The following is a 144,179-nucleotide window of genomic DNA, read 5'->3' as shown; positions in this document are numbered from 1 at the left end:
TTATTTCTGCCACATAGTCACTAATGCTTCTATTTTCTCACCATGCACCATGGAATCTTTGCTTTAGTTGTATCTTCTGGGCCTTTGTGCAAGTGCCATATATCTTCTCAGTGATTTCCCAAGCATCTTTGCAAGTATTTTTCTTTTTAATGTGCGAAATCGATGTCTTTAAGATATATATAGATATCCAATGCAAGGCTTTCTTGTTTTTGCCTATCCAATCCTTATATGTCTTTTTCTATTCTTTAGTGGGCTCATTGGGTAGCTTTAGGTATGCATCTTTACATGTAATGAGGTCCCAAAGACCTCTCCCCACCATCAAGAAATTCTCCATAAGGTAGGACCATATATTCTAGTTCTCCTTTGTCAAATTGTCACCGTTAATTTATATAATTTGTGTGGTCTGACATTGTGATGGCTACAAACTTAGTGAAACTAGTAGCATATATAATGCGATATCTAAGTGAGTGAACAAGACCAAGGTCAAAACTGAGACAAAAAAACATTCAAAATACCTAAGAAAATGCATGTAAGTTGAGTTCCATTGTAATGGTTACAATACATATGTCCAACTGCTGTTAGATATATCCATACATCATGCCCATATGTCAAACATTGGCTATCCAGAAACAAGAAATAGTGAAAATGGGGCTCAAACACTATCCATATGATCCAAAAGCATCAAAATATGGGTCTAAAATTAACCAAATTTCTTGGCATTTTTATGTAGTTTTTTCATAAGTCATGGGCAAGCTCAACCCGCTATCAGAGCATTTGGAGTTGAAAGTCTACCATGAGGGTAAGAGATAGTAGGGTGAAGGGAGATTCAGGGAGAGGAGTAGACAGAAGAGAGGGGGTTTAAAGAAATAGAAGATGTAGAAGAATAGTCATAGAGGTGAAGCCTGTAAATTTATTTTTGCATCCTAAGAAGATAAATCTATTGTAGATCAAAAACATCCATAAAACAATAGCTTCCTCTTGGTGCTAAGACCACCAATTTGATGCTTCCGTTGGCTCTGAAAGGGGGGTAAAATATCAAGACACTTGGTCAAAATTCTCCCAAATCATCCTTCTTCTTTTCCCAGTTCGGAGTGCTGTTTGCTACCTGTAAACTACGATCGTGCATTGTGCGATTTTGCCAATCCTTCTTTTTGCATAAAATCCCCCAAAAATGGTTGAAAGCCACTTGCTTTTTTTTCTACATGTTTCCTATTCTAGAAATTGTCTACAACTTTTGGATATTTACAAGAAATAATATCAAAAATATCAAAAATAGATTAAACTTGTCCAAAAATATAGTATTTTTGAACCATCCACACTACAGACACTGACACTAATGTACTAATATGGCATTGACTCTCTAGATCAATAAAAAAGCCGAATGTCGATGCACTCTAGAGTTTTTCACACTGTGTTCGCATAGCGGCATGACATCCACCCCCTCTTAACCTACACATCCTCCGGCATGTGCCAAAGTCTTATGGATCTACAGTGTCAGAAGAAGTATCCTCTACCATGTCAATGTCTTCATCTTCTACCTCTTCTTCTTCTATATTCTCATGTTCATGCTCAGTATCCAACTCCTTCAACTCATATGCTAAAGACTCCCTACGTTTAAAGAGCTTGATACATTTTCCAGCCACTAGAATCCTTAGAGCTGTCCCATCCATCTCATTTAATGAATAGGTAGCATTATAAAAAACAAACCTTATCACATATGGACCAAACCACCGCTTTGCCATCTTCTGACTAGCACTATGCTGATTTTCCAAGGAGCACCCATTCCCCTTCTTATATAGCTCCTAGTCGAAGTCTATGTCGCTTGTCAAACCTTTTCTTGTTCTTGATCTTTGTAGTCTTCAGCTTTTTCATGGCTGACTCAATGTCTTCAAGCCTTCTTTCTAACTATCTAATGTATAGGACTAGCAACTCTTCTCTATTCAAACCCTCTTCCCATGGTAGAACACTCCAAGTAGCAATATTTTCCTCAATAGACATGATTGGTTGTTGTCCATACATTAATTCAGCAGGCATATACCTTGTAACTACACTATGAGTGGTCCTATCAGCCCATAAAGCAAAGGGTAACATTCTTGGCCACTCTTTCATCTTGCCCTTGCATGACTTTGCTAATGCCTTAATGATAGGATGATGACCTCTTTCACTTTTTCCATTTGCTTCATCGCATCCAATTCTCCTCTATCTGCAACCACTTTACCAATACAACCATACGTGCAAAAGACTTCTTCCAATAAGAACTTGTAAACTGCTTGAGTAGTCTTTGTACGAAGAGCTCGACCTTTCACTTGATTTGTCAAGTCTTGTCATGCAAGCACAAGATATCTCATATTCCATAAACTTGTAGGCATGGTAGCCAAATCAACTACCCATTTGTAATGCATAGACAATGGATAGGTTGGTTGCAACCCATCTCTATGCTTTACCATGGAATACATTTGACAGTCTCACTGCATGATTCCACATAATGCTCCACATCTTTATACATGTTTTGCCACCAATACTATTCTTTGATATTGGAAAATGTGCCCCAAACTCCTCTATGTCCAGCCCATAAACTTTCATGAAACTCCTGCATCACTTGTTGTTGAGAAGCCCTATCTCCCAATACATGTACTAGAGCTCCTCTCTTTTTCTTTGCATGCTTCCATAAATATACATCTTTCAAGAGAAGCCCATAAGATTTTCTTTTAATCCTTTTGAATTTAGCTTCAGACCACTCAGCCTTCTTTGTCTCATGAGGCTGAGATATTGGAATATTTTTAGCCAATCATCCTCATACAACTCTTCCAAAAATTGTGTTCTCACTAAATCATAACATTGATGATGCTTTCTCTCTATTGCCCATCTCTTTACCATAGCTGTAAGTTCTTTTCTTATTTTTGAAATCCTTGTTGCAACAGTTGTACATGTAGTAACAACAACTACATACTCATTCCCTGCTGTCATAAAGTCGTTTCCAACACCTATCACATCGTCCTCATCATCTTCCATTAGCTCCTCTTAATCTTCAAACCTTTCTCGTGAAAGCATTTCATCCATGGGGTTTTCTCTACTTGAAATGTGTTGAAAATTAGGGTTAAGTAACTTTATATATACAATTCACCGTAACATGGCAATATCAAGAGTTGAGCAATTTACTATCATGCCCGATAGAGGTAGATAATCAGTCTCTACCATTACATGAGCTCCCATAAAATACTCCCTATCACACTTAAGAGCTTTCACTACACCCCAAAGCTCTCTTTTGACTTGAGAATACCGTTGTTGCTGTTCATTGAGGACCTTTGCTCCAAACCGAATGGCGTACCTATTTCCATCAGCATCATCCTGACCCACTGCCCAACCAATGCCAATTGGGCTTGTATCCATGGTGAGAACAATAGGCTACCCATTCTCATAATTTTCTCTCTTTAGTGTTGGGGCTGAAATCAATAAGCTCTTTAACTTTTGAACTGCCTTCGTATGCTGTTTACCCACCAAATATAAACTTTCAGCCACATGAGCAAAATGCAGAATCCATATCAAGTAAAAGACACATGCACCCAAAAATCTTATTACGGTGAGGGATTTATTCTATATGCTCCACACATGTGCCCAACAACTAATACTTCCTCCACTCCAAAAACTGACTTTTCTCCTAATAGAGTCAAAAATTCGCACATCATCAAGAAAGGGTAAGGTCAACTGAGGAATATACTCCCTCAAAAGTTTATGCATAGCATTCATCATATGAGCCACTGAATTGGTTGCTCCCTATGGAATCGTACACATCCTAACCAATCCAAGTGGTGTCTTCATGGTAGTGATATCCCAGATTTCCAATGCAAGCTGGAATTGATCATATCATGAATATAAATCACCCATATTATTATTGGTTATAAATCTTGTATAAACCTCAAAGCACCATTCTTCTTTGGAACAGTAAACCACCGATTCGAATATGGAGCTGAAGAAGGCTCCAAAATCTGCATTTTGATCTTCTCGTTCAAAACCTCCAGCAGCTTAGGCAAAAATGCTTGAGGCACTGGAATAGGCTTTAAATTCCATGGCACATGAGGTAATATAAAGATCACTATAGGTGCAACTATGGTGGGGATCAACACATCCAATTTCATTTGGCTGAAACGCAAAGGCATTCCCATGCCTTGCCAACATCTACAGGAAACAAGCTCTTTTTGCAGGCAAAAGGAAGCTTGTATCACCAATTTTCAGCTCTTGTAAAGTTTCAGCTATAAATTTATGTCCTGCTCCATGTGGATCCCGTAAACTAGGTTGTTGAGTCACTTTTTCAGCCAACCCATCACTTGTAGGCGGTAAAGACAAAGCCACATGCTTAACCTTCTTTGCAACTGTTTTGTACTTTGTATCCACCCTTGCTTGAGCCCTATTTTCTAGCCCATAACATTCATGCTTAGCAAACTCTTGAATGACTTCATACATATCTAAAGTGTCAACATAAATAACCTCTTTTTCTACCCTATTTTTAGCATTAATTGCTATATAAATTTTAGACATTGTATCAACATCAACTAACCCTGAAAATAGTCCTGAAATACCTTCATTTGCAGCCATCAAACCATATGTCTTCAACTCTTTTTCAACCCATCCTACATATTTCTTTTCAACCCTACATCTAGGTGAAATATTCTTAAAGCTGCCAAGAGGTGGCTCGAAATGCCCTTTGAAAAGTAGTCTATACTTATCTTATTGAGCTGGGTTTGGTATGTGTCAATGTTGTGCAAGTATGAAGCTATATAAGTGTATTAGATGTCATGTAATCCAAATATGTATTTAAAACCTTGATTCAAAAAGTCTTTGAGGTGGATTTTAAATCAAAGTCTTTATTTCAAAGTGATGGAATGATAACATTGAGTGGGTTCCTAAGGTGAGTTTGGAATGTTTGCCAAGGTTTTTTAACACCTTGAGTGTGTTGTCTTGGTGTAAAATTATTATGTAGCCTATATGTGGATTACCTTAGCTAAGACAGACTAAGTTAGGTGATGATTGTAGCCTATATGCGGATCATCTTAGCTAAGATAGACTCGATCAAGATGATGATTACTTCATTTAAAGTGATTGAATTCTAGTTAAGATGATTGGTTAATACTACTTTTAGTGATTGAAATGGTCTAGGTTATGAGATGAATTTGTCAAGGTAAAGGCCAATAGTCAAAGGGTGAGGAATCACCGTTGTGCTAGTACAAAATGTACAGTCATATATAAGTGAAGATAATGACGAACAAGGGTAATTGAGTATCCACAAAACTTCTTGAGTTCTTCCTCCCTCTCTTTTAGCCTTTTTCACTCTCATTGAATTAGCTCTGCATTCCACCATCATTTCCTCTCAAGTGGTACAAGAGCTGCATTCATTGGAGCTCATCATTGGAGCACATAGCATGAGACATCAAGCTTCATTATGAGCTAGAGGATTTGAGCTTCATTGTGATATTGGTGCTTGCTATTTGGATTGGAAAGATGTGTAATTTCTTATTATCAAGCTCTCTCTTTAAGTCAAATAGGTGCTTTCATTCAAGGAGCCATTGAAGCTCAACTGGGGGAGGCTTTCAATCATAGCCCAATTTTGAAGCATTTGGATAGCCAATTTAAGGTAGCTTAGTTAGTTTTAGATTTCTCATCAAAGAGATTCAAGCAATGTATTTGATGTATGCAAGCATGTGGGCTACAACACAAGGGAAGCTTATTATTCTACAAGCAAGGATCATACTCATTATTTTGAAGTTAGGATCTACTTGTGTCTATTAAAACAAAGACGAAGAAAGAGACAAAAATAACGTTTTGCCAAGATTGTGATATCCACGGGCTCTATTATTCATTTGAGTGCTAGAGGAGGCTATTCTAGATAAAATGACTTGTTTTGATGTGTTTTTAGGGGTTGGGCTGTTTATGAAAATTCTCTCATATTTTTTATCTTTTGGGAGCTATAGAGCATTAATTTTAATTTTAAGAACTCCTCTATAACCTTTGGATTTAGGCTAACCAAGCTAGAATCACTAAGGAATAACTTTCACACCATATGACAAATATATGAGTCTTTTGGAGGCTATTTTGCTATCTTGCTTGAAAAAAATAGCCAAAAAACTATAAGAAAAGCTTTTTCTATCATTTATACATTGCAATGTTTGTAGCTTTATTTTCTCTTCTTGATTGTGAAATTAATACTAGATTGGCTGCTATTGGTTTGCACATATTGTAGTGATTATGGCTTCATCGTCCACTTTAGAAGATGCATTGTTTAATATTGAGAAGCTAGATGTGACAAAATTCTTTATAATATATTCGTGCACAAAAGCAACATGTTAAACCTATTAAATGCAAAGAGAAAAGGCATAAAGGTATGGAAATAGATTCATGTGATGAGTTGGATGAGCTTGCATGCTCTATTGTTATGTTGATGCTCTTTAAATCAACTTACATCAATATAAAGGTACTAAAGCTGGTGCACATAGAATCTAGAAGAAGTTATGTAACCTCTATGAGAAGTAGAGTGTTGTGTCACAAGTCTATATTTGGATAAACACATTGACCCTTGTATGGAGAAGGGGACTCCTATATCAATCATTTGGATGAGTTTAGCACTATCTTTGGTCAATTTGAGCACAAAATATTGCATTTGAGGACTTGATGAAGGCTATATTTTTGCTTGTCACTTTGCCTAAAAGTTGGTATACTTTTAGAAATGCAATGAGTACTCAACACCTATTAGTTGATTGAGTAGTGCTAATGTGGAAAGTAGCTTGCTTATGAAAGAGGTAAACAAGAATAATGTAGGTTCTATGAACTCTAAGGCACTTATAGTTAGAGGGAGGTCAAATGCAAGGGAGAAATCATGTGATAGGGGGAGCTCAAGAAGTAAATCTTGCTGAAGGAAATATGTGGAATGATTTTGTTGCAACAAAAAGGGTCACATCAAGAAGGACTATTTCACTTGGAAAAGCAATAATAAAGGAAAGAAAAATAGTCATGAAAATGGTAAGAAAGAGGACAAACAAAAGGCAAAGATTAAAGAGGTCAATAGCATAAGCAGTGATGATGGTGATGTATTGTATTTCTACACTTAGCATTACATTCTTACTTGCTACTAATGAGATAGTATGCATCAAGATTGGATTCTTGATTTGGGATCTTCATTTCATGTCAGTCCTCATAGAAATTTGTTTGCTACATATGATGCTAGAAGGAAAGGATGTGCCCATTTAGGAAATAGCTTTGCTTTCAGCATTGTTGAAGTGGAAGATGTGCACTTGTCACTAGCTAATGGTTTGTTTTTTGCACTTAACAATATACGTCATGTGCTAGACTTGAAGAAAATTTTGATAAGACCCTTGTAGTTGCTAGAGGGCTAAATTTTAGCACTTTATAGTCTTTATGTGTATCTAGTGTGAAAGATCACATTGTAGGTGTCATTTATATAAGTTTGGCACCATCAATTAGGACATGTGTCAATCATTGAAATGAAAGGTCTTTTTCATTTGTAGTACCTTCCGTCTTTCAACTTTTATGATCTTGAAATTTGTGAGCATTGTACATATTGCAAAAAAAAAAAGATTCTTCGAGCTAGGAAATTCAAACCTTTGGTATTGGAACATAATAGTAATGTATGTGTGGTAACTTCCAATTCCACCAAGTTAGAGGCAGGTTCTTGGGTCTTCTATTGGTTCTCAGTGTGGTGTTGGCTTTCACAAGAGATGGATTGGGACAATCTTTTGTTGTGTGGCTTTCAACTGAATTGGACAAATAGTCCTTCAAATTTTCTCCTCCTATAGTAGTTGCAATAGGGTTTTGCGAAGTCCATGTAATCACTACATAGACTAGTTTGGTTGGTCTAGAGGGTTCTTTGTTTTGATTCAGATTCAGAGCTCTTGTTGAGACTAGTGGTTATTAGTTCTAGTTGGTAGGGTTCCACTATTGTTGTTGAGTTGCCATTGGGGAAACTATTTGAGGCCAAACCATCATTTGAGGTACTATTTTCTACACGGTCATTGTGGATTCGGTGCATTGTACTACAATACTATTTGCATATGAGGATAGGGGTAGGAAACAATCCCTGGGACTGCATTTGGTGGGTATACCATTCTTGGCATGGAGGGAGGTAAGACTCCTCTTCCTGAGGTCATTGACAACCTTGCTTCAACTTCATCATATAGTATTGTACCTTCCACTGCAGCTTGTAGGTTAACTAGTCTTCTCAATTCCACAAACTTAAGAACTTATGGTTGTAGGCCTCTAAGAAAAATCCATTTTTTAATGCCTTTATCTAAATGATGGTTGGTCCATCTCTTTAGTATGAAAAAACCATTCACATTAGAGGACAACTTAAGTTCATGGACTCCTCTAGCATCCGCTCTTCAAAACCTTTATGCTTGAATTTAGTGAGGAAGGCCAACTTCAGGTCATCCCATGTGCCAAAAGTTCCCGCTGCTTGTCTCTCATACCACTGAAACACCGCACATTTGAAAGTGGCAGGCAATATCACTAACCAATGCTTTGAGGTTATGGTATTGTTTGCTACACACGCTACCATGAACTCAACTACATGAAGATTAAGGTCTTCATTGTACTCTCCCTTAAAGATAGGCAACGTGACTATATTTGATGGCGTGTCCATCAATATTCCCAAGACGGATATAACTAAGAAGCAAACCTTGAGTCACCATGGGGAATTTTGTAAAGAGTGCCACAAGGGCACCAAAGAAGGCTTATGTTGCTAGCTTGTTCTCAGATTTGATTTTTGCTTTCTCTCTTCTCATGTATCTTTGTACTTGTTCTACTGCTTGCCTCTTGATTGTGTCATTCATCATGGAGTTAGCTCCACCCAGTTTGTATGTACTCAATAGAACAAAATCAGAAGGGCTTCATTCTCTTGAGGACTCTCTTACCAATATTTCTTCTACTTTCTTCTTTTCAATGTCCCTGAATTCAACTTTTATTCCACTATAGAGGGGAAGATATTCAGTTCTAAAGGTATCAAAACTCATTCTTCTAAGGATTGCCATAGTGATATTGTCTTGATAATACCAACTTTGGATTGTGAAGAACACTCTGTCTACTAGCTTCCAATAGGTTGCCAACTGGACAAGCAGAAGGTTGTCAATGCACCAAGCTTCCCACGTATCTTGCTATTGAGCATCCATGAATAGATTCCAACTCTTTTTCTTCTTATTCTTGTGAACTTCAACTGACCACGACTCTTGAAGCTTCGTCACAATCTCCCACTTGATGATATTTGGAAATTCTTCAATGAAGGCCAAATCCCCCATGGATGGTCATTCTCTATATTTCTGCTTCTCTTTTCAGTTTTGTGGAAAACAATTGGCTATTGTGATACAACTTTCTATAGCTTCATAAAATAGTGAGATCAGTCTATCACATGGAGCCTGCATCAAAATACTGACATACTTCTGCCATTGAGGGATGCACTTCTTGTAAAAAGTAGTTTTGGCAATGAAGATCTCAAATTCTTCATTAGTATAGTAGGGATTCTCCAATCTTCCATTGCTTTTCTTCCTCTTTAACAATGCTACTTCTTCCATTTTTAGCCTCTATTGATGCTTATTGATGGCAATTCTCCCTAGTTGTTGTGCACAAAAAACATGGAGCTCCAAGAGAAACACCAAGAAAACAGGAAATATACTACTCCAAGAAAACAATATTGTATCATCAAAAAGCATGTTCTTCATATTTTAATCAATTACAAGAAGAAAAACAACACCAATCTTCTGAAATCTTCACAGAGCATCATATAGCAATTTTCCCATAAATTTATCACAACAGATTCTTCATATTCTTCATGGAAACCATCAAAAGAACAAGAGAATACAAAATAATGCTCCACTTTGAATGGAATTTTATCATATAAATTTCATCTTCAATGTCTTCATAGCCTTCATAGTCTCCCTCATGTACATACAATGTTTGTCATAGAAAATTGGCTATCTCTCACACTCTATCCCTCTCACATATGATCTCTCACAAGAGTACATTGGAATAATGAAGAATAACACTCAATACTCCCTCTTTGGTTGTGGATATCCCTCCCAAGAGGTATGTTTGATATGAAGGATCACTAGAGCCACTATAATGTCCTTTCGTAGCTCAACAGTGTCACTATCACTTGAGTTTTCACTTGAGTCTTCAGCAACTACTTCTTTCACATCTTTGAACTATTTTAAACTTGTATTAATCTCTTCCCAAGACTCGAAAACTTTCCCAAGCTACACATTCATCCCACAAAACACTTACAAAGTCATATAGAGAACAAAGATAGAGACTCTACAAAAGCTCAACAGAAGGTCTATAGTGCCATACAAAAGGTCATCAAAACGTATTTAGGTCAACTAAAACCATTCAAATCCATCAAGAATCATTTCAATAAACTTCAAAGTACCCTTAAACTCCATCAATCATCATTTCAATCTCTCATACAAGAAGAAATAAGAACAAAATAGAAGCTAAACAGAACCAATAGAACCTATCAAGCACTCATCAGAACCTTTCAACACATCATATCTCCACTAAAAAACATCATGAGATTCTCAAACCTATTCAACCTTATCCAAAACTCTCTCAAAAACTTCCAAACCAATCAATTATAATTCAAATCATACAAAAATCCAACAAAAAATAGCCAAAAACATAGCCATATCAATCCTCAATAGCTATGGACCGGAACACTCAAGTGGGTCCCCAAACATGGACCACGGCCTCACAAACACCAATCATTGGGAACTCATAGTTTCCATGCCTCATACTCTAGACCTAAATAGAGGAGTTGGCACTTCTATAGTTCACATGTGACTAGGCCATATTGGGTTCCAAAAGCCCTATTGTGAGCCCAAGGCTACTATGAAGATAACACCTTGGTGTGGCTACCTAGGCTCCCAAGTGGGGTATATGATCCTCAATCTCATACTCCAAAAACTAAGGCTAAAAAACATAAATCAAAATAGGGGGGGAGAAAAACCATGAGGAAGGATATGCAATCTATGAGTGCTCCAATGGTCTATTGACCAAAAGCTCAACTAAGCATTAATGAGTGACCAATCATGAATGAATCCCACTTAATAATTTTGATGTGATCACCATTTCAAAATCCAATGAAAAAATGTAAACTGAACTCCAAACTTCTCAAACCATGCTTACCAAACCTAATGAGAATCCCAAAGTGGAAATACCATGTACCAACTTGTCCAACCCAACTAAACCAAAATCACTAGTAGGCTTGAAGATGTTGTAGTAACAACAATCTATTCTTGAAGTGGCTTCCAACATGGCCATGGACACATGGAATGACTTAGTAATGTGCATGCGATGATTGGACTCAACTTTCACGTTGTTTGCTAGAAGTTACGAACGTTTGGACCTAGGCCTACTTGATGAACCTATAGCAAAAAAGGTACATCCCTTGCCATTCTTGGGAAGAATACAAATCCATCTTCACTAAGATCTCCACCATTGCAGAAGAGATGATTGCCAATGAAATCTCACAAGAGCAGGCCTTAAGCCAATGCTTATTCACATTCTACAAGGAGAGAAAAATTCCCATGCCACCATAGGAACTTGCTGAGCTCCAATGATTAGTTTGAGTCTAAGTCCAATTTCTTACATAAACGATATACTTTGCACATTTCATGGGCTTAAGAGGGTTATCAAATCATTACCGTAATGAAAGAGACCTAATTGTCCTAACTAAGGGAAAGGAGAGAGAGAAGGAGTGCAGAAGAAGAGGGAGAGGAGAGAGAGAGGCAAGAAGAAGAGAGAGAAAGAGGGAGAAATGAAGAAGAAGAGGAGGAAGAAGAAGAAGCCATGGAAGCTTGAGAAGGTGAAAAGAGAGTTTCTTGATAATTTCAGTGATGCCTCAAAATACCCTCTTACACCTTATATACCGTCAGTGTGACTGGTATGTTCCCATGCCATGTTCCCGTGATCCTCCCTCATTACAAACCATCCCGTCTCATAAAGTTTTTGTCCTCAAAAACAAGGGATGTAGTCATGGACTGTAAGGGTGTGCTATAGGAAATCAGCCATAACTTTGTGTGGGAAACTCCGAATGGGACAGTTGAGGTGTTCTTACGGAGCCTATGAGATGTACTTTCAGCCCATGTGGGTGGGGCGAGGCTGCAATCAGGTCAGGGCCAAAACTATTGCAAAATAAAGGGCTGTCCAGGAATTACTAGTGTGTTGTCCCAGATAGTATGGCTGGAGAAAAATAGCCATAACTTCCACTAGGGAACTCTGATCGGGGCAAGTAAGGTGTTGGCACGGAGCCCTCGAGGTGTACTTTCAGCCCATGTATGGAGGATGGGGCTGAAAATGGACAGGACCAAAACTGGTACAAAACAGGTGGCTGTCCAGATGCAGACTGCAGCCCAAAACAGGTGTCATGGTTAAGTTCCAACCAATACGGCCTCCTTGAGGTGTGGAAATTCATCCAATATAGATGCTGGGCGCCAAGAGGCTTCCTTTATTAGTAGGCCTTGCCATTTGATCAGGTATTCATGTATGGAGCGGGTGCGAAGTTGCTTTTCACGTTGACCAATGCGCTTCAGGAATGTACCAAATAAGGCCCTCCTCATCTATGGGTGGTAGCTCCTCTACATGATCTTTGGGAGTGCCAATGAAAGGTTTCAATTAGCTCACATGGAAGACATCATGGATCTTAGTAGTGGGAGGAAGTTGGAGGCGGTAAGCCAAGTCCTCGACCTTCTTAATGATTTTGTAGGGCCCATAGTAACGGTGTGCCAACTTGTTGCAAGAACCGTCCTTTAGTGTGGCATAACGTGACTTAGGGACCTTGAGGAGTACCAATTCACCCTCTTGAAAGTCAAGGGGTCTTCTTTTTGCATCAGCATGGAGCTTCATGTGCTCTTGAGCCCTTTTGAGGTTTACCTTGCATTGTTGAAGTAGAGCTTGCATGCGGTCCAACTCTTCTTTTCCAAGGGGGTTGAGCTTTTCATTGAAGATCAAGGTAGAAAGGGGCACCCGATAACCATACAATGCTTCGAAGGGAGAGACTCCAATGCTCGAATGAGTGGAGTTGTTGTAAGAAAATTCAGCCAAGTGCAGCCATACGTCCCAAGAATTCTGCACATCATGACAAAAATTTCGCAAATAAGTTTCAAGCCACTTATTGACTCTCTCGGTCTACCCATCCGTTTGGGGATGATAGGCTGTGGACGAAGCCAATTTGGTCCCCATGGAGCTGAAAATTGTATGCCAAAATTGACTCATAAATTTGGTGTCCCGGTCATGTACTATGACTTGGGGTAAGCCATGCAACTTAAAAACATGCTCCATAAACTGAGTGGCAACTTGGGATGCTATAAACTGGGATTTTGTAGGGATGAAATGGGCTGCTTTAGTGAGTCGGTCAACTACCACATATATGCTATCCCAACCCTTCTTCCTCAAGGACATTGATATCCTATAGGCTTCTCATGAGTTTACCATGTGGCATCATATCAAATGCCTTACAAAAGTCTACAAAAGAAAAATGTATCTTTTTCTTGCATACTTGATCTTATGATCTGCCTCTCAGCCTAATTGCTTAAGGCTTGCTCCACAATAGATCCATATATATTAGCTAGCATGTGGCCAATCATAATAGTCATGTAATTACTAGGTATCATAGGATCTTGGCTCTTAAATAGCGGTATAAATGTATGATTTGACCAGCTACCTAAAAATCCCTCACAAACTGCCCCATTGAAAATATGAACAAGCATTGGTGCTAGAATGTCACAAGCATGTGCAAAATGGTTTGTCACTAAGCCATCATGATGATGGGCTATCCCATTCTTTGATCTCCATATGGCATGTTTCACTCTCTTCTCAATGGAAACACTACATTGTGTTCGTCTAGAAACTAAGTTAATCTATATTAGCTGGCTAACTCTCATGAAGTCTTATCCATGCCCATTTTTTGTCTTGTCCAAGCAATCCAAATTAGCTAAGTATTCCTATTTCTTTTCCGCACTAGGGGCCTGAAAAAGAGTGTCCAAGCACATGCCTATGTGTACATACACTAAGTGATATTTCTCATTGGTGTCATGCCTACATTTCTTGGCATTCATTATCATACCAACCATTTTGTGGAGTTTAGCCTCGTGGTGGGATAGTGTGTGGAAATGCATTGGCTGCTTATACATGCACACACAAACACATGCACATACATGTCTCCAAAAAGCCAAATTGACCTATGAGACAAATAAATGAGTATCTAGCCATGTCATCTTGACTAGAGAACAAGAATGAAAATGAAATTCACTAACTATGACTATACAAGTATAGGGTGCCATCATGTACAAAATGATCTCTTAATGATCCTTCAACTAACATGTAGGATCCACTTTAATCAATATGACTTTCTAGAAGCAATGTACCCTCCTCAAGGCAAGAATATCTATCATGGGGTGGTCTAATATGTGGAGTACACTAATGGTAGATATTCATCTCTGATAGTGAGCAATGATGGCTTGAATTCGTCAAAGGTAAGGATGTTGAGCATGGCAATGGGGTGGTGGGCATCATGCTCTATGGATATTATTTTGTTTTGTTTCATTTTTCTTTTAAAAATCCTTTTTTTTAACCAAAATAAATACTAAGCAAGCTAAGAAAACAAAAAATCTAAACAAAAAACATCACACTCTTAAATCCTCTAAAGCAAATAACAATCATAACCCAAATCTATCCAAACTATCATTATCAAATCCATCAAGAAAATCACAACATACAGGATGATCTTGAAGAATCCCTAACGCCCTCACATCAAATATATCAAAACATCATCAGGCACATCACTAGAATTCTCCATCATCACATGGAGTGGAGCATGGGTAGCCAAATTATAATATGGCATGGGTGCCACTAGTAGATTTCCTAATGTACCACTCTCAATCAAATCCATGGAACTAGAAATGTAATCCCAATACAGACAACTATCATCCAACTTGAGATTAAGATAAGATGGTCCAAATGATAAACAATAGCATGATATCGAGCAAACTCTTGCTACTCTCAATCCATCCTATACTAGGGCAATGCCATGCTCAGGGGAAAATACACTATCATAGTTGTGGTGTTATTAAGTATAACCTATAGCTTCCTACATGGCAATGTTACCATAATCTCAAAAATATTGCAACACTACCAACACAATAGCTATGCACTCACATAAAGATGCCACTGACAAGGTCTACAATCAAATTGGGGATCGTACTACAAACAAAAAATGACTGCAAAAGAAGAATCACAACAAGCCTCACCCCTTGGAGCATATAAAAACTTGTCATGCATCTAAAATCATGGAATACTATAAGGTCCTAGCATGAGTAGAATCAGAAGTATCAACACCAAGGTGAGGGGTAAGAGCATCCATCCGAAGAATCTCCATACCTACATCCCATTAAGAATTTCCCTCATAGAACAAAATAAAATACCAAAATGAGCAAGAAAAAGAAACATACTAGCTATTTACGTACACTATTTGACTCATACTTCTCAATTAAGTCACAAAACGTTTCAAGCAAAGACCATTAACTCAAAATGATTCACGTGATGCCTCTAAGTCTTGAATGTCCATGAACCATTATCATAAACTTCATAATCTTGAAAACAGACCTAACCATCAGATAGGAAGTTTCCTTGGGAACATAGTAATGACTATCATACAACAAAACTAAATCATTCTTTTGAAAGTCCTTAAGCTTTAATCATCTATTATGCCAGGATTTTCATCGTTTATAACGTGCTTCTATACATTGTAAGGTAAACATATGATCTTCATCAAGTTTAACTAACTTACACAATCGAGTAGCAAGAGATTCCTAATCTCCAAGGTGATTAGATAATGCAATGCGCAAAGTAGGAACTTCCAAGTCAATAGGAAATACGGCCTCAATCCCATAAACTAAATTAAAAGGTGTATTGTTAATTGTCACCTTATGGGTGGTTCGATATGCCTAGAGTGCCTCTAGTAATCATTCATCCCAATCACGCCTATTCTCTACTACTAATTTAGTTAAAATGGTCATCACAATAAAAGTAGTAACTTCTATAGCACCTTTGCTCAAGGATAATAGGGTATAGACTTTCAGTGTTTAAACTTATAAATATCCATCAATTTCAAAATTAAATTATTCAAAAAATGAGATCCACGCTCACTACCTAATTCCAATGGACAGTCAAAGTGAGTAATAATATTCTCATAAAGAAATAGAGTGACATATTTTCCTCGATCAGTCTTAAATGCTTTAGCTCCCATCTATTTTGTTGCATAATTCAGTACATATCAAAATTTATCTATTAGCATGATATATTGTAGGTGGATCAATGGGACTGACAAATTCTATACCCCACTTCTCAAAAGGTACAAGTTCTAACACATGGGTTAATGGCATTGCATAGCATTTACTCGGTCTCCCAAAACATTAATATTTATTTCACTTTGTACAATGCTCATATGCATCCTTATATAACGTAGGCCACCAATACCTAGCAAAAAGGACTTACATTGCTATCAAATCTCCTACAAAATGGCTTCCATAGGGTTCATCATGTAATATAGTTAAATTTGTGGTACCTCATCTTCTCGAATACACATGCATGAGAAAAATACCTACATAGATATCATGACATCAAAATATATGATGGTGACTACAATAAAATACGATAATGTCCATGCTTATTTGCAATTAGTGGATATTTAGTCATACTAAGAAAATTAGAAATATCAGCATACCATGGCATTGTGATAGAAACTTCAAACAATTGAGCATCAGGTAATTCATCACGTACACCCTTCTCTATATCGTCGGAGATTAATTGAGACATATGATCTGCAAGAACTTGTGATCAGCCCTAGCACAAGTAATTACTTCATAATCAAATTATTAAAAAAGCAACATCCATCTTGTAACTCGATCACTAAGTTCAAGTTTATTTAACAAGTACTTCAAGGCTTCATGATCCACATAGACTATAAACTTATTGCCAATAAATAATATCGAAACTTAATAATGGCAAACACCATCGATAAGCACTCTTTCTCATTTGTGGTGTAATTTTCATTCGCATCACTTAAATTTTGACTGGCATAATAAATTGGATTATCTATGTTCTTATTGTTTATTTGGCACAAAACAACACCCACTGTATCCATTGAAGTATCGACATGAATATGAAACTCTTTAGTCTAATCAGGTGAAGCCAAAATTGGGCCTTCAACCAACTTATTTTTTTCAGTTTCTCAAATCTAACTAAGCACATTGAATCCCAATTATAAGCTTGGTTCTTTTTAAGTAGGGTTGTTAAAGATGAAGCTACTACTGCAAATGATTCAATAAAGTGTCAATAAAATTTTAGATGACCAAGAAACCCTTGTAAATGCTTCAAGGTTTCAAGTGGAGAAATATCAACAATTTTCTAAACATTAGACATATCCATTGTAATGCCATCACCAAACTACACACCCTAATAGTATACCATGCCAAATATATATTTCTTAGGATTCAACGGAACTCTTATATTCTCACAATGTTGGAATACCTCTTCTAAACGACCAGCATATTATTATCATCATCATGCACACAAAAGTCATCCAAGAAGACCGTGCATTTAATCAAAAAATCTTAAAACATTGACATCATTGCTCTTTGAAAAGTAGTTGGTGCATTACATGATCCAAATGGCATTACCTTGTAGACAAAGGTTCCCAACTTTGTGATGAAAGCGGTTTTGGGCTGATCATTTGGATTAATTAGGATTTGATAATAGTCACTAAATCCATCCATGAAAGAATATAATTGGTGTCCTACCACTTTGTCTAACAATTGATCTGAGAAAGGCAAGGGAAAATGATATTTTCGAGCATGCTCATTCAATGCTCAATAATCTACACATATACAAATTTTATTAGAATTCTTCTTAGGGATAGTATCTATAGGTAGAACCCATTTATTGTATGTAACAAGATAGATAAAACCCACATCCAACATCTTAGTAATTTCAACATGCACTTTTTCTGCATAATTGGGATTTGTGTGCCGTTGATGCTAGCGTATAGTCTGACACCAGGTTCAATATCAATGTAATGTTGACATAATTCACGTTTCATGCCTTTCAAATATGCATAGCTCCACGCAGTAACATCTTGTAATTGACTACCTAATAATAAAAACTTATTAGGCACCATTTTGAATCATGTTGTCTCAATTTTTGAGTTACACATATAAGTTGTCTGAACCCTATTAAGCTTGATGACCGGCACATCAATAGATTTCATCATGGGTACATGACATAGCCAATTACCCAGTCTCGTAGGTTGCCCATCATTAACCTTACATTGTGGATCTTGAGATGGAGCCTTACAAGATATTTGATAAAAAAACTAGTGCACTAAAAGACTCTTTCGGTGGAGAAAACTCAGTTATCTCAACCATATAATGATCTAACACATCTTTCTCTACCAATGATGTTTGTGAATCTTTCAAATAATGCACTTCACCTTTGTTCTTATTCTTGTTTCAATCATCAAGCTCTCATTGATAACGTCTCAAAATCTGATTATGACACTCAAAATCTAATCCTCAGAAGTCCATTTCCATCTACATTTCCATCTCTTATGCTTTAGCTTAAGTATTAATAAGTAAAGATTTTCATTTTCTTCTCCTTATATGTGATAAGATAAATAATGAATAACTCGCTTAAGCTCTATAAAATTTTTCAAAGAGCCATTGGTTCATGCTAGGAAAGATTTGGTTCCACCCCATCGTTGTAAATTGTAAAATCCATAACTTTCTCGACGAGATGTGGCAAGACTTTTTCTTAGCGTGCTCATCACTACATCATGAGGGTGAATTTTCCATTCTAGATCTCAGAAACACACCCCATTTGGGTTGATTTGTTTGTCGTAGTTAATGATAGAGCCATGGGACATTTGTTGCCCCTTGCCTCCTAACGGGTAGTCACTATAACTCTTCCACCTTCTCTCCTTGAAGATGAATAATTAATAGATGTTAAGAGTACTCCTGCTTGTAAAACATTGCTTGTCACATCCCTCAAGGCCAGTTGTTCCATCAATTGAGATTGTACTCGCTCCATGTTTTGCTTTTCTTGTAACACTTTCTCGGCAAGCAAAGGTCTCAATTTGACTTACAAAATCTTCTAAACGAGTCATCTCCTCACTATAGTATAACTGTAAAGATTGAGCTAACTTCTTGTTTTTTAATGCTTCACACTCTATAGAAGCTTTATCCATTCAAAGTTGAGTGATTTTATTTAGTAGTGGCTGAATTAGATCACTGTAAGGGGCTAACTCATCTTTGTTATGTAAAATTGCATTTTCCAATGTGTCCAATGAGTAAGACATATTGTGTTGAGGTATTGGTTACAATTCTAGAACTGAACTCATCCACTTGTTTCTCTTCCCAATCTATCATTGTGACATAGCAAGAGACAACCCCACCATTAGAAGGATCGTCTTTATCTTTTCTACAAGATAGAAATTGGGAAGACCTACAACCCCTATTATTGTAGTGTTATTGTATTCTCTCTTTCCAATAATGGAAGTAAAGCTTCTTTACAAAAGAAAGTAATTGATCAAATCCAAATGGAATTTCTCCCATTTCTAGAGGAATGATTATGGTAACCAAATCCTCCATTACTGCTTTACTAACCTACGAAACTAATGGTAAATTTTCACTACCCATTTCATCCCATCTCTTTGCTTCTCCTTTTGATTCTTCTTCTTGTATATTGTCTCAAGAATTAAACTCAAAGAAGAAGTTCTCACAATGATCTTGCTCTTGTATTCCATTGATAATTGGCCTTGCACTCTCCCTCACTAAGCCTTCAACATCTAAACTAGTAATATCCCATTCATCTCCAACATTTTCCTCTTCCAAGGAAATTGGTAATAGATCTAAAAGTCCACTATGAGAGGTGATTAACTAGCTAGCTATATCACTATCACTATCTTCTACTCTGAAGAATGGTGCACATAGTACTCCCCCATTCCTAAGGATTTGCAACATTCTTTTGGTACACCATATTGACTGTTATCTTATCTCCATCTAATGAGGGTCAATGATGCAAATCCCTATATAACCAAGCATAGTTTTGCTCAATCTCTGAGCTCTCATTGAACTCATCCTCCATCCTAGGTACGTCAGATCGATTAGTATCTATACTCTCCTCCATGGGTTCATGCAAGAAATCTTTGGCCACAACCCTTGGCTACACTCTATCATGCTTGGATCCTATCATTATGATTCCTTTGTGCCATCTTTGATCACATTGGGACTACAACAACCAAGGTTTTCCATTAACTAACAAGGATCCATGTTATGCACGATTATGCATAACATGGATCCTCGGCCACTACATCATCAACTATAAACTAACTAGCTAATTGTATATAATAGGAGACTCCTCCTAAAACACCACCTTGTGTACCTCAATTACTTGCTCAAGCTACTTGTGTATCTTCTCCTTATGGAAAATCACATCATGGCTAGGGATAACCTTCCAAGGTTGTAGATCCCAAAGGCAATACTCCATCTCATCTACATCCCTATGTCAAAAGAAAGATATATTTGACACAGACTTTGGATCCAACTTATTGCACTTATCTTTGAAAATATGGTAAAGAGTCTTAGACCCTCAAATGAGCATATGACAGAGGTTTCCTAGACCATACCTTCTTTGCAACTTGACAACTAAGAGTAGTACATGGGGATCTATTAATGAGATGCATAGCAGTACTAATTGCCTCAACCCAAATGGACTATGGTAAGCTTACCTGACAAAGCATATTATGGACTCTTTCTTGAATAGTCATGTTCATGCAATTTGCAATACCATTCTAGGGTGGGGTGTATGGGGTGATCAATTGACACTTAATATCTCATTCAATGCAAAACTACTCAAATGTCTTAGATACATATTTACCCCCATTGTCAGGCCTTAGTCATTTCAACCTATATCTAAACTAATTCTCAACAAGAGTAACAAAGTGTTGAAATGTAGCCAGAACATCCGATTTTTTATTAATATAATAAGCCCAGACCTTATGCAAATAATCATCAATAAATTTCACAAACTATTATGCATCACCCAATGATTAATAGGGCATGGGACCACATATATCGAAAAGCACAAGAGCCAGAGGCTCACCCCCATAGAGCAAGATCTTTTATAAGCATTGCGTGTCTACCTTCCATAAAGACAATGATCACATGAATCAAAATGTGAGTAATCAAGAGGTGGAAGATACTACAAATGGATAAGTACTTTCATTCCTTTTAAATGCATGTATCCAATGTGACGATACCATAAAGATACATGTGGTAAATCAGTCACAACTGATACATGGTCAACAGACCCATATACAAATAAAGAATAGAGAGGTTGCTAGCCTTGGCACCTTGAGCAAGAAAAAGGCAACCATGGATAATCTTCCATGTGAAATAACCAAAAAAGACATGATATCCTACATCATCCAACTATCCAACGAAGATTAGGCTTTTGGGCAAACCCAATACATGATGTGCATTATGCAAAAAAAAAGAGCTGCCAGAAGCAAATTGCAATCTAACATCCCCAATGCAAATGATATCCAATGTAGTGTCATTTTCTAGCCTCACAAAACCTATAACACTGTGAGAGGTATGAAACCAATCCCAATGTAGGGTACCATGGAAAGAAGTCCCCCGAATAAAGCAACCAATATAGAGAGTAACTAGATGAAGCATTGGCCAACTTAGTAGTATCAAGAGATGAAGCAGTTAAGATATAGTCATCATCAAACTCAAGCTACACTATATTATCTCTTCAATCTTCACGTTGGACTTACCAGGGATAATGTTACGATCATCAAACTATCCTATGCTTTATGGCATTGTAGCCTAATATAACCCTATTGCCCACAATAATGGCATATCATAGAGTACTTACATCTGTGGGACTTATTATGAGATTGCCCACAAGACTAAGACTTGCCTCAATTGGGTTGTGAGTTTCTACCATTGTTATAACTTATTATTACCATTACCGCCATTTGTGCCTCTAACAATCAATGCATAAGAAGTGTGGGTTGCATCAATGTTCTTCATGTTTACCCCCTTGATCAGTAGAGCACTCTCCACATCACTATATTTAAAACCACCCTGAGGAGGATGAGCACTCATAGCAGTACGAAAGGTGTCCCATGACATTAGTAGTGTAGCAAGCAAGATCAAAGACTTGATATTATCTTCAACTTGAATGCCTTACGATACAAGCTAGCTAAAATGGAATAAAACTCATTCAAATGAGTAGACAAAGCTGTACCCTCCTTCATGCAAAGGTCCACAAGTTTCTTCAACCAGTATAACTGAGATGCAGGACTTTGTTTATCATAAACGTCACAAATCTTTTTCCATAATGCATAAGAACCACCCTCAATATCATTGCCTCATTTGGATGCAGTCAGATGTATATTAAGGTATGTAAAGTCCGCCTTACATTTGGATGTAGTCAGACGTATATTGAGGTATGTAAAGTCCACCTTACATTTTGAACTTCTTTATGAGAAAGGCAAGGATGTGTATATGTTTAAATACCCAGATGGAGATTGGGTTGGTAGCAAGTTTGATAGAGGATCTACCAATGGATTCATGTTTTCCCTTTGTAGTACAGTGGTCACTTGGAGTAGCAAAACACAACCAACAATTGCTTTATCGAGTATAAAGGCTAAGTATAGAGGTGATACTATGGTAGCATGCGAGATGTATGGCTATAAAAGCTATTGGGTCATTTGGATGTGCAGGGGGATGTGCAGGGTGATGATACAATCATCATTTGCTGTAACAACATGAGTAGTATATAATTTGCTAGGAACCTAGTATTTCATGCTAGGACAAAATACATAGAGGTATATTACTATTTTGTGAGAGAGAAGGTACTTTTAGGAGAGATCGATATGGCATATGTAAACACATAGTATCAAATATCTGACATTTTCACAAAGGAATTGTGTGCATAGAAGCTTTAAAAAATTTAAAGCTTACTTGAAGTTCTAGAGATGTAGTTGAGCTTGAGGGGAAGTGTTGAGATGGTAAGCTCAATATGTGTAGACATCGATGATAGACCACTTAGTTAGATGGATCCACACATCCATACTTAGCATGTCGATATTCATTATGATCCTCACATGGCCATTGATTTATCACTTATTATATTTGGTTTATTACACCTTCCTAAAATTGGCATAGTTATAGCACCAATCGATTAGTATAGTTAATTATACATTGGTTGATTATTAGTAGGCTACTTTTCTTTATATTGTATCTTACTTATACTTTGTATACATTGTATTTTGTGAAGAAGAAAGAAGAAAAACCAACAAGAAAATGTTTTAGCCTCCATCTCTCTTCTTGTGTTCTTGAGTGAGCTTCCTCTTATGTGTAGTATGTTTGTTTGGTGTAGTAGCACAAGCAAGTCCCGCCACCACACAATTTATGAGATTAACCAGTCACACATTGTGATTGTTGGAGTTCCCACATACATAGTGTATCTTTCTTTTACTCTCTAGATCTATCAATCATAGCTCTTGCTTCTGCTTGTGCTTCCACTCAAGCTCTAACTTTCATTTACAACATCTCATACGTTTGTTATTTGCAAGCACTTAGTCATTATGGCAGGTTTATAATTTGATGGTGTTATTTTTCATATTAAAAATATTGATGATAATAAATTCCAATATTGGAAGATGTAGTTATAGCAAGTCTTGGTGCAAAAAAGGCAAGTTAAACCATTTAAGTTAGAGGACATAAAGCCTAATCTTTATGATGTAGAAGATTGGGCAGAACTTAATGAGTTATGCAAATCCACTATCATTTTGTCATTATCAAAGCAAGTATATTTTTCCTAGGTACTTGCATAAACTACCCCACATGTCCAATAATAGGCCTTGTGATAGTCATATAGATCAAACACCCTACTAAACATAGTAGGGTCTTCTATCTCATGCCCACCATCTCATGCCCAACATTAGCACTCAACTTTAATATTTTGCTCCAATAGCATTGAAAGAGGCTTACATGCCATCATACCATACTTGGATAATATATCCAAGCCATATTATCTTTGGGATAGCCATATACCATCATCACATCATATCACCTCAATGATAAGGAAGTATCTTGGCTCACCTAAATCCTTTATCTCAAACTTTTTCTTCAAAGGCCCTTGAGATCAACAATCTCACTGTCACAATCACCTGTAATAATCAAGTTATCCACATAGATGACTATGATGACTAAATCTACATCACCCTTCCTCACATAAAGTCAATTATCTACATCTAAAACATAAAAGCCAATGTCAATAAGATACCAGTACTTTAATCTTGTCAAACCACACTCTAAGTGCTTGCTTCAGCTCCTAGAGCATCTTCTTTAACTTGCACGCGTATGTGGGATACTCTAAATCTTCATAATCTACTAGCTGCACCATGCAAGAAGGCATTATTCAAATCCATTTCTGTAAACTTCAACCTTTGGCTACTGGCAAAGCAATCACACATCTGACAATTTCCATCCTAGCAGTTGGATTGAATGTCTCTTTATAATCTATGATATATGTTTGTACATAACCTTTTGCAACCAACCTAGCCTTGTACCTGCTAATAGAACCATTTGCATTATGTTTTATTTTATAGACCCACTTACAACAAATATATTTCTTGCCCTTAGGCAATGGTACTAGATCCCAAGTCTTGTTAACCTCTAATGTAACCATCTCCTCATCCATTGTTGTATCCCTATGAACATGATCAATAGCCTTCTCAAAATAAGTGGGCTCAATATCTTCAACTATATTTACCATAGAAGCATAATGGTGAGTTGCATAACCCTCAAAATCAAATCTTCTAATAGAGTATCTCACTTGCTAGACCTACGTACCACTGGATCACTCAATGGAGCCTTTAGATTACTATGAGATCTCAGTACACATGTTGTCCTAACTTAAGGAATACCAAGCTCATCATCTAAACTCTTTGAACCACTAGAGTCTCCATCAAGTACAATATAAATAGTAGATGCATTATTACCCTCTAACACTTTCTTTTCCTCTTTATCATCACTTGCCATACTAGTGGATGCACCTAAAGATGTGGGACTACGACTAACTATAGATCTAATACTAGATGAGGTCTCTAGTCATCCGTGATTCTTGCTTTTCTGTCTACACATGACTATCATAATCATCTACATCATCCAATGCATCTCCACTAGATGCATACCAATTGCTTATCTCATTAAAAATAACATCCGTGCTTACCCAAAACTCACCACTAACAAGATTATAACAAGGATACCCTTTCTACTCAGTAGAATATCTAATGAAAATATATTTTTTAATCTAGGAGTCTAATTTCTTCCTTAACTCACTATGCACAATGCTTTTAAAACATGACAATTAAAGTGTAAATAAATGAGATTAATAATACTTCAAATGCTACATTTAAAGTGTAAAGAATGTGATGTGGGAAATACCACATTGAAACTTTTTCCAAAAACATGTTTCAGGTCCTCCTCCACATATTTTGGCATCTCATGTCTTGTAAAGGGGTACTTTAGGATGTTTCTTACTTTTATGTTCCATTCCTTTCACGCCTTTAATTCTTTTGCAATCGCAGGATCACTAGGCTCTGGTTCCTTTTCTTCACCTGAAACAAACTTGAAGAGGCCTTTTGCAATAAGGAAGTTCGTCACACGAAACTTTCAAGATAGATAGTTATTATTGTCTAGCTTCTCAATAATAGGATTTCCAATATTCTCATCCATTATGACACAATTCAGTATCAAATAGCAAGCAAAACTCTTGCAACCCTTCACAAAATGTGCAGAATAATAAATTGGGTAGCCTTTTTCATTGACTGGTTAATAATATATACAATCTTTAATTTATTTGTAGATAAACCTTGGTTTTACTTCTTTGACAAACACCTTAGAAATTACATATCAAAATCTATAACAACCTATGTACCTAAAAATGACCAATACAATTGAAATTATTATACTCCTTGAAACTATTGTTTGTAATCATTTTAGCTCCGCAAGGTAACTATTGAATATACACATTTTTGCTTACTCATCAAACCTCATAGTAATTGGAGATTTGCACTTTGCTCTACTTCCGGTGCCTCCACAGGTATAATCCAAAAGAAAGAGAAAAAGAATAGGAGAGCTTCAACTAATTTCTTATTTGCTTGAATCCTTACTTCTTCTTTACTTCAAAACCGACCTCTCTCAGTGGTGCCTACCTTGTCACAAATCATGTGATGGTGAGGCTTTCTTGAGATATTGCATCAAACACACACACTACACACAAGAGAGTTCAATTAAGAACACAAGAAGAGAGATGGAGACCAAAATATTTTCTTGTTGGTTTTTCTTCTTTCTTCTTTACACAATACAATATTCACAAAGTATAGCTAAAATGTAATACAAAGGAAAGTGGCCTACTAAGTCAAACAGTGCATAATTGACTATATTAATCGATTGGTGCTATAAATATGCTAGTTGTAGGTAGGTGTAACAAACCAAATATAATGTGTGATAAGTTAGTATCCATGTGAAGATCATAATGACCACTAGTGTGCTAGATGTGGATTCGTGGATCCATCTAACCATATAGTCCATCATCAATGTCCACACGTGTTGAGCTTGCTATCTCAACACAACCTTCTCTTATTCAATAGTCACCGAAAGAATAAAGAATAAAGTGATAATGATTAATGCCTACCACTTGCAATGTACAAGTATGCATGTATAGTGTATAATGAGTAAACATGAGCAACTAGGCATAAGCACCTTTAACCCCAACAACCTCCCGCTTAAAGATGTATGTGTCTCACTGAGGAGTAAAAGAAAAACAAAAAAAGTACAACATGTACATAGAGTACAATAGGATGAAAAAATATCTTATCTCATCCTATGCACGTCAACTTTCTAAGAAAGACAAAACATTTTGCTAAGAGACTTTTAATGAGTAGATTTACAAGATTCTTATCAATCAAGATCTTGACAAGCTCAATGGACTTATCCTCTACCACCTCCCTAATAATTGATAGCACATCTCAATGTGCTTTGTCTTCACATGGAACATCAGATTCTTGCTAATTTGATAACACTCATTGAATCCAAATGTAACATAGAAGTAACAGTAATACCAAGGTCTACTACTTAGATGGCCTATAACCATAGGGCCTCATTGCAAGCCTCAATGGCTACAATATACTTTGCCTTGGTAGTAGATAAGACTGTGCATTTTTGCACCTTGGATATCCGAGAAATAGCACCTCCAGCAAAAGTGAAGACATACCTAGAGATGGACTTCCTACCATTTGTATGTCTTGCATAATCAAAGTCAATATAACCCACGACTCTTGCATCCTAGCTACCATAGCAAATACACATAGTTGTTGTGCCTTTCAAGTATCTCATTATACCCTTCACGGCATCTCAATGTCACATGCTAGGTGTAGCCATGTAGCATACCACAACTCCCACTGCAAATGCTATGTCTGGCTATGTCTAGATAAATGGCTATCATGGCATACATCAAACTACCCACAACAAATGCATACAAAATCTTGGTAGCCCTCTTATCATCTAACTACATACAATCAGCATAACTAACCTTCATATGAGAAGGTAAAGGATATCCAATAGGCTTACCATCCTGCATATGGAATTGCTCGATTACTCTATGGATGTACTTCTTCTAGGGTAAGTGGAGAAGTCCCTTAGAGCGATTGTGTGTAATGCACATATCAAGTGTGTGTGAGGCATATCCCATGTCCTTCACCTCAAAGCTCTTCTTGAGTTGAGTCTTTAAAGCATCTAGCTCAGCATGAGCACTCCGAGTTATTATAAGCATATCATCAACATAAAGCACCAAGATAATGAGGCGACCATCACATACCTTCTTCTATATAAACGTTTATCTATAGTACTATGGGAATACTCCTACAAATGCATAAAAGTATCAAACTTATGGTACCAGTCCGTAGATGTCTACTTAATTCCATTAAGACTCTTCTTTAATTTGCAACTAGGTGTTCCGTGCCTTCCTCCGTAAAACCCTTAGGTTACGATATAAATATATCATCAAGCATGTTTCCATGTAAAAAAGTTGTCTTAACCTCCATTTGATAAATATCCAAATCCAACTGAGCAAGCAAGGCTAAGACCAAGTGTAGGGTAGTCATGTTGACTATAGGAGAAAAGACTTCATTGAAGTCAACACCATGCTCCTACTTAAAACCCTTTGCAACCAATCTAGCCTTATATGTTAGTGGCTTAGGCTGAATAAGGGTACTCTTTAGCTTGTACACCCACTTGCATGGCAATGCACATTTTCCATCAAGCAAGGAAACTAAGCCCCATGTACCTTTCTTCTCTAGTGAATCAAACTCAGGCTACATAGCCTTCTACTAAGAATGAGAATCGCCTCTATGCATAGCCTTCTCATAGGTAACTAGCTCAACAGAGTCTATCACCATGAAATAATCCATAGAGGGCTTATAACAATGATCAAGAGGCCTCAATATTGACTGTGGGACCTGTATAGCATGTTCACTTTGTCTAACATCATGATCATACAAAACACGCAGATCCTAGCTCACTACATCATCAAATGCAAGCTATCTAGTTGTTATGCATCTTGTCTTCGTGAAATATGACATCATGGTTGTGGATAACCTTTCAAGCATGTGGATCCCAAAGGCAATAGTGCATCACCATATCCAAGAAAGACACATTTGTCAAACTTCAAATCCACCTTGTTGTGCTTGTCCTTAGGAATATGGCAAAAAGCCTCATATCCAAAGACTCTCAAATGAGCATATAATAGAGGTTTCCCTAACCTTACCTTGTCTACAGCCTAAAAACCAAGAGCAGTGCATGGGGATCCATTAATGAGATGCACAATAGTAGTAACTATCTTAGCCCAAAAGTACTATGGTAAGCCTACCTAGCTAAGCATACTACAAACTCTTTCTTGAATAGTCCTATTCATGCGCTTTGCAATACCATTCTGGGATGGGTGTATGGGGCAGTCAACTTATGGTTAATATCATGTTCATTGCAAAACTACTCAAACATCTTAGAGATATATTCACCCCCATTGTCAAACCTTGGGCATTTCAATTTGTACCCAAATTGGATCTCAAAACAAGAGCAAAAAAGGGCTAAAATATATCCAAAATATCTAATTTCTACTTAATAAGATAAGCCTAGACCTTGTGCAAATGATCACTGATAAATATCACAAAGCACCACCCAATGACTATAGGGCATGGGATCACATATATCAGAATGCACAAGAGCCAAGGGCTCACCCATGTGAGTAGAGTTATACTTTTTATGAGAGTTATATGCCTGCATGTCATAAAGACAATGATCACATGAATCAAAATGTGAGTAATCAAGAGGTGGAAGATACTGTAATGAGTAACTACTTTCATTCCTTTCAAAGACATGTGCCCAAGGTGATGATGCCATAAAGATACATGTGGTAGATTGATCATAGCCAATATATGGTCAACAAACCTAGATATAAACAAATGATAGAGGTTGCTAGCTTGGCACCTCGAGAAAAAACAAGGTGACCATGAGTAATCTTCTATGCAGAATCATCAAAAGAGACATGATATCCTACATCATCCAACTATCTAATAGAGAGTAAGCTTTTGGCCAAAGCCGGTATATGACATATGTTATGCAAAGTAAAATAGCTACATGAAGAAAACTATTTTAAACATCCCCAATGCCAATTATATCCAATGCAATGCCATTTTCTAGTCTCACAAAACCTGTAATGTTGTGATAGGTATGAAACTAATCCTGATGCAAGGCAACATGGAAAGAAGCTCCTAAATCAAGTAGCCAATACTAAGAGTAAGTAGATGAAGCATCGATTAATTGAGTGGCATTAAGAGACGAAACAATTAAGATATAGTCATCATTAAACTCAAGCTATACTACATTTATCTCTTCAATCTTCACGTTGGACTTACTAGAGACAATGCTATGATCATCAGACTTTGCATTGTGCTATAATTTCCTCTTGCTTTTCTCATTGCATCCATAATTGTGCATGGCATTGTGGTCTAATATGACCCACAGTAATGACACATCAAAGAGGACTTATGTTCACAAGAACTATTATGAGATTGCCCACAAGATTGAGACTTGCGTCGATTGGGTACTGAGTCTCTACCACTATTATTATTGCCATTACTACGTGTGGGAGCTTTCACTCAACCACCAAGATCCACGGACTGCTTATTGCTTCAAGCGTTCCAAGCCGAGCACTAATGGCTACCTCTCACATAGCCGATGCGCCATCCATATCTACGGGTGTAGTGAGCTTACCTCCATGCCGATTAAGTTACCTCCTCTCCCGTGCACTCCGATAGCTCCACGATTCAAGTTCTTGCAAGCTTCAAGCAAGCTCCATCCCCAAGCTCCACGCTCCAAGCTTCATTGCCCCGAGCAAGAGAAGAGAAGAGAAGAGAAGAGAAGAGAAGAGAAGAGAAGAAGAGAGGAGAAGATGGAGAGCTTCTCCTTCCTGGTCTCTCACCCTCACACACTCACTCTCTCACACTCTCACACTCCCTCTCTCAAGCACAAGCTCAAGCAAGCAAGAACAAGAACAAGAAGAGAAGAGGAGAGCCACTTTTGGCCACACACAAGAATGAGCTTCTCATTCACTTTTCAACTTTATATACAAAACTCTAAATCCCTTTTGGGCGGCCATCCCCTTATCCCCTTTTTTACATGGCCGGCCGTGGCCTAGGCCCTTTTCCCCATTGTCCTCCTATCTTCCTAGCTTCCTTCCTACCACCTATCTACCTTTACAAATTGCATGGGTGAGAGCCTAGTGCTCTTTAAATTAAATCATGATGCGCTTGCGCTCTTTTACAAAAGTATTGACTTGCACTTTTTCTTGTGCGTCTTTTTCCTTTATTTAGGCCTTTTTTGCACTTCTTGTGTTTCCATATTTTTCTTGACACGCCTTCGTCTTTTGTTTCAGTTTTGCCTTGGCCTTGTCTTTTGCTTTAGATTTTCTAGCTTTTTCACCTTGTTCGTTTGAGGGTTAACATTACCCCCCTCCTAGACGAGTGCCAGTCCCATGGCACTCACAGTCGTGGGTAGTAAGCTTTAGCATGCACCGAAGTCGTGGGGGTGGCAAGAACATCTGTAGTTGCCTTGGAGGATTTCTGGTGGTGGAAAAATGAAGTTTGTTGGGGCCACATTGTTGGCATGGGTGGCTAGTGGTAGGGTGGTTGGAGTTGGGGGTAGGGCTGTTCGCTGTTGGGAATTGCGCTAGGCTGACACAGGTATTGGTTTTTGGGGATTTTGCACATGACGATTATTGTTTGGGAGACAGGTCGAACTCTAAGCAAGCTAAGAGTATTGTCCTACACTTGAGGACCCAAACTGTGTATATCTTTTGGTGTAGATATTATGTGAATGCTCGTGCATACTTAGATATTACGTAGTTAGAAGATCGCGGGCTCGTTTCTCGTAACAACGTGTGGATGAAGCAAAGTTATCCATGTTGAGAAGAAGTACATGTGAAGGTGTATGAGACATCCTTTGCATTGTGACTGCACGATGTAGCATATTTGAACACAGGGACACCGCACTTTCGGTAGTTGGTAGCTATTGGACTTGCTTGATGAGGACGGTGTACTTTTCATGGCCATTCATGCGGTGCTTACCACGATTGATTGCAATGGTATTAAGGCAGAGTGCAAGAGGGAATCGTGTGAATGGGTCAGGGTGACAGGTCTAACCATAGGTGAGACAAGTTCCCGGGGTATGTCATGCCCATGATGTGCCCTGGACAATTGTGGGTGATGCGAAAGGGCGAGGGGACAAGGGACGGAGCCAGCCGACCAAGGTCACTTGACGTACCTAATTTGAGGACCCCTAGGTGCTGTGATGTGATCATGGGTGCTTCTTATGTTTTCTTTTCTTTTCTTTTCTTTTCTTTTCTTTTTTCCTTTTTCTTTTTCTTTTTCTTTTCTTTTTTGTGTTCTCTTTTTTTTTTGGACTTGCCTGAATACAACCATTGTAATATACGGAGGCTATCAGCCTTTCAATGGGTTGGGAAATGTCGAGCTTCGAAGGCTCAGGAAATGGATATTACAACGATGATTGTGCCCTAGCCTCATTGTTAGAGAAGCAGTTGTTGAGATGGGGAGATACACTTGAGATTTTTGCAACCCTTTTTGGAATGTGCGATGTTGGTACAATTGAGATAACAGCTACCGTGAGTGCCTGATGTAGAGTGTAACCCAGAAAGAGAAATTGGTTATGATCATGCTTTGGGCCATGGGATGTGGGTGATTGGCAAGGGTGATTTTCGCTTTCGGCAGCGTGGCTTTGCCACGGCTCTTTGTGAGGTTGGTGGTCTTGCGGTGACTTGGGCATTGAACACTTTCGCACAAAGACATGTATCGTCCTGCATCCACTTGTCACTTCATGAGAGTATATGCAAGTCGCATGCATCAAAACAGATGCAATCACGACAAGATATTACTTTATCAAAATCTTATGATGCTGACTGTGATGCATTTTTCGGTGCTTATTAAAGACATGGCATATATTAGCAGTAGGTAAGGAAAGTGTATACAGGTGGGGAGCCTGCCCCTTTAACCATTTAAAGACAAAAAGTTATGGCAATATGGCATTTTTTAAGTAGCTTATACATCATAGGGGCTACTCTATTTGTACGAGGCGGGGGGAGTCTAGGTGGTCGGGCGACTGTAGCTATGTCGGTGAGGGGCTCCTGTGAGGCTATGGGCGGGGAAAATATCGGCCGGGAGCCGAATGGTGTAGTCCCTTGTCGCAACTATTTCCAAAATGCTTTTAAACAATGCATCAAATTCCTACTTGTCTTGAGCTACCCTCTCCTCTTTCGAGCACCTCATGCTCGAGCGTCTGATGGGGGCCTGCACAGTTGGTGTTGCCACACCCCATGTGCTCCCTTGAGCCCTCGTCCTCCTGGCTTGGAGAGTTTTTGGCCTGCATCCTGGGCGGTGTCGTTTGGGGCCTCTTTTTGGTGTGTACCTCTTTAGGATAGGCACGTAGTGTTCTGGTGGGGGCGCTAGTGTCTTATGCTTCCTCTGACGGCAGAGAGCTTCCTTACATGCCAACTGCACTATGTGGTCCATGACTGCGACCGTAGGGGAACCTGCAAAATGCGAACCAAGGGTTAGGCCCTGAGGCAGGATAAAACTATTCACATGGAAGGGATTACACAATGGGTTATTAAGCGCATATGACGAGGAGGGGTGAGGTGAGGCATGCATCGTTTTTTGTAGAGAAACGGCCCCCTGTTGATGTTCGTTTTGCCTCCAGCCATTAGCAGATCTTGGCTTATGCTAAGTTGCGTGGACTGGTTGTCATGGAGTGGAGTAGGGCTCATCCTTGGAAGGATAGACCAAAAAGGGGAAAGGTGTATAGAAAGGGACAATGCCCCATCTACACCATCAGAGATGTTGGTCAGGGCTTCCTATGGCAGTAATGAGGGTTGCATGCCCTCCTCCTGGAGGCGAGAATGGTCACCCAACTTATCAAACCCAACTCTTCTCCCTGCGCTTGACTATCGTTGCTTGTGTGTTGATATTATCTATACAAGGTCACAAAATTCATTGTTTATTTATGTACATATTTACGAATCCATGTCATTTCATGAGGATAAAAACCAATTGTAGAACTCTCGATTGTACTGGAGTGTGGCACACTCCAGTACATATTTATGAATCCATGTCATTTCATGAGGATAGAAACCAATTGTAGAACTCTGGATTGTACTAGAGTGTGGCACACGCATCCAGTACTCATGGCAGCTTACTCAATAACGATAAATATTTTGCAACATCGAGTAGCATGGTACCTTGTCTGGGTCTACTGGCAACATGTAACTCCTCCTCAGTGAGAACCTTATCGGCTAGAGAGTTCTCTTGGCTAGTTCCAGCTAAGTCCATACCCCGAATGGCATTCAACACTCGAAAGGAAGTTGGTGCCACATAGGTTGGGTCTCTTTGAGACCGCCATTTGGCCAATCGCTCCTCTGAGACTGTCATAATTTGGGCTCCTAGTTCGGCCATTGCAACACAGTTTTCAAACCAATGTTTTTTGAATTGACTTTGGCCCTTTGATTGTCACTTTAGTTGCTCTATCTCTAAGAGATTTGGTTGGCAGAGCACATCATTGAATGTTACAGTTAAGCGTAGTTCGTTGGCTTCCTCATCAGAGGTGAGTCGCATGCGTTCATGTAGGAGCCTGTCACAATGCTCGTCAAGATGTTCTTGCTCTTCCCAAGATAGGGAAAATGGCAAGTATTCTTCAAGCTGCTCCTTAAGGAATGCACCCATGTCTGCAAGGATGTAGACATGTGTGAATACTTTGAGTTTAGCATCCAACTCAGTTAAGCATTCTGCGACACTTCTATGTTCAACGAGGACTTGCTCGGTTGCTATCTCATGCAAGGTTCTAGGAGTTTCCCTAGGCTTTAGCATAGCTGGGGGCTCAGGCCTAGATGAGCAAGATTGGTCAATGCTAGGATTGCTTATGCTCTCAGAGTTTGTGTATTTTTCCTGAGGTTTTGCTGCTATTGTTTCATGGTTCTCCTCGGATGTGGCTGGTATGGATTTGTCACCCTATTGTGACAATGTTGTATCCACTCTTGATTGGTCAATGTGAGTTCTGTTGTCGGTGGAATTGAGTGTTGCAAGCAACCCCTGATGATGATGGTTGCTTTGACTTATCAGAACACATGGATGTGTCTGAGGTTTCACTGCTGTTAGGGGAGATGGCACTGGGTTCCTTAGTGGGTAGACTCAATGCTTTATTCCCAAGTCCTTCGATGCTCTTGGTCTCGATTGTCTTGGCGTCTACAACCACTTGCAACTGTCATTGTTTCTGTAGTTTTGTCCTCTTTTTCTTGGACAATTGCGGTGTCTCTCTTAAGGACTCATGACCCTGAACTAGGTCAATTGTTGATGTGCTTGGTTGGGCCTTAGCACTCTCTTTCTCTGGTGTGCTCTCATGGGACTTAACTGCAACCTGCTAAACAACCTTGCTAGGTTGATTGGTTAGATGGTCCTCTCCTTGGCCACCTCTTTGAGAGATTTCCCCTCAAGCCTAGGTTTTAGGTGCTTTGGAAGTGCTGGAGGTGTCAAGGATGTTGGTTGCGACGCCTCTTCCATGGGTGAATTGCTAAGGATGTATTCAGCAAGGGGTGTCGTCACGGCCAAAGGCCGTGACTGCTGTGATCCCTGATTGGAAGTAGTAGCAGCTATTTCAATGGACCAACTACTATTAGTAGATTGCAGTGTTAGGTCCTCAAGTTGATCGGAAGTGGTTGTGTCTTTTGTTGCCCTTTGAGCATTCACTTGTGGAGATTGAGCCTCAGTTGATCTAGCCACATTGGATTGCACATGCATGTCTTTGGGTCGAGAGCTATGGGTGGTGTCATGTTCCATCTCTTGGACATTTGGAAGCTTAGCTGGAGATAGAGATTGGGATTGAGCAGCTGCACTTGACGACTGCTGTTGTGCTTCATGTGTCCATTTAGGGAAAGAGGGTGTAGGAGACTTGGAACTCCTAAGTGGTTCCGACAGTGGCTAGAAGATTTGCTCATGGCTGTTAGATGATTTTACCATTTGCTTTGTTGAGCATTTAACCTTGCCATGAGCAATGTTGTGCCTATGATACCTGTTATCCTCTTGAGAAATCAAAGGCTCCTTGAGCACTAGTGGCTTTTGTGTATCCTCAACGATTACATCTAATATCTGCTTGTCAAGCACGATAGGCTGAGGATCTACCCTTCGATTAGTCTCGTTTGGTTTCTTGATTTCGACCGTTAGGGGCTCAATCACTCCAATGTCTTTGACTCGAGACTTGGTTTTTCATTTAGATTTCCTCCTACGCTTCTTTGCTCTTGATATGATCTGGCCTTCAGCTGATAGAGGAGATTTAGCAGGGGGTTTTGGTATCCAAATCCATCGGTTACCTACGTAATACCCTTGAGCACGTAGCAACACTTTGGATATCCATCTTGGCATTGTATTGGCTCTCCATCGATGCCTTCGTCTGTAAGGCTTGGGCTTATTTTGGGATCTTCTTGTTGGAAATCAGAGTTGCAGCATTGGAATGTGTGCACAAGAGGGAGAAGAGAGCTCAAAGTACAAGAACAAAATCTTGCTTACTAAGTTGCTTAGAGTATAACTTGGGTACACTCTCCCACACTTGATAGTGACCCATAGGCTGTTTATATAGCCTCTGCCAAGCTAGGGCTAGGGTTTCCCCTACCCCTAGGGCTATTCACACTCATTTGCCCTTATACTCCCTTACTTATAGTGAGTTCCTATGCCTATCTTCTAACACCCCCCCTCAATGCCAAGGTGGCATTGGATTATAAGGCATGTAAGATGTTCCCCCCTCCCCTTCTTGGGATGCCTTTATAAATCAGGCTTACAAGATTGTTTTTAGGTAGATGATTTAAAGAGTCAAAACAGTCGATCTTCAGATATATTGGAGACATAGTTGGCCACCAATTCTTTGGGTATATCAAGAGTGTTGGGGCATTTACTAGTGATATGCCCTGTCTTCTTGCATTTGTTACATTTCATCTTCTCGGGATACTTCTTCCAACAGTTGTTTACTATATGCCCTTTTTTCTTACAAAAATAACATTTAATGAGAACTATATGTACCAATACTTGATCTCGGGAAGTTGAAGATGCCTGACTGTTGCCGCTTTCTTTTGTGGTTCCTCTTTTCTTCATCCAAATAGGATTGAATGGTACTTGCCAATGTAGGATCTGGAATGTTGGTGAGAGTGGTTACAAGAGTAGGAAACACCTGTTTAACAGCTTTTAGGAGAATAGCAATAGCATCTTCTTTATATATTGGAGCTTGTACAGAGGCAAGCTGTGCCATAAGTCCCTTCATGTGAGAGATGAATTTTCCCAAATCTTCTCCTAATCGATATTCCAAGCTAAAGAATTCAATTTTAAGGAAGATTTTAGTATTTTTACCAGTGGCTCCATAGAGCTTTTCAAGCTCATCCCATTTTTCTTTAGCAATGTTTAGTTGATCAACATGATGAATCAGGGATTCATCTGTGTAACATTATGATTGCTTGAGCACATTGGTCATCATCTATATCAACCAGATTTGTAGAGTTTACAACTCTACTGCCTTGAATGAGAGGCCAATACCCTCTCTCCATCATTTTGTATTTTATAAGTACCTGCCATGGGTGGAAATATTTGCCATCAAACTTTCAAATTTGAGGACGGACATCATCATATGTTGTGGTCATTGGGAAGGTCTTACCACTTGTTAGGACAAGGGCAGTGTCTAGTCCCTTACAATTTTTCCATTGAATGCGGAAGAAGATCAAACAATTTGAAATCAAAGTTGCAATGAAGAGAAAGGCTGAAAATCATATAAATGTAATATTTCAAAGTATGACTGTGGTGGTCCTTTCTTATGTGCAAACTTCTTCCGAGGTTTAATAGTCTTTTTAGGTTTTAATGAAGTAAACCTAGACTGGACTTCAGGCTCCTCCTTGTGGTATGGCTTAGTGGATGAAGCTTGTGTTGGACAAGGTTGATCTATGATCTCAATGCTTGTTGCTGATGATTCTGAGGAGAGTACAATGACACTCATCCTTTTGATTTCATTGACCAATGTACTTGAAACAAAGTCACTCAAGGTATGCAATACACTTCTAGTGTATGATGGTCTATGTGTTTATAATTGTACACATGACCTTACAACAACATACGAAGAGGAATAACACTCACTAGATTTTAGTAAATACCCAGCAAACTAATGATTAGATGATTAATTATTAGTGTTTAGAAACACTAATGCCAAGCTTAGTGAAATGCTTGAATGAAACCCGGTTAGAAGTCGACTTCCCGATGCACTTAGTGATGTCCATTGAGCATGCCCAAGAGCTTTTAGATCTGGAATAAGCTTCAGAGAATATGCTTCAGTGATTAGAATCACTGTTAATGAAGCTCAGAGTGAAAAAAAGTGACAAATTGCCAAGCTTAGAGCTTGCTGGCTATGGGCTGCCACAAGATACACAGTTAGGGTTTGGCAAAGATCTCTCTCTGTGGGTGGAATTTCCAGAAGCCCTCTTGTGGGAAGATGGCCCACTAGGGGGGCTATGGAAGTCCTATGGTGGTGGTTGAGATTGCACTGCCTACTGCCCACGCCATGCCTGAAGACATCACGCTATCAGAAATTGCACCGTTTCTGAGATTTTGACAATGCTGCCCACGATGTCGACTAATCCTGAGGTTTATTGTGCCAAGATGATTCGCCCTGGGATAGGCAAGAAGTCCCTAGAAGAAATCAAAGGGAGATATGGCCTCCTTTGTCCTCCCCAAGTCCTCCAATGGAGGTAGGTTGCAGGCAGCTATGGAGGAAAGAAAGATAAGATGAAAGAGATGATAGCTCATGTGCACTTAGTGATAGCTGAGGCTGAGGGAAGTTGAGGAGATCAGAGATGGCTCTGATACCATGTTGGAAACCAGAGTTGCAGCATTGGAATGTGTGCACAAGAGGGAGAAGAGAGCTCAAAGTACAAGAACAAAATCTTGCTTACTAAGTTGCTTAGAGTACAACTTGGGTACACTCTCCCACACTTGATAGTGACCCATAGGCTGTTTATATAGCCTCTGCCAAGCTAGGGTTAGGGTTTCCCCTGCCCCTAGGGCTATTCACACTCATCTACCCTTATACTCCCTTGCTTATAGTGGGTTCCTATGCCTGTCCTCTAACACTTCTATGATATTTATAAGTCCAAAGCCCGTCCTCAGCATTGTCTCCTAACCTTCTTGTTTCAAGCATGGCCTCACTCGCCGGTTCTCGTTGTTCAACCTGTGCTTGTATCAACTCTTTCAACAGGCCCTTGCTCTCAGGCTCTCCTATTATGTCAGCACCTTCCTTGCCTTTCCCTTGAGGTTCGATGAGGTCACCCTTGCTAAAGGTTGCGACTATCCTCACACCCGATAGTGTCAAGTGTATCCTCTGTGCTACGTAATCAGCCTCACACTTGGTCGCCCTTTTGAAGGGTCTTACAAGGAGGATTTCATTTCTGCACTTAGCACTATTTGGATGAACATGAAATAGGATAGGCAAGCTTTCAGTTTCAATTGTCGTGAGGATTTTGCACTTCCCTATAAGTGCTTGTGGGTGTCCCCCGTAAGGACTAAGAGTTGCATTAGTCAGTGTGAGCTCTAGTTGGCCTAGTAGGGTCCATGCTTCATAGGTCAAGATATTAAAACCCCCTTCATCGATGAGAGCATAAACAGTATGCTCTCTTTTGCGGTGAGTTTGACCCTAAGATAATGCAGACGGTACTATGTCTTCATCTTCCGGGTCTTGGCTTATAAATTTAAGCCTTCTGACAAATGTCCTTGAGTCCCCAACTGCATGACCAGATGTGGATTCTCCACTGATGTCTTGGATCATCTGTGCAGTGCTTTTCAAGGTGCATCTATCGTCAGGACTGTCATATCTAGTCATCCTCGCCATTGCAACTTGATGTTGTTGATTCTCGCTTTGACTAGATGCTGTCTGAATGCAACACGTACATGTTTTTGCAGTGTGGCCTTTTTGCCCTTGTTGGCTAGATTGGCCCATTGAGGTTCTAGGATCTCTGTTTGTCTTTGTTGTTCGGGTATGGGCTTTTGGTTGCTCTTTTGCAAGTGAGAATCCATACTCGTATAAGGCCATTACTACACTAGGGTCTAATTTGGAGGACCTGTCACGGCGTGCATTTTCTCTCCAACCTACTTGGGGGAGGTGCGGAAGGAGCAGAGCCCCCTCTGCGGGGGTGCGAGGGGGCATTCCCCCCGGCCCATAGGGCCATTACGGTAAATATCATGCGCGATTTGAAGGACTGTTTGTAGCCGAGTTTTGAACTACTTGCTCTAGATTTCAATCTAGTGATAGGTCTATGATGTGCTTTCGGCTCTATATGGTCTCTCGGTCAGTTTCAAGATCTACATGTTAAGATTTGAAAAAAATCCAAATTTGGCCCAGCAGATCCGAATTGCAGGGGCCGAATGCCTGATTCGGCCTGTCCGAGGGCCGAGGACTGAGGGCCGAATGAGAAAGGGCCGAATGTAACTGGTCCAAATGTCAAATTCGGTCAGTCCGAGTGTGGTTGGTCGAGGGCTGAGTGGCCGAGTGGGCCGAGTGGCCAAGTGGACCGAGTGGCCGAGTGGCCGAGTGGACCGAGTGGACCGAGTGGCCGAGTGGACCGAGGGCCGAGTCAGGTGGGCCGAGTTAAGTGGGCCGAGTGTCAACTTGTCCGAGTGGGGTTGGCCAAGTGGGCCAAGGGCCGAGTATCAAGTGGTTCGAGTGCTTCACTCGAACGGGCCGAGTATCAAGTGGTCCAAGTGCTTTACTCGAACGAGCAGAGTATCAAGTGGTCCGAGTGCTTCACTCGAACGGGGCGAGTGAAAGGCATCCGAGTGTAGTTGGCTGAGTGGGCCGAGTGGTCCAAGGGCCGATTCAGGGACTCAGCGTAGAATCGCGGACGGGCCAAACACGACGCATTTTTTTGTCGAACTTTCAAGAATTCATCACGTCGAGTGATCGAGGCCTTCCTACCTGTTGAGCACCTCCAGATCCAAGCCACTAATGTAGGGGAAGGTGTGGAATTACCTGGGCTGGGCAAATAACTCCTAGATGACCAAATCGAAGCAGGTCCATGCGATGAAGCTTTCTCCCTCTCTCCTGCTCTCCTAAAACCCTACAATGCAAAATGTGGCCTTTCTTGCCACTCCTGGCCCCTTATCACCTTGCCCAGGCCTGCACTCACCTCAGTCTTACTCCCTTCACCAACATTTAACCCAAAATTTCATTTTTTTTCCCTTCTTTTCCCTATTTTAGCCTGTTATATAGCAACAGAAAACCCTACTTTTTGCTCCAATGTTTTGCTCCTATCCTTCATAAATGCAAAAAAAAATCGTAAGGAAAATACCTACACTACTCCATCATGCTTTCCCAAGTCCAAAATAACAAAAACCTACTTTCTAAGGAGATCAAATACCTCTTCAAACTCCCTCGCTTCCTACCTATCTACCTCAAGCACCGGTTCGGGGAAAACCCTACTTCAATGCTCGATTCGAAGTGCGCAAGTGCTCAAGGCTTGAATCTGTTGGTCTTGGAAACGGAACCACAATGTGGGAGCTTTCACTCAACCGCCAAGACCCATGGACCACTTATTGCTTCAAGAGTTCCAAGCCGAGCACTAATGGCTACCTCTCACATAGTCGATGCGCCATCCATATCTACGAGTGTAGTGAGCTTACCTCCATGCCGATCGAGTTAGCTCCTATCCCACGCACTTTGGTAGCTCCACAATTTAAGTGCAAGCTTCAAGCAAGCTCCATCCCCAAGCTCCACGCTCCAAGCTCCATTGCCGCGTGAGAAAGACAAGAGAAGAGAATAGAAAAGAAGAGAAGAAGAGAGGAGAAGATGGAGAACTTCTCCTTCCCGGTCCCTCACCCTCACACACTCACTCTCTCACACGCTCACACTCGCTCTCTCAAGCACAAGCTCAAGCAAGCAAGAACAAGAAGAAGAAGAAGAAGAAGAAGAGGAGAGCCACCTTTGGCCACACACAAGAATGAGCTTCTCATTCACTTTTCAACTTTATATACAAAACCCTAAATCCCTTTTGGGCAGTCATCCCCTTATCCCCTTTTATACATGGCCGGCTGTGGCCTAGGCCCTTTTTCCCATTGTCCTTCTATCTTCCTAGCTTCCTTCCTATCACCCATCTACCTTTACAAATTGCACGGGTGAGAGCCCAACCCGACGCTCTTTAAATTAAACCATGATGCGCTTGCGCTCTTTTACAAAAGTATTGACTTGTGTTTTTTCTTGTGTGCCTTTTTCCTTTATTTAGGACTTTTCTACACTTCTTGTGCTTCCATATTTTTCTTGGCATGCCTTCATCTTCCGTTTCACTTTTGCCTTGACCTTTGTCTTCTGCTTTAGATTTTCCACCTTGTTCGTCTGACGGTTAACACTACCATCTCTACCTTTAATAATCAATGCATGAGAAGTGCAAGCTATATTAGTGTTCTTCCTATTTACCTCTTCTATTAGTAGAACACTCTCTACATCATTATATTCAAAGCCACCCTTAGGAAAATGAGCACTCATAGTAGTACAAGCAAGAACAACGACTTAATATTATCTTCAAACCGAATGCCGCGCAATATAAGCTAGCTAAAAATGGAATGAAACTCATTCAAATGAGTAGACATAGCCATATCCTCCTTCATGTGAAGGTCCACAAGTTTCTTCAACCAATATAACTAAGATGTATGACTTCATTTGTCATACATCTTCGTTTGTCATAACAATCACAAATCTTTTTCCATAATTCATAAGCACCACCCTCAATGTCAATGATATTAAGATACACTTGATTTGATAATGACATGATGATAGTGGACTTGCAAGTTCTGCCCAATCCTCTATGCCATGAAGCTTAAGCTTTATGCCCTCTAACTTCAATGGCTTAACCTACCTCTTCTGCACCAAGGCTTGCCATATCTGTGTCTTTAAATATTGAAAGTTATTATCGTCAAGATTTTTAATATTGAAAGTAGCACTATCGATTGATGAACCTACCATAATGACTATAAATATCTGCAAATGACAAGAGTGTGGATTGCTATAAATTTAGTAAAATAGCTCCAAAAGTGATCAAAAGGGTAGACAAAAGGGCAAGAACAAAAGAGGTACAACTATCTACAAACTACAATCAATTGAATGCCAAAGCAAAGTATCTTCAGAAGAATACTGAAAATTGTAATTACAGTAATGCTAAAATGAAGATCTCAATACATGTCAATCCAACAGTGGGCAAATAGCCAAGAAAGAAAGCTCCCACTAACATGGATATTTAAGTATCAATCAGGATACAAAGAATGTAACTAGCAATGGACTAAGAATAGACCACCATTATTATTAGATACTATCACAAACTCAAAGTGTTAATAAACCATACATTCCATAAGCATATACATCATGCACATAGAAGATCTCAAGAGCAATTGTAGAGATCAATCAAATACACAATTAATTGAGCAAAGAACAATGGCACTTTTAGTATTAAAAATATACATATATACATTAGTGACAAACTACTAATAACAAAGGTAAGTGCCGGTGTCCAAAGCATACAAAATCAAATTAGCCCACAAGCAGAAGTAATTGTGTCCAATAGCATACAAGAGAGCATATACATAAACTAAGAGTTCCATTGTTTGAAAGAACCAAGCTCTGCCAAGTAAGTATATGTGTCTCCTACTAGAAGCAAATTTGGAATGCAAAGTGAGGAAGCAAAGCTCAAGTCATATACATCAAACCATCTAGAAAGCCCAAGCACATCACAAATATATCCGAGTGTCCAATGAAGCTTCAACACCCATATAAACAAGAAGTCCTTTTCTTAATCCCTTCACAATTCAACTAGCCTTGGCTAACTAAATCTTTGGTTTGCCTTGTTTCCCTTATTATCATACCATTTTTCTAAATAGATTTTTAAATGTGACCCATCCTTCCCCACAATGTATGTTTGCTTGATAGGGTGCTAACCAATCCATTCCTATCATGTAGCCATTAATTCATAAAGGCATGACCCAAAAAATTCTTATCATGGTCACTTCCCCTGATAGAAACTGCACATTGCTAATGGATTGAGTTAACATTGTTTCCCTCTTGTTTTCCAACTCTATAATGAGTTTCCTAGAGGCTGTGGGATTTAATTTCATCGTTTTTGTACATTTAGGGAAAATAAATGAATGTGTAGCTCCATAGTAGTCAATCAAGATTTGGAAAGAAGTACCTTGATGTTTAGCTAGAATTTGGATGGCAACAAAATACTACTACCCAACACCTTGGTTATTGATTGAAGCATGAATAGACCCTCTTTCAACTTCTTCATTGAGAGATGGATCCATTTCATCACTTTCCATAGCACAAACATGGGCTCCAGCTCCGTGTCCTGTTCCTTGTCTAGCACTTGGGCTAACTTTATGCCTTTCCCCACATCCATATCCTCAATTATTGAAGTTTCCTTCCCTAAGAGGATTATGAGGAGCATTATCGTAGGCATTTATTCCCTTATTGGGGCATTGGCTTGGCATTGGGCTCTAAAGTGGGCCGATTGGTTGCATTTAAAGCAACATGGCTCATTATTCCATTTCTTAATGCTATTATTATCATTGTTGTTGCAATTCTGGGGAGTGTTGGCAAGATTTACATGGCCTTGATTAAAGTTTCCTTGGTGATAATTCACTCTAGCTCTTTTGGTATAATGAAACCTATTGAACCTATTGTATTGCCTTGGAAGACTAGACATTAGTGGTTTTACCCTCATCAAAGTGGCTTCCAAGCCAGTGGGTCTCATAACTTCCAACTATCCATTGAGAGGTGGGTTCATGTCTTAACAAAACATGCCACATCTGCTAGCTCACAGACATATGGAGTGCATACTTTTATAGTGTAACAAAATGAGAATAACATCCTTCAAGGGTCAGGCATTGTGTTTGAGGCTGAAGAACTCTCTAAGTGTAGGTAGGAGACATATATCAGTTTTGGACTATCACCTTGATTTGGCCCCATGTCACAACAAATTGAGAGATAGCCTTCTCACAGCACCATTTTTTCCACCAAATCCGTGCTTCTCCTATAAGCCTTAGTTGTGCAATTGGTGCTTGATTTGTTGGACTAGTTCCAATAGTAAAGAAGTAATCCTCCATCTGCTCAATCTAGCTTTTGGCACTTATATCTACCTTTGTTCCTTCATTATTAAACTCAAGCGGCTTGACCAGTTTGAGTAGGAATTTCCTCTTTCTCATTTGACAAGTCAGTGATTGTTGCAATAGCTATTGAGGGTGTTTCAATTGAAGAAACTTGAAAGAATATTGATACATTTTGCCTCAGTACATTTTTTATTCTACCATCATTAGTAATATATTTTAATAACTTGATTATTCAACATCAAAATTCACTTCATAAAAGTAAGAGCTTTATTAGACATATCAACTATTTCAGTCTAACACCCTACTATAATCAAGGTAGAAAATTTTCAAAAAAAATGAGAGTTTATATTCACATAATCTTGCACCATTGGTTGTACAAGAGCAACTAATATTTGTATCAAAAGGGAGTCTATATGTCCTCTAGGAAGTGGTGATATACATGTTAGATATACAATACTTAGCCATGAAATTCTTGTACTCGGATCATAAAATAACCAAGGAATTCAATCAAGGTGTCAAGCCCTAAATATACACTAGGTAAGTTTCTTTGGAATATCCTCGACCTTGTATTATTGGCCAAAAACCTAGGAGTTACAACAACTCGACTTGGTTGGACAATCTTGATGACTTTATGATAGACCTATTGATTAAGGGCCATTGTCTCATCGCCATCTTTGTACACCATGGAGTTTGTCTAGCTCATGTGGACATATAAAGTTGAGCTTGGTGAAGTCTTTTTGCCCAACCCAACTTCCAAAAATCATACTTAATACCATTTGTTGAATCACTATAGATGGAGAAATATACATATGTCATTTCCCATCCTCGATATTGAGTCCAACGATTTGGATTAAATTTGAAGTTTTGAGGGACAAATGTCTACACCATTGTATGGTTTATTTCTTTCCTTAGGGTAAGGTTGCACTAAGATCCAACTCTATAGGTTGCTGGAAATAGGTAACACATTTCTGGTGACCCATCCTACACCAACCAAGAAATATGAGAGCATATGTTACACATCACATTATTAATCAATTTCCATGATTTGCATCTGATGGAAAGATGAGTATTTTTTTAATCAGTTTATGGCCATATTCATTAATGCAATTTCCTATTTCTATTGGATTCATTATTGCATGCCCATTTGTAAACTCAAATGTCTTTTTTTCTTAAGGTTGGTTATTCATGATGCATACTGCATGGATTTCCAAAATAAAGCTCATGTGCTTATATTTGAATTTTATACTGAGGGCTTACAAGATTCTATGCAAGGCAGTTTGGACTAGGATTCAAAAGGAAAACTTTACATAAGATCTTGGATTTGAGAAAATCTAGGATAAGTACATATAATACCATATTAGAGAATTTGGGAATCTCCCAAGTTTGACTTTCAAATAAGGAGTAAAGATTTGAAGAAGTGGCTTAATCTTAACCCCATATTTGAGAGTGGTACCTAAAGGGATTGCTTATATAGTATCTAGAGAAAATTTCACCTTCAAGTAAGGGGATAAGATTTGACCATGTGTCCAAATACTGATCACATTAGGAATTCCCAAACTTTATGAAAATTCCCAAATTCCTGAATATGTGGTTATATCATTATCATGAAATTAGTGCACAATGATTCATAAACAAGAGGTTCATTAATAGTCATAATGTTGAGTCCTAAGTATTTCAAAGGTAAATTGGGGAGCTCTTGTATTTCATAATTGTTGGCATGAGATCAACCTATTATGACTATACAGTTGGGCCGCATGAGCTTAGTAATGCGGAGTAATGCGACGATAAGCCCACTAGGTTAAGATTATTGATTCACCCTCTCTTTGTACTATATGTTTGCTTGACTTGAGTAGAATACAAAAATTTGAACTAATTGTATATGCTTGGTCCACCATATCATCCATAAGTCATATTCTGTATCACTAACTAAATCAACGTAAATGTAGTAATAAATAGGCATCAAACTCCTCCCAAAATAATTGGACCACCCTAGATATCGGTAGATTGAAAATCTACAAGAGTGAAAATGTTTGTTATGGTTCAAAATATTTTCTCTCTCAAAGAGAAACTACACTAAGATCCTAATCAATAAACTTCGACAAACAGCTCATGCAACACTTACAGTTCTTCCTGCACACATTTCCTACAGTGAGCTTCAATAATCCTTACGTAATTCCAATTACAAGGCTGATAATTGATTTATTAATGAGCAATCATTCGGCATGGTGTTATTTCTACTTTATTCCATCCCTTGATCCTATCTGTGCATAAAGAATCACTCTTGCAATAATGCACAACACGTATTCTTTCCAGGATCAAATCCAAGGACAATAACCTATTAGCAGTCCAATAGACTTTTAGTAGTGTCATTTAGTTTCTTACCTTGGTTTTGTTTGTTGAATTCTTTTCTCTCATGCTTTGTCAATGCTTTATCATAAGTGCAACAATTATTGCTCTGATACCATGTGTAGTGTATCTCATTCCTCTTGGAGGATTCGATACCAATAGATTTGAATGTCCCAGAACATTTCAAAGCAATAATATATTTGGGTTTGCAATGATAGCCAGGTATATCCACTATACAATTATTTACTAGAATGTGTCTATGATTAACCAATTGTTTGGCTACGGGGATAGTGGGGGCCATACCCAATCAAAAAACAATATTATCCAAGCACATTTCAAGCAATTGTAATGATACCTGACCCGTTGAAAAGAAATAGATAAAAAAGAACTAACAAAATTAATTCTATTTATCATGACTATCTGTTAGGTTTTTTAGAATCAAACCAATAACCTTTGATTGATAATTGGAGTGTTTGTGAATTTGAATCAAATTCCTTTACAAATACCAGACGGCTTTTCTCGAATTGGGAGGTGCAAAACTCCCATACTCTAAAAGAAGCATGCAATTGTAATGAGTCAACGTGCAATTGCAATCCATAGATTAGGTTAGGGTTTTATCTCCTCAAAAAAAAAACAAGGATCTTATTCTTGATAATCACTCCCTAAAGAAAAAACCTAACAAAAACTTTTTCTTAGAAAGGATTGTCTAATCAAAAAAACAAAGTTATTCACTATCTCCAATTCCTATTGATCATTAGATGGTTCCATTTCCTTGTTTTTCATTTGTTTTCTTTGCAAAACGGAGATTAGTTTCTTAGAAAAGGTGAAGATTGTTGGGAAATTTCCACAAATTGAGGTAGAGTCCAATTCTGCATTGTTCATGGAAACAGCAATGCAAATTGCAATAGGAGGAAAATCTGTTGGTTTTTGTAGAACCATGAGGGTTCGAGTCCCTCTATCCCCAATACATAATATCGGGGCAAAATTGGAAATTTTCCTAGCTTGTAAGAGTTTGTTGGAGTATATGCTTCCGACAAGGAAAAGAAAAGTGTATCTCAATAAGGAAACTTTTTCTATTCCAAATGTTTACGTGTCTATTGAGAAAAACTCATACGCCAAAGTCATAGATACGGATAGTTGCTATGTGAAAATCCGAAGCTTAACCAAATTAGACCAATGTATTGACATTTCACTCCAACTATTTTTATTACGGATGGTGGTCTGCAAGTGAAAACTTTGGACGAGTTCAAAAACTCAAGGGTTCACTTGTACAAATTGGAAGTTTAGAGTCCCTCGGCACTAATTCATGGGTTTGAGTCACCAAAAAGAGTAATTATTTAATCCATTGAAAAAAGAAAAGAAAAGAAATCATTATTGACTAATTGGCCAGGATAGCTCTCAGTTGGTAGAGCAGAGTCATCAATTCGAATATGGTTCCTAGCATCTATAATCAATCGGGATAAAATAAAAAAGGAAAAACAATCTCATATCTTCCAGATATTGATAGCACTACAATGCGAATGATAACAACCATTAACAGATCAATCAAAACAAGAGTGAAGGTTTTATAGTTAATATGTACCCATTCATTCAGATCTACTTTGTCATACAAAACCAAATTGAAATTAGTTTCGCGTCTCAATAAGCATCCCTGTAGTTTGTAAAAGTTAGGCACGATATAATCTTTCTGCTAAGGCCAACCAATCTATTTTTCTAACATTAATATACATTTGAAATTTGGATGACCATCATGAATGATTCCCAACATGTCATAGGACTCTCACTCTTGAAAATCATAGCTTTTCTAGATCCAATAGACTGAAGGTATCCTAAGGTTTGTCCTTGAAACAAAAATTTCTATACATACTTCTTCAAGTTGATCTGCATTATCTTCCATTCATGTTAAGTGATAAACACTAACTAAAAGACCTCCTAGGGTTCTATCATAGGCACATTGAGATTGAAGATAGTAAAAACAATATGCATATAAGGCAATAGCTACAGATGACCATTTCTCCACTCATACTTGTAGGATTTCAACACCTCGATAATCAAAACCTAAAGGTCTATGAGCTAACCTATGTTTAGTTAACCAAGTAGATCATGGACTCTGTGTGTTGGTATCAAACATTTTTTCATTATCAGAATTCATATTGACTAACACCTAATCATGCATATGTCGATTCTTGATACCGATCCCTCACTTTTGTCTTTCACAACCTCTAAAAACGTTTCTAAAGAGATATATGTTAAAAACTTTGGGGATGAATCGTACATTCGATAATCGTATGAACTAATATCGATATTGGGTACAACAAATTTATGAGTCAATGTGAAATACTTTCTTCAACTGGATCGATCAATCCGATCCTTATTGTTTTCCCTAGCCATTTTTTCCAAAGTTTTTTCACCGCATCAATAATAGCTTTTGGTTTTAGTGGACAACGCGACAAATAAATATCCACATGGATTAGTTTGTTCACCCCACAGTACTTTACAAATAACTTACAACTCAAGGTAGTAACCAATCAATCCTCCTTAAACATTATTTTATTCACTTTGTATCATTTTGCTATTACATGCCTCCCTTCTTTTTACTCTCAGTTGGTGGTCCTTTAATAATTGAGGGAGAGGGGGGTGGGAATCCTGCTTATGTCATGGGATTTTTGAGGTGTCAATGTGTGGCAAGAGGAGGAGAAAAAATCTAGATGCCTTAATTCTAACAAGTCCAAGTGTCAATTAGGGGAGGGAGAGTACAAAATATCTTAGGATATTTACCAAAAAGAGGAGAAAAAAAAGACACATTTAGAAGAGGTGTGTGAAGTACAAGCCTATGTCTCCTCCTCCTCATTTTCTTTATTTTTTAAAAATATGAAGAATGATCTTTTTTGGGGTAGAGGGCACGAGGAGAGAGGGGAACTCTCTCTCTCTCTCTCTCTCTCTCTCTCTCTCTCTCTCTCTCTCTCTCTCTCTCTCTCTCTCTCTCTCTCTCTCTCTCTCTCTCTCTCTCTCTCTCTCTCTCTCTCTCTCTCTCTCTCTCTCTCTCTCTCTCTCTCTCTCTCTCTCATATGCACACACACGTGTGTTGTGTGTGTGCGCGCGTGTGCGCGTGCGTGCAAAAATGTGGGGGATCGTTAAATTGAAAAGGGGATAAGAGAGAAAGAAGTAGAATATTTTTTTCAAAAATTAATATTAAATAGGGGGTCTGAAGTCGAAAAGGGTGGCAACGGCCAAAGGATGGTGGGGGAAGAGAGAGAGAAGAATGATGATGATGATGATTGGGGGAGAGGGGGCAGGGAGGGCAATTGTGATCAGCACACTGGCCTGTTATAGGCTACCCCCCTTTAATTCTCTCTTGTTCTTCTTCCCTTCCCTAAGGTTTCAAACCTTAAGAAATTATTCCCTCTCACCCTCGTTCATGTGCTTTGCATGCATTGCCATCGAGATGTATCATGTATGTACAATCTAGATAATTTTGACCATCTCAAGCACTATCATGTTGTCAGGGGGAATATTGTTCAGGGGAACCACGGGAGGAGAAAATTTAATTAATTATTTCTGAAGACTAGGTCATTACAAATTGTAGCATAAGTGTGAGTTGGGTGAATTTCCTTTCCTTTTTGTCTATTAAGCTCACCTTAAAGGTTGTGGTTTCTAGCTTGAACTCCCAAATGAAAGTCATATAGCCAAGCATTTGTGTTGGCCCACCCATGACATTGATGTCTTTAACGATTCTACATTCATTGATCAATGCTTTACCCCTATCACTACTTGCTATGACCTTGTTTATGCTATTCAAGCAAGATTCCAAATCCCAAAGCATGGGTCAAAGGTTGAACACTTGTTGTTGCTTTAGAGTAAAGAAGATCTTTTTTGGTACTTTATATCTCTAATGGACCTTTTTTTTAAATGGATGATTCTATCATCTAAATGAGAAAAAGTACGCAAAGTGGTATTATTTAATACAAATAAATCAATAAAGAATTGGAAATCACAACACTCACAAAGGGTAGGGCTAGATTTAGATATTTTATATAGCATTCAAAATACTCAATTCTCCAATTTTAAGCATTCTAGTTCTTTCCATTCTTAATTTATTTCAATGACTCCACTTAACATCTCATTATTTCACCCTTCAAACAATAGTGATGAATAGCTTCCTAGCCAGAATTAGTTGTTGTACTGCTCTAGTGGTGTGTGTGATAATGAAAGCACAATGGTTTTATTCAAAAAAAGTGGGTCATCTTATTTATGTGTAGGATGGTTATGTGGTAGCTTTTGGGAGCCACCAATTATAGAATTGAGGGTTGTATTATAGTTTTATGAGGAAACTTAAGTTAAAGGGTTGGTAGGAATCTCGAAGAGATAGATTATAAACCATAAAATGGGAAGAATGTGACATAAGAGTGGCACAAACAAGCACAATTGGCAAGGTCAACAAAGGTAGCAAAAGCAAAGAGAATTGTAAATCTAGCAAAGGCAAAAGGCATACAATATTTTTTTATCAATGTCCATAGTCATTGTCTTAAGTAATCATACTAAGGCCTAAGGAGGTTGCACTACATTGAAAACCACGCCACTACGACCAAAAAAACCAAGAGACCATGCTCAAGTACAAGGAACATTGTGCCTAAAACTAAAAAGTAAGACCACATCACATCGCACTAGAAACTTGTTTGTGCATGACATGTGCTATTGATTGAAAAGTGGAAAGTTTAATTAAGCACAAGTTGCACTCAGGGCATTGGAATTGTAATTGAATGTGAGCAAAGCTATTGAATGTATTGAACAAGGAGAGCAAATCTAGGTTATGCACACACTCACCTATCTCAAAACCCTAGCAAGAGAGAGGTACTTGCATGCTAATGATACAAGAAAACACATTCAACTAAGAACTCACAAAGAAACATGAGAAAGGAAAAACAAACCTATGACTACATCAAATGATACAAACAAAGAAACGCGAGAATGACACTTACAAAATAGCAAACAAGGAAACAATAAATCATGCTAAGATGACCATAGATACAAGAGGGAATAACAAGCTACCAAGAACACTCAAAGAAACACGAATTGAGCAACAAAAGCCCTAAGAAAGAAAACTAGAAGTGAATGAACCTAGCAATAGGTCTCATATCTTGAACACAAATATGAGGATGGAAACAAGGGAAGCCCACACCCAACAAGAGAAAAATAGAGACCGTAGCACTATAACAAACACACTAACCAGCAAGGATGACTAGGCCATGCAGGAACACCTAACAACTTGTTCAAACTATATTCAGTGTGAACGAAATATATCACCATCAGAAAACAAATATAAGATTACTTAAACCAAAAATCCTAACCTTGAATGCTCTACAAGCACCATTGTTTAGATTGGTCATGATTTCAATTCATGAACCATATTAGATAGCATAGTTAGGAACTCAAAGATTTGCATCCAAAAGGTTGAGTTGATAAACCTAGACCTAGAATACAAAGAACTAATACCATTGACCTATCTTATCGACTAAGGAGCCAACTTCAACATCCTAACTTATGAAGCATGGAATGAAATAGGTCAACTTGAGCTTTCAACAGATGCAACCCTCAACCCCTATAGGGGAGGACTGTATTCTCTCCTAGGAAGATGCAAAATCCTCACAACTGTTGAAATTGAAAGCTTCCAAACCACGATGATGTGGAAAAGGAAATACTCCTTGATAGAGCTTTCAAGCAGGCAATGAAATGCAAAGTTGATTATGTAGTACAATGGATACATTTGATACTTTTGATTGTGGGGATAATTACATTTTTTGCCTGGGTAATCTTGTCAATCCTCAAGGGAAAGGTAAGGATAAAGTTCCTGATGCAAAAGAGATACCTAATGAGAGAATCACAACGCATCACAAAGAGAGAAAACAAATTAGCACAACCACTTCCCAAATAAAAGATCGAGTGAAAAATGCCAAAAACACCACAATTAAGCAATGAAGAGCTCCCAGGAAGTGAAGGAAAAGACCTAAGGCTTATAGACAAAGATGTCAGTAGAAAGCTAGCACAACGCAACAATGGGTTCCAAAATCCCTTATACTTACTCAAGGGTACAATCCAATAAACCACTAGTTGTGGATACGCAGACTCCTTGTAGGACCACCTCCATCACACCTCACACCAAAGCCTCCTCAATGAAAGAGAAACAAACCTAAACACAAAACATAACTTGAAAAAATCCCATAGAGGGAGGCTACATTTATTGACACCCCCAAACACTAACAAACCACAATTCACCAAGGGAAAATCATAGAGTTGGCTCCTAAGCAAGAGTAGCCACCAACACTAATGCGGAACATGCTTGATAGATGAGAAGCAGCTAAAAAATTGGACCCTCTAAAACAAGAGACAATTGCATTATGACAGCCCAACAAGGTGGCTCAACCTAACTTAGTAGAATCCCAAGAGAGAGATGAAGAAAAAGGAAAGCATTCACAAAAAACGAAGCACCTCAATTGCCAAGCCAATTGAAGGCATCAAATCTCCAAAGCCCATGCCTTCATTGTTTAGACAAAAGAAAAAGAAATAATGGAAATAATAGTGGTTGTTGCAAGTGACTATACAAAAGCCAGATAAAGCTGAGGATAACAAGGATTTGACAAACATGTTATCAGGTCAAACTACAAAGTCATCTCTCCCAAGAATGATAATTCTTTGGAGACTACCAATGGTTCTAAGGATTCATAGTAATAGTTACCATCAATTGTGTTGCGAAGAAAACTCAATCCATTGATAGCAAAGTTCACAATGATCAATCTAGAGTGGACATGATATAGTCACAACCATTAATTGTGACGATAGCTATCACATCTAACAAGAACCACAACACAGTAGCCACAAAGCCTCAAGAAAAACATAAGAACCTTGAAAGCACAAGCAATCTTGCATTCGACCAATCTTACTCATCTCAACTTGAACTACTAGCTAGATGTTGTTATGTGCATCATCAACTTTAGGTTGTGATTGGTTTGATTAAATCAAAGAAAAGATCGACTTCGAAAATGAAAAGATCCAACTTTCACAAGAAGAATGGATAGAAATTCAAAAATTGATGGATGTTAAGGAGTTTTATGCTCCCAAATAATACAAAATATCCATTTGGAAACAAGTATCTATCTGTGTTGTACTTAAGAAACTCCATAAAGTAATCCTCTTTGCCTCTCCTCTATACACTCTATCCTAATTGAACATCATATTAATACATCAAATCATGCCCCATATAAAATGGCACAATAGAGATGATCCTTAAAAGAAAATTAATTTATTGAATTAGTTATCCAATAGATGCTAAAATGTCAATAATGTAGTCATCAAAGGTCCCTTAAGATAATCAGAAGATGTTACATCTTTAGATTTAGCTTGTGGATAGTGATGAATTCTAAGTAATGAGTAGGATCAATTAAAAACAACTTTTTAGACAATAAAGGAACTAAGAGAATTCAAGGTAATGGCATTTGGACTTTTGGATGCCCCAAAATCATTCCAACACTTAATTAACAAATTATTTGCTTATGTGATCAATAAGAAAGTACTAGTAGTTTATTTAGATGACATTTTGATACATACAGAGACATGGGAAGAATATTTGACACTAAAAAAAAGAAATTTAAAATTTTTTAAAAATAATATTAGATAACAACCTAACAATAATTAAATGTTCTAAGTTTCATAATTTCCAAGCTAGGAATTTAAATTTGATCCAAAGAAAACAACTGTAATAAGAGCATTTCGAGAATCAAATAATCTTAAGCAATTGGATTTATTGTTTGCCTAAATAAGCAAATAACAAAACTCCAATATGAAAATTACTTTTAAAAATATTAAGTGTGAATGGATGGATACTTGTCAAAAAGCATTTGAACACTTCAAGATCTAGTCTCTTAAGTGACTTTTTTTAAATATCATAAGTTTAAAACACCTTTTCTTTTGACAATAAACACTTCGAATATCAAGATAGGGGAAATATTATTACAACAAGATGAATATAATAAATGCTATAGTTTGGTTAGTACAAAAACTACTCCCTTGTGTACATGAAACAAAGTTAGTTATTCAAAAAAATCATTAACCTTTATTAGCATTAATTAAGAAGTCTCATCTACTAGGCTATCTACCTCTGATAAATCTTGGCAATATAAGATTAATTTTGAAAAAATCCCATCGCATATGCACTTTCTTAGGATACCATGCAATCAAAATACAACAATAGATTAAGTCACCAGGACATTCAACCAATAGCAAGACTGCAATAGCAAGGCCAATATGTTAAAAAATTTATCTATGAATTTTGAAATAATAATTGCAAAGTAAAATGAACACATTATGTTCAAGATAATGTATTATATTGTGTAGATCCAACATAAGAAACAAATATAGGAATCCCCAAAAAACTACATCACTCCATAGAAAAATATCTAAGACACTATAAAGAAATGCCAATCTTTCAAAATACAAATAGGCAAAACTCATAGGATTACTCAACCTATAAAAGTTTAGAACCCATTCAAATTAGTAAGTTGGGACATCATTGGAACATTATGAAATGATTATAAGAATAAATACATTATAGTGTTTAAAGAATACGGAACAAACTAGTATGATGTCAAAGCATTATGAACACTACAATATAGGAAGGGTATACCAATGAAATACAAGAAAAAAATATGCACAAATTTATTTTGCAATGTGAGGCTTGGCCATCAATATTAGAATCAATATTTGTTATAAACCTTGTGCATGAGTATATGTACATTGGATTAAGTGATGGAATAGGCATCAAAAGTATTATCATTAAATAGCTACAAATTTTTAATCACCTATTCCAATGAATATAGAAAATTGAACCAATACACATAGGAAAAATCAATTGGCAGGGATCTAGAGCCATGCATGCCCAAATCCTTGTTGTCCATGTCTACTAACATATCAAACATGGATCACCTATTTTCTTAATAAAGATCTAAAAACCTCAAAAGTGCTTTATCCATTTAAAAAGACACAATATGCAAAGATGATAATTATACAAGATACAAAAATTCAAATCCCATTATGAGAGTCTTTGACTCTAGAGAGTAGACAAAACACATAGTTTACATATTATCAATGTTGTGTGCACGTTGGAGATGCATACAAGGCTCACTCTCCTGGAAGATAACGTCATGAGGTAGGATTGCCTTGCAAAGATGTATGCACAAGATGTGTTGTGAGAGGAGCTGCTCCCTCCAAGTCAAGACCTTTCGCCATTTGTCCTTGTAAAACTCAGCTAATAAGATAATATATACATCCACAAAGAAGGATCAATCCAATTATGATATATGCTAAGATTTGGGCTTGCATTTGCACATGAAAGGTATTAAACAATACACATGTAACTTCATTAGCAATCTTAAACTAAGTATAAACTAGATTTATGGTAAGTGTATGCTAGACATAGGCTAAGTAGGCATAGACTAAAGGTATGCTAGACTAAGGATAATAGGTGTAGGCTAAGCATACACTACTATACTAACAATATGATATGGTAAGGGTATATTATAAGGTGTACGCCAAGTGTATGCCATGGGTACACTAAGCACACACTCCACTAAGGGCATGCTAGCCATAAGCTAAGCCTAGTTTAATGCACATTGAGCAGATCTTAGCCAAGCATTGGTTGAGGATATGCTAGTGTAGGCTAAGCATATGACTTGCACATGCCACATACACTATGCTAATCCTTAACGTCATCCTTAGCTTGTGCCTATTGCTATACCTTGTTGTGGTTAAAGGCTACCTATGCCTAGCTACCTAGATTTATATGTAATTAGCATATGCATACCTATAGATTGCAGATGGTGGCTCACTATTGCTTTATTCTTTATTCTTTACATGACAAAAGAGTAAGGGAAAAAATGTCACATGTTGTGATTGTTTTAGTTCTCACATATTGCCTTACTCTCTCTTGCTTGAACCTCCATAGCTCTTGCTTCTCTCTTGCTTTTGCTCATGATTCCACTCCTCCTCCATCTTTCAACTAGTATTAGAGTGGCATTCGGTGTTTGTGGGAGCTCATGCTTAGAGCACGGAGCACAAGAAGTGAAGCTTTGTTGCGAAGGTTGAGGATTTGAGCTTTTATAACCCATTTTTGTATTGATTTGGACAACCATTAGTGGCTATAAATGATGCATACAAAACATCTTGGCTTTGGATGCTCAAAAAGAGATTTTGGATGCTCAAAGAGATTGAGCAACACAGAAGCCTTTGAAAAGAAGAGAAATGTTGGGGGTAAAGGCACCTATGCCTAGGTGCCCATGTATTAGGTACACTAACAATACCTGCACACGTGTACACTCTAGGTGGCAGGTGCCCATCACTGTCACTTCATTCTTTATTCTTTCAGTGACATTCAAATAAAGGGAAGGCCATTACACATTGTGACTATTGCACATTGTGTATCCTCTCTCTCTCTCTCTCTCTCTCTCTCTCTCTCTCTCTCTCTCTCTCTCTCTCTCTCTCTCTCTCTCTCTCTCTCTCTCTCTCTCTCTCTCTCTCTCTCTCTCTCTCTCTCTCTCTCTCTCTCTCATAGCTCTTGCTTCCATTCTGTGATTCCACTTGAGGCTCACTCCCTTCAACTAATATCAAAGACATCTTCCTTGAGAGCTTGAGCCCCATACTCGGCAGCTTGTGGAGAAAAGCTTATGTTCACAACTTCAATGGCAGCCATGGTTTCTTCACCCCAAGGAATGCACTAAGCTCTATCTTCTACCTGACTTCTTTCCCCTTTTGAAGCTTATTCCAAGGCATCAATTGTCAAGAATCGCATGGTGGGGGGACTTGCTTGAGTTGCTGCACCGCCAAGCACACACTGTATACACAAGAGGAAGCTCACTCAAGAACACAAGAAGATAGATCATGGAGGCCAAAACATTTTCTTGTTGGTTTTTTCTTCTTCTTTCACACACAATACAATGTACACAAAGTATAGATAATACAATATAAAAGAAAGTGGTCTACTAAGTCAAACGGTGCATAACTGACTATACTAATCGATTGGCACTATATCTATGCCAACGGATTTTTCTCTGTAGATAGGTGTAACAAACTAAATATAATAAGTGATAAGTCAGTGGCCATGTGAGGATCATAATAACCACCAACGTGCTAAGTGTAGACATGAGAACCCATCTAGCTAGGCAGTCCATCATCAATGTCTGCATGTGTTGAGCTTGCCATCTCAACACTCCCCCTCAAGCTCAACTCTATCTCTGCAACTCCAAGTAAGCTTTAAAATTTTAGAAGCTTCTCTGCACCCAATGCCTTTGTGAAAATATCAGTCTGATTTGTGTGTTGACATATACCAAGTCAATCTCTCTTGCAAGTACCCTCTTGATGCCATGAGGTATATTTCACGATGGATTCCGTGCCACGGTGGATTCCGTGAGGTTTTACGGTGGATTCCGTAAACTTTGTTGACCGGGGCTCATACACAAAGTGGATTCTTTGTGCGAGAAGTTGATGGGGACGCCTATCCTTTTCGGGCGTTTCATTAATTTAGTGTGTACATGGGTGATGCCATAGCGGGTGATTCCGCAAAATACATATTAAATTAATAAACGTTTATGAGTTTAGAGTGTGCACTCGTAATAAATTAAGGTCAGGATTGATTTCTAACGAGTTGATTTATTTATGTAGCTGAAGACTGCTAGATATTCACTTTTGCCGGTTTAATTGTATTATTTTAGTAACGATTGTCAATGCTTCAGTTGATGTGTAGAGATAGCAGCAGTGGCGGAGGAAAGCATTGGAGGATAGCGAGTATTCGAGTTATCACTTATATTTTGATGGGCGTATACCTTAGGCATGGCGCCTATATTTTGTCGCGCCTATTTATTGAGGCGTTGGATATTTATTTATTATTTTGTATGTGCATGGGCGCACGATTATGTTATTTGTACTTGGACATTGTATTGGGTACACCTGACTCTTTGGGCACTGCCCATTAGCTTTATTTCTATTTTGTGCTAAAGCAAACTCAAAAGCCAAAAGCGTGCTATTTTGTAATTTGGGCTATTATTTGAGCTTGAAGATGATTAATACATAAAATACATGCTTTGTGGAGCGCTCACACAAGGCATGGGGGAGATTGCACCCAATTGGTCTCTTGTTCATGTCGTGCATGCTTTTTACCTTGAGTTATGTGCAAAAAGTAGAGCTCTTTTGTTCTTGGGGACCTGTCGGCATTCACTACGCAAGCATACGGCATCCGATCTGCACACCAGTGGTATCAGAGCGAAGCTGAGATCAACAGCTTCCAATCGCTACCCATCTTGTGCGAAGGCGGAGCTCCTGGAACGATCGAGTTCTACGGTCAATCTCATCGCGAACGGATGATACGGGTGGATTCCTGGCAGTCAAGAACCTCTGTTTCCATCCTCAGATCGCGAAGGACCGGCCTGCAACGACGGAGAACCACTCCTACATCCTCATATACAAGTCGTAGAGTTACAGAGATAAGCCATATCTATTGTCAAGCTTAAAAGCTTAAGTTCTAAAGTTTTAAAGCTTAGTCTAATTTGAAGCTTTATAAAAGCTTCAAAACGTTGATCAACGAGGACATCAAGATCTTTAGGGCGCCGAAATTTCGGCCGAGGACATACTCATGTCCTAAAAATCGTCGACTGATTAAGAAGCTTAAAGCTTCTTAATACTCTAAGTCTACTAAGGCTTTCCAACTACTCAAGTTCAAAGTTACTTATCTTGCAAGTTCTGTTGGTCAACACTCACATAAATCTATCAAGTTGATCAAGTTACATAAGTTCTGGTACTCTGCAAGTCACATAAGTCTGCAACTCTACAAGTCAGACAAGTCACTTGAAGTCAAAACTAACTTCTGTCCAAAACTCCTATAAGGACTGTTCCTGTGCAGAAACTCCGAACTACAAAGTTGTTCTCAGGAAGGTACTGTTCGCATACGCAGACTTGCTGAACCAGTTTCAGCACATGCAGAAGGTCAAAACACAGATTTTTCAAAGATTACAAATCCTGCAATAGTCAAAGACGAAGATTGTGAAAGCCACACATAAAAATATATAAGCCTTGTACACTCGATCTTGAGCTACACTCATCCCGCTAATTGGATTTTGAGAGTGTGAGGTCTTTTGAAGTTTTGCAGGATGACGGAACCACATATGGATGATTTAATGGCTGAAGGCGATCTTCCTGAACCTACGATGGAACAAAAGCTGGATTTAATTATGATGCAGTTGGATGAAGAACGACGTGACACACAAGCGCAAGTATATGTCTGGATTACTTGGGCATTACTACGCTGAAGTCAATATGTTCAAGCCTGCAACTCTTGAAGATGCAATTTCTTTAGCTCATGACACTGAAGACAAGCTTCGAGGAAGAGACAAGCGTCCACAGCAATTTCAAACCAATGGTAATTATGGATCTAAACAATTCAACTCAAATTTTAGAAGATTTAATCAAGGTCGTTTTCCTTCATCATCTTTCCGTAAAACTTGGGCAAAACCACCTGCTTTACCATCGAATACCAATCAAAACCCTAAGCCAATTCCACAACCAAATCCTAATATTCCTAGACTTCCTGCCATTGCAAACAATGTATCTAAAGCCAAACCAATAGTGTGTTACAAATGCCACCAACCTGGACATCACTACCTTGGAGCAATGGAAGATGACGAACATGAAGAAATGCCTGATTTCACGGAAGATGAAGACAACATTACTACTCCTTCGGATACTTTACTAGGTATGCCAACTCCACATTCTTTATTGACAATGAAATGTCTAGTGCATGGAAAAGAAAAGATTATTTTGCATGATGATGGTAGTACTCATGATTTTATTTCTGCAAAGTTAGTGAAAGAATTGAAATTACAGACTGTTCCTACGCATTATCATATTAAAGCAGCATTCTTAGGCACAAGGTATAATGGAACACAAGAGGTGCATAACTTAGAAATTCAAATTGGTGAATACACTAAAAGAAGGAATTTTCTAGTTGTACCATTACAGTCTAGTGATATTATTTTAGGTATGCCTTGGCGTCATCAGCATAACCCTGATATAGATTATTCCACGCATTCAATTAATATTCAATTTCAAGGAAAACATATTACATTGTATGGTATGCATGCATCTAATGCTTTTCCACTGCTTTCTCATACTCAAGCTAAACATGCATTACGCAAAAGTAGTAAATCTTATCTCATTTGGGTTAATGAACTGCAAGTTAAAGAAAAATATATGCACCCTAGGCATAAAGAATTTCTTGCACACTTTAAAGACTATTTTGCAGAAGATCTACCACCTGGTTTACCTCCTTCACGTCTAGAAGACCACAAAATAGATTTGATTCCTGGTACACAACCACCTTGTAAAGCACCATATAGGCATAACCAGATAGAGCAAAAAGAAATTCAAAATCAAGTTGAGGAATTACTAAATAGAGGATTGATTAGACCTAGTAGTTCTCCATTTGGTGCACATGTTTTGTTGGTAAAGAAGAAGAATAATACTTATCGTATGTGCATTAACTATCGTGCTTTAAATAAGATCACAGTAAAGAATAGATATCCAATTCCTAGAGTCGATGACCTTATGGATAAACTGCAAGGTTCTGCCATATTTAGTAAAATAGATCTTAAATCTGGTTATCATCAGGTGAGATTAGATAAGTCTGACATATTCAAGACTGCATTTAGAACACAATTTGGTCATTATGAATTTTTAGTGATGCCTTTCGGATTGACTACTGCACCTGCTACATTTAGTAGAATAATGATTCGTATATTTTTGAAATATCAGCATTGTGTTATTGTATTCTTTGATGATATCTTGGTGTTTAGTCAAAATGAGAAAGAACATTATGAACATCTGTCATTGGTTTTCAAGTTATTGAAGAATAATCAACTGTATGCTAACCCGAAAAAGAATGAGTTCTTTAAAACAGAAATTGAATATTTAGGTCATATTGTATCATCTGATGGTATTAAGGTTGACCCTAAGAAGATAGAAGCAATATTGAATTGGCCTATACCTAAAAATGTGCATGAGCTACGATCTTTTCTAGGTCTTGCTAGTTTTTACAAGAAATTTGTGCGAAATTTTTCATTACTTGCTTTGCCTTTGACTAAACTTTTGAAGAAAGGTATTGTTTATCATTGGTCTGATAATCAACAGAAAACTTTTGACTTATTGAAACGTGCATTAACCCATGCTCCTGTATTACAACTGCTTGATTTTAATAGACCATTCTTTTTAGTAGTTACTGATGCTAGCGGATCTGGAATAGGAGCCGTACTTATGCAAGATAATCATCCCATAGCCTATTCTAGTTGTAAACTGAAACCCTCCGAACTTAAATATTCCACATATGATAAAGAATTATTAGCTGTAGTACAAGCTTTAAGACAATGGAAACACTACTTAATGGGTTCTGAGTTTATGATTAAGACTGACCAACAAAGTATTAGACATTTACTTAGCCAATCCCAAATATCTGACCGACATATCAAATGGGCAGCCTTTATTCAGAGTTTTCATCCGATTATCCAATATCAACCCGGTAAAGAAAATGTAGTGGCCGATGCATTAAGTAGAAGACCTACCATTCATAATATTTATGTTATATCATTTGATTCTTTAACCCCTATGAAAGATACTTATCATCAGGACATTACTTTTCATGCTGATTGGAATAAATTAGTTGGAAATAATTGGATTTCTATTGATTCACTGTCTTATAATGATGGATTCATGTTTTATGAAAAGAGATTATGTGTTACAGTTCCCTTCAGATCTTTTGTTTTGAATGAGATTCATTGTCCTCCATATCAAGGTCATAGAGGTATCATATCTACTTTACGTACATTAACTGAAGATTTTTATTGGCCACATATGGACACTGATGTATCTAACTTTGTTTCTGAATGTTTGATTTGTCAAAGAGTTAAGAGACATCATGGTAAACAGTATGGATTACTTATGCCTTTATCTATTCCATCAAGACTATGGGAACAAATTTCTATGGATTTTATTACTGGTTTACCTAATACTAAAGCTAACCATGACATGATTTGGACTGTAGTAGATAGGTTTAGTAAACAAGCATATTTCATTCCATGTAAGAAAACTTTAACAGCATCTCAGGCAGCACAATTGTTTTTGAAAACTATTTTTACTAATCATGGATTACCAAAAGTTATTATTTCTTATCGTGATTCTAGATTTTGTAACAACTTTTGGATTACTTTGTTTGCTAACCTAGGAACAAAAATTGATTTCTCATCTGCATTTCATCCTGAAACTAATGGACAAACATAAGCCACTAATAGTACTATTCTAGATCTTTTACGTGCTTACACTATTTCTAAACCACAGACATGGAACACACATTTGCATTTATTGCAGTTTGCATATAACAATACACCACACACATCTACAAAGAAAGCACCGTTTGAAGTGATTTATGGTTATAGATTGTCTACACCTGTTACATCTTTATCAAATAGAATTCAGAGTGCTGATGATATTGCTACTGGATGAAAAGAAGGTCCACACAAATGATGAAATCAGCCTAGCTAGCATTTCAAAACCCACCATTCAACTATAGACTAAAATGATCCACATCCTTTTCTCTCAAGCCAAAGATATAATGCTCTCATGAATGGGATAGGCATACCATTGCTAGAGAGCCTTGCAGCAGCCAATGCCCTAAGTGAGGTAAATTGGAACACCTACGTATGGAAGACAACACAGACATTGGCAAAGGTACTAGCCACCACAACACCAAGGGTGGCAACAGGGGAGTCTTCGGCTACCACAACGGATTTCAAGAGAAAAAACCTACCTCCAAGGCTTCAATTGTAGGCTTTGGAGGAGTGTTAATAATGACCATCATTCTAGAAGCTCTGGAGGACATGGAAAGACAATGATTCCAGGAGGCATATTCCACGGTAGATTCCGTGAGGTTTTGCGATGGATTCTGTAAAAATTATATTTGTTGCCGGGGCTTATACACAAGGTAGATTCCTTATGCGAAAAGTCGATGGGGACGCCTGTCCTTTTCGGGCATCTTGTTAATTTAATGTACAAGTGGGTGATTCCATAGCGGGTGATTCCACAAAATACATATTTAAATTAATGGACGTTTATGAGTTTAGAGTGCGCACTCGTAATAAATTAAGGTTAGGATTGAGTTCTAACCAATTTATTTATTTTGTAGCTGAAGACTGCTAGATATTCACTTTTGTCGGTTTAATTTTATTATTTTCTAGCAATTGTGAATGCTTCAGTTGATGTATAGAGTAGGCAACAGTGGCATTGGAAAGCACTGGGCGATAGCGTGTATTCAAGTTATTTAGAAGAAATTATCTTTTTTGATAGGCACGCATCTTGGGCGTGGCACCAATATTTATTTTGACACGCTTATTTATTGAAGCACCTGACATTTATTTATTATTTTGTATGCGCATGGGCGCACGATTTAAATATTTGTTATTGGACATTGTATTTGGACACAGCCCCGACTGTTTGGGTGCCCAATCACTTTAATTCTTCAGTGGGACAAAAGAACATAAAAGCTAAAGCATGCTAATTGTAAATTGGGCTATTTTTTTGAGCTTGAAGATGAATAATATATCAAATACATGCTTTGTGGAGCACTCACACAAGGCATGGGGGGAGATTGTACCCAATTAGTCTTTTGCTTCATGTCGTGCAAGTCTTCTCTCTTGTTTTTTGTGCAAAAGTAGAGTTCTTTTGTTCTTGGGGACCTTCTGGCACTCGCAACGTATGCATATAGCATCCGATCTGTGCACTAGACAAGTAGTAGAGGAGACCTCGGAGCCATCACCTATCCAAAAGGAGCATCGCTTCCCTACCTTAGCAAGCCCAACCATCTCACTTTCAATAAGAGAACAGGGGGAAGACGAAGCCCACAAGGAACAACAGGATAATGCGAAAAGAGTTGCTAATGAAAAGGAGAATAACCAACCCTCTCAACATCAAGAAGCCTCAAGCGGCGAGAAGATGGTCTGTGACTAGCAAGGCTCAAAGTTGTCAAGCCAAGGGGGGAGGAAAAGGATCGCTCTTAAAATCCCCATAAGAAGAAATCTGTCCACCTCTGAGAAAAGCAGAGAGCTACAAAGGGTGGAGAAGGAATCAAAGAGACTAGAAGAAGAGTGCAAGAAGAGGCAAGAAGAGGAGGAAGAACGACTAAGGCAGATTGCCCTGGCCATTCGGAGATCCATGGAGCAACCCTCCTTATCTTAAGAATTGGCAATGATGAGCCCATCACCACGAGAGGATGTGCCAAGAATGAGCATAGTAGTTGAAGAGCTAGGGATCGGTGGGTAGAAGGCAAGGTTAAAGCCCCTCTACACCCAATCCCACCAATCATGGCTGTACCAACAATCACCCCAATACAAAGAACAGTGGAAGGAAAAATCAATGAAAGCAACATATGGCCTGGATGCAATACTTAATTAGAAAAGTACAAGAAATTGTGCTTGCGCCCAGTGAAGGAGCCCCCTTTCAAGAACAAGGAACCTAGCAATAGCCAATGCAAAATCATGCCAAGGGCCAAAGGTACCCCACTTAGAAGTGTCAACCACTTTGGTGGCTTTGGCCATGCACAACAATTAAGATCAGTACAAATTCGTAAAGGAGCTACAAAGCCAACTCAACAAGGCAACAAAAGAGAAAAAGGATACGCTTGTGGAGCTCGAAGAAGAGAAGATTGCATTTTCAACCTACAAGGTGGAACAAGAAGAGTGATGACCACCATAAACAAGGAGGTCATCGCACTAAAAGAGGCATTAAAGGCAAGGGATAGAGAAGAGAGTTTAAAGGAGTTGTATGATGAAGAAAGAGAGAACCGTGTCTCCCTAAAAAATATGTGTGCCTTCAACTCTAGAGAAAACAAATGTCTAGAGTTGAAAATAAAGGAGTTGAAGAGGCAAAGAGAAGAGACAAGGAAAGAGCTGCAAATGGCAAGGAACCAAAGAGATAAGGAGACCACAAGGAAGCTGATGGAGCTGCACAACCAGCTTCAATCAGCTCTTCACGAGTAAGTCATATTGAGGGAATAGGTAGCACATTAAAACCAAGCGCCAGAACAAATACACAAACTGTGATGAGAACAAGAGCAACAACACACCACAGTATCGAGTGTCACATAGACGGGAGGGGAAGAGACATTGGAATAAGTAAGAAAAGAACTAGAACTAATAAGGAGGGCGCTACAACATGGACTCCATGCCAAGGCACCAAAGACTAGCACCAACTTGGGAGTAGAGAAGCAACATGCTCACCTAATCTCAGTTGGCTTAACCTCACAGGAACTCGCCTTACTAGGACTTGGGTAGCTAGAATAGCAAATGCATCCACCTCAATATAGGAGCCACTAGAGTCAGGTCCAGGAAGAAGGGCCTGACTTTGAACCAGACCAATAAGAGGAAGAACAAGTGCAAAAACCAAGTCCCCCCTCTATAGCCACAAGTACAGTCAAAAGAGCAAGGGGAGAAAGTTGGGCAACCTGAATGAATAGTGGAGATAAGGCACACGCACAAAGAGCAAGTGGAACACGCCCGCAGCAAGTTTCAAGCCAAGACACTGCAAGTTCCAGAAGTGGCTATCCCTCAAAGCAAGGAGTGCAATCATGTTAAATGGGGCCAGGAACTTGTAGTGTGGGAGCAATGGGAAAACCGAGGCCATCCCTTCGAGTTTCCTTCACCTTTCCTTGCACATTGAAGAGAGTATTATCTCCTAGAGTGGTGGAGGACGTCATTAAGCTTTTAGTAAGGCTAGGAAGTAGATGGCCAGAGGAATGGATGAGGCACCCCACAAGGTGGAAGCAGGAACTTGTAGACTACTGGGAAGATAAGGTGGTTGAGGTACCTCGGAGGGTGTAGGGATATGAGGTGCAACAGCCTAGGTGGTGCATGAACATTTGGACTCTAGTTTAGAGGCCTAGATCACTTTCTACAGCACCCTACCCCATGAATAGGATGATCCTATCTACATGCCATAGCCAAGAAGGTTGGAGTTGATTTCAACCGAGAGGTACATGGTAGATACGACTTCCCTCTGATCTACATCATAAATGCCTCAATTTCTTAAGAAAGCTTGATCTTCATCGTAAGAGACCTCCGCCCATCTATAGTAGGTTTCCTCAAAGACTTCTCCTCATAACCTGACCCTGCCTTCATCACCACATGTAACTACCTCCGCCTATTGCGAATATTACTAAAACAAAAACCTACTACCAAAGGAAGAGGGGTTGCCCCCCCCCCCCTTTTTTAATCTCAATGCTGGGGTAGATAGTTATGCAATGGTGCACCTCATGATAAGAGGCACTCTCTTGCTAGCATTTTGTATGAACCTCTTAGAAGATACGAGTGACAATAGATTCACTGGGTGTAACCACCCATTTTTGTCATCCACTCCACTCAATGTAAGAGCCAACTTAAAGGGATATCTACATAGTAGGGCATTCTTAAGTAGAGCCCTCAAACCGTCATGCAACCTGGCCCTTGCTCATCCATGGGATGGTTTTTAATGTACTCTCCTTATAATTCAAAAAAAAGGGAAGAATAAAAAGAAAATATGAGAAAAAAATTGGCAAGGACAAGATGGAAAGAAGTGGAAAGAAAAGAAACACCACAATGAAATAAACCTATATGTACTCTACGAGTGTCACAAGCATTGCACCTAGGGACCACCCTAGCCCCTTTCCCCACTTCACATACGTGGGCAGGACATACTTGGGGGTCTCCCACTCGCCTACGGTTAGACTTATCTCCCTAAGTCACACCCACATCACCTCCCCTTGTACATGAACTAGGTCCTCAAGTGTGGGACAACATCACGGGCTTCGACCCAACTACCAGTTCCACTGGCACAAACAACATGCACTGCACAGTGAGGTAGACACACCCCCAGGTAGTGCACTTTCTTTTCCTTACATTGAAGGTCCAATACCCACTCAATCTATCATCGACATTTGTAACCTCTCATCTATTTTGTTACGCTTCTTCTCCATAGCCAATCTCCCCAAAGCCCCATTATCAACCCACATGACAAACCTTTAACCACCTGAGCTGTCATCACCAACAAGTGCCATGGAGCTGGCACCTAGGAGGGGGGTAATGTTAACCCCGATACAAAGAATCAAAGAAAGCACAATGAAAGCAAAGAAAAAAGAGAGCCAAAAGCACAAGAAGTAAACTCAAAATTCCAAAAAAAGTGCAAAAGGGGAAAGGCACATTTTAAATACAAAAGCTCACCCTAAATCCTTGTAAAGGAGTGCCAAGCTCCTTCCTATGCAATCGTAAATGTAGATGGGCATGGGTGAAGAAACCATGTAAATAGGAAGGAATAGGGAAAGAGGATCTAGGCTAAAATGGCCGATCATGTTAAAAAGGAATGGACACCCAAAGAGGAGTAGGGCATGTATAAAAAGGCAAAAAGTAAATGAAGAAGATCATTCTTGTGTGTGGCCAAAACTAGCTCTCTTCTTCTTCCTCTTCTTGTTCTTGCTTGTGCTTGTGATTATGCTTGAGAGAGGGAGTGTGAGGGAGTGAGGGTAAGGGACCGTGGTGGAGAAGTTCTCCATCTTCTCCTCTCTTCTTCTTCTTCTTCTCTTCTTTTCTCTTCTCTTGTCTCACGTGCTGCGGCAATGGAGCTTGGAGCTTGAGAATCGAGCTTGCACCTTGGATTGTGGAGGGATTGTGGAGCTATCAGAGAGCTTGAGGAAGGAGGCAACTCGATCGGGCATGAAGGTAAGCTCACTACACTTGTAGGTGTGAGAGTGCACATGGCTATGTGAGAGGTAGCCATTGCACTTGGCTTTAAACGATAAGTGGTCCAAGGGTCTTGGCTGTTAAGCGAGAAGCTCCCACATGCACCTTTAGGATTTTAAAGTTATTTATTGATGAAGTCAAGGAGTCATAATTCTTTAAATCTAGCTTGAAATTTTCCATTAGAAGATTTATATTTGAGGTCTTGGCTTGGGAGATGAAGGTTTTGTCTAGCTCATCTGAAGCTTCCTTTCCTTTTGTAATCCCACATATGTGATGAAGAACATAATCTAATAAGCCCCATGCTATTATCTTGAGTGTTGTATTATTTTTCCTTTTCAATAGATCATCAAGAACCTTAGGTTCTTCAAATATTTCCCAAAGGTCTTTCCTCATTAGATGATACCTGGTTTCATTTTCCAATGTGAAAACTATTGTCTTGAATTTTTCCACAACAACTCTTTGTGTATTTTAAAATAAGTAATTTGATTTTTATGAAGATACGAATACAACCCTTTTTGTGCATGATTTTTCAGCTGACTAACTCAAGCATTGGCAAAATGAATAGTAGCTTATAAAAAAGCTAGCTTGTGATCAATAGTGTGAATACATGCCTATGTTAAACTAGCTTCTTCAAGACTAATGCGAAAGGACTTACGTATTGCATTGGTTTCAAGATTAAAAGAGTGTGAAAGTGGTTCAGAAAGGATTAATTAGAACCTTAGATTTAAAAGGAAGAAGATAGAGAGCATAATTTCTTAAAGTAGGTGGCGGAATGTTCTAACCATGTAGTTTTAATGCAAATGCAAGCTATTGAGATGATTATTTGTTGGTAGAGGTGACAAAGTAACTAGCTCAATTATAATGCCCAAGTCAAGCAAACAACCAATCTTCTCTTCAAATTAGGTGAAACTAGCTAGTGAGCAGGAGCTTCTTCTTCTTCTTAATCGGTTTCTTATTGGTCCTTGTAGCTTCTCAAGCTCAATAGCTAGAAGACAATCGCATGGAGACTTGCTCTTTATCAATTGTGGATTCAAAACCTTTGAGTTTGTGATGAGGAATATACAACTAAATATTGAAAGCTACAAATAAATAGAGTGCTACCACATTATGGGAAGAAACTTATCAATCCTTAAATAAAGGATAGCCTATGAGAAACGTAGTAGCCATCATTGAATCAACATTATCGAGTAGTTCCTAAATTAGGAGTGGAGAAGATAGAAGATTAGAAGAGTAGAACTTGATGAGACAATGAAGAGTATAGGATACACTGAACTTATCCTAGCTCTAATTAGCTAACTAGCTCAAGTAGCTCTGATCCCATGATAGAATTAATGGTGGATCTAGAGCTATATTGTTAGCTAGGGTGGAAAGAAATCAAATGAAGACATTTTAACTAAGTGAAGAGAGAAACTAAATAGGCCATAATAATGAGACATGGACATACAAGACAACGCTTCAATATTTTCTTCTATGGATTGCTTGAAATATGAGCCAAATACATTATTTTATAGCATTCTGTTGAGGAATGGTATTATAATTTTGATACCTTTATGCATTCACAAGGTTTTTCTTGTAGTGATATGGATCTGTCTCTTTACATAAAGAAGGCCCATAATGGTAGCCTTACCATTTTGGTGCTATATGTTGATGGCATGCTAATCATTGGGAGTGCTCATGATGAGGATTCTTTGAAGACTCATCTCAAGAAGAGCTTTGAGGTGAAGGGCATGGGCCATACCTCTCACATACTTGGTATGCACATTACATGCAATTGCTCTAAAGGACTCCTGATCTACCAGTCACTATATTTACTTGTACTTATTGCCCGCACAGCTATACACTACTACAAGTGGTGGCTGCCCAGCATTGTCACTTTATTCTTTATTCTTTACATGACAATAGAATAAGGAAAGGTACAGAAGAGCAGGTTTTTGGTTTTGGTAAAATTTTACCAGCATTGATATGCATGATGAAACTTTTTTTAAAAAAAACTACGACAAAAAATGCATAAAAAAAGCATCAAGCATTAATATGCATGTTGGGATTTACTTACTTTTATTATTTCAATGTGTATTTTGGCGCATATAGTGACCATGTAATTTTTTTTCTTAGCTCATCAAAAAATTTTAATGGTATACCCTTCATCCCTTGTAATGGGACGCTTTTAGTGGATAATTTGATATTCTTGCCTTACATTATAAATCAAGGACAAAATCTTAAATATAAAGCATTCAAAATTATAGGTAAATATATTTCGTATATTAGAGCTTTGCCTTAGGGATCCCAAGCCAACCAAAAGGCTCCCAAATGCATATAGACTATAAAAACACATGAACAATGCATGCACACATACACCTATAAGTGTGTAAATACATGTGCAAAAACACATACGCATATGTATGCATATATACACACATATGCATACATGCTCATAACAAGTAACATATATGAATGTGAGAAAAAATGCAGAGAGAGCAGAGAAAAGAGAATGGATACACACTTATAAAACACGCACTTACAAACATGCACATATGCAAACACACACATCCACACACAAATATATACGCATACATATACATGCAATGCATACACCCATGTACATACACATATATACACGTGTTTACATGCATGGATATGAGGTGAAGAAAGATGAGAAACAAGAGGAAGAAAAAGAAAGGAGAGAAAATAAAAATTGATGAGAGAGAGAGAGAGAGAGAGAAGAGAGAGAGAAAGAGGATACACACTTATGAGACAACACAAATGGACATACACGTATTAAACACGCATACACACCCATATACACAAGTATATGCATGCATGTGCACATGCACACACACAGAAAGCATATGAAAAACAAGAAGAGGCCAAAATGAAAAAATGTGTGTATAGATGTGTGTGTGTTATTCTGTTATTATTAATATAGATATTAGGTATATAAGAATTATTTATATGTATAAATATGTTTAATATGTATTTTTTAAAAATAATGATACATATGATATATTCATACATTAGTTCAATAATATAGGTATTAATTATAGCGGTTATACATTAATATAATAGATTAAAAATCAATCGTTAACTATTAATACAATAAAGATATATAGCATATATATATACATCTACTATATAACTATAATTTATAATGTTAATTGACATATATTAATTTTAACTAATAATTATTATGTACAATTATCCTTCATATATTATTTCTTCAATGATAATTGTGATACATGTTTTATGAAAATTAATTATTAATAAAAATATATAATTATATTCAATAATATATTATACATCTATAATTATGTGCATATGTTATTGATTATTAGATGTGTGTGTGTGTGTGTGTGTGTGTGTGTGTGTGTGTGAGAGAGAGAGAGAGAGAGAGAGAGAGAGAGAGAGAGAGAGAGAGAGAGAGAGAGAGAGAGAGAGAGAGAGAGAGAGAGAGAGAGAGAGAGAGAGAGAGGGGGAGGGAGGGAGGGAGCGAGCGAGAAGAAGAAGAAGAAGAAATTTTTGATATAGTTTGTGGGTTGTCAAATTTATGTGGTATTATAGGCTCAGTGTACGAGGATAATGTGCATGCCATGATAGGCTCAATGTAAATAGAAATCACCATTAAATGTGTTTGTCTTTGAATAACTTTCAGAAATGGTCATTTGGGTTCTTTGGAGATATACTTTAGGCTTGATCATGTTAATGTTGGTCTTTCACTCCATACAAATCAATAAGTGTCAGATCCTCGTATATTTTTGTGCATTCAACATCATATTAGTCTTACCAAAGATTTTGTAGTTTGGATTATGTTTCTTATATCAACCTCCTATGAAACCTCTTTCCACATGAAATGTGCTTTGACCCTTATGCAAAGCACTAGGAGAACACTAACATGAAGCGCTAGGAGAATCTAGGCATGGAGCACCTAGTATGAAGGAGTAAAATAACTTTTATGTCACCTTAAATGGGCTAACATAAGATCTAAACAAACAATTCAATAAAAAAATTTTATTTATATAGATGCTCTACAACATGGGATGAGATCCTTTCTTATGTTGTTTATGCATATAGATACACAATCCAAGATTTGATTACAGTAAGTCCCTTTAGGGAACTGAGTTCACGTTGACTAGCTATGCAATTCCAGGTCATCAGATCTTATATATGTAATGCTTGATGTTTCATTATATCCAAAATCTCTTGATATCGATTGTCAAACATTTGATTGAACATTTATTCACATTTTTCCATTTTGTGTCTTCTTACTAGGTGAGTAATGAGTTTCTTGAGCTCCTAGTCAACATCTTTCTTTTCCTTTCCCTTTGGCCTTTTGATGCTTGATGCATTCCTTGGTTATTTGTTTTCATTCGGTTGTAACCTACAACAGAAATTCAAAGTTAAAACCATACAAAGGATCAACAATTGCCTCCTCATAGATAGCTTTATTTTTTATTATCCAAATCTACCGTAGGTAAAGGCTCCTTAACCAATTCTAGATAATTGGTGGGGTGCCATATCTAGTAGAATTTTCTTCCATGCTATTCTCGTGGGGTTAAATGGTGCAATCAGAACCTGCAAAAAATTAAGCACATTGGAATTAGCATTACAATTCAAAAAGAGGTGAGGTATTGACTCTGATTCCTTGTTGCACCTAGGACAAATTCCATTCCCAAATCCAAATTTTATTTCCTCTCGTCAGTCTAGATTGCTTTAAGAAGAATTAACCACAGCAGATATGAAGCTTTAGGTTGTATACATGGGCTCCAAATGATATGAAACCTATAGTATCATTGTTGAGGATTCCAATTAAGATTCCGCCTTTTATTTAGTTTCCTGATCACTTTATTTGATTCTTTCTCGCATACCTAAATTGGGAGAAGGTGCTTTTCATTTCTCTAGTAGATACCAATAATATTAAAAGCTCTATTGACTTGGATTGTTTTTCTAATGTTAAGCCCCCAATACTTTTGTCTTATTTGAATGAGCTTGAACTCTTCTTCTGAAATAGTAAATTCTTCTTTGAGCTCTTCATGTTTTTACAATCCCCTCTTTCACAGTCCCATATGTCTACCCATTGGTAAATTCATTTCTTAAAGCTCTTGTATGCTATGGGGGCTTCGTCTATTGTTATTGGCCCATGAAAGATGCTATGCAAGACAGAGTCTAAGGCCCACTAGGGTAGTGTGTAGCTTCGGTTGGGGGAGAGGTAGGTGAGTTCCTTAGGTGAACTAGGCACTTCAGATGCTTTTGATAAGGTCGAAACAATCTTTGATAGTCATTTTGGTATGACTAAACACAACTATTATTGCTTGATGTCCTTTCGATCTTGGAAACCCCTCTATTGAGAACCATCTACAATTGTCTCAAATAAGAAGACAAGTCTTCTTCTTCAAACTGGAATGCTATCACTATCCATGTGGTAGCTAGTTTTTCTACAAGTTGCATCAAGTTGGGGATGCCTAATCCTCCTTCCTTTGGTTGAGTACAATTTTCACAAGCCACGTTAGGTAGCTTAAAATTTTTACTATTACCAAACCACAAAAATTTCCTTGCCAAAGCCTCCACCATTTTGAGACCTACTTTAGTAGGTCTCCACCAAGACACAAAATGGATTGTGGATGGAATCAGTACATGCTTAAGAATAATGATTCTGCCTACAAATGAATATTGTAAATCTTGAAGATATTCCAATCTTTTTTTAACCTTATTTAGAACCCATTCCCATAGTTGTTTAAGTGAGAGTCCAAATCCCACTAGAATTCCAAGAAGTTTAAATCTCTTACCTATTTGAATTTCTTTACAGCTTTCATTGAGTAGCCCCATTGGCGTGGAAGAGCCATTAGAGTTTCGATTTTAGTTTTAATTGTGTTGACAAGAGAGCTAGAGGCTTGGCAAAAGGTCTAAATGCAAGTCCAGAATGACTTGATAGAGGATTCATCATTGCTTATAGTTCCATTTGTATCATCGACAAATGGGTTTAGGACCATGTGTTTGCTGTTGGGTAGCTTGATGCCTCAAGCCTACCTTCTTTTATCTCTTCCTCTATTAGCTAGCCTAATGCATCAGAGGATATTGCAAACAACAATGGGGTGAGAGGGCAGCCCTATCAAATTGATATAAATAATGGAAAGGAGGAGGATAACTCCCCATTGATAGTACCCTAGCATTGGCATTTCCCAATAGGGTGCTGACATACTTTATAAATCTTCTTCCTAGGCCCATGTCCTAGAGAGGTTGAAGGATGAAACACTAGTCAAGTCTATCATAGGCTTTATCAATGTCTATTTTGAAGATTAGGAAGTCTTGTTGTTTTTTATGGGTACAGTTAAGACCCTCCTAGAGACTAATTATGGAGTCTAAGCTGTACCTTCCCTTTACAAAGCCTTTTTGCTCCTTTCTGAGCCATCCATCTAGATGAGGACCAAGTCTTCTTGCTAGGGTTTCAACAAATAACTTATAGGCAAATGAAAGACACATAATAGGTTTCCAATTGGAGAGGTTGTTCTTTTCATCTCTCTTACGTGTTAGCTTAATAACCCCTTGATTTGTATCAATTGGTAAAGCCCGATATCTGATAGACTCCTTCCACACTTGTGTGAGGGGATTAACAGGAGGGGATTAATAAGGAATTCTTTAAAGAATGAATTCTTTAAATTCTTTAAAGGGTTTCATTTGGGAGTCCATCCAATCTAGGACTTTCCCCCTTAACTAGGCTATCAATAGTGTCACTAATCTCAAAATATGTGAAGTTAGAGTCCAAATTTTTAAACAAAGTAGGTAGGATAGTTTTTGGTATTTGATCTTGCCACCTTTCCCCTGGCTAGCATGGTTTCTTGGATTTGTTGTTTAGGAGGGGAAAAGATTTCCTAAAAGAAGGATCTAGGTGTTTCAAAGTTTTCTTCCTTTGTGGCTATTGTACTACCATCTTTTTTGAGAAGTAATGGGACAATGTACTTTTCCTTCTTTTTCTTGATGGCATTGAACATTTCCTTTGAGGGCTATTAATTTTCCTAGCTCACCATGCCTTGAGAAATAGTTTAGTACCCTCAATTTCTTCTTCTTCTAAAATTTTAAGCCCTCTTTTAATTTCTACCAATTGGTCTTGTAGTTCTACCCGCCCTAGAGAGATTTCTACATCTAGTTTAACTAGATGAGAGTATTTCTAGCTTCTCTCTTCCTTACATTTGTTTATCTTTTCCGTTTTGGACTATTTCAATAGGTTTTGAGTGGCCTTAGCTAGTGTAGTCTAGGCTTGAGATGGAATATTGCATTTGTGGAATGCTTGTTTCCATATGTTTTGTGCTCTCTCTCTAACTTCTCGAGATTTGAATACGACTGGGTCTGTGGAACCAATTGGCCCTTATTATTGAAGTATTATTTGATAAAAATGTTAGCACTGGATAGTGATCATACAATACTAGATCTTTATATACTTTACAATTAAGATCAAAGAAAGTTGAGAATAGATCTAAAGATATGTAACTTCTATCAAGTCTCACCTTTCTTGACGTGTTTCCTATTTGGTTATTTGACCATGTGACTCCAATTCTTTCATTGATGTCCTTTAGCCCATGATATGAAACACAATTTAGCCATGCACTTTTCTCATTTCCTGCCACTACTTGCCCTTTCATTAGGAATTGGTCTATAATTTCTTCAATCATGTTGAAATCACCTACTAAGATAATTGGACATTGTAATTGGATCAATGAGTTCTAAGTATCCCCCTTTCTTGGCTTGAGCATGGGGCATAGAGAAAGACTATTGCTATCTCTTCTTAGCCTTTGAGATGGGTAGCTACCCACCTATTTCTTAAGTCAATGGTGGTATTGACAACTAGCACTTTTAAGTTACTTTGGTATCCTATTATTGTTCCACCACTCCTTGGGTTGTGCACCCATGTATAATCATCGTGGATTAGTTTTAGATTTTTTCTTAGGTTGTCTTCTATTGCCTTACTTCTTGAAGATAGATAAATTTAGGCACCATTTGATAATTTTTAAACTAGTTTTTTATAGTCCTTGCTCTAATAGGGACTGTCAGCCCTTTACAATTCAAAGAGAGAAATCTAAGTGTGCTAATCATGTCGATTACTTTTCATACTTGCCTTTCCTAGAAGATTCTTTGTTCTTTGAGAAGGGATTGTTGTCACTATCCCTAACTTTTGAGCATCTCCTTTTGGAGTTTTTGCAAGATTTTATTACTTTTTTTAAAGGGTTGATAGAGAACTCTTGATTCTAGTTAATTTCAAGGTTTTCCTTATGAGTGCTTTCCACAACACATTTTCTTCTAAGTCAATGATCAACAAAAAATCATGTAATTTCTTATTGAGTTCCATCTTTATCAAAATCTGGGGGAACCATCTTGGGTCGATGATGTTAGTAGGTCTTTGCCCCAAAATCTTCCCAAGAGGTGTTGTGATGGTTATAACAAATGGCCATAGATTGCGAGGATGGTTGGTTAATTCAACCCATACGGGAACCCTAGAGGGTTTCTCCTCTCTAGGATTGAACTTAGCAGTCCATTTAAAGAGAGTCAATGGTGAATTTTTGATCATCCACTACCCAATTGCAAGAATGTTAAGAGCCATTTCCTCATTCTCAAACAAGAAAAAGAAGAAGTTGCTGGACATGTAATTCATTTCTATGACACTGGAGTTAAGGGGTTCCCAATTGTTGTGAATCCATGATCTCATGTGTGCAGTCGGTGGCCTAGGGCTGCCCAACCAGGGCCTTTCTTTCAAACTCAGAAAGTTTGAAGAAGCATATGTGTAATAACTCAGCTCGACGATCGGACCATCGAGACTTGTCCGGACATGTGTGTAACCAGCACAAATAAAATTTTTTATCACCAGCTTGGGCTCTTCAAGCACCCGGACAAAATGTAATGTCTCGAGAATCTCTTTCTCTCTCTCTGTGGAAAATTGGAATGCCTTAAAGGCATCGTGGGATTGTTCCTACCTCGTAAAAATCGCTCTTGTTATTCACTCTCTTCCACAGTGCTTGTGTGTGTCTGTCCCACTGTCTGCGCGGCTTCTTGATCGCGACCTTCTCCTTTGTCAGACGGGACACAAAATTGGAACTTCTCCATCGCATTTTCTTCATTGCAACACAGCCAATCCAAATTTGAAGCGGAGATTTCATCGTTAAGGAGGAGATTTATCGCCTGTCAATCGAAACCAGGAAGCGATCCCTTGGTTGCCAGCATGAGTTTCCTGTTTGGAAGCAGGAAGACCCCTGCAGGTAACCTTCGATGTACCATTATCGTGCCTGTAGCGCTTCTCGCCTTCAGGTCTGTTCTCAAACGGTCGGACCCAAATGCTTTCCTGTTTGCAGAGCTTTTGCGAGAGAATAAGCGTATGCTCGATCGGTCAATTCGCGAAATAGAGCGGGAGAGGCAAGGCTTGCAAGCGCAGGAAAAGAAATTGATTGTTGAGATAAAGAAGACGGCAAAACAAAACCAGATGGTCTGATTCACTAACCACACCCCTCGTTGTACAGTTGTGTTATTGAAACATGTAAAAATAAAATGGGTATCCTTAGACAAGATCAATTCTTATGTGCTAGAGAACATCCTTGTAACAGCGCTACATAGTGCTAAGTTTTGCTGCACTCTAGCATTACTAGCTCGATTGGATTTCAAGTCCTCTTTGATGGTAGACTTCAAGCTTGACTTCTCTATCTTTGGTATGATTGTACCTGACACTTAGCATGTCCGGCTGTACACATACTGACATTGAATAAGTTGGTGTTTAGCTTAGCTGTCTTTGGTGTGAATGTTCCTGTTGTGTCCTTAGGTTGTAAGTACTCTCTTTAGTTATGTGTTATGGATAATGAAGAAATGTGTGTGAGCTCTCTGCTTGCCTTGCACTGCTGGCTTCATCCCTTCTCTCACTTTCATCATGGTATCAGAGCCATGAATGGGCTCTCTGGAGGATGGCATTGGTGGAACAGACCTTGAAGCTTGAAGACAAAGTATGTCTCTTGAAGAAGCAGGCTGCCATTGATCTCATGTGAAAGGTATGCATTTCAGTTTGAGTCTCTGGAACTGTTAGAGCTTGTTGGGGGTTGCTCAAGGGATCAAGAACATGTATTGGAGCCTATGTGTGATGTCATCTATGCTCAGCACGAGCAGCTGAATACAGACGTGGAGCTGGAATTTTTGGGCCTGTTTTTTTATGGGAAGGATTGGATAGCTTAAGTCATCCAATGGTGCACTCTATTGCTCATGAAGGAGGAGCAATGCTATGTAAAGCTTGGAGAAGCTTGTTTGAGCATGGTAAAGTGGATGCTAATCTTCACAACCAGCAGGTCTAAGGTAAAAATATCTTTAGACAGATCACGTATTTGAGCCTGGCTGCTACCTACACTTTGTTGGTCTAACCCAAGGCATAGGAAGGGTGGATAGTGCTCTACTACTTGATGAATCACTTGTCAAGGGGTATGCAAGAACCCATGGTATTGATGCTTTGTCTTGAGCTCATTTTTGAGCTACATGGTTATGTATAGATCTGAAAACCGGGGCAGACCTGTAGCTAAACTTTCAGGGAAACATACTCTTGAAGTTTGGAAGCTATTTGACATGTACAATGAACTCTTTTGAAGCATAGGTATACTTGGCAAGGTACAAGTGTTATCTCGAGCTTGGGTTTGGAGTGTCAAGTGCTCAGATTTTGAGTGGAATAACAGGCTGAAATCTGTCCAGAAGTTTCTAGCACTACTATAGGGCACTGTTTGGTCCACAAATGCCTTTGGAATGATGCATAGGATCATCAAGAATGCTTGGTAAATGTTTGTGCAACACCCAAGTACACCTGGACATGACCAAAAGGGATTAAAGCTTCAGTTTTGGAATGCATTTACAGATCTGATAATTACAGGCTGAAAATTGAAATTGAATGTGTAACAGTTATCACTTGAAGGTTAAAGCGTTTTGACATTTACTTGTACCCGTAAGACTTGAGTCATGCCATTGGAGCTACAGGTGTATTGTGGGATATTGTGAGCATTAAATGCTCAAAGTTTGAACTGATGTACTGCCGGTTACAGTAGGGTATTGACTGTTTTTATTAGTTGGAAGGATATTTAGCTTCCATACATGATGTACATGCATTGCAGTATGCCCAGTTAGAAATGTATGGATACTTGCAAGTAATAGCAACTGTCTGAGATGTCTTGGGACTGTTTGAGGCACATACACTCTATTGTTTGGCTGGAAGAGAAGCTGCTGGTCAGTGTCATTTGATACTTATAGACTGCTTGTCCGTACATGAACAGTCTACTTGATTACATGCTGGTTATGCAGTGAATGCGGTCTATATATGCAGGCTGCAATACCTAAGTGATTGCCAACCGACAGGAGGTGAATGCACCATTGTTTTTGGACTGAAACACTGCTTGTTTGAGCAGAGGATGTGCTGAAAATTGTAATAAACAATTGCAGGCTGAAACTGAACTGTCAAAAAGATTTGGTTTGTAGGTAGCTAGGTAAGGTTTACACTATGGAAAATGCTGAGAGGATAGACAATATTACCCAGATTGTGGGGGAAAAGATCGACACCAACAATTATGTCATATGGAAGTTCCGCATGGAGAACTTCTTGATAGGGAAAGGCTACTGGGAGCTAGTGACTGGAGTTGAGGCTGAGCCCAAGCTACCTACAGGTGACAGACATCCGACACAAGACTAGTTGCAAGCTCATTGAGCATGGACGGAGAGAGCATGCAAGGTTTTGCATTGGCTGTCCCTATGTATATCAGATGCCATGGTAATGCGGATAATGAATTATAGCTCTCCTAAGGATGCGTGGGACATTTTGATCAGGTACTATGGCACCACTACAAGTGCCAGGAAGATATAGTTAAAGCAGAAATTTAACAACATGGAGAGAAAGGGCAGGTCCATACAGGACTACGTGATAGAGATCAAGACCATTGCGGATCAGCTAGCATCTGTTTGTACTCAGGTTGAAGATGAAGGCATGGTTGCTGTGACTTTGAATGGCTTGGGTTTAGAGTATGTGTCTTTTGATACAATACTAGATACCATGACTAGACAAGAACTAGCCACTTTGCCAGAGTTGAATTCAGCTATGTTTGCCCATGGTTTTGGCACTGTTAGAGACTTGAAAATTTGGTATAAGAGAGTGGGGCATGTTAACTTGCAGAGGCTGCAAATGATGTAGAAAAAGAGCTTGTTACACGTTTATCCAAGTTTGCATATTTTGACATTGGTCATGTAATGCTTGCCAATTTGGTAAATAGTCTAGGTTGCCATTTGTCAAGCATATAAGGTAGCACACATCCATTGCGGTTAGTGCACTTTGATGTCTGGGAATGTCTGGGGGCCAGTCTATAATGCATCTATGGGAGGCTCCAAGTACTATGCGACATTTATTGATGATTACAGTTGCTATACTTGGGTGTGTATACTGAAGGCAAAAGATGAAGTGCTGACTATTTTTTAGCGGTTTAAGAAGCAGGTAGAGAAAGAGTTTGACTGCTTTATCTCTTGCTTGAGATTAGACAACGGTGGTAAGTATGCGTCAAATGCTTTTGACAGTTTTTTGGCTGAAAATGGCATACGCAAGTAGCTTACTTGTAGCTATATTCCACAGTAGAATGGAGTGGTTGAACGTAAGAACAGGGTGTTGATGGAAGCTACTCGTGCGATGATGAATGAGAAGAGTATGCCATTCTATTAATGGGCAGAGGTTGCTATGACAGCCACGTACATTTTTAACAGGACTCCCACTGCAGGTATTCATGATGTGACGTCTTTTCAAAGGTTGTATGGTTACAAGCCGGATGTAAGTCACATGAAGGTATTCGGCTGCATAGCTTATGTGCATATCCCTAATGAGAAGATGAGGAAGCCAGATCCTAAAGCACATAAGTGTTTCTTTCTTGGATATTCGTAGGAGAAGAAGGCATACAAATGCTATGATCTCTCTACACGTGAGACACTTGTGAGCAGGGATGTGATTTTTGATGAGATGGCCTCTTGGTATGCATCACCTACTGTAGTGCCATCTGATATGCCTTTTACACAGGTATCTACAGTTGATTTGTAGCAAAGTATTGCATTGTTAGGTCCTACAGTGACAGATGTTTTTCTTCTCCTGTGTCTCCTTGGACAGGTAGATTGAGGAGGACTGTAACACTATCCACTGACGGCATTATGTTAGTGAGGGGGAGACATGATGTATTGGACAGCAAAGGAAAGGAAAAAGCCTTTGAGGATGCATCTAGTTTGATGACACCTAGTATCATGACTTTAGGCTATGACTCTGTTAGCAGTTTAGACAGTGAGCTTGGCATTCCGACTGTCTATACGCTTGGCATGAGGAACAACAGGTACATTTCACCTCATGAGAGAGAGGAATCGAGCAGTGCACCACAACTTAGATGCTCGCAGAGAGTCAGGTATCCTGTTGATAGGTTGACTTACAGTGATTACTCTGCGAAGTGCTATGCTTATATGACAAAGGTGATGGAGATTAAAGAACCAGGTACATATGCTGAAGCAGTGAAATATGAGCATTGGTGCACAACTATGGATGAGGAAATTGATGCCTTGGCTAAAAATGTAACATGGGATCTTGTGCCACTGCCTGCAGGGAAAAAGACCATTGCCTGCAAATGGGTCTACAAGATCAAATGCAAGTCGGATGGCAATGTTGAAAGGTACAAAGCCATGCTGGTTGCTAAGGGGTATACTCAATAGTACGGACTTGATTATAAGGAAACATTCAGTCCTGTTGCCAAGATGGCAACCATATGCACAGTGATTGCATTGGCTGCTGCTAAAGGCTAGAAATTGTAGCAGATGGATGTTAAGAATGCCTTTCTTAATGGTGACTTGGCAGAAGATGTCTACATGGATCAGCCCGAAGGGTATGTTCACCCTGATTTTCATTTTAGCTTCTATGATGGTTATTTTCCCTCCTTTATGTATCCCTTTTTTTGTCTCCAATTTTGTAAGCTTGTTTGGGAGAGGCTCTTTGCTGTTTTTCAGTGTCTTCCACACAAGACTGGTTGAGGTTGACTCAGAGAGATTGATAGGGCCTGAAATATTTACATTCTATGCATTATAGGTGTGAAGTAGTCTTTATGAATCATGGGACATGTATCTCTTTTGATTTCCTGAATTGTAACGTAACTGATGCTGCAGAGTAATGGAACATGAATATAATTGTGCATGACTTGCCAATTTTCTGAGCACTTGTTCTGTTTTTTAATCACGTGATATTGTGTATTTTTCATGCTGTAAAATGTTCAGGTTCAGCCTTTGCTTGCTTGTGAATCTGTCGGATCACTTGTTTGTCAATTGTGTGGTTGACATTACCAAATAGAGACAAGGAGTCTTCTTGAATGATAGATTTCAGGTTTCAGCTTTATTTGTAAGAAATAATGTATGCCCTTAATGTGAGTGTTCACTTTCTTTTTGTATAGTTGAGCCCTATATCTTGGATAAGGTAGGCTGCAGAATGGTGATGCATGCTAGACTTTAGGTGTCAAATTTGGCCGTAGAAAATTCATGTACTTGGCGGAACCAAGACTTAAATCTCCTTTCAGTTCCATTTGGGCTTTTTTGTCAAACACAACTGCTTGAAAACCTTTGAAGGAAGGTAAATGCACCTAAAAGTCAATACCACCATTGTTTCTCAACATAGCATTTATAGTTTCTTTCAGGAGTGGATGTATGATGCATGAAGGATAACTTCACTTGTAACATCGTCAGCTCATGCTAATTACATGGCTTTGTCTTTATTCATTGTACATTGTTGTACAAGTTTTCTTGCATCTGTCAAATCCCCATGAATTTGTGTTTTGGATATTCCAGGGTGCAGTTAGAGTGATGGCAAAGGATTTAATCAGAACGAGACACCAAATCACAAAATTTTATGCTCTGAAGTCTCAGCTGCAAGGCGTTTCCTTACGGATCCAGGTAGTGTCTCTTTCTGTATATTCTACTTTATTTTGCTAAATAATTTTTATGAATCTTCTTTACATTTGGTAAGGTGATGTCTTGTCTTTGGTTAGACTCTCAAATCAACGCAATCTATGGCCGATGCCATGAAAGGGGTTACCAAAGCCATGAGACAAATGAACAAGCAGATGAGTCTACCTGCTTTACAGAAAATCATGCAAGAGTTTGAGAAACAGAATGAGAAGATGGAAATGACCACAGAAATGATGGGGGATGCTGTTGATGATGCCCTGGAGGGGGATGAGGAAGAAGAAGAAACTGAAGAACTTGTCAATCAAGTACTTGATGAAATTGGCATTGACCTTGATGCTCAGGTACCGGGCCAAATTTCACATGTGGCAGAAACTGTGTTCGCTTTCCTTCTGTTTTTCCAATGTTTTGGTAGTGAGCGTGTAGCATGCACAACACAGTCTCTTTACTTACGTCTGCATTTGCAATCCAGTCATTCTTTTTTGCCATTTTCTGCTGATGAAGTCATTAAGATCATTAGAGATGACAATCTAGTTGCAGGGACGATTACATACGACTTAAAGGAATAAATGCTGTTGAAAGCGAGCATATAGTGAATGTTAACCTCCTATGCTTAGTGAACATAATTGATTTTTAGTAAGGATTACTCTGTCTGGATCAGTAGGTGCTGGAGTAAGCGGCATAAGTTCTTTATTGGAACTAATTTGGAGCCTGTGCTTAGAAGTCATAGATTCAATGAGACTCTTAAGCATAAATTGAACTCAAAGTGAACTTCACAGCCAGCTCACCTGTGATCATACATGTCATCTTCAGTGCAATATAATACATGTGATAAGAATACTGCTGTTTGCTCTAAGTGGAACATTTTGTGTATCTACTAGGCTTTCAGCTTGATCTCAGAGAGATGGCCTAGGGTACCTGCAGTGAGCATGGCATCCTTTCAGAAGTTTTTGTGATTATAATCATGCCATCAACTTAAGGGCACAGCTGAGGATAGATAACATGCGTCTTGCTGTGGGGAATTTTGCCGATGAAAAACCAGGTCTCTTCAGGCTAGTCAGTTCAACCAAAAGCTTGTTTTCATAGTCCTGAAGGCTTTACTTTAGTGCGAGAGAAATGAAGGTGTTTCTAAGATCTTGTCTATTAGCATCATAGGTTGGAGTTTGCATGTTAGAAACCAACAGGATGTGCTAGATGATATTTAGTGCTTTGTGACATCAGGTTAGACATTGCATGCCTGCTATACTCCCATGACTTGAGATTATCTGTGATTTCAAAACACTGGAGACTGCTACTTGGATTGCCAGAATCTGCTAATCTGGTCTGCTAGAGAGTTATGATAGTGTGAATGCTATTGAGCCTGGAAACTGGATTAATGCTACAGGAACTGCTGAGACTGGAAATGGGAGTACACTCTAGAACTCCATCTGAATATTTAGGCATCTGATACGCTATGGTCCATGTGCTGTCCATCTTCAAGCCTGGTAGTGGAACCCTTGTAGATTGTGTCCAGTGGACATTGCTAATATTGGGTCAAGATCTCCACATAAATTCCTGAGTCCTGAAAACGGAAGTCTAGATTCTGAGGTCCTGAAGACTGTTACTAGTGGAACAGAAGTGATCTTTGGAAACAAGCTTTGGTGACTTCATCACTCGTTGAAAGCTGGGTGGCACGAGTCTGGTGAATCCAGTGGTACTAGTTGGTGAGGTACTGGAATCTGATATTGAATTAGAATTTGTTGTTAACTGGGCATTGGTGTAACTATCTGCTGAAGAGAGTAATGAAATCTGAGATAATAGAATAACTCCGATGACTACTTGTTTGACTATTTAATCTGCTATACTTGTTTGGAAAGATTTCTCTGGTGGAGGGCTAATCGAGTTTTGACAGTTATTTGATTACATGCAAGCATAGTCTGGCTGGTTGTTCTTGAGCTAGAATGCAACAATCTGGATGTGCTGCAAAGCTAGAGCAAAATGGCCTCACAAAATGGAAAGAGGACTTCCCACTGAGGCATGAAGCCCAATAAATACTCAATGACCTGTGTTGCTGAAGGCTGGGAGCTCACATTGTCTGCTGAACTGAAAATCCATTAAGAAGATGTCTCATATGAGAGATCTCCTTCAAAGTCACATGGCCAGGAGACTATTACTGATAAATCATCGTTGTGGACATGGAAAGTTGAAACATGAAGCATCACTCGGGAAACCTCCTGTATGGTCTCATAGGATACATGTTGGGAAGACAGATTGTGTGGAAGTGTTAGTGAAGTCAAGCCCGTTGCTGAAGCTGTACTGGGTAGTCTCTATGGAGGTCTATTGGGCGGCTTTGGGGATGCCTTCTTGGTGAACTTGTGAGAAACTTTCACCTGCTGTGTACTAGAATCCGTGCATTTTGAGGCTTCAGGTTCCTCGTGAAACTTTTCAAACTCAATCCAAGTGAGATTTCCATACCACGAATAGTTGCATACCATGAAGATTTTTATGTCCGGTGTGTTGAGAAATGGTAGGGTTTGTGAGGAGAAACACAAAGTGTATGGCAAACATTGTGACAAAGAAAACTCAAGACATAGAAGAAGAATGAAGAATGAAGAACATTGAATCATGCTGAATGAATGGAGCTGAGCTTGGAGCTGGCTGCACTGTTTTGATTCATTAGACGGCAGCACTTGGAAGGAATCTGCATTGTGAAGGGAGCGAAACGCAGTCCTTTGGGCAGAGGGGTTGATGATGAGGAAAAGAGCTGCTCTGTGGAGGGAGTGAAACAGAGTCCTTCGGGAAGTGGAATGTCGAAGTGCACATTGGAAGATGAAGGGCAGTAGTAGAGGGAGCAAAGTGCTGTCATGAGGACCTATCGGAGAGAGAGAAGATGATAACCAGCATTCGAACTGTGCTCTAGAAGTTCAAAATGCAGCAGCAGCTGGTGGGAACAGGGCTGAAATCGGCAAATGTAAGGGTTGCTGATTTTGTCAAGTGTTGGAGTCATCAGTGATGAAGCTGGACGATTGCTGAATCTGCCATGAGACACTAAATTGTCTAGGGTTCAATAAGAATAATGGAGATAAGGGAGATGATGATCCATTGATGATGCTTTCGTCAATCCTTTGTTTCTAACTCCCTATTATTCACCTCTATCTCTTCTCTTCTCTTCTCTCTCTTCCTCTTTCTTCTCTCTCTCTCTTTTTTCTTCTTTTTTACTATCTTCCTCTAACTCCCTATTTAAATTGCCCCCCCCTCTTGCAACGTGGCCGAAGAGGATAAAACGTTGAAAAGAGAGCTAAAAACCACTATCTTGGTGGAGCTTGGATAGTAATATATGATACAAATAAAGCCTTCTTGGGGCTGTAAATGGAAACCAAAAGAAATTAATGTAATACAATGGTTTGCTAATGCACTTAATGACTTTGGTTGCCCAACAAAATGGAAGTGGGAACTCTCCATGACTTTCCAACTCTCATATAGGACAAGGGTCCACGATGGTAGAACTCCTGTGGAAGGAGTTATGCATGATGGGGGGAATGTTGGAAAATGATAGTGAGCTATGGAGGAGAGAAAAGAGAGACAATGAGTGTGTGCGGAAGCAAAAGAGTTGAGTGTATTTGCTGAACTGAAAGAATGAGAATGAAAGGTACAAGATAGGTCTAAGATAGACCTAGCTCTAACTCAACTAGAGTTAACTGACTGTAACTCTAACTCTAAGAGTGGTGACACAACTTATAACCTTAGTCATGTTCATACTAAGAACCGAAAAAGAACTAAAGACTAAAACATTAGGCATTGCCCATAGAACTGGCAAATTCTAACATCCCCTGTAGTGCTAATGTGGTAAAGTATAGGAATGATCAATCACCAAAGGGTAGCAAGTTTAAGGACTTGTGAAAAGCCTCAAACTTCTCATTAGGTAGTTCCTCGGTGAAAATGTATGCAACATTTTTCTATGTAGGAACATACATCAAGCTGATCTCTCCTGTATAGCATCTCTCTCTGACATAATGGTAATGCACCTCAATATGTTTCGTGCGAGCATGAAACAAAAGATATCGTGCCACTGCAGTAGATTGCCTAGTGTGTGCATCACTAGTCCAATTTGAATTACTGTAAGCTTGTAATTGTAAGTCTCCCCCCTGGGAAATAATAATGCATGCGATTGAGTACCTTGCAAGTATTTGACGATCTGCTTAATAGGTTGCCAATGTATAGTCTGTGGGCTGTGCATATATGTGCTCACTTGAGATACTGCATATTGAATGTCAGGGCATGCATTGCAAAGATAAATAAGACAGCTTGGCTGTAAATTGCAACATCAGATATTTCTTCGCCATCATGCATAGATGTTTGAGACCATAAAGAGCTTTGTTTAGCTTGCATACCATGTGCTCTTTTCCCTTAACCACACCCTAGAGGTTGTGAGTCGTGACACATAAACTATTAGTAGATATGTCAGTTCATGGTTGAGTCTATGCATGTGAGTGGGTTAGGGCACTAGGATATTATTCTGATTATTTAGGCATTTTTCTTAGCATTTGATGGTCATTTTAGAATTTATTGCTGGTCCACCAGCATTAAATGTTGGTCGACTTGACATTATTTATAGCATTATTTTTGCCTATTTATTTAAGCTTCTCCTCCACATTCATCATTATGATCATTCATCACCTGACTGGTTTTGGTGGAGGGAGAGGAGCAGGTGCGAGTGCCTTCACAACTGGTGACTCACATTGGTTCTGTACTTTTTCATATCTTGGTATATGTATTCCATTTCCTGAGTATCTCTTTGCTTCTGAGTTCCTTGTGTAGTGTTATTTTCTTTTGCAATGTTTCTTTTTCTTTTTCTTTGCTTTGTCTCTTGTGTACAGTAGTCTATTATAGCAGTTTTCCACACGCTTCCATCACGGCCTCCACTTTTGACATGGTATCAGATTGCAGGATCATTGTTTTTGCTGCTGTTTCAGGTTTGAGTTTTGACTTTTCGTCTGTTGATTGGACATGTTTTGACTGCTGCGACTGATTTCCAGCTTGGGCAACCATCTTTTGATCATTTTCGGCCTGTCTCCTCAACATTTTGTAGATTGCCATTTTCGTTTTTAGCTTTTTGGGCCTGTTTTAGGGCTGGGGACGTGTTTTACTGACCTTTGCGTTTTGGTGTCTGCTGCGTGCGTTTTACTGATTGGCACCTGCGTTTTGGCTGTTTGCTCCTGTGCAGGGTTGGGTGACAGTATTTTCAGGTTGGTTCTGGTACTTTTGGTTTGTCTTCTCACTGTGTGGTACACTGCTCAGCTTTAGAGAGGATTCATGTGCATCCAATTGTTGTGTTCTCATCACTACACTTTGGTTATTGTTAATCTTTTCTCTATGTGCTTTCTGTATTGCTTGGAACTCGTGTAATCCTGAGTCTGTATTTCTGGCATACTTTTCTCTGTGAAGATCCCTTTCCTTTCTTCATCTCGTGTAATCCTTGAGTCTGTATTTTTGGCATACTTTTCTCTGTGAAGATCCCTTTCCTTTCTTCATCTTCTTTGTATCTTCCTCATGATGGCTCCTCCGGCATCTCCTCCTGATAGTTAGCATGCAAATATTATTTACTCCTCTACAAGTGTTATGTTGGAGACTTGTTGCGTTCAACTTTAGGTTTATGTGAGGATGCTATCTCTTGGTACTTCAGATGTTCCAGTTTCAAAGAGGGGAGCCATATCGTGGAAGAAGAAGTCTCAATGCTATTATTGTGGCAAGAAGGGATACCTTCAGAAGGACTATAGGACATTAGTAGCTTTACAACAGGAGTATGATGGAGCCTGACGGAGCTGAGAGTGAACGCAACAAATAACACACACAGAGAGTAGAGAGCAGTAGAAAGGAGAGAGTGAGCACAACACCTCTGATGTTCGGTACAAAAGACTAGTGTACCTCTTTAGGTATTAGATAGATATATATAAAAATACAAATGTGCTAAGGGTGTGTTCACACCCGTGCACATATAAAAGACATGATGGCCCTTTATTCCCAACAACCTCCCACCTAAAGGTAATGTGCCTTAACTGGAGAAAAGAATTAGCCAAGTCTAGGTATGTACAAAGCTGAAATACATATACCTATCCAACTCCCATTATTTGTCGGCAATGAGCAAACTGCTCTGCTGGAAGACCCTTCGTGAGAAGATTTGCAAGATTATCATCTGTATGCACTTTGATAAGCTCAATGCTCTTGCTGTCAAGTATATCTCTAATGAAGTGATACTTCACCTGTATGTGCTTCGTCTTTGCATGAAAGACGAGATTCCGTGCTAGCATGATAGCACTCTAACTATCAAAATGGAGAATAGGTAATTTGTAACGCCAAGCTCTCCCACCAGGCGTGAAAGCCATAAAGTCTCCTTGCATGCCTTAATGGTAGCCACATACTCTGCCTCTGTAGTAGACAATGCAATACATTTTTGTAGCTTGGAGATCCAAGAGATTGCTCCTCCTGTGAAGGTAAACACATACCCAAAAGTGGACTTTCTGCAATCCGCATGACCAGCATAGTCTGCATCCGTAAAGCCAACGACAGATGCCTTCTACTTTCCAAAGCAGATGCACAAACCCTTGCCTTTGAGGTGTCTCATAATACCTTTCATTGCTTTCCAATGCTTTTTACCAAGGCTTGCCATGTATTTGCTAACCACTCCCACTGCAAAGGCAATGTTAGGACGTGTAGCAACCATAGCATACATCAAATTGCCAACAGCTGAAGCATATGGTATCTTGGCCATTTCAGCCTTCTCATCATCAGATGTAGGGCCGTCCTCTGCATTGAGTTTCACATATGGAGGCAATGGAACCCCAATTGTTTCCCCCCCCTCTATATTGAAACGCTGCAAAACCTTGGAGATATACTCCTACTGAGATAGAGTAATCCTTTTGACATATCTTTGAGTATTCACATGCCAAGAATGTGATTTGCATCACCAAGATCCTTCATGTCAAAGGTGCCATGAAGGCTTTGCTTCAGTGAATCCAAGGCATGAGTATCCCTGCCAGCAATTAGCATTCCATCAAGATACAGAACCAAGATAATCGGGCTGCCATCTACTGCCTTCTTGGTGTACAAGCAGTGATTGACTTGACTTCTATGAGAACCTTGAGACTGCATAAATGCATTAAACTTATGATGCCATTCTTTTGGTGCTTGTTTCAGCCCATACAAACTCCTTTTGAGTCTACATACCATCTTCTCTTTCCCTTTTGCCACAAACCCTTCAGGCTTCTGCATACATATGTCTTCATGCAAATCACCATGTAAGAATGTAGTCTTTACATCCATCTGTATGAGCTTCATATCTTCAGCTGCAACCAAGCCCAGAATGGTTCTTAATGTAGTCATCTTGACTACAGGAGAGAAGATCTCTAGGGCTAGTTCAGGGCTCATTAGAAGCTCCGTTGTCATTTCATGCATACTTGGGGCGGCCAGGACCTGTTTTTTCGTGATGCAGATAGGCCGCCCCAGATGGCGATACACCCCCCCTCCATGGCTTCTTGCCCCCATCCCCCCTAGACCGCTGCCCTGAGAGGCTTGTATATCTAATATATCTTTGACTCGGCATCAGCTCCAGCTAGTCTGTTGAGCATGAGCACTTCCTTGTATTCAGGTTTTTTTCGAAGTAATATAATTAGCCACATTTTATTTGCAAAAAAAAAAGGAGAGAAGATCTCATCAAAGTCAACTCCATGTTCTTGCTTGTACCCCTTCGCAAACCAATCTTGCTTTGTACTTTGGCGAGAAATCAGAAGTGATCTTCATCTTGTAAACCCATTTGCATGGAAGGGTTTTCTGTCCTTTAGACAACTGCACCAAGTCCTAAGTGCTATTTTTCTCAAGAGATTCCATCTCTGACAACATGGCTTTATACCATTTCTTGCTGTTCTGTCTGTCCATTGCTTCCTTGAAGCAAGACGGTTCACCACAGTCTGCCAACATGACATAATCAGCCACATTGTTTGCATCTTGCCCCTCGATTCAGACACTCAATTGGCCTTCACCCACTTCATAGACGATGGAAATGCCTCAAATTCAATGGCTGGCTAGTCCTCCACCTGAATTTAGCTGAAATTCACCTTCAGCCTTGTTGAATCCAAGTCTTGGAGCCTCCAATTTTTGGCATGCTTCCCAAGGCTGCTGCTAAACCCTAAATTTTACTGTAAATTAGGGTTTACAGCAGAGAAATTTGCAATTTCTCAGCCTCCAAGGGTCCAAATACTGAGATCTTCAGAGCAAGGCTGTGAAATGGTTGGGAGATGAGAAGGAAAACTGTAGAGAGAGAAAATTCAGAGATTTGTCGCGAAGAATGACTGAAAATCAATCAAGTGCAGTTGCTGCCCTGCCACAACAGCATGTAGATGCAATGAACTGAAGAAACTCAGTCATGTACTGCTGTTGCCCTGCCTCAACAGCGTGTAGATGCTTTTCCTTGCTGTTGATTGGTCTTCTTTTGCCCCTGGCTACCTCAAAAGGTCCTCCAATGGTTGCAAATCAGACCAACAGCCTCTTCTTCCCTCTTTTGCAGGCTGAATTTATAGAAATGCTTCTCTCCAGCTTCTAAAGACGTTTTTCAGTCTTGCATGGGCATTTTTCACAAGTGGCAGCTTTCCCAAATGGTTTTTTCAGCATTTTTCATAATTAAATATTAATTATTAGCCTTAAAATATTGTAATTAATCTAATAATTATTTTGGTGCCCTGAAAAATAATCTGACTGGCCAATAATTTGAATTGACTAGGCAACTTCCATTCTTGAGTGTCTCTGCGTCATCTTCGACTATTAGATTGGCGTTAGGTATCATTAAACGCCACTTCTCTAGCGTCACCAACTGACACTTATGGCCAAATGGATGACCTAGGCCAACAACTAGCACTAGATACCACCAAGTACCTGTGCGGCATAACTTATAGCAACTTTTATCTTTGACATCCCGTGATTTCTTCGGGTCTCGAGCTCGTAAATTGACTTTAACCCTAGTTGCACCTCACATGTGCATCATTTACTTAATCATGTGATTAAGAATTAATCCACATGTTAAGTGAGGTTTCAAAAATACATGTCCTCATGACACCAGGAACGAATCTATCAGGTTGTCTAGTAGCCCTAGACGATCTCCTAACCGAATGATCATTGTTTGCTGGCTGTTGAGTCAGCAAATTTTCATTTTCAGCTTGCTGTCCTGGCATTTCAGCCTGCAAATCAGCATTAACAGCTTGCTGTCTTGGCTGTTCTTGCACATCTAGTAGCTCATCATTATGGGCAATGGTTGGTTGATCATGTACAGCATTATTTTCTGCATTTGCAGGTTCATTTACAATAGGTTTTTGCTGCGGTACAATGGATACATTTTGCTGTCCAAAAGGTATTTCTTTCCGGAATACAACCCTATGGATCTCCTCAGTCTTTTTTAACTGCTTATGCATGCGATCTTCCCGGAAGATAACATCATTGCTGCGTACTATTTTCCTTTTCTCAGGATCCCATAATCTATACCCCATTTCACCCTCATCACCATATCCTAGGAAAATGCATTTACAGGACTTTGGCTCAAGTTTGCTGCGTTCTTCTTTACGAATGTACACAAAAGCCTCGTAGCCAAACACTTTCAGGTGAGCATATGAAGGTGGCTTGCCCGACCACGCTTCTTGAGGGATCCCCCTTTCCCCCCCCCCCCCCCAAAGACCTGTTCGGTGACCTATTTATCAAGTGAACAGCTGTCATAACAACCTTTGCCCAAAAGCCATGGGGTAATGCAGCATGAGACAATATCGTAGGGACCTTATCTTGTACGGTCCGATTCATACGCTCTACAACTCCATTTTGGGGTGGATTATGAGGGGCAGTGAGCTGCTTCTTTATTTCTTTGCTGTCACAAAATGCCTGAAAGGCCTTGGACACATATTCCTCACCATTGTCAGAGCGAAGACACTTAAGTGTCTTATCAGTCTGATTTTCAACCAATGCCAAGAATTTTTGAAACTTGTCAAGCACTTCGTCCTTGCTACGAATAGGGTAAACCCATACCTTCTATGTAGCATCATCGACAAAGGTGACAAAGTATTTTCTTTTCCCTAAAGATAATGCTGGCATCTGACATACATTGGAATGTACTAACTCTAGAGGAGAATATTTTAACAAAAGAGACTTCTTACGAGACGTCTGTGCATATTTACCATAAACACAATGATCACAATGCTCAAAATCAGCATAACGAAGACAAGGGAAGTAACCCAAACGAGAAAGCACTTTAATTCTAGTTTGACTCGTGTGTCCCAACCAGCCATGTCACAAAGAAACACTTGGCTGCTCGATCATGGCAACAACATGGTCATACACACTAGATACATGGAGAGGATACAAGGTATCACTTTTACAACCTCTGGCAATCACTCTAGATCCCTTACAGATCTTTCATTTCCCATCACCAAAGGTGGTATGAAATCCATCATCATCTAGCTGCCTTGTGCTAATCAAGCTCTTCTTGAGCTGAGATACATGCCGTACATACTGAAGTGTGAAGATAAAACCATGTTGAAAGTGCAATTGCACACTGCCAATACCTACAATGTCACATGCATAGTTGTCCCCAAGATGGACAACACCATGTCGACCCCATGTATAGTTAGAAAACCACTCATGATGAGGGGTGACATGAAAGGAAGCACTTGAATCTAGAATCCAAGTGTGCATGTCACCATACGTATTTGCAAGTAAAGCATGTGTACTAAAGTGTGAAGAGACAAAGAGTACGTCATTTCCACCGTCATTGTCATGAGTGACTACATTCACCTCTTCAATTTTGACACTGCTCTTCTTAGACTAATTCTCTTTCTTCTCTTCCTTGCTATCATCTTTCTTCTTGCCCTTTCCTTTCTCTTTCTTCCATTTGTAGCAGTCACGTTTAAAGTAACCCTTCTTGCCACAATGATGGCATTCAACATCCTTACCACGTGATTTACTGCGTCCCTTGCTATCAGATTTGCCTTTCTGTTGTGATCTGTCCCTAGTATGCAAAGCACTGGAAGACTTACTGGATGCATTGTTCTGTCAATTCATTCCTTCCATGAGTAGAGCACTCTCTACATCAGCATACAAAAGCATCGCATTAGAGTTGCTCATAGCGGTCTTGAATGTATCCCAACTCTTTGGCAGAGTGCAAAGCAAGAACGTAGCCTTAAATTGTTCATCAATCTTGAACTCCAAGGCAACCAGCTGGCTGAAAATGGAGTTAAACTCACTCAAGTGAGTAGACATTGCCATACCTTCTTTCATATGTAAATCCATCAGCTTTTTCAGCCAATAAACTTTGCTTGCAGCACTCTTCTGGGCATATAGTTCTTCCAATCGAGTACAAATAGCATAGGTCAGAATCCAAACCTTCAATGTTAAACAGCAAGGCATCAGAAATCGATAGCTTGATGGTTGAGCGTGCAAGCTCATTTAACACATCCTAGTCTTCTTGTTCCATATTTGCGGGCTTTGCACCTTTGGTCTTAATCGGCCTTGCCTGCTTCTTCTGTAACAAGATATTATAGCACTGTTTTTGCCAGACTGCAAAGTTATGTGCTCCTTTAAGCTTCTTAATGTGCATGAGATGACTGCTGTCACTGCTGCCAGCCATGATTTTCAGCCCAAATGTGACAAAAAAATTCAGCAAATGCGGGCCCAAACTATCACACAAGTGACCAAGGTACAAACAAGTACCAACCAGCAATAAATAACCACGTAAAAGCAGAAATTTCAAATCTGTAAATAAATTTTCAGAAGCACTAAACCTTGTGCTACAGCACTCCACAATTGATTACAGCTGTTCCAAGGACAAATACATCACATTACATGAGAAGTCCCAAATTTTAGCGGCAATTTCTGTTGTACATGCACCCACGGGCACAAAATTTGACACGGGTCAAAAGCCCCAAAATTTTTGTGCTCAAAGCATCAACCATACATTTGCACTGTCTCTAACATGCATAGAATAGGCTACTTTTGCCAAAATAGAGCAATTTCAGCAAAACCCCCAAATTTTTCTTACGAGTGCTAGATGTCCAAATTGCATGGAATTAAACCGGCATGTACATAAAATGACCAAATGGCACACAAACTTTGCCCAAACAGCAAAAGCCCCAATTTGCACGAGGTCCAATGTGCATCAATGTTGAGAAATTGTGTAAATTTCAGCCCAATTCTTGCATGTACATGAAAAGCCCCAAATGTCGAAGGCAAAATGTCACAAATTCCTGCAATTTCTGAGACAAATATCATTGTTGTGTCTTGCTCGCATCAAATCTGGACAAATCCCCAAATTTTTCGGGTCTGGTGTACTCAAATTTCACTGAAATGTGAAAAAAAAAACCCAAAATTTCACAGGTAATTGTGCACTGATTTTGCAAATTTTGAGTCAAATTGTCCACTTCTGCATTAAAGTCCCCAAATCCAGGAAAAGCCCCAATTTTCTCGGGGAAAATTTGGCTTTGTGCCTTTGTATTTGAATGTTCGATGAAGAAGGGAAAAAAAAGATATTTCTAGGACGTCAACCTGTGCCTATCATCGCTTAGCCTCGCGTGCCACGTTTGTGGCGATTGATCCTGGTCGCCGGTCCTCGTCAGCTTGGCTGCCGTCTAAACCAGGTTGTGTGCCGCTTGGCTTGTCGCGTAGTCCTGGTTCGTCTAGTCGCAAGTTGCTTGCAGCGTGTCGTCTGTAGCCTTTTGTCTGCAGCATGTGGCGTGAGCCTGGTTGCCTCAAACACGTCTCCTACAACCTGCGACTTGCCAACTGCTGTTCCACATCTGGGATTTGAAGCTCCTACTCGCTTGCGCCTCCTGCTCACCTGACGCCCGTCATTGGCTTAGGGAATCATGCACAACTTGTGTGCTCTGATATCAGTTTGATGGAGCCTGACGGAGCTGAGAGTGAACGTGATGGATAACACAATAGAAAGGAGAGAGTGAGCATGACACCTCTGATGTTCGGTACAAAAGACTAGTGTACCTCTTTAGGTTTTAGATAGATATATATGAAAGTACAAATATGGTAAGGTTGTGTTTACACCCGTGCACATATAAAAGGCACGATGGCCCTTTATTCTCAACAGAGCAAGTGCAGACGGTGACGACGGGTGATGATTCTCTCGGCGAGTCTTCCTCTTCTCCAAGTCTAGGTTTGGGCTCCATCTATGTGGCCCTGGTGATGGCTGCAGGGGCCTCCCTTCTTGGCTGCTAGTACAGGTGATGGGGTCTTCCCTCACAACTCTCCAGTGCTAGAGGGAGCGTGAGAGGGTGGTGAGATGGGGTAGGTGAACCTCATCTATATAGGTATATAGTGCACAGGTTCTATAGAGGTGTTTTCGTGACGCACTGACCGAAGTCTAGCAGGTTCAAATCTTGGAGCTAGGATTGACATCCAGGTTTATGATGAGCTTGTTATTTGACAGAGAGCAGTCTTGGCTCCTAGTCTAAGTTCACATGAGGGGACACTTTAGCGGTCTGGCCAAAGGCGGGGAATGCATGGTCACATATGTTCAGAGACATTTTTGATAGGATGGTCTTGTATGCTACTTCAAGACATTGTTGACAGATATTGAGAGTTGCTATGATTCTTCTCTATTTTCAAGAGTTGGTACAATCGACATCAATATTAGGTTCTCTTCGAGGCACCTTGGTGGTGGCTTGCACACCCACTACTTGGGTATCCATGGTTCTACTCTTGTGGTTTTTGCTGTATGTACCATGATGGGACATTATCATTGTATATTTTATTGTATCAGATCACCCATGATTTGAGAGAGAGCGTTAGCAAATATGTTATTTCATGGCTGAGTCTGTGCATGCTAGTAGGCTAGGACACCAAGATATTATCTTGATTATTTAGGCATTTTATAATGGTCATTTTAGCATTTATTGTTGGCTGACCAGCATTAAATGCTGGCCAACTTGACTTTATTTATGGCATTATTTTTGCCTATTTATTCAGGCTTCTTCTCCACATTCATCATTATGATTATTCATCACTTGATTGATTCTAGTGGAGGGAGAGAAGCAAGTGCCAGTGCCTTCATAGCCGGTGATTCACATTGGTTTTGTACTGTCTCATATCTTGGTATATGGATTCCATTTCTCGAGTATCTCTTTGCTTTTGAGTTCCTTGTGTAGTGCTCTTTTCTTTTGCAGTGTTTCTTTTTCTTTTTCTTTTCTTTGTCTCTTGCGTACAACAATCTATTATAACAGTTTTCCACACGTTTCCATCACTGCATCCACTTTTGACATAAACATCCTCATGCAAATCTCCATTTAAGAATGCTGTCTTAATGTGATGTACCTTCCAACCATAATTTGCAGCCATAGCAATTACACATCTCACCATACTCATATGGGATGTAGGAGCAAAAGTCTTTTCATAATCTATGCCCTTCTTTTGTGCATAGCCTTTTGCTACCAACCATGCTTTGTACCTGTCAATGGTACCATCAGCCTTGTGTTTGAGTTTAAAAACCCATTTTGTGCCAATGGCCTTATTGCCAAGTGGTAAATTCACAAGATCCCATGTAGAGTTAGTGGCAATAGAGTCTAACTTATCCTACGTGGCCTGCATCCAATGTATATCTTACTGAGCTTCGTCCAAGGAACTAGGCTCATCTTCGTCCAACAATGAGCTCATAAATACATGCTCATCATAATCATCTACTTTTGTAAAACCAGCCAAATGGGCTCCCCCTACATCATGTGTTGCATGTCTAGCAGCCCTTCTAGTGCGTTGAGCTAAACGAGCATCCATTTTACTCTCCTGGTGAGTTTGCAACAACATCTCTAGGCTGTTTTTACTGCATTTACAGCAGCCCTTTCATGCTGTACTGGATCTTCCACTACATGTGGCAAACCATCATCAATACCCTGTTGTTCAAGCGCATATGGTGTAGCAACAACTTGCTGTATTATGTCTGTCCGGCCATTTACAAGATGCATGGACTCCAAAGAAAGTGGCAAGTGATCCTCAAAGACATCACCAATGCGATGGGTAGATAGCATTTGAAACCGATCGTGTGAAAATGCAACATTTTCAGCAAATATGACATCCCTACTGACAAAAACTTTCTTTGTGCATGGGTCATACAAGCGATAGTCCTTACTTTCTGAACTATAGCCAAGAAATATGCATTTTACAGCCTTGTCATCAAGCTTCCCACGGAGCTCTTTCGGAACATATGCATAGGCTATGCAACCAAACACCCAAAAGTAGTCCACCTTGGGTTTCTTGCCATGCCAAGCTTTAAACAGGGTGACCGTCTTTAGTGCCTTAGTGGATGCACGATTCAACACATGATTTGCACATTGAAGGCCTTCTAACCAAAATTTATGAGGCAGCCCCTTGCTTTTGAGCATAGGATGAGTCATCTCCATAAGAGTACAATTCTTCCTTTCAGCAACACCATTCTGCTAAGGAGTCATTTTAACAGTGGCTTGATGCGCAATGCCATGATCAAGCAAGTATGTCTCAAAAGCACGAGACATGTGTCCCCCTCCCCCCCTCTCTATCTGTGTGAAGTGTTTGCACTTTCAAGCCAGTTTCAGCCTCAAGCTTTGCAACAAGATGTTTAAAATGCATAAACACATCAGATTTTGCTTTCAACCCATACACCCATGTATACCGAGAGTAGTCATCAATAAATGTAACAAAGTAAAGATGACCTCCAAGTGCACGTGTCCTTGTGAAACCACAAACATTAGAGTGAATAAGCTGCAATTTTCGGATAGCACGCAATGCACCATCCTTTTTGAGGGAAAATTTGTGCATCTTGCCCAAAATATATCCCTCGCATGCATGAGAAGGTGGAGTTGCCATTGGAGGCAATTTATCTACCATATGACACCCTTGAAGTGCCATCAAGCTCCCAAAACTCATATGTCCATAGCGGGCATGCCATAGCTTTGCATTTTGCATAGCGGACGATAGAGTAGTGACTGCCAAAGCATCATGAGACTGTGCATCATAGGTATCCAACAAAAACAAAACCTTATAGAGGGTCCTAGACAACATGCGTGCATAATCCATCTCCTTGTCTTTGACAATGCATTTGTCATCCTCAAAAGATGACGTGAAAGCCATGCTTGTTGAAAGCAGAGATAGACATTAAGTTCTTTGTAGTACCAGACACACATGAAGTCAGAACCATCTACAACAGTAATAGTGACTGTTCCAATGCCACAAACGTCATAATTGTTGCTGTTTGCACATGTAACACACTTCCCAGAAGGGGCTGAATGCAATGAGGAAAACAAACACTTACTAGAAGTGAGGTGCTTTGAAGCTCCACTGTCAAAATACCATGTTTGCTGCATTTCAGCAGCATTAAATGTTGAATCAGCCATTGAAGAATCATAATTGCAAGTCAGAAATGTATAGTCCTCCTCCACAAAGTTGGTTGAAGCATCACCATCAGTAGATTTGTTGGCTGATGTCTCTTGGATAGCCAAACCGGAGTCATTTTTCTTCTCTTGGGCTAATCTCTTAGGACATTCATCAATATAGTGACCTGGCTTCTTGCAATAATGACATTTCCTTTTCTTTTTAGACTCTTCTATGTCTTAGACAACCTTATTTGATGGCGATCCAGCATCACCCTTTTGCTGATTTTTTGCATTTTGTTTGACTTTTCCTTTGCCTTTAAACTTGGAAAGCATAGCTACATCTCTTGAACGAATGCAACATTCTTCCGAGTCTGTTTTTCTTGCAACAAGAGACCTTCTAACTCCACAAATGCAAGGTGCTGTTGGAGCGTCCCCCCCCCCCCCCCCCCCCAAAAAAAAAAAAAAAACCAAAAAGGACAAAGAGGTGTGGAAACCAAGATGTGACTCTGGAAGAGAGTTCAGTGTGATGTTTGCCAATTCGATATCTTGAATGATTTCATCCACATTGAGCAGCTGCTCACACAAATCCTATATGTGAGTAAGGTGATCTATCATGCTATCACTCTCATCCATGTTCACATTGACCAACTCTCTACGAAGATAAGATATTCTGGTCTCGTTACATACGATAAACATATGCCTAAGTACATCCCATGCTGATTTTGAGGTCTTACAAGATCGGATGTGTAGAATGATTGATCTTTTCACTGGCAAGGCAATAAAAGAAAGTGCATGTGCATCTTTTGAGTCCCATCTCCTCTGATCCTCGGTAGGTGGGGGAGGAGGGGTAGTAGCACCAATAGCTTGTCCTCTAGCGTTACGTTGAGGTGTTTGAGGTACAAGACCTCCTGGTTGTTGCTAATCACTTGTAACATAGTCCCACAAGTCCTTCGCTACAAGAAGGTTACGGACCATAAAACTCCACAACGGGTAGTTTGATCAAGTTTATCCTCTTAAGTGAGGACACCAATGATGTTGCTTTGATCATTAGTCCCTTGACGTGCCATGTTGTCAGTAATGGACAAAAATCTGTAGCCAAATACTTCTCTGTTGAAGTATAGATTGTTTTTTTTTGGCAAGTAAAATGTGGCTGATTATATTACTCAAAAAAATTGATTACAACAGAGTGCTCATGCTCAACAGACTAGTTGGAGCTGATGCAAAGTCACCAATACATCATGTATACAAGCCTCTCAAGGTGGTTTAGGGGGGATGGGAGCAAGAAGCCATGGGGGGGGGGGGGGTATATCGCCAACTCGGGCTGCTTGCCTGCATCACGAAGAACAGACCCTGGCCGCCCCAAGTGCGCATGAAGTGATCTCGGAGCTCCTGACGAGCCCTGGACTTGCCCTGCACCTGATCCCATTATCCACGGAGGAAGTGGATGATGGAGGTCCAGAGCTCTGCTTAGGTCTCATGTGTTGAAAGTCTCTCTGCACCGAAAGCCTCTTGACACCGCGCCTTCCAGATATGCCATCCAGTAAGACTCCCTATGATCTCCCATACCTCCGAGCGGTCTGCTGTGGACTCCAGTACTTGGTGGATGGGTAGAGCCTCCAAACCGACCACTGCGCACGACTCTGCCTCGATAATGAATATCGTGTCTTGCATCCCAGCCTCATACAAAAGGTGACGGCCTTGGTTGACTGCTTGCCAATAGAAAGCTCCCCATGAGATGCACCCAAGGCTGGGTGCTATACGGCGAAGGATGCGGTATGCTCCTCTCCACGCGAGCTGCGCCTTCTTACACGACCAAAGGCAGTGCTCTGGGGTTTCTAGAGGTTGTTGTGTGCAGCGCTTACAACTGTGAGAGTGCGCAACGGAAGAAGAACACGAACACAGAGGAGGAGAGAGAGATTGCAAAAAATGAAAGAAGAAAATCTGCACTGACTGAAATGAAATGCTGAATATACCAAAGTGGACTGATCAGTCCCTGCACGCAGCCCGGAGCGTCAGTGAGGGCACCAGAACATACTGGAAGCAATGGCAGCACCAATGCCGGAGTGGGAGAGGAGGGAGTGTGTGCTGAATCTGCAGAAGAGTGTGTGTGAGAATGACTGGGGGGGCTGCTATAAATAGCCCCAAACCAGCCAAAACTGGCCGACCTGGCTGAAACTGGCCGACCTGCCCACAAACTGGCTGACCTGCCCAAATATGGGCCGACTGCACACAAAAAGGCCCATTCTGGGCTGCTTGCCACCCGAGAAGGGAATGCAGACTAAATCAGCGAACACAAAACTGATAGAGCTCCTCTGTCTCCTGCCAGACTCTGACAGGAGCTCACAACCAGGAGATGACAGACTGAGAATGAAAAGAGAGCAGGCTAACAACAACCTCCCTCCTGCTGCATCTAGGCAAGCCAACTTTCCACCGCCAAGTCTCCATGTGCCACCAACCATAAGAAATACGACACCCTCCTCGGCCTCTAGCTATCCCATAGGCAGCGCTAGAAGGTCCATTGGAAGAGCTCCGTGATGTTGTGCTCCGCCCAGTGCTTACTACGTGACGGTGTATAGTGTATATCCTCCTGCATTAGTACATGTCTGCCAATCTTGGCAGTGTACTCTAGGAACCTGGGTGGCTTCTTGGCGACCGCAGAGGCCGGCCATAGCCACTCTCTTGGATCCCACTCTAGCTCATTAAGTGGTCTGTCCTCCCAGATCCAAAGGCGCCACTCCCTAAGCTCCTTCCAGAAAACATAGGGGTCCAGTCGCCATGTCTTCCCCTGAAGGCCCACCACCTGAATCCTCCTCCATGAGAGGGCGGCAATCCCCTCATCCTGCTGCCCTTTGTCAAGGGCCAGATGTCCTCCCTCTTGAACGGCGAAGCAAGTCCCCTGCGGGGCGCCACCCACTCTACCTGCCACTTGAAGGGGGATGCCTGCTGGTGAAAACCTAGCTGCCCATACCTCCCGGGCTCTATCGGTTCTCGTATCGGGGAGTAAGCCACTCTGGAGGTATTGCTGTGTCTCTCCCTTCTCCTCAACTTCACTCCTCTCTGGCAGCCTGATACTCGTAACACCTCCTCGTCCGCCATCCTGTACACCTCTCGCCATGTCCTAATGGTACGAGCCGGACCGGCCTCCCACCTAGTCCACTGGATGTGGGGGCGCTCACCTATCTGTGCCCCTTCCCAATCTTTGACCTGGGGGTTCCAGATCACCGGCTGACGGACTATTTCCTCCTGCCAGCTTGGGGGGCTTTGGATTAGGGCCTTACAAAGACCCTGCCACATGCGGAGTAAGCTGCGAAGGAAAGGTGATCTAGGGGGGTGATTTGGGTTGATGTGAAGATCCATCTCAGGGATGGCCTCCACTCACCGCCAAGCCTCGGTCTATAGTCCTGAAGGCCCTCGTGCAATAAGACCTTCCAGGTTTGCCCGCCTGGTGTGAGACCGTGGACAACTAGCTTGCCCAAGAGGGCCATACTTTGATACTTTGGGTCTATGATCCCAAGCCCTCCCTCTGACCTATGTCGTATGATGGTTGCCCACGCCACCTTGGCCCTAGAATCCTTGGAACCATTTGACCCTGACCAAAGGAAATTCCGCACTAGGCGGCGAAGCTGCACTACGCACGATGAGGAGAAGCACCAATATGAGGCGATATACTAGGATGTCGCTAGGAGGACCTGGTTAACCACCAGGGTTCGTTCGGCTAGTGAGAGGCGAACTGTGCTCCAGTAGGTCAGTTTCCTCCGAATGAATCAAGGACAGGAAGAAACTGTTGGGCAGGAGTGATGTCGAGTCCCACCTGGAACCCTAGGTACCGGACGGTCTATCCTCTGCTCACCCATCTAAATCCCAGGTAGACGCTCCACTCCGTGTTGGAGTCCGGGTCTGTGAGGAAACCAACCAACTTTCGCCAGTTGATCTTTGCTCCCGGTGCAGAGCAAAACACGTCAAGAGCTAGCCTCACTCTCTCTAGCATCAACTCATCGTTCTCTATGTAGAGGGTTGTATCATCTGCTTACTTTGAGTCTAACAACTCAGTCTCCTCTCTCATTGGAAGTCGGAGGCCGCGTAATCCGCTCACACGTGACCTAAGGAAGTGAGACATCGCCTCTGCGAAGAGTAGAAACAGGTATGGGGCCAGGGGGCAGCCCTGTCGAACTGATCTCTTCAGTCGAAACTCCTCCCCTCGCCTTCCGCCTATGAGAACCCTGCTAGTGGCCGATCTGTAGAAGGCGGAGACCCCACGAATCCAAGCCTGGGGGAATCCCAACCTCACCATGGTGCCCTCTAGGAAATCCGAGTCCACCCTGTCATAAGATTTCTCAAAATCCAAGAGTAGTATTGCCAGTCTTTGCCCACTGTGTTGAGTCCACTTTGTCACCTCAAAGAAGGTAAATACATTGTCTAGGATGCTCCTATCCTGGACAAAGCCTGTCTGTGTGTCATGGATGATATTTGGAAGCACGGGGCGTAGTCGCGTACCAATCATCTTTGCTAGTGCCTTATAGGCCACTGACAATAATGTAATTGGTTTCCACTGGGAAAGCTCCAACTGGTGTCCCCCTTTGGGGAGAAGACTGATAAGGCCTGCCGAGAGACTCCTTGGTATCTGTCCTGAAGTGGAAATCTCGTGGAAGGCCATCAGTAGGGGGTCCTTCACCACTTCCTAGTAGGTAGTGAAGAAGGCCTTAGAGAGGCCATCCTCCCCCGGGCATTTCTGCCCATCCTGTGTATGGAAAGCCTCCTCTAGTTCCTTCTCTGTGAAGGGGGTTAGGAGGGAGGGTCCCATCTCCTCTGTGACGAGGGACAGGATATGATCCCATACCTACTGTCTACATCTTTGTCCTCTAGTTGAAGCTGTCTCCTGTTGGAAAAGGCGCGTGTAATAGTCGGTGGCAATCTCCATCACCTCGTCTGGGCTAGAACGAGTCCTCCCATATTGATCCCGAAGGCTACGTATCTGCTCTTCTGCGGTGCGGGGTTGGTGCACCTAGAAGAACTCCCTGCACATCGTGTCCGCAAGCAGGAGGGGTCGTTTGATGACGTGGCAGCCGCGGGAGAAGTCGTCTGCAGCAAACGCAAGAAGAATGGCCACCTGGGGGGGCCGTTTGGGCAGTTGGAGATGAGCCGACAGCAGCAGAAGAGGGGTGAGGTATCTCTCCACAAGGTTAGGTCCTCGGTGCTCTCAGTCAGGCGATGATACCATGTGAGAGTGTGCAACGGAAGAAGAACACGAACACAGAGGAGGAGAGAGAGATTGCAGAAAATGAAAGAAGAAAATCTGCACTGACTGAAATGAAATGCTGAATACACCAAAGTGCACTGATCAGTCCCTGCACGCAGCCCGGAGCGTCAGTAAGGGCACCAGAACAGACTGGAAGCAATGGCAGCACCAATGCCGGAGTGGGAGAGGAGGGAGTGTGTGCTGAATCTGCAGAAGAGTGTGTGTGAGAATGACTGGGGGGCTGCTATAAATAGCCCCAAACCAGCCAAAACTGGCCGACCTGGCTGAAACTGGCCGACCTGCCCACAAACTGGCCGACTGCACACAAACTGGCCGACCTGCCCAAATATGGGCCGACTGCACACAAAAAGGCCCATTTTGGGCTGAGTGCCACCCGAGAAGGGAATGCAGACTAAATCAGCAAACACAAAACTGATAGAGCTCCTCTGTCTCCTACCAGACTCTGATAGGCGCTCACAACCAGGAGATGACAGACTGAGAATGAAAAGAGAGCAGGCTAACACCCCCTCTCAGATCCTGGGAGGGTCTGAAGACCTAACAACCGCATGTGATGAAGCAAAGAAGCCTGAGGCAAAGGCTTCGTGAAGAGATTAGCCGCATTGGCCGCCGTGGGACAATAGGCCACCACCAGCTCCGAATCCACGATCCGCTCTCGAACATAGTGATACTGAACCTCAATGTGCTTCGTGCGAGCATGAAACACTGGGTTCTTCGCTAGAGCAAGGGCACTCTGGTTGTCCACGCGCAGCTCCGTAGGTCCTGTCTGAGAAAAGCCAATCTCTGCCAGCAAGCGACGGAGCCAAACCGCCTCCATAGCGGTCGAACATAGGGCTCGATACTCAGCCTCTGTAGAAGAAAGTGCCACATTAGGCTGCTTCTTACTGCTCCAAGAGACAGCACCGAATCCAAGGGTGAAAGCATAACCTGTAGTGGATCGTCTCGAATCCACATCACCTGCCCAATAAGAATCACTCCATCCAGAAAGGGTGATCCCATCTCCATACATGATCCCGTAGGATCGAGTCCCTTGTAAATACCGAAGAACACGCAAAGCTGCCCTCCAGTGATCTTGTGTAGGAGTCTTCATAAAAGAAGACAACAAAGCCACCACAAAAGAGATATCCGGCCGAGAGTGAATCAGCCAGATGAGAGAGCCTACAAGGCACTTGTAACGAGTGGCATCTGTAAGGGGGACTCCATCTGCCAAAAGCTTGGACTTAGGGTCCATGGGGCAAGAAATAGGCCGACACTCGACCATACCAAACTCCGAAAGAAGCTCGGAGATATACCTGTGCTGCGAGATAAAGATGCCTTGTGCCATCTGATAGATCTCTAGTCCGAGAAAGAAGTGAAGGATCCCTAGATCCGTCATGTCGAACTCCTGCCGAAGAATGGACCGAGTATGCTCCACCTGCTGAGTGTCGCTCCCTGTAATGATAAGATCATCGACACACAAAAGAAGGAAAACACAAAGAGAACCCATAACCCGTAAGTAGAGGTTGGGATCATGATCGGAGCGCTGAAAACCACTCTGTAGAAAGAAGCGGTCAATCCTCTGGTACAAAGCACGAGGAGCCTGCTTCAGGCCATAAAGGGCCTTCCGCAGCCTGTAGACATGATCCTCCTTCCCCTGTACAAGAAAACCAAGAGGCTGTGAAACATAGATCTCCTCCTCAAGGACGCCATTTAGAAAGGCTGACTTGACGTCCATCTGATAAACAGGCCAACGGTGGTGAGCTGCAAGAGCCAAAATAACTCGAATGGTAGACATCCGAGCTGTAGGAGCAAAAGTCTCGAAGTAGTCCAATCTTGCTCGTTGTGCAAAACCCTTGGCAACAAGCCTAGCGTTATACTTGTCCAAGGAGCCATCTGCAAGATACTTGGTCTTAAAGACCCATTTCACACCTATCACCTTCCGTTTCTTGGGACGTGGTATAAGCTCCCAAGTATGGTTCCGCTCGATGGAATCGAGCTCTGCCTGCATAGCCCGTCTCCAAATATCGTGTGCAAGAGCCTTCTCCACAGTGGAAGGCTCGGAATCTTGAAGAATCTGAGACATAAGAGCATAGTTCACACAGTGAACTATCCCGCTGGGCCTGTAAGCGGGCTGATCTACGTGGACCTGTAGAAGAAGCAGGAAAGTGAGTAACACCCGAATCCTGCATGAGCCGGCGATACCATAAGGGAATCCTAAGAGACTCCTGCTGCTGCGAGGGAGACCGAGTAGTCTTCGGAACCTGCAAAGCACCTGTGTCTGAGAGGGACTCCCCCTCACCAAGTGAAGGTAGATCCTCCTCATCTGAAGAAGGCTCCCCATTTGATGGCTGGGTATCCCGAGAAGACTCCTGAGGGGAGTCTGAAGGGGTGGAAGAACTCGTAGAAGAAGGAGTCACATCCGCCAAAGGAGGAGGGGAAGCCGTAGTAGAAGGAGGAATGGGAGGGGGAGGAGGCGATGACGAAGGAGGGGTGCTAAGGGGTATCCTAGAAGGAAGAGAAGGTGGGGGGTGGTCCGGCGATGTCGAAGAAGCACCGGTAATAGAACCATCAATCGGATCCTCGGAGGCCGAAACCTCATCAAAGATCACATCCCTGCTCACCTCAATCTTCCGTGTCGTCGGGTCATAGAGTCGATATCCCTTCGTGGTCATGCTATAGCCCACGAAGATAAGCTGTCTCGACTTAGAGTCGAGCTTCGTCTTCCTCTTCTTCTTGTCCACATGGACAAAAGCAGTGCACCCAAAGATGCGAAAGTGGGACACGGAAGGCTTCTGCCCAAAGAAAGCCTCATAAGGAGTCATGTCCTGTAAAGCCGAAGTCGGAGAGCGGTTGCGAATATGCACCGCTGTAGCCACCGCCTCACCCCAAAGGAAATGAGGAAGACTCCTATGCTCCAGCATAGATCTGGCCATCTCCACCATGGTTCGATTCGCACGCTCCACCACACCATTCTCTGATGGTGTGTTCGGATGGGAATACTCCATCCGAATGCCGTGATCCCTGCAAAACTGAGAGAAAAGGTGAGAAGTGAACTCGCCACTGTGATCAGCTCGAACGCCACGAACTTTGGAAGTTGTTTGTGTCTCCACAAACACCTTCCACTCGCAGAAATGGGAGTACGCCTCGCTCTTGTACTCCAAGAAATAAGGCCACACATAACGACTGAAGTCGTCCACAATCAGCATCAAATACTTGGCCTTCCCAAGGGAGGCCGTGCCCATAGGTCTGCAAAGGTCGGTGTGAACCAACTCAAGCGGAGAAGTAGCCCTCCTAGAGGCAACCTGAGGGTGAGGCTGCCTATGCTGCTTGCCCCTCAAGTAGCTAGGGCACAAAGTGTGAAGAGGAGGGAAATCTGGAAGTCCCTCCACCATCTTCCTCCGAGAAGCCCGCCGAATAGAATCAAGGTTCAAATGACCATACCGAGCATGCCAAAGCAGCCCAAGCTCATGAGAAGCCCTCGCAGCCAAGGCTGTGAGCTTATAAAGCCCACCCTCTTGTGTACCTGTCCAAAGAGCATCACTTGTAGAAGCATCCTCCACTGTGACTGCATCCTGTGTAAAAATGACTCGGGTACCTAGCTGAGTAAGACCATGCACAGACAATAGGTTAAAGCCCAAATCGGGTACATAGAGAACTTTGGCGGAAGAAACTGTCAGAAAACATAGGGAGAGTCCCCACGCCTCGAACAGGAACTGTAGAATTGTCACCAATGGTGACAGTGCCCCCTTTGGAACGAAGATCCTGAAGCCAATCCTGTTTGAAGGTCATATGTGAAGATGCTCCGTTGTCCATGAGCCAAGGCTTCTCCTGAGTGGTAGAAGCTAGGGCTGTATCCTCCTCAACAAAGACATGCACAAACGCAGACTCTGTCGTGGTGGGGGCCGCCTTCGAGTCCTTCTCCTTGGGCTTCAAATGGGGGTACTTCTGCCAACACTTCTCCTCGGAATGAGTACCCTTCCCACAGTGGGGGCACTTGGGCTTCTTCTCCTTCGCATCCTTCTTGTCCTCCTCCTTCTTGTCCTTGGCCTTCTCCTTCTGTTGCTTCTTCTTCTTGCCGCCACCTGTACCTGCAGTAAAAGCCTTGGTGGAGCCACTGGCACCCACCTCTTTGAGTCGCTCGTCATGCTCCAAGACAAGCGGGGAAAGTTCCTCCCATAGGAGTTTCTCGCGGGTCCTCCAGGTGATGAGGCTGGTGTAGAAGACATCATAGCGGGGTGATGGCAGCTGAGTCAACAGAATAATCGCCATATCCTCGGACGATATCACACGACCAAGAGAGGCTAGCTCGCCTCGCATGTCTTCCATCTTCGTGATGTGCTCCTTCATGGAAGAAGAATCATCAAGTCTGAGCATCCGCAACTTCTTCTCCAAGGAAATCTTGTGGGCAAACGTCTTGTGTTGATACAAAGACGCAAACTTCTTCCACACTTCCGCCGCGGTCTGTAACCTATGAACATGCACAAGAACGGAATCATGTAAACTCATAAAAAGAAAGAAACGGGCTCGAGAGTTGAGCCTATCCCACAAGGCTGCACGGTCCATAGAGGGGCCATCTGACGAATCCACGGGGGGACAGTCGATGGGCGAAGAAACAAGCTCCCATAGGTCGAATGTATTGAGGATGCACTCCACCTTGCACGACCAGAGGGAGTAGTTGGAACCATCCAACTTATCTTCCTTCGGAAAGGAAGGGAGAATCGGCACCTGAATAGAGGGAATCAAGGAAGGCATCCGCACATCTGAAGCAGTCTTCACGGAAGGCACCTTCACGGTAGATGGAACCCTCTGAGATGCATGGACTGAAGAGGGACGAGTGCGAGGAGTCTCCTCCTGACGTCGAAACTCCTGATAATCCCGCCTCCGCTCAGAGGAATGATGAGAAAGGAGCTCATCCTCTGAGTCGTCAAAGCCTGAAAACTGGTAAGACATCTTCAAATCTGCAAAATACCAAACACCAAAGAAAACTGTGCCAAAGCCGAAGTATGACCAGCAGTATGGTCACCAACCACCAAAACGCAGGGTGTGATAGCCTACAAACACCTGGAGGTGCAAAACGCAAAGGTAGCTCATGAAGATCACCACAACAGAAGCTGCCAGCACCAAAACACAGCGTGGGAGTGGGTCGCCAGCAAGAGATGAGCCGCAAGAATGCAGACTAAATCAGCAAACACAAAACTGATAGAGCTCCTCTGTCTCCTACCAGACTCTGACAGGAGCTCACAACTAGGAGATGATAGACTGAGAATGAAAAGAGAGCAGGCTAACAACAACCTCCCTCCTTCTGCATCTAGGCAAGCCAACTTTCCACCGCCAAGTCTCCATGTGCCACCAACCATAAGAAATACGACACCCTCCTCGGCCTCTAGCTATCCCATAGGCAACGCCAGAAGGTCCGTCGGAAGAGCTCCGTGATGCTGTGCTCCGCCCAGTGCTTACTACATGACGGTGCTTAGTCTATATCCTCCTGCATTAGTACATGTCTGCCAATCTTGGCAGTGTACTCTAGGAACCTGGGTGGCTTCTTGGCGACCGCAGAGGCCGGCCATAGCCACTCTCTTGGATCCCACTCTAGCTCATTAAGTGGTCTGTCCTCCCAGATCCAAAGGCGCCACTCCCTAAGCTCCTTCCAGAAAACATAGGGGTCCAGTCGCCATGTCTTCCCCTGAAGGCCCACCACCCGAATCCTCCTCCACGAGAGGGCGGCAATCCCCTCATCCTGCTGCCCTTTGTCAAGGGCTAGATGCCCCCTCTCTTGAACGGTGAAGCAAGTCCCCTGCGGGGCGCCACCCACTCTACCTGCCACTTGAAGGGGGATGCCTGCTGGTGAAAACCTAGCTGCCCATACCTCCCGGGCTCTATCGGCTCTCGTATCGGGGAGCAAGCCACTCCAGAGGTATTGCTGTGTCTCTCCCTTCTCCTCAACTTCACTCCTCTCTGGCAACCTGATACTCGTAACACCTCCTCGTCCGCCATCCTGTACACCTCTCGCCATGTCCTAATGGTACGAGCCGGGCCGGCCTCCCACCTAGTCCACTGGATGTGGGGGCGCTCACCTATCTGTGCCCCTTCCTAATCTTTGACCTGGGGGTTCCAGATCACCGGCTGACGGACTATTTCCTCTTGCCAGCTTGAGGGGCTTTGGATTAGGGCCTTACAAAGACCCTGCCACATGCGGAGTAAGCTGCGAAGGAAAGGTGATCTAGGGGGGTGATTTGGGTTGATGTGAAGATCCATCTCAGGGATGGCCTCCACTCACCGCCAAGCCTCGGTCTATAGTCCTGAAGGTCCTCGTGCAATAAGACCTTCCAGGTTTGCCCGCCTGGTGTGAGATCGTGGACAACTAGCTTGCCCAAGAGGGCCATACTTTGATACTTTGGGTCTATGATCCCAAGCCCTCCCTCTGACCTATGTCGTATGATGGTTGCCCACGCCACCTTGGCCCTAGAATCCTTGGAACCATTTGACCCTGACCAAAGGAAATTCCGCACTAGGCGGCGAAGCTGCACTACGCACGATGAGGAGAAGCACCAATACGAGGCGATATACTAGGATGTCGCTAGGAGGACCTGGTTAACCACCAGGGTTCGTTCGGCTAGTGAGAGGCGAACTGTGCTCCAGTAGGTCAGTTTCCTCCGAATGAATCAAGGACAGGAAGAAACTGTTGGGCAGGAGTGATGTCGAGTCCCACCTGGAACCCTAGGTAACGGACGGTCTATCCTCTGCTCACCCGTCTAAATCCTAGGTAGACGCTCCACTCCGTGTTGGAGTCCGGGTCTGTGAGGAAACCAACCGACTTTCGCCAGTTGATCTTTGCTCCCGGTGCAGAGCAAAACACGTCAAGAGCTAGCCTCACTCTCTCTAGCATCAACTCATTGTTCTCTATGTAGAGGGTTGTATCATCTGCTTACTCTGAGTCTAACAACTCAGTCTCCTCTTTCATTGGAAGTCGGAGGCCGCGTAATCCGCTCACACGTGACCGAAGGAAGTGAGACATCGCCTCTGCGAAGAGTAGAAACAGGTATGGGGCCAGGGGGCAGCCCTGTCGAACTGATCTCTTCAGTCAAAACTCCTCCCCTCGCCTTCCGCCTATGAGAACCCTGCTAGTGGCCGATCTGTAGAAGGCGGAGACCCCACGAATCCAAGCCTGGGGGAATCCCAACCTCACCATGGTGCCCTCTAGGAAATCCGAGTCCACCCTGTCATAAGATTTCTCAAAATCCAAGAGTAGTATTGCCAGTCTTTGCCCACTGTGTTGAGTCCACTTTATCGCCTCAAAGAAGGTAAATACATTGTCTAGGATGCTCCTATCCTGGACAAAGCCTGTCTGTGTGTCATGGATGATATTTGGAAGCACGGGGCGTAGTCGCCTACCAATCATCTTTGCTAGTGCCTTATAGGCCACTGACAATAAGGTAATCGGTCTCCACTGGGAAAGCTCCAACCGGTCTCCCCCTTTGGGGAGAAGACTGATAAGGCCTGCCGAGAGACTCCTTGGTATCTGTCCTGAAGTGGAAATCTCGTGGAAGGCCATCAGTAGGGGGTCCTTCACCACTTCCTAGTAGGTAGTGAAGAAGGCCTTAGAGAGGCCATCCTCCCCGGGCATTTTTGCCCATCCTGTGTATTGAAAGCCTCCTCTAGTTTCTTCTCTGTAAAGGGGGTTAGGAGGGAGGGTCCCATCTCCTCTGTGACGAGGGACGGGATACGATCCCATACCTACTGTCTACATCTTTGTCCTCTAGCTGAAGCTGTCTCCTGTTGGAAAAGGCGCGTGTAATAGTCGGTGGCAATCTCCATCACCTCGTCTGGGCTAGAACGAGTCCTCCCATATTGATCCCGAAGGCTACGTATCTGCTCTTCTGCGGTGCGGGGTTGGTGCACCTAGAAGAACTCCCTGCACATCGTGTCCCCCTTTCGTGCCCAGAAGGCTGTTGAGGTTCGGAAAGAGAACTCCGAGTGCCTGTCCTCTAGGCTGGCAATGGCTGCTTGCATGTGCACCTCCTGTGCGTGGAGGGTGGGATTTCCTGGTGCCTCCTGCAATAATCTCTGCGTGGCTGTAAGGTCCCGCCGGAGTGCTCTCTTTTCCTCCCAGCACTGCTACCTGGCCTGTATGGCTGCCTCTTGGCAGATTCTGCTCGACTGGGCTAGGACCTTTGCAACCTCCTCTGCTATTCGGTCCCTCCTGTCCCACTCTCTGGTCCAAATTTGCTCTATTTGTCTCGTCACCTCCTCCCTCATATAGATCGAGTCAGGGATCTGACAGGATCGTGTATCTAGGGTAGATGCTGGGGGATCAAGTGTCAAAAGAATTGGGCAATGATCGGACAACGTGGTGCCTGCCAACTGCTCAATCTGGCCTCCATGAGAGCCTCCCCACTCTCCCACATAAAACCTGTCCAACCGCTCCTGCAGGACTTCACCTAGCCGCCTGTATTTCCAATAGAAGTCCAACGACCTCTCCGTCTTGTGGAAGGCAGGGTCTCTCCAAGCATCACGTGCTCCAACTGCAAGCTAAAAGATCTCCCATGCCTCCTCCTCCTCCCCAACCATGCCTTGCTAGTTTCTGCCTCTGCCTTGTTGGTTCTCCAAGGCCTCCAGGTTGTTGAAATCTCCTCCAACGATCCAGGAGTCTAGCTTTGGGAGTTCATCTGCGATCTCCATCCAGAACTTGCTGCGTGCCCTAACCTCCGTAGGGGCATAGACATTGAGGACTCCAATGCAGGAGTCCCCAATATCCAATGTGATCCATAGAACCCTTCCTGCGACTATCGTCCCGTGGTCTCGTACAGAAGCGGTGAGACTTGGGCCAATAGAGGTGCATACGCCTCCACTCCTACCGTGGGCACCTATGGCGTGCTCCCAGTAAGTGCACGAGCTGCCCGGAAGTATGCCCCACTGTAGTGGAGACTATTCACATTCCAGGATACAAGGTGTAAGCTCATGGGGAAACCTGTGGCTGAACCGAACATGCATCTGTTCGGTGTGGATGCTGCTGATGAGGAGGAGAAACTGAGGCATGCAAGTGCGCTTTGCCGCCGGTCTGGACGGTGAACTCCAATCCTCTCCATGGTGGCCCTCGGCCGGACCATAGGGGTGATAGATGCTCCAGGTGGTACTATCAATGCATCTATCAACCATGCTGAGAGTCACGATTCTATACACTGGTAGAAACGGGCCGCTTGTGCCGAGGGCTACTCGATCACGTCCCTTGGAGCTCTCCACTGTGGAGGGGATCGAAAGATAATTCTCAAGTGTGGGACCTTGGCACCAACCCACTAGTTATTGTCCATCATGCAACCAGGCCATTGTTGTGCAAACAGTGATAATCCTTCATCTCCCATCCATTGGGAGATGTGATCCGCTACCTGACTCTTCAACTCCTCAATCTGTGTAGTCATCCACTCCCTTGAGTAGGAGGATTGAAGAAAAAAGGCGTAGTTTGGTCCATCCGGTGGTGCTAGTAGATGGACCTTGCCCCTCCTTGGCTTATGAACCACGAAGATCCCCACCTCTAGAGGTAGTGAGAACTCTCACGCTCTGCAACTCTCAGGTAGGACCACAGGCCACTACGAGAAAACTCTTGTGGCAACAATTGTGCCTGTCTCGGGAAGGTGTGGTGGGTGGCAGGGGCGGATGAGCTAGTAGCTGTGTGGGAGGGAAAAGACTGCTGGTGCGGGAAGGATGTAGGAGTGCGTGGCTCATCACCTCTTGTGGAAGGAGGGGGGGTGGATCTGGGGGGGATCACTTGACCCGGGTGCGGATCAGGGGGGGTGCTCGGTGGAGGTGGTGGTGGGGGAGAAGAGGATCGAGGGATGGTGGGATAGACGGAGATGCATGGCGTGTGTGGGAGGGGTGGTGGCCTTGGAAAGGGGGGGTTGTGGGCCAAGGTCAGTTGGGGGGGGGGCATGGGATGTGGGGGTGGGTGGGTAAGGGGACTGTGGGAACTCAGGCGAGGTAGTCTGTGGTGCGCGTGGAGGATGTGGGGGGCTGCGGTCCTGTCGGTTGGGATGGACAGGGGGGCTGTGGAGGTCTGCCGAGGGGGCGTCGCTTGCCCGCTTGCACCCTGCTGACGAGGCTGAGTCTGAGGAGCTGGTTGCGCCTCCTCTTGCCCTCTCCCTCTCTGTCGTCTTTGGACTCGTGTGAAGCCGTCAGCGTCCACCTACGGGCCTGTCGACGGAGCCGCCTTGGCTCCGAAACATGTACAAACTACTGCCTGATGCCCAAAGTCGTAGTAGCGCAGGCACTGCCCTGGTTGCCCACTCACAATGACCTGCTGCCTAAAGGAGTGCCCGCCTGCCTCAATGTCTAGGAACTGTGGGATATTCTTGACCTCTTTCACTGCGACTCGTACCTTTGGGACTCTTGTTGCTGTCACTGCATATGCGAAAGACGCAGGAAGGACAGTGCCGAAAGTCTTCCACCAACTGGTAATACTCAATCGCCAGGCCGGGGAAAAGAAGGGTAACCGGGTGCCGAAGAAACCTGTTGTGGAGTGCAAACACCTCCACAGTAAAGCCACTGTACCAAGGGGCCATGTATATGACCCCCTTCGTGGACGCACATGGTGAACTGGCGAGTAACTCGCGAGCTGCGTCCGCTGAGTTGAGCCGGACCATGAAGATCCCTTGGCCCAATAGGACGGCCTCCACGATCTGCGCTGTGCTGATGCGCAGTGTGGAGTGAAACCAGTCCCGAAGCTGGGCCTTGGCTAGCGAATGTCCTACTACCTGATCATAAATCGTTGTTTCCATTAGCTCCAGTTTCTTAGCTCAGATGGCTAAGAGCTGCTCCTCAAAGAGGACTACGCGCAAGGTGTTTGACTGGGGGGCACTCGTTGAGTGCACTGGCGTCTAACTAGAGGTTTCCATTGCGCATCCCTTCTGAGAGAATCTATCTATTATGCTGCTGTGCTACTAGAGGGGGGAGTTGCTGCAGGGGGAGGGAGCAACTAGAGGGGGAGGGGGGAGGAAGTTGTTTTCCATGCCGGTGGTGTGTTTGTCTGACAGGGGGCCAAGCCTCAAGGCGGGGGTGGGGGGAGGGAAAGACAAGCGGGGGCGGCGGCCAGGGGAGAAGAAAACATGGATGGGGCAGGCGGGACAGGTGCAGGGGGAGGGGGGGCAGGGCAAGGCTCCGCAGGCGGAGCGGAAGCACAAGCGGGGGCGCAGGTAGGAGGGAAACAAGCAGGCGCTGGATGGGGCAGTGGCAACGTGCTGCAAGCAAGAGGGGGCTCTGGCGATGGCGATGGGGAGGGAACAACAGGGTAGGCACGATGAATCCGGCGGGAGGTGGCGCGACGATTAGACGGGGGCGGGGGTAGCATGCGCGACGTGACGAGCTGGAGTGAGATTCTTCGCAATTTTCCCTTGAAGTATAGATTGTACTCCTCAGAGTACCAAAAAACCCCTTGGGATTATGCAACAAGTACCAGATTGTCACACAAATGCCGTGTAGCCAATTTAACCCAACTCAACACTCAACCAAGAAATAACATCAATGCACTGCTGTACCACACTTGCCTCATAATGCGTGCCATCAAAAGTACAAATTATAGGAACTTAATGCCGATTCTTACCAAATTTACTGAAATTTTTCAAAATTTTCTGCTCAATCCTATTGTAATAGCAATTAAATGTTGTTGTACCGCTTGTTTACTGCCTTGGAATTCGTGTCGGAAAAAGGCCCCAAATTTCTTCCAAAATTTCAAGGAAATTGAAGAAATTTGTAACTTATAGCTTGAATTCTGCAGTAATGTCACCTCGAGGTGCATGCCAACAACGACCAGCAGCTGGAATCTGCCTCGAGATGCGTGTTGAAGCGTCTAGGTCAAAAGCCCCAAATTTCTTGCACAAATGCTTATGAAATTGTGCAATGTAGGCGTTTCCAATGAAGGATCGCACATGGGAATGCACCCCAAAATTTTTGGCGGGAATGTCAAAGAAATTGTGAAATTTCTTTGAATTGGTTATTAATTTGAACTCAGGGAGCAAAAATTGACAAAAGCCCCATATTTTGGGCAGCATGAGCTGAGATTCGGAAAGAGACGGCCAAAATGGATGGAAAATTGCAGAAATTTCGAAAAAACCCCAAATTTGAAAATTAGGGTTTTTGCACTTTTTAGGTTTTGCAGAAAATTGCAGGCAAGGCTGAGAATATGGCGGGTAGAGGTGAGAAAATAAGGGGTAGACCTGAAAATAGCAGTAGCTCCTCTAAAACAGTAGCTCCTCGAGCTGCGCATGGGACTGTGAATGACTGTGCGCAGGCTGAAAATAGCAACAGCTCGTCCTTCTCTTCCTCAGGCAAAGTGCTGGTTGACAGTAACAGGATCTTAGGCGGGGTGGCACTGGTTGATGGTGGCTGAACAGAATCCGCACGTAGAACTTGCTCTGATACCAACTTACAAACTAGGTGGGGGCCCTTGTACCTGCCCTTCCCGGGAGGTCACCTATCCTAATATTGTTCACACCACTACGTGCTTAACTAAAGTTTCCCATAATTGGACTAACCATCTAGTCCCCCAAAACCTTAAGATGATGGATGACTTCCGGTCTATCCAATTATGGAAATCTTCCTCCTTTTGGCTTGGGATTCAAACCTAGTCTCAACACATCGCAATTGCACTGATAGTGAGCTAGTTTTCTCTAGCAAGTATGGATTGTATTTCCAACACCCCCCCTCAAGCCATACCTTGGTTGAGGTCCTAGTGCCACCCAAGCTTAGCAACCTGAGCTCTGATACCAAATGTTGGAAAATGACAGCCAGCTATGGAGGAGAGAAAAGAGAGACAATGAGTGTGCTGAAACAAAAGAGTAGAGTGTACTTGCTGAACTGAAAGAATGAGAATGAAATGTATAAGATAGACCTAGCTCTAACAAAACTAGAGTTAATTGACTCTAACTCTAACTCTAAGAGTGGTGATGCAACTTATAACTTTAGTTTTGTTCACACTAAGAACTGAAAAAGAACTAAAGACGAAAACATTGGGCACTGCTCATAGAATTTGGCAAATTCTAACAGGGAATGCCCCGGCTGCCAATGAAGATGTGGAGCCACTTGTGTGACAGGCTGATGGGAGGGGCTGCTTTGCTGCTGTGGAGGGGAGGTCATTGAGGAATGGAACATGTCATCTCCCGAGAAAGGGGGGCTAGGAGTGGGAATGATTTTTTTTTTTTTTTTGAGGGGGCGGGGGGTTTGAGAAGGGGTGGCATTTGTTTGGGGGGAGGGGGGGATTTTGGAAGTGAGAAGGTGATGCATCCCATTGTGTTGTTGGCTGTTTGGAAGGGGGATGGTTGTCACTACGAGAGGTCGTATTGACGGCGATCACCCCTTGACAGATGACTCTGAAGAAGACCAAAAAAACCAGAGAAAGCAGTTGGGATGAATGAGCACGAGTGATTTCTTTCACCTCCCAGCTTTGCCTAGTATATTGCTGGCCAGACCATTGTGATCCGATTGCCAGCCGTCAAACCTTGGTGAGTCCTACTATTCTTGGACTCTCTTTGGTTCTAGGCTCCCCTAAACCCCGTTCAGGCACCCAAGAGCCCGGACGGTCATCCTCGTGCATGTTCCCCTTGATTTACCTTAATGTCACATTAAATGTCACTTTAATGTCACATTCAATGTTTGTGATCTTAATGTTACATTAAATATCACTTTAATGTCACATTAATGTCACATTTCCTTCCCCTTAAGAATCGATTTCGTCCTCGAAAACGATACTTGGAAGGTCTAACTGTAAATTGGGAAACCTTTTCTTTAAAGTACTTACTCGCTCCCATGTTGAGCTTTCTTTTGAACAATCTTTCCACTTAACCAAACATTCTTGATAAATAGTATTTCTTGTTCGTCTATTGCGAACATTTAATATTCTTTCTGGTTCATGTGGATTAGATTGGTCATTTAATAGCTCCTCAATGTCATCATTTAAGATTAAATTATCCAAATCACCCAGCTTCTTATTGGGTCGACCTTGGATGCGCAATGTTAGAGTTATCGAAGACTGGGGTAACAGCCTGATCTTCCTGGGCAACCGAACTAACGCTGTGAGAATAGAGATGGACACTTGGAAGACCTCACCAGTCGACCTGGATACCATCTCTACTCTACTCAAAGGAACCACCCAGAACAAGGAACCCTATGGGTCCTTAACGAAGTATATCCCTTGCCCAAAGGACGAGCGGGATTGGATGCACGTTCTCGCTACACTTGATCTGCCGTTCTCAGATCATGAGGCGTACGAGCAGGCTGTCAAAATAGTTGGCAAGCCAAGAGAAACACAACCTACATCTGTCTACATGATGGCAGCAAGCCTCCATGACGGGCCTAAGCCTGTCGCCTCCCAAGTGCCAACCAACAGGAGAGAACTCCAGGGAATACTTATATGAAAAACTGGATGTATTTTACTACCAGCAGGTAGTTGGAGCTTGTAAGCCAATTCTCCCACCTTTTTAAGTATTATGAAAGGACCACAATACCTTGGTGAAAGCTTTGGACATTGTCCCTTTTTCATAGTTTTAGTTTGTTTAGGCACCTTAAGATAGACCAATTCTCCTTCTTCAAAGGAGATGTCTCTTCGGTGAGGATCTGCATATGCTCTAGCTCGATTTTGAGCCTTTTTAATATTTTCTTGAGCAAATTTTAACATACTATTCATATCCTCCAAAAAATCTTTAGCTGCTTGAACCTTTTCCTTATGCAGTCCTACTGCAAAAGGAGCTCTGGGCTAAAACCCATACATTAACATAAATGGACTATATCCAGCGGAAGAGTGCTTGGCACTATTATATGCAAACTCTGCTATCGGTAGATACTCTTCCCAATTAGTTTGCCTTTTACTTACATATGCCCTAAGCATATCTTCAAGAATTTGGTTAACCCTTTCAGTTTGCCCATCAGTTTGCGGATGATCCGCCGTACTCATGCTAAGTTTAGTATCCAACTTCCTAAAAACCGCACGCCAAAATTGACTATCAAATTTCCTATCCCGATCAGAAACTATATTTGCCGGAAGGCCATACAATCGGTATATGTTCTCTACGAACAATCTAGCCAATTCTGGTGTTTTAACATTAGTTGAAGTTGGAATGAACCTAGCCATTTTGGTTAACCTATCCACAATCACCCACACAGAGTCGTGCCCCTCTGTGTTCTGGGTAAAGCAACAATAAAGTCCATGGAGATACTCTCCCATTTTTCCGAAGGAATCTCTAGTGGATGGAGAAGTCCTCCCATTTTCAATCTTTCAGCTTTATTAACCTGGCATTTATTACATTTGACCACATAGTCAAGGACGTCCTTATTCATTCCAGGCCAATAGAACTGCCTTTTAATAAGACTATAAGTCTTATTAACTCCTGGATGTCCCGCGCTAGGGGTATCATGACACTCAAAGAGTATCTGGCGCCTTATTTCTGTATCTTTCGGGACACATACCCTACCCTTGTAGAGTAAATAACCATTATCAATGGTAAAATTCTTCCACTTGAATCCAGTTTGAGCAACCCCTGATGCTCCATTTCCTTGTTGAACATCCTCAGATATTCCTTCCTCAGTAGAAGCACTTTCATTTGGATCCCCGTTTTTTATTGCTTCCCATATGTTGGAATATGCCGGATCAACCTGGCATTTTCCTTTTAAGGATTCAAGCAAGTTGGAAGTGAACTGAGTAAAACTCAATTCATTAATGATGGGTATTCTGCTGAGTGCATCAGCTACTATATTATATTTTCCTTTTCTATATCTTATCTCATAGTCGAACTCTTGAAGGAGTTCGGCCCATCTGGCTTTACGCCCATGTAAATCCGGTTGATCAGTAAGCCACTTAATGCTTTCATGATCCGATAAAATCAAAAGTTTCGCACCGTACAGATAGTGCCTCCATTTCTTCATTGCATGTACTATTGCATACAACTCCCTCTTATAAATAGAATAATTCTGTTTTGCACGATCTAATTTCTTGCTTTCAAAAGCAACTGGTCGACCTTCTTGTAATAAGACCGTGCCTATTGCCTTATCACTGGCATCAGCTTCAACCACAAATGGTTTATTGGGATCCACAATTAATAGTACTGGAGCTGTAGCAATAGCTACCTTAAGTTTTTGAAAACTTTCATTTTGGTCTGTTCCCCAATTAAAACTTTTTCCTTTCCCTTTAAGCTGGTCAGTCATTGGAACAGCTATTTTGGCATAATCTCGAATGAATCTACGATAAAATCCAGATAAACCTAGGAAGATCTGCAGCTCTTCCAGGTTCCTTGGAGATGGCCATTGAATAATTGCCCTTACTTTTTCTGGATCCATGTTGATTCCCTCTTTCGAGATAATATGCCCCAAATATTTGACCTCTTGTGCAAAGAATTCACATTTAGTTTTCTTCGCATAAAGGTAATGTGTTCTTAACAGTTGGAATACTAATCGTAAGTGTTTCAAATGTTCTTCTCTTGATTTACTAAAGATCAAGATATCATCCAAGAAGACTACTACAAAATGTCCTAGATAGGGCCGTAAAACACTATTCATCAGCTTCATAAAGGTAGTTGGTGCATTAGTGAGGTCAAAAGGCATCACCAAAAAATCATAATGCCCATATCTAGTACGAAATGCTGTCTTGGGAACATCTTGTGCCTTAATTCTTACTTGGTGATAACCTGATCTTAAATCTATCTTTGTGAAGAATTTTGCCCCTTGCAATTGATCAAAAAGATCTTCCATTCTGGGCATAGGAAATTTATTCTTCATCGTTATTTTATTAAGTGCTCTATAGTCAACACAAAGTCGCATAGAACCATCTTTTTTCTTTACTAATAAAATTGGTGAGGCCCAAGGTGAATTACTGGGTTGTATAAACCCTTTATCAAGGTAATCCTTAATTTGTCTTTCAACTTCTTGGTGCTGTGTTTCACTTAACCTATACGGTGGTTTAGAAATAGGGTGTGAATCCTTATTTGTGTCAATTGGGTGATTTATATCACCCCTATCTGGTGGAAGGCCACTTGGTAAATCAGAAGGAAACACATCTTTAAAATCATCTAACAAACTACTTAATTCATTATTAACATTCAACTCACAAACATAAAAAAATTGTTGCTTTATATTACAGAAAGTAAAAGTGTTTTGTATAGGAAGAGACCATAACATGTATACCTCACAAATTTTCTTCTTTATCAGCTTCTGAACTTCAGTAGAACACAGCAAAGGATTATCAGATACTTCATGTTCACCTTGAATGACAAAAGTCTTACCATCCCTTTCAAATTCCAGTGTATTATGATGGTAACTACGTTTTAAGGATGGTTTCAATCCCCATAGCCACTCCCTCCCTAGAGCAATATCAGCTCTTTCCATGTTCATAATTTGGAAATCAAGTTTATCTTTATATCCTTGAATCTCAATTTCCAAATTGGATACCATTGTATCCCATATTTTATTGTCTTGGCCTTGCATCATACGAACAATATATTGATGTCCACTCTTTTGTTGGGGAAGTTTCAATTTTTTGACAAGTGCATAATTTATAAAATTATGTGTAGTAGAGTCATCAATCATGACTCTAACTCTCTTTCCAGCTATCAATCCATGTACTCTAACTAAATCATGTGGCCCAAAAGTAGGCTGCCACATAGAAGTTGACATACAACACTTGTGTTGTACATCCATGTGCAGGACCTCTAAAGATTTATACCTTTCATGCCCCTTTAATTCTAAGGTCTGCACTATATGGATTTGTTTTTCTTTTCCCTTGCCCTTGTCCTTATCCTTTCCTTTGTCTCCCCCCTTTTTCTTTTGAGGGCAATTCCAAGCAGCATGGTTAGGGGATAGGCAGTTGAAACACAACTTTTCTTTTTTGGCCTTATCAAAGTCATCAGGACTTAACTTTGGCCTCACATATGGTTTCTTTTCAAAGGGTTGTTTTTTACCCTTAAAAAATGGCATTTTCCTTTTAAATTTGCCCACAAATTTTGAGGTTTCCAATTCCTTAGACTTGGGCTCCGTATCAGTGAGACTAGTGAGTGTACCTGGATGCATACTATCTTCATTGATTAATGCAAATTTAATTGCCTCTTCCAGCGTCTTAGGTGAACTCCTTTTTACTTCCTTTTTACAGGCTTTATCTAGTCTCCTAATGAATCCTCTTGTTTTTTGAAATTCATCTATTCCTTCCAATTTGAGGATTATCTCACGATATTCCTCCAGATATGTCAGCAGAGGTCTTCTCTTTTGTCTGACATAATCCCAATCTTCCCAATTTCTTTCCATTTCATTTTCAGGAAGGAATTTTTTCAAAAAGACGGATTCAAATTGAGCCCAAGTTTTAGGTATTTTATTTGCCTCCTTTAAAGTTCGCCACCACTTATATGCTTTGGGCCCCAAAGTTAAACTAGCCTCCAGTGCTTGGAGATGTGGTGGGGTATTTTTAAGTTTATGTAAATCTTCCCATTTTTGGAGGAAATTAAAGATTGTATCTTTATTTCTGTCTTTTTCCTCCCCGTGAAACTGAGGGGGTTTCATATCCTTTAGAACTGGATTATCCCTCAATTTGTGGTGGGGTTCCTTAGGATCTCGCATAGTCACATCTAAATCTTTCGATGAAGATGGGACATCCGAGGTTTCTATCTTATTTTTATCTCTTTCTAACAATAGAGTTAATTGAGATTTTATTTCAGTGAGTGTTTGGGTTAAAAATTCCATTTGAACCCCCTGAGCCTGTACACGAGCAGTAAGATCATCAAATTGTTCTGGTGTAGCAAAAAATTCTTTCCACTGTTCTTCTTGCATTTTTGATTCATGGGGATCTACCATAGGGTGGTCCCCAGAACTAGAACCTTCCATTACTCTCTCTTTTCCTTTTTCTGCCATTAATACACTGGAATTGGAAAGTAAAGATAAGAAATTTGCAGACAAAGTAAAGTACTTCCCTGATTTTAATGGCAGGCAGTTGTTGCTGGTTTGTAAATAAACCCGAAGAGTAAGGAACAAATTTTATCTTTCGAACAAAGTCGGTCACGCAGAAAATGGAGCTTCTTTGCAGAAACAACTAGTATTCAGCCCCCTTCTTAATGCTTACGCAGGCCATTAATGCACCTTTCCTGAACTTGTTCTCTGCTGAGCTTGTACTTGTGATGCAAGTGCAATCGGGGCTGGCGAGAGAAATTCCAGAGCGTGCAGTCGACTGATCACACATGAATCAGAAAATAGCTTCAGTTTCACGAAACTGAAGGACCAGCCGGCGGAAAGGTGAACAAGACGTCAGGTCCGTTGATGCGTTTACAGACGGGCTTCAGCCAGAATTCGTCGCGCGATCAGCATACAACGTTCGATGTAAAAGATAGCTTCCCCGCCATAAAATACGTGACGTAGTGCTATTAATCGTCACGTCAAATTTTATGCGACGTGTCACCAAGGCGCCTTAGACCAACGGCTTCACGGGTCGACGAGGCGAAACCTGTCGACTTGTTACCAGGGCGCCGAAAACGAACGGCTTCACGGTCAGCTGAGCAAAACCCGTCCGCTCCGTCTTCTCTTCGAACAGCTTCACGGATCCACAAAACGAGACCCGTCGGCTCTGATACCAATGACAGATGACTCTGAAGAAGACCAAAAAAACCAGAGAAAGCAGTCGGGATGAATGAGCACGAGTGATTCAGTCACCTCCCAGCCTTGCCTAGTATATTGCGGGCCAGACCATTGTGATCCGATTGCCAGCCGTCAAACCTTGGTGAGTCCTACTATTCCTGGACTCTCTTTGGTTCTAGGCTCCCCTAAACCCTGTTCAGGCGCCCAAGAGCCCGGACGGTCATCCTCGTGCATGTTCCCCTTGATTTACCTTAATGTCACATTAAATGTCACTTTAATGTCACATTCAATGTTTGTGACCTTAATGTCACATTAAATATCACTTTAATGTCACATTTTTCCTGGACTCACCAAGGTTCTAGGCTCCCCTAAACCCCGTTCGGGCGCCCAAGAGTCCGGACGGTCATCCTCGTGCATGTTCCCCTTGATTTACCTTAATGTCACATTAAATGTCACTTTAATGTCACATTCAATGTTTGTGACCTTAATATCACATTAAATATCACTTTAATGTCACACCACTCCCAAGGTGCTTGCTCTTGGTGGCCCACTTGGCCGCTGCCACGGGGAAGTTGGGTTCTAGCGCATCCTTCATCATCCTCTATAAGCACGGCTTTGTTTGGTGATCGATCTTCTATTGAGCAAACTTACGTTCAAACTTGGTGCACTCTCAAGGCCTGATGTCGAAGAGCATGGCATTTGAGACACTACCCAAGCTGCCCTGTGAAGATGATTTGCCAACTGAGGAGCTACTGGCTACAATCTCCAACTCTTTAGGAATCTTCTTTATACATGCAATTGCCACCTGTACCTTTGGTCACAACATTTGTGAAAAATGTGGGAAGCATGGTACTAGAGGCAACCAAAGTCCTCCACCAGTTGGATACTCTAGTGCAAGGCTTGGGAAGAGGAAAGTGACGGGGTACCAAGGTAACTTGCAGTGATGCCCAAAACTAGAGACTTTTGAAGCTACTTACGAAGGAACTATGTAGATAACCCCCTTTGCAGATGCCATAGGAGAGCTATCGATAAGATCGTGTGCCGCATTCGCTGATGTGAGACATACCATGAAGATACCCCTTGTCCCATCAACACCTCTCTGCATTGTGCAAAGTGCTGATGTTCAAGGTAAAATGGAGCCAATCTTGGAGGTGTGTCTAGGAAGGGGAGTAACCCATGACCTGTCCAAAGACCGTGATCTCCTCCAACTCCTCGATGGCACGGACTGTTTGGAGTTGGCCCTTGCAGAGAACTAGATGCAAGGAGCTTGTTGATCAGGGTACAATCATGGGTTCCACCGGTGTCAGACTAGAGGTTGCCTTTGTATATGCTTTTTCTAGGACCTTTGCAAGCTGCTGGCTGACTGGAGAATGAAGGGAATGCTGCTACAGAGGGAGTGAACAGCACTAGCTCAGCTGGGACAAGGTAGCAATGGAGGAGTGATGCCACTGACACACTTACTGCAGGGGGGCAGCCAGTCAGTGGCAGTGCAGGTGGGTGGGTGGGACAGGTGACCAGGTGGCATCAAAATGGCAGGTGCAGCCAAAGGTGGTGGCCACAAGCAAGCAGGGGGAGGCAGAGCAGGAAGAGGTGATGCAGGGGGAAATAAGCTGGTGGGCAGGAAGCAAACAAAAGAGCAGGGGTGATGGCAGGTTGGATGGCAGTCAGGCAGGGGGTGGTGAGGCAGCAGAGGGGCGTGAGCTGAAGATGGGCAGTGGCAGCAGCAAGCCCAGGAGGGGGCTTGTCAGGCAGTTGTTGGCTCTCTTGTTAATTTTAAACTGCTTATTTGTCCACTAAGCAAGAGCTTCTATAAGTTTGAGATTTGCTTCCATCCTGGATCTGCAATAAAAGCTATAGTTAGCTTAGAAACAAAACCCTCTCAACTTTCAACCCAAACAGCATGTTACGTTAAAAAACACAGGTTTTACTTTTTTGTTTGGGCTGTCTTTATAGAATACTGAAGTGACCTTGAGATGAGCATGAAATTAAAGTTTAAACATAATGGGACTGCAGATACTAAAAGCTATCAGAAAGAGAGCACACTTGAGCTTTTACATAAATGCATTGTGCACTGGCATTTTTCTTCTGTCTTTCTGTTTAAAGTGCTCTACAATTATATCAGCTTTCTAATTTTGGTTTTTCGGTTTTGGTTGATGAGCAGTTGATACACGCACCTGTTACAGCTGCTGTGCCAACACAAGTGTCAACAGGCAAGGTTGCTCAGGCTAGTGCTGCTAGTGGAGAAGACACAGGCATTGATAGTGATTTGCAGGCTCGGCTTGATAACCTTCGGAAAATGTGATGAGGAGATATTTTGGAAAATGAGATCACCTCCCAGTTTATCACATCTGAAAGTTTCATAACAAAACTGGGCCCCGAGAGACTCCAGCAACTGCCACAAGAAACTCCATGAACTCACAGAACTACTCTTGTTGGTTGTGGCTGCTCACAAGGCCTACCTCTGTAGTTAAATAATACATCATCTGGAGTTCACAACTATGAGCCTTTCAAAAAGGGTGAGCATATGCCTGTGTTCTCACGTGCAGCAGTCAGTGTATATTGCCAAAATGCAGTTGAAAATACGTCTGATAAATTCCTTTCTGTTCCTTTTCTTGAATTACCCATTACTGAATCTCAATAACAATGTTGTACAGTCCTTTATATAATAGATTTGAGCTCTACAGTTCTGCAGCCATTGTTAATTAACAATTCACGAGGTTCTTTCCCATGAAAGTGAATGAACTTACAATTTTGATTTGCAAAGTCATGTTTTCATGTGCTTGTATGTATCATCAAAGTGAGTGGTACTACTACTGTGCTCTTTATACTAAATTCCAATGGATGTGATTTTTTGGATGCAGCAGCTCTAGTGTCAGTCCTAGTCTGAAAAAAATGTCATGTGCTGCACTCAAACAAGTGCTTTTTCTTGACACGGTAATATCCTTTTTCCCTGACTATTACTTTTGTGATTATGGCTCAATCATAGGTTTAAATATTGTTCATCAACAATCAGTCAGTTTATTTAGCTCAAACATGATTTCTTCTTTTTGTTCCCAAATTACCTTTTTACTCTATTGAGGTCATAGGTTCAGACCTCTATCATGCATTGGGATAAAGGTACCTCCGTCCCTTTTAGGGATTAGAATTCATACTCTGTATACACAAATTTGTTCACTCACTGTTGACTAACATCAACCAGGTACCGCAGACCATTGGAAGCCTGCAACCAAAATGTTAACTTCTTGAGTTGATCATCCAGTTGCATATGTGGTTCCTGCAACGTACATGTAGACCTACAGAACAATATCATCACTTAATAGTAACAAGTGGGTAACTAGAAGCAAAGAGATGAAGTCAAATAACACAACATACTGCACGCAATATGAGAACACCAGCGCACAAGAGAGTGCAGGACGCTAATCTCTGAATCCATGAAGGATGATCGTATGATGCAAAATGTGTGACATCTCAAAAATGACTTTAAGTTGCATGGGACATGAGGTACCCAGATGCATCGCACTCAATGGCTTGTGACAGGATATTCAGGGGGTTAACACTTGGCACTCATGGTTGAATGGCAAAGCCAGAATTGGAGATTATGGACCATTAATCATGGACGGATCTGAATTTGGTAGATTGTAGGTGATCGTGCATTTTATCTAGAGGGCTCAGGTGTCTTTTTTCTGTTATCTTGCTTCGCATGCCTAATATAATGTGAAGTGCAAAAGTATGTAAAGAAAGTACACAGGTGTAATAAAACTGCAGTGGAGGCAAGGAAGCTCCTAGGCTGGAGAGAACCAATATACACGAACTCAAGGCTGGATTACTGGCAGTCTTGGGAAAGAGTGATGGTTCTCAATACTAATATTGTAGGAACTTGGAAGGGATATGCAAGGTCCCCATCCAGGACCATCATCCTAGGTGACCTGCTACAGCGAGAATGAATCTGTGTTGCAGTTATAGACCTTGCACACACCGGTATGAAAGGAGAGAGGTGGTTGCAATTGCAATATTTGTTAGACGTACTGAAACCAGCCTTTCTTCTTGGAATGGGTGGTGATAACCTGATTTAAGAGTTAATTATAGCAATAAAATAAATGCACATAAAATGAAATACACACTTTACCATAACATTCTTGGACAGTAGACACCGTGGTGGCCCCAAAATTAGCGCCCCTTACGGTATTTCTTTAGCTTTTATTCAATTGGAAGGAGTACAACTCCAGATTTTTCAATCTTCTCCTGCTAACCAATTGCTCTTGTTGTCATAAATGACCAGCAAGCCTTTTGGGTTATTTGCCCCTTGATTCACCTAGGACTTCTTCTCCGATTTGACCCATGGCTGGTCAAATGCTGCCCCAAATCAATTCGGGATGGGCTGGCTCTTGGAATCCCTTGATAATCTTCAATTATCAGCTGCTAATTTCAATCCCTTGAGCCTTCAATCTCTGGCACGGATCCCAAGGTGGGTGGTAAATCCTAATTTCAGTTGTAAATTAGGGTTTACTGCAGAAATTACAGATCAACCCACCAAAAATGGTTGAGATATCCGAATGGCTAAGAATTGCTGAGAATGGCTGAGCATAGGTTGAACGAGATGAGAGAATGCTGTAGAGAGAGAAAATTTTGAGATTTGTCGCGAAGAATTGATCAAAATCAGATGCTGTCTTGTTGTACCAGCCCCAAACGGATGTATTAATAACAATAGGAGCATCAGAGACTGTGATATTAAGGAGAAAGTGCATCAGCAGCAATTGCCGGCTTCCCAAGGTCAATAATATGTAATCTCCATCACTAAAATCCAATGGTTGGGAAATGGCCTCAAAAGTTGGCAGCCACAGTCCAACACCTCTTTCCAATAGCTCCAAAATGAGAAAAACGAGATTTTTCTCTCCCTTCAACCCTAATTAGCATTTTTTCCACTTGCATGGGAAAGTTTTGCCAAGCGGTAGCTTTCTTAATCCATTTTTAACAATTTTCAGTCATTTAATTAATTTTTAGAATTAATTAATTCTAAAAATTAATTCAACCCTTAATCCATGCCTAGAAAATTAACCTTGCCCATCCAAAAATTAATTGGCTAGGCAATTTGCAACCCAAAGTGGTCCCATGCATTAATTGATTCTTAGACAAGCATTAATCCATTAATTAATGCCTAGTCCCTAGTGTCACCAGTGACACTTAATGGCCAATTAATGGTCCTAGGGGCAAACTGACACCAAAGTTCACCTAGAATCTAACAAGTGTAACTTGTTATAACTTTTGCCTTTGACACTAATCTTTTTCATAGGGTCCTTGGGTCTTCAACTGTAAAAAAAGTAGCTTGCACCTCACATGTGCATCTTTTAATTGCACATTTGATTAATTCTTTAATCAAATGTCAATTAAGCATAAGCAAAGTATCAAAATTTTCACGTCCTCGTGACACGTACCATGATTTCACACATTTGGTCATACATGACAACTAAAGAAGCTTAGTGTGCTTCAAGGAAGGTGGTTTTAATAAGTACACGCATTAGTAGATCATTGCCACTTCATGGGATATAGCTGGAGGGTCATCCTTGGATCCATCCATACATTAAAGGGCACAACCACTTAGAAAGAGTGAATTGTCCCTCTCAATAGAAAGTGGGCATGTTTTAATCCATGCTCAAGAATGCCTTGTATGCTTGAATAGGTATATGGGTGCAAAGTGATAAGATTTAGAGTCATCCAATGTCCCAAACCATCATTTGTAAGCTATTGTAGGCATTGACTGAAAATGTCTAATTTTTTAAGCTGTATAATCCTTCCTAGGCCATATCAAAATCAAAACTCTCTAAAAATATTCATGAATAATCTACACCTATGATGTGATCATCAACCATTGTAAATGTTCTTGTATCACCCTCAGTATGTTTTTATGGTTCAATACCTTTTGATAAGATTGAAATAATGTGTTATTAGTGAGTATTTTATGTCAATCTCATGTAGAGAGTGCAATTCGTGACCACTAAATGATATCAAATTTGAAGTATATAGGGCTTGGTCATCAGGGGGTGTTTGTATAGGCACATCACCTTGACATGGTCAACGTCCAATCAAGTCAAATGGTATGTGCCTATAGAAATAAATTGCCATCCCTAGCATCCTTTGAGAAATCCTCTCTCGAAATACCAAGGGGTTGTTTGTAGGTACATCACCTTGATGTGGTCAACATCTAATCAAGCCAAATGGTATGTGCACATCAAGGGGGTGTTTGTAGGCACATCACCTTGACGTGATCAACATCCAATCAAGTCAAATGGTATGTGCCTATAGAGTTCATTCACCATCCTTAACATCCTTTGAGAAATCCTCTCTCTCTAAACAAACAAACATATAAAAGACCAATAAATGTCAGCATCCCTTGGGTGCCTTATCCACGCTCTCAAAGCGACTATTTCCCCAAACTCCATGATACTTCCACCACCTTTATATTCCTTGAAGGCTATTCCTTGCTTTATAGTTAATAACAAATCAAAGCCCTTTAGCATCATTCAAGACTTATAAATATGAAATCTTCATTGAGTGTTTGCAATCATTGAAGGTGTATGATAAGCTTGTCATTGCTATCCTATTGAGTCTTAGGTTTTGAATTGATGTGTTTGGTTTCTTGTATATATGACATTATTACTTTAGGTAATACCAAACTAAAGGCTTTTATATCCTTGCATTAATAACAAAATGGAAGTAATTTTTAGTCTCATGCCATAAGCCAAAGGGAGGCCAAAAGTTAAGTGAATGTGTCTTGCTCCACCACACAAACATGTTATTGTAACCTTTTAGATTCAAAAGGATCTATGCCATTGGGAATATAGAACCTAGGGTTTGAACTCACACACCCACAATACTCAATCCAGGCTCAAACCACTAGGCTAGAATCTTGTTGGCTTATTATAAACTTTTATAATCTATGTTTCTCTATCATGTCACTACCATTACTTAGCGTGCTTTGTGTGTGTGTTTGTCTGTGTCCCCCCCTCTCTCTCCACACACACACACACACACACACACACACACACACACACATTTGTGATGATGATGATGACGACGATGATGATACGGGACATGGAGAGGCGATGTAGAGTGGCAAACAACTTATACAACACATGTAAGATTTTGCTTTTAAATGTTTTAATTTAAAAATTTTCTTCTAAGGTTTGGATATTAAGGTTTTTAATTTATTAGCCCTTGTTCTTATGTAGGGCAATTGAAAGATAAAAATCTGGGATTTATTGTCCATTCGTGAAGGCAATGAGAGGGGAATAAAATTCTATGTGATTAAACATAACTCTTTCATGCATTGTGGGGTTGAAAAACTTGTTTAAAAATTTGGGAGATATTTTATTATTGGCTCTAGAAGTTTGTTGTATTTTAGGAAGCTCAGTAGTTGAGAAAACATGTGCTGAAAAGTAGTACTTTTGACCAATCATATCCATGTGTAAAGTAGGATATCTGAAGTGGATTATATTTATTGAGATGCCTACTATCATGTTATTATTTTCTCATGTCAATTATGCTTCCATTTAAGGTCACTACACACTTCTTAACAATCTCCTATATGCTAGTTAGCCGGCTAGTTAATAGTGATGTTTACAATAACCTATATGCTTATAAGCAATATGTTAGTTAGCATAGTTTTTTGTATGCTAACTTGTATGCTAATTAGTAGCTATATGTTATTTAACATTTGTATGTCAATTAGCAACTATATGATAGTAGTTGCCTATGCTAGTTAGTAGCTATATGACTACTAGTTAGCAGTTTTCTATATGCAATTGTTTTTGTGTTGATTAGCATTTGAATTTTATCACCCCCCCCTTAAGTATAGAAGTGTACTTGCATAGTGCAAGCTTGTTCTTGAAAATGTTGAACTTATCTAGTCCAAGTGGCTTTGTGAAGATATCTACAACTTGATCATGTGTGGAGTAATGAATCAAATCAATCTCTCGATTCAAGACTTACTCTCGATGAGTGAAGTGGTAATGTATCTCAATATTTTTGGTCCTATCATGCAATATAGGATTATTGGAAAGGTAGATACTGGAGAGATTATCACAAGAGACTTCAGTTGGTCCTTGAACTGGTATACTAATATCTACAAGCATTCTTCTCAACCATACAATCTCACAAGCGACTTTAGCTGCTTCTTTATATTCAACTTCACTAGATGACAATGCAATTGTGGGTTGCTTCTTACTGGACGAACTAATTATATAACTTTCCAAATGAGCAACAATATTCTCAAGTAGACCTTCTATCCTCAATATTCCCAACCCAATTAGCATTCATGTATCCAAATAACTTCAAGGTTGAAGTAGAGTCATAAAGTAACCCAAAGTCTAAAGTAACTTTGAAATTCTAAGAATCCTCTTGGTTACAATCTAGTGACTTTGCCATAGTTCATGCATAAATTGATTGACAACACTTACAACAAAATCAAGATCAAGCCTTGTTATCATTAGATAGATTAGGCAACCAACTAATTGCCTATATAGATTGGCATCAAAAGTTTGGATCCATTATCTTTTACAAGTTTGAGGTTGACTTCCATTAGAGTAGAGGTTGGTTTATAGGACTACATATTAAATCTCTTTAAGATTTATGTAGAGATTAGGATTAGCATTGCTATTCCAAAATCCATGGGATTGCAAGAAAGAGTTGATCTTGGTGTACCAAGATCTAGGGGCTTGCTTGAGCCCATATAGACACTTCCTTAGTTTGCATACCATGTACGGATTATTGACATCTACATATCTTGGTGGTTGTTGCATATAAAATTATTCCTGTAAGTCTCCATTAATTTTTTTTTTTTTAATGTCCATTTAGCGTATGGGCCATCCATAATTAGCAAGAGCAATCACAAGTCTAACACTTGCCATTTTTTCAACTAGAGAAAAGGTTTCATCATAATCTTCTCCATACGCTTGAGAAAATCCTCTAGCACATAATCTAGCTTTATATCTATTGATTGTACCATCAACATTCAACTTGACTTTGTACACCCACTTACATCCAATGGTTTTCTTATACTCTGGTAGGTCAGCAAGTTCCCATGTGTTATTGTCCACCATAAGAGCTTTGTACTCTTCATCCATGGTTGAATTCCATTCTTCCTTTATGCATGCTTCATTGTTGTATGAATGAGCTTGAATGATGGAAGAGACTTTTGACATGAATGCCACATGCATAGTAGCAAGATTGGCACCATAAGTAAGATGCTCCATGGGATGAGTAACTCTCATAGAGCTTCTAAGAGCTAGCTATATTGAATTTCCAATTGTATTCTCTAGTTCTCCTTCTAAAAACACATCAACATCAGTATGAGTTGAAGTAGAGGTTGCATTTTCTAAAATATGGCTACCATGTAACTCATCTTTAGGATATGAAGTTGCTAGGGCTAAATACCACTTATAATCTATGTGTACCTCTTCTAGGGAGTGAGATTGGTAAGTGGTTTTGTGGGACTTCTATTCATGAGATATACTGAGATATTCATAGCTTCATCCCAATAAGCATTTGGAAGATTAGCATCATTTAACATAGACCTAGCATGCTCAACAATAACTCTATTCTTCATCTTTGCAACCCCATTTCGCTAAGGAGTATACCTGCAAGTGTATTGCCTTCTTATGCCATTTTTCCAACAAAATTGTTCGAATTCATTTGAGATGAATCCCCCCCCCCCTCTCTCTCTTATTTAGGACTCTTCTCCTTGTGCGTCTTTGTCTTTTGTTTCTCTTTGCCTTGGCCTTTGTCTTTGTCTTCTGCTTTAGCTTTTCCAGATTTTCACCTTCTTTCGTTTGAGGGTTAACATTACCCCCCTCCTAGACGAGTGCCAGTCCCATGGCACTTACCGTCGTAGGTAGCAAACGTTTAGCATGCACCGAAGACGTGGGTGGCAAGGACGTCTGTGGTTGCCATGGCGGAGTGTTGGTAGTGGTGGGGAGGAAGGTCATTGGGCGCACATTGGTGGGTTGAGTGGTAGGTGGTAGGGCAATGGGAGTTGGTGGTAGGGCTGTTCTTTGGGGGGGTTGCACTGATGGAGTACAAGTGGCGGTTTGTTGGGGATTCTGTACATGCTGATTCTTGGCAGGCTTACAGGGTGATAAGGATAGGAATTCAGAGTTGAGTGTTGATGAAGAGCGAACGACACCTTCGTTGGAGTCTTCAATACCTGTAATTGAAAACCTCTCATGTGGTCTCTCCCTAAGGGGTAGTGCTAGTCTTTTTATCGTGCACAAGACATATTTTGATTAGTTTGGGAGACAGGTCGAATTCTAAGCAAGCGGAGAGTATTGTCCTGCACTTGAGGACCCAAACTGTGTATATATTTCGGTACAGATATTATGTGAGTGCTCATGCATACTTAGATATTACGTAGTTAGAAGACCGCGGGCTAGTTTCTCGTAACAATGTGTTGATGAAGCAAAGTTGTCCATGTTGAGAAGAAGTACACGTGAAGGTATATGAGACATCCTTTGCATTGTGACTGCACGACGTAGCATAATTGAATACAGGGACACCGCACTTTCGGTAGTAATAGCTGGAAGCTATTGGACTTGCTTGATGAGGATGGTGTACATTTCATGGCCAATCGTGCGATGCTTACCACAATTGATTGCAATGATATTAAGGCAGAGTGCAAGAGGGAATTATGCAAGTGGGTCAGGGTGATAGGTCTAACCATAGGTGAGACAAGCTCCCTAGGTGTGTCCTGCCCTTGATGTGCCCTGAACAATTGTGGGTGATGCTAAAGGGCTAGGGGACTAGGGACGGAGCTAGTCGATCAAGGTCACTGGACGTACCTAATTTGAAGACCCCTAGGTGCTGTGCTGTGATTGTGGATGCGTCTTTTCGTTCATTTATTTTCTTTGTTTTTTTTTCTCTCTTTTTTTTGTTTTCTTTTTTGTTTCTTTTTCTTGTGTTTTTTTCTTGCTTTCTTTCTTTCTTTCTCTCTTTTTTTTTTTTTGACTTGCCTAAGTATAACCATTGCAATATGTTGAGGCTATCAGCCTTTCAGTGGGTTGGAAAATGTCAAGCTTCGAAGGCTCAAGAAATGGATATTACAGTGATGATTGTGCCCTAGCCTCATTGTTAGAGAAGCAGTTGTTGAGATGGGGAGATACACTTGAGATATTGCAAACCTCCTTGTGACACACGCGATGTTGGTACAATTGAGGTAACGACTGCCGTGAGCCAACTATAGAGCTTGACCCAGAAAGAGAGCGTAGCCCATGAATATGCTTTGGGCTATGCGATGTGGGCGGTCGGCAAGGGTGATTTTTGCTTTTGACAGCGTGGCTTTGTCGCGGCTCTTTGTGGGGTCGATGGTCTTGCGGTGATCGGGCATTGAACACTTTCGCACAAAGACCTGTATAATCCTGTATCCACTTGTCACTTCATGAGAGTACATGCATGGTATATGCCGCAGCTATAATAAATCAGTGCAACGCAAGGAGGCATCACTTATCTGAATTCTATGGTGTTGACTTAGATATTCATCACCTGCGCTTGATTAGCTTTTTCTTTTGCTAAAGACGTGAAATATATTAAATACAGATATGAAAAGTTCGTACAATTTGGGAACATGTCAACACTGAACCATTTAAAGGCAAAAAGTCCTGGCTAGGTAGCATTTGATAAGCCTTTATTCAACATGGGGCTACTCCATTTGTACGAGGCGGGGCGAGTCTGGGTGGTCAGGTGACTGGGGCTTTGCTGGTGCGGGGCTCCCGTGGGGTTGGGTAGGGAACATGTCGGCCGGGACATGAATGGTGTAGTCCCGGGCCGCCACCGTTTCCAAAATGCCTTTAAATAGTTCATTGAATTCTTCCCTGTCCCGAGCTGCCCTTTGTGCCCTTGAGCATCTGGTGCCGAGCGTACCTTGGGGGTTTGTGCCACTGGTGTTGCCACATTGTGTGCGCCTCCTTGAGCGTCCGCTCCCCTAGCCCGCGGATTCATCGGCCTTCGTCCGGGGTGGTGTCGCTTGGGGCTGCGTTTCTTGGCGTACCTTTTAAGAGTGGCCACGTAGCGCACCGGCGGAGGGGCGTATGCTGCATGTTTCCGTCGGCTGCGGAGAGCGTCCTTGCAAGCTAGCTGCCCTTGGTTCTCCATGTTTTCCTCGCGGAGGGGGGCCTGTAAGATACGAATCAAGGATTAGGATTTATTACATGATAAGACCATTCATATGTAAGGGATTATAGTGCAAATTATCAAGCACATAGGACGAGAAGGGGAGGGGTGGGGCATGCAGTGCTTGTTGTAGAGGGATGGCCCCCGTGATGTATATTTAGTCTCCTGCCATTAGCAAATCTTGGCTCATGCCGAGTTACGTCGGCTGGTGGTCATGAATTTAGGCAGGGCTCAACCTTGGAAGGATAGATCGGGAAGGGAAGAAGGTGTATAGAAAAGGGGCTGCACCCTGTCTACACCATCAGAGTTGTTGGTCAAGGCTTCCTATGGCGATAATGTGGGTTGCATGCCCTTCACTTGGAGGTGGGGATGGTCACACGGCTTTTAAATGCGTGATGAGAGGAGGACTTGAGGAGCTTAGCCTGTCAGACCTAACTCTTCTCCCTGCGCTTGACTATCATTACTTGTGTGTGTTGATATTGTTTATACACGGTGACACAAAAATCAATGTTTATTTATATACATATTTATGAATCCATGTCACTTCACGAGGATAAGAACCAATTGTAGAACTCGGGGTTGTACTGGAGCGTGGCACACGCATCCAGCACTCGTGGCAGCTTACTTAGTATCGATAGATATTTTGCCACATCGAGCAGCATGGACCCTTGTCCGAGTCTATTGGCAACATGTAACTCCTCTTCAGTGAGAACCTTATCAAACAGAGAGTTTTCTTGGCTAGGTTTAGCCAAGTCCGTACTCCGAATGGCAGTCAGCACTCGAAGGGAAGTTGGTGCCAGATAGGTTGGATCTCTTTGGAATCGCCATTTGGCCGATCGCTCCTCAGAGACTGTCATGATTTGAGCCCCCAGTTCGGCCATTGCAACGCGATTTTCACACCAATGCTGCTCAAATCGACTCTGGCTTGCTGACAGTCGCTTTAGTTACTCTATGTCTACGAGATTCGGTTGGTAGAGCACTTCATTGAACGTGACGGTTAAGCGCATTTCGTCAGCTTCCTCGCCCGAGATGAGTCACAAGCGCTCGTGTAGGAGCTTGCTATAGTGCTCATCTAGATGTTCCTGCTCTTCCCAAGATAAAGGGAAGGGCAAGTAATCTCCAAGCTGCTCCTTGGGGATTGTGCCCATGTCCGCAAGGACGCAAACTCGTGCGAACACCTTGAGCTTAGCATCCAACTCAGTTAAGCATTCTGCGACACTTCTATGTTCAACGAGGGCTTGCTCGGTTGCTATCTCATGCAAGGTTCTAGGAGTTTGCCTAGGCTTTAGCATGGCTGGGGGTTCAGGCCTATATGAGTAAGATTGGTCAACGCTAGGATTGCTCATGCTCTTGGGGTTTCCATGTGTCTCCTGAGGCTTCGGTATTGTGTCATGGTTCTTTTTGGGCGTGACTGGTGTGAATTCGTCACCCCGTCGTGATAGTGTTGTATCCACTCTTGATTTGTCAATGCGAGTTCTATTGTCAGTGGTGGATAGAGTGTTGCAAGCAGCCACCATTGATAGCAACGACAACTTTGATTTGTCGGAGCATACGGTTGCGTGTGAGGTTTCACTACTATTAGGAGAGGTATCAATAGGCTCATTGGTGGGTGGATGGACTTGATGCTTTATTCATCAGCTCTCCAGCGCGCTTCGTCCCAATGTTCTTGGGGTCCACAACCACCTGCAACTGTTGTTGTTTTTGTTGTTTTCTCCTCTTTTTCTTGGTCAGTGCAGGCGCATCTCTCAATGACTCAAGACCCTCGACTGGGTCAACCATTGGTGTGCTTGGTTGGGCCTTAGCATTCTCTTTCTCTAGTGTGTCCTTATGGGACATAGCCGTGGCCTGCTGAATAGCCTCTCTAGGTTGTGAGGATACAACTGCCTCCCTTTTTGGAGAGTCTAGCTCTTCCCTTCTGTTCAACTCCTCTAGCCTAGGCTTTAGGCACTTTGGAAGTGTTGGAGTTGCCAATGAAGTTGGTTGCGACACCTCCTCCACAGGTAAACTGCTAAGGACACGTTCTACAAGGGGCATTGTCACGGCCAAGGGCTGTGACTGCTGTGATCCCTGATTGGAAGTAGTAGTAGCGAGTTTAGTGGGATGGCTACCCTTGGTGGATTGCGGTGTCAAGTCCCTAGGGCGATCGGAAGTGGTCGTGTCTTTTGTTGCCCTTTGAGCACTCATCTATGTAGATCGAGCACGAGTTGATCTAGTCACATTAGGTTGTTCAGGCATATCCTTGGGTCGAGAGCTACAGATAGCGTCATGTCTCACCTCTTGGAAATTTGGAAGCTTAGATGGAGATAGAGATTGGAATTGAGTAGTCACCCTTGACAACTGCTGTAGTGCTTCCTCCGTCTATTTGGAAAAAGAGGGCGTAGGAGATCTAGGACTCATAGGTGGATGTGGCACTAGCTGAATGATTTGGTCAAGGCTATTAGACGATTGTGCCACTTGCTTTGTTGAGCGAGCAGTCTTGCCATGAGCAATGTTGTGCCTATGATGCTTGTTCTCCCCTTGGGAAATCAAAGGCTCTTTGGGCACTAATGATTTTTGTGCATGCTCAATGGCTACATATGACATCTGTCCATTTAGCATGCTAGGCCGAGGCTCTTTCTTTCGAACAATCATGTCTGGTTTCTTGCCTTGAGACCTAGAGTTTCTCTTAGATTTCCTCCTGTGCTTCATTGCTTTTGATGCACTCTGGCCTTCAGCTGATAGAGGCGATTTAGCAGGGGATTTTGATACCCAAATCCATCGGTTACCTGTGTAGTACCCTTGAGCACGTAGCAACGCCTTGGATATCCATCGCAGCGTTGTGCTGACCCTCCATCGATGCCTGTGTTTATAAGGCTTGGGCTTCTTTTGGGGTCTTCTACGATATTGGTAAGTCCAAAGCCCGTCCTTGGCGTTGTCTCTTGACCTTCTTGTTTCAGGCATGGCCTCACTCACTGGTTCTCGTTGTTCGACCTGTGCTTGTATTAACTCTTCAAACAAGTCCTTGCTCTCGTCAGCAAGCTTGACTGTTATGTCAGCACCTTGCTTGCCTTTCCCTCGAGGTTCGATGAGGTCACCCTCGCTAAAGGTCGTGACTATCCTTACACCCGGTAGTGTTAGGTGTATCCTCTGTGCTACATAGTAGGCCTCACACTTGGTCGCCCTTTTGAAGGGTCTTCCTAGGAGGGTTCCTTTCTCGCAGCTAGCACTATTTGGAGGAACATGAAATAGGATAGGCAAGCTTTTCGTTTCAATTGTCGCAAGGATTTTGCACTTCCCTACGAGTGCTTGTGGGTGTCCCCCATAAGGGCTAATGAGTTGCACTAGTCGGTGTGAGCTCTGGTTGGCCTAGTAGAGTCCATGATTCATAGGTCAAGATGCTAAAATCTACTCCTTCATCAATCAGAGCATCAATAGTATGCTCTCTTTTCGCGGTGAGTTTGACCCTAAGATAAGCAGGTGGTACTATGTCTTCATCTTCCGGGTCTTGGCTTGTAAATTTAAGCCTTCTAACAGGCGCCTTTGAGTCCCTAACTGCACAATCAGACGTGGATTCTCTACTGAGGTCCTGGGTCGTTTGTGCAGTGTTGCTCAAGGTACATCTATCGTCAGGACTGTCATGTCTAGTCATCCTCGCATTGATAGCTTGATGATGTTGCATTCTGCTTCGACTAGACGCAGTTTGAACACAACGTACATGTGTTCTTGTGGTGTGGCCTTTTTGCCCTGGATGGCTAGATTGGCCCGTTAAGGTTCTAGGGTCTCTGTTTCTCTCTGTTCAGGTATGGGATTTTGGTTGCTCTTTTACAAGTGAGGATCCATGCTCGTGTAGAGCCATTACTACACTAGGGTCTAATTTGGAGGACCTGTCACGACGCGCGTTTTCCCTCCAATCTACTTGGGGGAGGTGCGGAGGGGGTAGAGCCCAACCAACCTACTTGGGGGAGTCCCCCCCGGCCCGTAGGGCCGTTACGATAAAAGCCATGCACAAGTTGGAGGACTATTTATAGCCAAATTTTGAACTACGTGCTCTAAATTTTAGCCCGGTGATGGATCTGTGATGTGCCTTTAGCTCTACGTAGCCTTTGGGGTCAATCTCGGGGTTTAGATGTGTCAAAATTTGTGTTCTAGATACCTATCCGATTTTGACAGTTTTCTATCCGATTCTCAGATGTCCGATTTTCAGGAGTCCGATTATCAGAATCGGACGTCCGATTCTGGGTGGTCTGATCGGCCCAGTGGTCCGATTTTGGTCACGTTCGATTCTGGGAATCGGATCGGACAGGGTGGTCTGATTGCTTCGATCGGACGAGCATCCGATCGGACAGGATGGTCCGAGTGGTCCGAGTCCGAGTGTTCGAGTGGTCTGATTTCCAAAATCCGACAGGTTGGTCCGAGTGGTCCGATCGGACAGGATGGTCTGATCGGACGGTTGTCCAAGCGTCTGATTATGGACTGGTCCGATTCTGGGTGGTCCGATTATGGACTGCTGATTCTGGGTGGTCCGATTATGGACTGGTCCGATTCTGGGACTCGAACGGCCTAGTCCGACGGCCCGGACGGCGGCCCGCGAATTGTGCGCAATGCCTCTCGGTCAACGCCTACTCCACCGAATCATCCAACGCCTTTCAAATAGGTACAAAACACTACAAGGAAATGCCAGACATGCCTGGAATCGCTATGGTGCTCGAATCAAACATCACTCCAAGGATCTGTGCCCCTATTTTCCTGTTTTAGCCTGTTATACAGCAACATAAAACCCTACTGTTTGCTTCTTTTTCTTTGTTTTTTCCTATCCTAAATGCATACAAATCACAAAGCAATCACTACACTACTCCAACATGCTTTTCCAAATCCAAAAAACCAAAAACCTACTTGCCAAGGAGATCGAATACCTCTTCAAACTCCCTCGCTTCCTACCTATCTACTTCAAGAACCGATTCGAGGAAAACCCTACTTCAATGCTCGATTCGAAGCGTGCAAGCGCTCAAGGCTTGAATCCGTTAGTCCCGGCAAAATGGAACCAAAATGTGGGAGCTTTCGCTCAACCGCCAAAACCCACGGATCGCTTATTGCTTCAAGCGTTCCAAGCCGAGCACTAATGGCTACCTCTCACATAGCCGACGCGCCATCCATATCTACGAGTGTAGTGAGCTTACCTCCATGCCGATCGAGTTACCTCCTCTCCCGTGCACTCCGGTAGCTCCACGATCCAAGTGCAAGCTTCAAGCAAGCTCCATCCTCAAGCTCCAAGCTCCAAGCTCCATTGCCGTGAGCAAGAGAAGAGAAGAGAAGAGAAAAAGAGAGGAGAAGATGGAGAGCTTCTCCTCCTTGGTCCCTCACCCTCACACACACACTCCCTCACACTCTCACACTCCCTCTCTCAAGCACAAGCTCAAGCAAGCAAGAACAAGAAGAAGAGGAGAGCCACTTTTTGCCACACACAAGAATGAGCTTTTCATTCACTTTTCAACTTTATATACAAAACCCTAAATCCCTTTTGGGCGGTCATCCCCTTTTCCCCTTTTTTACATGGCCGACCGTAGCCTAGGCTCCTTTTTGCCATTGTCCTTCTATCTTCCTAGCTTCCTTTCCACCGCCCGTCTACATTTACAAATTGCACGGGTGAGAGCCTAGCGCTCCTTGAATTAAACCATGATGCGCTTGCGCTCTTTTACAAAAGTTTTGACTTGCGCTTTTCCTTGTGCGCCTTTCTCCCTTATTTAGGACTCTTCTCCTTGTGCGTCTTTGTCTTCCGTTTCTCTTTGCCTTGGCCTTTGTCTTTGTCTTCTGCTTTAGCTTTTCCACATTTTCCACCTTCGTTTGTTTGAGGGTTAACACTTAGTAATGCCAGGAACTAAAAGAACATTAGACAAGTCTTTTACCTTGCCCGATGACATTTGGATAGGAATAGTGCCTTCTCCTTCAATAGTATCTCATGTGGTGATTATTTGTGTGGTACTAAGGGGCTGAATTGAATTGAACCATTCTTAGTGATGTCATGTGATTAGAGGCTCCGGAATCCATGTACCATTTATCTTGAAGCTGTTGATTTGAGTGGCTCATACACATAGATATTAAGACTTAGCCACCACCATTGTTGGACTGAACTGAAGTTGATGACATGTAGTTGGTATTTGAAGCTCTTCCATTGGTTGGCCCATTTTGAAGTAGGGGTCCTCTTTATTGATTAGCCATCTTCTTTCTAAGGTCTCTTTTCCAATGGCAATCATTGCATTGACCTTGTCTTTTTGGTGAGTATCCTCTTCCTCTTGCTCACATACATTTGCCTCTTCCTCTTTATGGGTAGTTAGTGGTTGTAGTGTACTGATTTGTTATATATTCTTATTGATTATGAATTATTGAGCTATTGTTGAAGTGAGTTATTTTTCCTCTAGAAGGAAATTTTTTCCTCAAAGCAATGGAAGTGACAAAGTGCTTATACTCTTTCTTCACACATTGGAGAATGATGTGCAAGATCTCTTCCTCTTTGATAGCCTCACCCAATGAAATTAGTACATCTTCAATGTCTTTAATCTTCAACAAATAAGCATGCATACTTTCATTTGAGTTTTTAGTTGTTTCATTCAACTTTAGAATTGAAATCCATTATTGTGATGGTTCTTACTCTCCAACATCTTTGCTAAGATATCTTGTGCATATTTTGCATTTCGAATGTAGTTGACCATGATGACACTTGCATTGATATTGATGAAGCCTTGAGCTTGGGTTGCTATTCTACCCCAATCATTTCTTTTTTCACCTCCTTAATCTCGATTTCCTTC

The 144,179-nt window shown here is 41.3% G+C and overlaps 1 protein-coding gene across 1 annotated transcript; it reads left to right on the top strand.

Annotated features, from left to right (window-relative positions):
- The first annotated feature begins 78,011 nt into the window (after positions 1-78,011).
- On the top strand, positions 78,012-127,932 carry LOC148012145 (vacuolar protein sorting-associated protein 2 homolog 1-like). Its single transcript, XM_087668791.1, has 5 exons — positions 78,012-78,347; positions 78,441-78,571; positions 83,950-84,054; positions 84,150-84,410; positions 127,403-127,932. Exons 1-5 carry the CDS (start codon positions 78,311-78,313, stop codon positions 127,541-127,543), a joined length of 675 nt encoding a protein of 224 aa, XP_087524917.1. The 5' UTR covers positions 78,012-78,310; the 3' UTR covers positions 127,544-127,932.
- The last annotated feature ends 16,247 nt before the right edge of the window (positions 127,933-144,179 follow it).

This window comes from Lygodium microphyllum, chromosome 27, assembly GCF_053477565.2.
Source record: "Lygodium microphyllum isolate KBCC chromosome 27, Lygodium_microphyllum_v1.1.10, whole genome shotgun sequence".
Classification (NCBI taxonomy): Eukaryota; Viridiplantae; Streptophyta; class Polypodiopsida; order Schizaeales; family Lygodiaceae; genus Lygodium; species Lygodium microphyllum.
Note: the sequence above shows the minus strand (reverse complement) of the source record. Positions and strands in the feature narration are given on the sequence as shown.

Bases quoted from the DNA above. Each gene is read 5' to 3' on its own strand.
- LOC148012145 (XM_087668791.1), top strand. From the start codon at position 78,311: ATGAGTTTCCTGTTTGGAAGCAGGAAGACCCCTGCAG. The intron at 78,572-83,949 runs GTCTGATTCACT...TGGATATTCCAG, and splicing joins CGGCAAAACAAAACCAGATG to GGTGCAGTTAGAGTGATGGC. The intron at 84,055-84,149 runs GTAGTGTCTCTT...GTCTTTGGTTAG, and splicing joins GCGTTTCCTTACGGATCCAG to ACTCTCAAATCAACGCAATC.